This window comes from Phocoena phocoena, chromosome 6, assembly GCF_963924675.1.
Source record: "Phocoena phocoena chromosome 6, mPhoPho1.1, whole genome shotgun sequence".
NCBI classification, from domain to species: domain Eukaryota; kingdom Metazoa; phylum Chordata; class Mammalia; order Artiodactyla; family Phocoenidae; genus Phocoena; species Phocoena phocoena.
Window position 1 is genome coordinate 60,257,936 of NC_089224.1, and position 111,069 is coordinate 60,369,004.

Genomic DNA, 111,069 nt, shown 5'->3' on the forward strand with positions numbered 1-111,069 from the left:
AGAAATAGCCTCAGGATATAGGCAAATCAAGGGTGGGGCTATGAGACTTTTGTTGGAACCTCTGAAAGATGCAAGGTAGTACACAGTAGACCCACTCAGTGGGACAAAAAGGCACCTGGGCCTCCCAGCAGTCTGATGTTCCCAAATTAGCACTGATTCAATCCAAAAGAGTGGTATGTCCCCCGAAGAATTTGGGGTATGTTTTTCAAAACATGGAGTTAAGTCAAGTTATATAAAACACACAAATCATTGAGAGAGCTATAATGGAAAAAGTAGCCACAAGATAAAACTAAATGGGATGGAGACTGTTCAAAATGTAAAAAGGCCTCTCGGCCTCCTTCTCTGGACAGGAAGCAGACAGAAGAAATTGCTCTGAGGGCAAATTCGCTAATATCCTCTTCAGAAGAGGTGTCAAGGCGAGCAATGGAAAATGTAAAGGCCTATCAGAGAGCAGAGCCAGCAATTGTGGAGAATAGACAGGCAAACCATTTCCAGATAGCAGAACCATGGTCTAATTAAAAAACATTTCCCACCCCCAGACTAGGGGAATCTGCCAATATTTTCCCAGCAGGATTTCAGAACTACTATGGACCAGTAACCACTATGTGCAACCTATTCTTTTACTTTGGGGATAGGAGTGTTTATTGCATTTATCTTGTCCCTGCCTTACCACTTTAGGTGAGGTAGGTGGAAGCAGATAACTTGTTTTTTTTAGTGCACAAGTCTCTGCATCAAGAAGAATCACATCCAGAGTTGATATAAATCACGAGAACCTGGACTTCAAGCACACTTCCATGATTGGATGAGACTTTTGGAGGTCTTAGTAAGGGTTTGAACATATTCTGTATGTGAGAAATATTTGAACAATTTTGGTCAAAGGGAAAACCATGATGTTATAAGAATGGCCCTAATTCTTTACCCCTCCCTATCCACACCCTTTGCTAATTATTAGAAGTTTGTAATGCTCTCTCACTCTAACTCCAAATTCAGTAAAGTGACTTGATTTGGCAATAAGATATTAGCAAATGTGACACAAGCAAAGCCTTGAAAAGTTTGCATGTTCAGGTTTGCTCTTTCTCTTGTACCTTGACTCACCTAAGTCACCTTAATAATCTCTGTAATCCCAACTGAGATGAACCAAATAGGCCAATAGCCAGCCAAGCCCTAGAAATATGAGCATGCACAGCCAAGATCAGCAGAGCCACCTAGCCAATTTGCAGTTGACTACAGATATACAAGCAAGTCCAGGCAAGATCACGTGAATCCAGTCCAGGTCACCTGAACTCACAGACTAAGCTAAGTAAAGATTTATTGTATTAATCCACTAAAGTTTTGTTTATTATGCAGCATTATTGTGGCAATAGATAAATGATACAGATTCTTTACAGAAAAATTCAGGAGTAACTAGTAACTTTCTAAAATCAAATATACAGAGTCATTTACTTTGAGGGAACTTTTCACTTTGCTTCTTATCAGTTCTCACGAAAAGGTTTATTTAGCTCATGTAACAAAGTTATGTGTGTTGAAGGCTATAAAGGTTTGAGTAATTCTAGAACAAGTTAGCATTTTCCATCAGTTTTTCTGGTATTTTGGGCTGGACTTAATTCTATCTTGGGGTATGTATTAGAATAGAATGCAGGGTTTGGCTTTTAACTATACCATTATCATCATCACAACAATTTCTCTAAGTGTTTAGTATGCAACAGGATTCTGCTAAATGCTTTACATATGTATCTTAATTAGTCCTTGCAAAAAAGTCTTGGGAGGCAGGCAGTATAACCCTCATTTTACAGATAAGAAAACTGAGGCTCAGTTTCCGTCTTCCAATGTCACCAATTCCAATTCTTCCCTTATGCTTCGCCTCAGTCAGCACTTCCTCTCGGAAACCATCCTTGATCTCCAATTTGAGTTTGGTGGTATCTCTAAATTCCTATGGTAACTTTTATATCTTGATTATTACACTCATCACATTGTAAAACCAGAGTGAGGTCTTTCTATGTCTATATGGCTCTTCCCAGACTCTAACCTCCTAGAGGACATGGACTACATCATATTCATCTTTGTAATCTTAGTACTGTCACAGAACCTGGTATAAAGTAGGTGCGCTATAGATGTTGAACTGGTTTGCAGAAAAGGAAAGAGATGACATGGAGAACTATTAGGCCCAGAGCATACACATACCCCAAACCACAAAATCCATGAACGAACAACTAAAACCTCTCTATCTGATTAAACACTTCAGAAACAACTGACTAATATCCTTTGTCTCTAGTAGCACAGCAGTGATCTCCACAGGCAGACCACCACAGATCAGAAGCCAGGGTCCCTATGCTAGAGCTGGCTGGAAAATACTTAGACTTTATCAAAGAGTCACTCTTGGTACCCTGGTCATCATCCGTTTCCCCAGAGAAAAGAGGGACACTATACTATCTGGAGAGACTCCCTTCACTGCACTTCATAAGTTTAATAGCTTTTAATAAGATTAAAGTGGTGGGCTTCCCTGGTGGCACAGCGGTTAACAATCCGCCTGCCAATGCAGGGGACACAGGTTTGAGCCCTGGTCCGGGAAGATCCTACATGCCATGGAACAGCTAAGGCCAGGCACCACAACTACTGAGCCTGTGCTCTAGAGCTCACAAGCCACAACTACTGAAGCCCGCGTACCACAACTACTGAAGCCCACACACCTAGAGCCTGTGCTCCACAACAAGAGAAACCACCGCAACGAGAAGCCTGTGCACCGCAATGAAAGAGTAGCCCCCACTCGCCGCAACTAGAGAAAGCCAGTGCGCAGCAACAAAGGCCCAACACAGCCATAAATAAATAAATAAATATATTAAAAAAAAAAAAAGATCAAAAGTGGCCCGATTGTCCATTTGCCCCTGAAAAGGGGAAGGAATTTGTGTACTGATTCTGTGCCAGGCACTGTCCTACAAATTTTTACTTCACTTAAAGACAAGTATCCTTCTCTTTCTGACTTATTTCACTCTGTATGACAGACTCTAGGTTCATCCACCTCACTACAAATAACTCAATTTCGTTTCTTTCTATGGCTGAGTAATATTCCATTGTATATATGTGCCACATCTTTTTTATCCATTCATCTGTTGATGGACACTTAGGTTGCTTCCATGTCCTGGCTATTGTAAATAGTGCTGCAATGAACATTGTGGTACATGACTCTTTTTGAATTACGGTTTTCTCAGGGTATGTGTCCAGTAGTGGGATTGCTGGGTCATATGATAGGGAACCTTCTTGCACTGTTGGTGGGAATGTAAATTGATACAGCCACTATGGAGAACAATATTGAGGTTCCTTAAAAAACACTCATTGTGATCTTTTTAATGCACAAATAGTGTTTTTAAATTGTTTTCTTATAGAAAATAAAATCCTATAAAAGTGAAGAAAGTAGAATAATGAGTCCCTTTGTAAGGGATTCATTACCCAGTTTAAATAGCCATTATTATTTCACCTAATCCTCATTTTTTTTTTGAGTATTTTAAAGCAAATCCAAAACATCATATTGTTTCACCTATAAATATTTCGGTATGCACATTATCTGGTAACATTTTTCATAACCAACATAACATGACCATACCTAACAAAATTGACAACTATTTCTTAAAATCTGTCTGAGTCCATTCAGGCTGGGTGGATCATAAACAATAGGAATTTATTTCTCACATTTCTGAAGGCTCAGAAGTCCAAGATCATGGGACTGGCGGGTTTGGTGTCTAATAAGAGCCCCATTCTTCCTCGATGGCCTGCCTTCTCACTATAATCTTCACAGGGCAAAGAGCAATGGACCTTTCTAAGATTTCTTTTATAAGGGCACTAATCACATTCATAAGGGCTGCACCGTTGTGTCCTAATCACCTCCCAAAGGCCCCACCTCCTAATACCATCACCTTGATGTTTAGAACTTCAACATATAAATCGGAGGGGATACAAACATTAAGACCATAGCAATATTTAATACTCAGCCCATAATTAAACTTCCCAGAGGGTCTCAAAGGTATATTTTTACAGTCAGTTTGTTTGACTCAAGATCTAAATAAGGTTCTCACATTACATTTGATTGTTTTGTCTCTTAAACCTTTTTGGTTATGTAACAGTCCCCCTGCCATTATTTTTTCATGTCTTAGATTTTTCAACAACTTTACTGACGTATAATTACACCATACAATTTACCTGCTTAGAGTGTACAATTCAATGGTTTTTAGTATATTTGCAAAGTTGTGCAACTATCACCATAATCAATTCTAAAATATTTTAATCACCCTTAAAAAAATAAATTTTGTACCCCTTAACCATCATCCCCCAATCCTACCATCTGCCTACCAGTTGTAGGCAACCACAAATTATTTTTAGTCCTTATAGATTTGCCTATTCTGGACATTTCATATAAATGGAATCGTACAATATTTAATCCATTGTGACTGGCTTCTTTCTCTTAGCATAATGTTTTCAAGGCTCACTGATGTTTTAGCAGTACTTTCTTTTTATTAACAAATAATATTCCATTGTATGGATATATTGTAGTTCAAGTCATGAATTTTTTAAAAAACTGAGTTGTTTATCTTCTAGATTTGTCCTGTAGATTTGCTGACATTTTGGGGGTTTTTTGTTTGTTTTGGCTGCCTTAGGTCTTTGTTGCTGCATGTGGGCTTTCTCTAGTTTTCTCTAGCAGTGAGCGGGGGCTTTGGCTGATTGCTTTCTCTTTGTCTCAGTTAATGTGTGTTTCGGGGAGGGAGGGTGGTAAACTGATAAAGGGGTTTGACTAGATTAAGAATTAACATCATAGATAAGAATACTTCAGGTAATGCTGAATTTTTCCTGTCACATCATATCATGAGATGTAATGTCTGGTTGTTCCTTTTACGAATGTCAAAGCAATCAGAGGGTTAACGTGGCAACAGCTTGACTCCTCTACTATAAAATCCCTCATTAAATTTTCACTTTAGGACTTTAATATTCACTGACAAACATGTTGGTTAGGTCCATAGGGTTGCAAACTGGTGATTTTCTACTTCTATCATTCCTTCTGCATATATTATTTGGACTTCTTCCCTAAAGAACTTTCATCAATGGTTTGGTTATTCTGAAATAAAGTTTGAAAGGCAGAATAAATGCTGATTCTTTCTTTTTATTTATCAGTTTGCAGACGAGCTGGTGCCCTAGTAACCTTCTGTGGCAACCAGTGAGGTTTGTTATGTTTTACGTTATTAGGAAATTTTACATATCTGATATAAATGCAATGAATTGCAATTATTGTTCTTTTTCTGAAGTCTAGATTTTTTCCATTAGTTTTTGATAACTTGCTTATTCTCTGGTACAATAAAATAATCCTGGTTTATCTAGATACACTTCTTACCACAAACCTTCAATCAGCCATTTTTCCAAGAAGCCCAGGTTCCTTTTAGTTGAAAATCCACAATTTGGAAACTAGGGGTGCTCATTGCTATTGCATTGTTATTGCTTTTAGGTCTTTTCAGAATTAGGAAGGTTAGGACAGAGTTAGGAAGTACACACTGGTTTTTGAAAGAAAAAATTCATAAATCATAAATTAAACTGATACATCCATTTCAAAGTTCAGATTACAGAGTGTTTACTTCTCTAGATTTATATGTCTTTTTTCTCCTAAAGTGAAAATCATTGGTTTCTAACATTAACATGATTATTTACTTTCTTTATCCTATGACAGACCTATAATAGTTAAAAAATAGCATTACCAGTATTATTTAAAACAATAAGACTACTGAGTGCTATTTAATATTTTTGTGGGTTTTGTTCTTAGGATATATCCTACTAGGGATGTAAACTCAAGATACTACACTTTAAAGTCACTTCTAGTAATGATTTTCTTTATGTGGGTTTAGCATCAATATGATCTACAGTTATGGCCATTTGTTTTCAATTTTTAGGGACTTCTTTTTATTCTTTAGTAATTCAATTTTTATATCTAAAACATTTACATGGTTCCAAAGTTAAAGCTATATAACAAAGTAATTTGACAAAAGTCTTGCATTATGCTTGCCTGCCCCCCTAAATGTTGTTTCTCTACATAGGCAACACATTTTATTAGTTTTTTATTTATAACTAACTGCTTTAAAAATATGATATACATATTTATGCCCCCCTTACACAAAGTATTTAGGCTACTGTAAACAGTGTTCTACATCTTACTTTCTTCATTTAAAATATATCCTATAGATAACCTATATAATGTACAGAAATCCTCGTCGTTCATTTGTACAATTGCATGCTTAAGAGAGATCTTTTTAAAATATAAATCAGACCATGGGATTTATCTGCTTAAACCTTTTTAAAGGTTCCCCAATGCACTTAGAATTAAATCTAAACTCTTGACCATAGTTCTCAAAGTCTTGTCTTATCTGGACTGCTAATAACTTCAAACTCATTTCATTCTCTGCCCCCTGTAGCCCACTGTTTCTCTTGGACATATTCTTAAAGTGAAATTGCCAGATCACGTGATATTTCTGTGTTTAATGTCTTGAAGAACTGCTAGACTCTTTTCCACAGTGGCTGCAACATTTTACATTACTACTGGCAGTATATATAGGGTCCAATTTCTGCACATCTTTACCAACACTTATCATCTGTCTTCTTGATTATAGCCATCCCAGTGTGTGTGTGAAGTGGTCTTATTTATTTTTGACTGCATGAGTTGTTAATTTGTGAGAGAGGTCTCTTAAATTCTCCCACCGTGATTCAATAAATTACAGTTCTTTATCAAAGAGCTATACTCTAGGTATTATACTAGGTGTTGAGTGATAAACATGTTTCCCTTCTACACAGTACTGACATTGAATGTCATCAAAAATTTGTGATTTAATAGTAAAAAGGGCACAATGGTGTTAAAGTGATAGAAGATAATAAATTGAGTATGTACTCAAAGGATATCCTTGGGACTACTAGGATTAGCATTATTTGGGAAATCTTAGAAATGCAAATTTTCAGGCCCTAGCTCAGATGTGCTGTAAGAAAAACACTCACAGTGTAAACTTTTATATCTAGTGAAATAGGCTTTGAAACTGAGGGTGAAATTAAACTATTTTCAGATAAAGAAAAGCTTAAAAAAAACATTGCCAGAGGACTGACACAACAAGAGATGCTAAAAGAAGTTCTTCAGGCTGGAAGAAAATGGTATCAGATGGAAGTATGAATCAACAGGAGGAATGAAGAGTGCCTGAAATGGTAAATATGTAGGAACATATAAAAGGTTATTTTTTATCTCCTTTTAATTTCTGTGAAAGAAAACTGACAGTTTAGAGGAAAAACAATGATATTATTGTGGAAATTATTACATAAGTAGATATAAAATGAATAGCAACAATAGGTCAAAGGATGGAAAAATTACTGCTGTAAGATTCTTACTTTTTATGTGAAGTGGCACCATATTATCTTTAAGTAGACTGTGATAAACTAAGAATACATATTTTAATGACTAGAGCAAACATTTAAAGAATTATATAAAGAGATATAGCTGTAAAGCCAATACTGGAATTAAAATGGAAAAATTTTTAAAAAGAATTTCTTATAAACCTAAATATGTATCTATCCAGTTCCACTCCTAGCTATATACTCAAGAGGAATGAAAACATGTCCACAAAAAGACTTGCAGAAAATGTTAATAGTAGCTTTAATGAAAATAACTGAAGACTAGGAATAATCAAAATGATCATCAACAATTATAGTATATTTATACAATGGGATACTATTCAGTAATAAAAAAGAACAAACTACTGATACATACAACAACATAATTGAATCCAAAAAACACTACGTTGAACAATAAAAGCTGGACATCAAACACTGTATGATTCCTATAAAGTTCAAGTGATAGAAATCAGAACAGAAGTTGCTTATGAGGGATGAAGATTAACTGGAACACAAGAGAATGATTCTGGGATGAAGAAACTGTTCTATATCTTGACTGGAGTGCTAGTTACATAACTGTATCTAATTATAAAACTCATCTAATTGCAAACTTAACACCTGTGTGTTTCACTGTTGGTAAATTTTACCTGAGTGAAAAAACATTTTTAAAAATTCACGAAATTCAATTAATGTAATCCATTACACCAACAAGCTAAAGAACAAAAAGCACATGATCATATCAATTGATGCAGAAAAAACATTTCCTGAAATCCAACACTCATTTGTAATTAAAAATAAACAACAGGGCTTCCCTGGTGGGGCAGTGGTTGAGAGTCTGCCTGCCAATGCTGGGGACGCGGGTTCGTGCCCCGGTCCGGGAAGATCCCACATGCCGCGGAGCAGCTGGGCCCGTGAGCCATGGCCATTGAGCCTGAGCAACCGGAGCCTGTGCTCCGCAACGGGAGAGGCCGCAACAGTGAGAGGCCCGCGTACCGTAAAAAAATTAATTAATTAATTAATTAAACAACAAAACAAAAACCTCTCAACAGGGGCTTCCCTGGTGGCACAGTGGTTGAGAGTCTGCCTGCTGATGCAGCGGACACAGGTTCGTGCCCCGGTCCAGGAAGATCCCACGTGTCGTGGAGCAGCTGGGCCTGTGAGCCATGGCTGCTGAGCCTGCGCATCTGGAGCCTGTGCTCTTCAACGGGAGAGGCCACAACAGTGAGAGGCCGACGTACAGCAAAAAATAAACAAAAAAACCTCTCAACAAAATAGAACTAAGGAAACTTCCTCAACTTGGTAAACAACACCTTTTAAAAATCTATATCTAACATCATACTTAATGGTGAGAAACTAGATGATTCTCCCCAAAGATTAGGAACAAGGCAAAGGTGTCCTCTACAATCAATCCATTTCAAGGTAGTTCTGGAAGTCCTAGCTATTAGAATAAGACAAGAAAAGGAAATAAAAGGTATACACACTGGCAAGGAAGGGAAAAAAAACTGTCTTTGTTGGCAGATGACATAATTGTCTACGTAGAAAATCAGAAAGAATCAACAACAACAACAAAACTTCTGGAACTAATAATTATTATATTGCTATAATCAATTTTTCAGGATACAAAGGTAATATACAAAATTCAATTGATTTCTATATTCAGCAGTGAAAGGTAAATTTGAAATTAAAAACGTAATACCATTTACAGTAGCAACCCCCAAAATGAAATGATTAAATATAAATCTAACAAAATAAGTACAAGGTCTATGTAAGGAAATCCACAAAACTCTGATAAATGAAATCAAAGAAGCACTAAATAAATGGAGAGATAGTCCATGTTCATGGAGAGTTACTGTCAAGATGTCAGTTCTTCCCAACTCGATCTACAGATTCAAAGCAATCCCAATCAAAATCCCTGCGAGTTATTTTGTAGATATTGACAAACTGATTCTAAAGTTTATATGGAAAGACAAAAGATCCAGAATAACCAAACAACACTGAAGGAAAAGAAGAAAGCCAGAAGACTGACACGACCCAATAGTAATACTTACTATAGAAAGATAAATACCATATGATTTCACTTATATATGAAATCTAAAAAACAAAACAAATGAACAAAACAAAACAAAGCCCATAGATACAGAGAAAAGACTGGTGGTTGCCAGAGGGGAAAGGGGTGGGAAATGGGTGAAATGGTGAAATGGGTGAAGGGGATCAGGAGGTATAAACTTCCAGTCATAAAATAAATAAGTCATGGGGATGTAACATACAGCATGGGGGCTATAATTGAAACTGAGCAGGATACTGCAGGGCTTTCCCAGGAGAAGATCCCCTGTATCCATCTGCCTCTTGTATGTAGAAAAGCTTTAGCATCCTAAGCCTTCACCAAGTTCCAAAGAGCAAATTTAACCAGAGAAGTAAGAAAATGCAGAAAGAAAGGAAAACGATCAAGCAAGACAAATAAAGTAGTTTAGCCATAAAACAAAGCCAAAGACCTTTAGTTCCTCCTCAAGGGCTATAGATAATATCTTGAGCCATATCCTTGAGTTGTTTTGCAGATACTAAAATCCCCACCAGGTGAAAGGAGTTAATTGCTGGTCACTACTACATAGACCCCAGACCAGTTGGAGCCAGAAAATTGATAATTGAGATTCCTGAAACACCACCCTGTTACCTCACCACCAGCCAATCAGAAGGATATACCTGAGCTGTTCACACACCCTGTGATCCTCTCCCTCACCTTGCCTTTAAAAGCCCTTCCCTGAAAGCCATTAAGGAGTCTTTTAAGCATGAGCAGCCCATTCACCTTGCTTGGCTTTGAAATAAATGCTATACTTCCTTTCACCACAATCTGGTGTCAGCAGATTGGCTTTACAGAGCATTGGTTCAATAACATAGTCAATAATATTTATTGCAAATTTGAACGTTGCTAAGAAAGTAAATCTTAAAAGTTCTCATCACAAGAAGGTAAAAAAAATCTTGAATCAGATGCTGTCCAGCCCCTGGATCTGAGGTCTGATTGTCTTTCTAAATCTCCATTTTCTCATGTGTAAAATGTAAATAATACTGATCTTTAAGGATCATTGGGAGAATAATATGAAGTGCTATATACGAAGATATTTAGTAAGCAGTCTCTTATTCCACAATTATTTACTGAGCAACTTTCTAGCCTCAAGGAACATAGCAAGATGAATAAGGCCCTGCCCTTCTGGAGAAAGACAGTAATCACATAAACAAGTGAATATCCAATATTATCTCAAGTAGTACTAAGTACAATGAAGAAAACCAAGTCAGGTGTGGTGGAGGTGAGATCCACCTTCAGGAGGGAAGGGCTTGCTACCCAACTGAGGGAGGGTGGTCAGCTGATGGCCTCCAGCTGTGTGCCCCTTCAGGACCTGCCTCAGCTGCAGAGAGATGCCTCCCCGAAATCTCACTGTTCCTGGGGCAGCCTCCACCTGGAACTAAGCAAGATAAGCTGGAAAAGCCTAGTCATTTTGGCCCCTAGGCCATCTCTGATGGGCAAAACCGGTTCCCAAGCTCCCCAAATCACAGTTCCATTTCTTCCTCTGCCCAGTCCTACTTCCACCCTCTCCTCTGCACTGGCGTTGATTCCTCTTAAATATCTTGCATCCCAAACTCCATGTCTGTGTCTACTTCCTTTTGGAGAACTCAACCTGACAACAGGGTGGGAAGAAATAGAGCACTTGTGAGTTTGGGTAGGGGGTCAGGGAAAGACTTTTAGTGCAGGTGACATTTGAGCAGAGCCCAGAATGAAGTAAGGGCAGGAACAATGAGAGCATCTGGGGAAGACTGGTGCAAAGCGCAGCCACACGTGCAAAGGCCCTAAGGAAGGAAGGGCCAGGAGCAGTGCGGTCAGAGTGGAGTGGGTAAGGGGAGAGTAGTAGTAGATGAGGTCAGAAAGAGGACAGAAGCCAAGATCACATGGGTTGTTGAATCATAAAAACTACTGGCTTTTATTCTGAGTGAAATGGGAAGCTATGTGCGTTTAGAATTGGTAAGTCACGTGATATGTCCTATGTTTTAAATGGAGCACTCAGGCTGCTGTGTGGACAATGGGTTGGGGGAGGGGGGACCAGAGGAGTAGAGGAAGCAGGGAGACAATTTAGGAGAGTATTACATGACCACAGTTACCTGTTAGGAAGTAGTAGTCATCATTGTAATACAGTAGTAATACAGTAATTATAATAGTAGTTGCTGTCACAGTGGTTGGTAGGGAGTTTCCTTAATCCCACAGCACTGAGTTGCCATGTGGTATTTGCATGCTGCTCATTTGCACATGGGTCATCTGCATAAGGGCTCCCACGGTGCAGTGGGTGTGTTAGAGTCTGGACCTTTAGTGATCTTAGCCCCACACGCAGCTACTTCCATCTCTAGCTATGAGAGGACACTCTGTATCCAAATACTCAGTGTACAGATTCTGGTCTCAAGCTTTGTGAGTACTGATTTCATTTTCCAGAAATTTTTATCACCCATTTCAGCTGCCATACCATCTTCTTTAGTAGAGGGCTGAGCAGAGTATGTTTTCTTCAACAGAGCAGCTGTAAACCTCAGCTCTAGGGAGGCTGGGTCTGTCTTTCTCTGCTCTGCCTTCTCAGACTCCGTATCCTTTTCCTCAGATTTCTCTTTGGCCACAGGAGCTACTACGGGTTGGAGAGGGCTGGAGTCCTGCTTGGAGAGGGCTCTTGAGGCCCTAGCTCTGGAGGAAATTCAATAATCGACTAGACTGAGTGATGTGTTTAGGATGCCAAGGCTGAAACAAACTATAATTCACATTCCCTAGGTGCCCTACTCTGTAATAAAGCCTGAGTGTCAGACAGCCCAGCCAAGAGCTAACATATCTGTTTGCACTAGTCTTGTGCTAACTGAAACATGTCAGAAAAGGAAAACATTTAGCCAACTGTCTAATGCAAAGGGGTTCTCTTCAGCCAAATGAAGCATGATCACCTATATGTGGCTATATGAGTGTGTTAAATGTTAATATCTAAAAAAGTGTTGATCCACTTAAAAACAAAAAAGACTCACTATAAAACTACAGTAATCAAGACAGTGTGGTATTAGTGAAAGAACAGACAAATATATCAATGGAATACAATAGAGAGCCCAGAAATAGACCCACATAAATAAAGTCAACTAATTTTTGACAAAGCAGCAAGGCAATACAATGGAGAAAAGACAGTCATTTCAACAAATGGTGCTTGGAACAATTTAACATCCACATGCAAAAAGATGAATCTAGACACAGACTTTATACCCTTCACAAAAATTCACTCAAAATGTATCACAGGTCTAAAACTATATAACTCCCAGAAGATAACCTAGGAGAAAATCAAGATGAACTTAGTTTAGGTACAACACAAATGCACAAGTCATGAAAGAAATAATTGATAAGCTGGACTTCATTAAATTAAAAACTTCTGGGCTTCCCTGGTGGCACAGTGGTTGAGAGTCCGCCTGCCGATGCAGGAGACACGGGTTCGTGCCCCGGTCCGGGAAGATCCCACATGCCGCGGAGTGGCTGGGCCTGTGAGCCATGGCTGCTGAGCCTGCGCATCTGGAGCCTGTGCCCCGCAACGGGAGAGGCCACAACAGTGAGAGGCCCGCGTACCGCAAAAAAAAAAAAAAAAAAAAAAATTAAAAACTTCTGCCATGTGAAAGACACTCAAGGGAAAGGGAAGTCAATCCACACTGGGAAAAAATATTTGTGAAAGGCATACTTGATAAAGGCCAGTTATCCAAAATATACAAGGAACTCTTCAGTGCAACAGTATGAACACAGCCTAATTAAAAACGGGCGAAAGATCTGCACAGGTACCTCTCCAAAGAATATATAAGGATGGCAAAAATGCATGTGCTCAACATTACCTGTCATTAGAGAATTGCAAATTAAAACAATAATGAGGCAGACTACACCTGTTAGAATAGCCAAAATCCAAAAACAAAACAAAACAAACAAAAAAAACCTGGTAATAGCAAATGCTAATGAGGATGCAAAAAGTAACAGGTACACTTATTCAAAATGGTACTTTGGAAGATAGTTTTGCAGTCTTACAAAGGTAAGCAAAGCCTTATCATAAAATCCAGCAATCATGCTCCTAGTTAGTTACACAACTGATTCGAAAACTTATGTCCACACAAAACCTGCATGTAAATATGTATAGCAGCTCTACTCATAATAGCCAAAAGTTGGAAGCAGTCAAGATGCCCTTCAAGAGACAAATCAACAAACAAACTACGGCATACCTAAACAATGGAATATTATTCAGCAATAAAAAGAAATAAGCCATCAAACATGAAAAGACAGAGATGAATCTTAAATGCATATTGCCAAGTGAAAAAAGCCAGTAGCAAATGCTACATTCTGTAATAATGCCTTATATGACATTCTGGAAAAGGCAAAACTATAGAGAAGGTAAAAATTATCAGTGGTTCACAGGAACTTGAGGGGGAGAGGAGGGATATCTGAATAGATGAAGCATAGGGGACTTTAGGGGGCAGTGGGGGCTTTAGTTGTTAAAATTATAGTCCATGACGGTATGGGTTAATAATCCTGATACTGCTATACTTACATATTGCAACTGAGCAATTAAGGAAATGGATGGCAGATGGTAGAAGTACAGACAGATAAGCAAGGGAAGAAAGCTAGAATGATCCATGTGGTAATAGATTTGAGTCAGAGACATCAGTATGAACTCATGTGTAGCTTAATATAGATATAAATAATTACATATAGAAATATTTATTATATGTGTATATACACAGATTATCTACACACATATATTTCCTTGTTCAGTCAGCTGAGAGGGTCTAGAAACAATGACACCCCAGTAGCAACAAGCATATCTAGTGCTCAAATGTTGGTTTTTAACACCATTCTCCAATCAAAGGAAGCAGAGCTCTTTAGAGAAATGACTCATTCTAGGACCAGAACAGGAAATATGCAAAGGAGTCTGCAGCATCTTATAGTGTCAGAAAGTAAGGAAGTGCTACAAAAAATCCACAATACCACAATAATGGGTGTTTGGAAAAGGGACACCACGGCCAAGTAAAATATCTCCAAACAGCCAAAACCGAATCAATTTAAGCAACAAAATAAGTAAGGTACTATTGGACTATAATCCAAAGTATAAAATAAATATCCATGAGCCCATACTGATATAAATAAGTGATTGAATTAATTAATAAGAAGAGACAAATCTCCCTTTCAGAACAATTCAAAATAAATTGTGTAGGTATTCCAACCTCAAAGAGGTGAGCATAACTCCCCATTCTTTATGTGTGAGCAGTATATAGTAACTTTCTTCCAAAGAGTAAAACGTGGAAAGGGGGAAAAGAGTAACTTTACAATTGAGAAACCTGATACCCCTCAAAACCGTCAAGGTCATCAAAAATAAGGAAAGTCTGAGAAACTGACACAGCCAGGATGAGCTTATGGAGACAAGACAACTAGATGTAATGTGGTGTCCTAGATGGGATTCTGAAATAGTAAAAGGGCATTAGATTAAAAACTAAGGAAATCTAAATAAAGTATGGACTTTAGTTAATGATGTATTTAATGATTCATTAATTATAATAAATGTACCATATTAATGTAAGATGTTAATAATAGAGCAAACAAGGTGGTGACTATATGGGATTTCTGTACTATCTTTGCAATTTTTTGTAAATCTGGAAATTTCTAAAAAATAAAAATTATTGAAAATTTTTGAAGGTTTTATATCTACACAGTTAGAAAATTTTAAATATCCTTCTAAATAACATTTGGGTAAAAGAGAAAATGGAAAGAAAAATTACAAATACTTTAGAAATATACAACATAAGTACATTATACCTGAGAAGCTCTGCAATATGGATTAAGCAATATGCAGAGGAAAATTAATATTTGTAGCCTTAAATGTATCCTTTAGAAAATAATAAAGTTTGAAATAAACTGAGCACAGAATTGAAGAAAAATAGTAATGTAAAGTAATAAATGAATAAATAACATAAAATTAAAAAGTAATATAAAGAATATAAATGGAAGGAAAAATTAAATTTTTATTAAATGTATAAGATCATTGGGGTCTTGATCAATAAAAGTATGTTCCTGGGCTTCCCTGGTGACGCAGTGGTTGAGAGTCCGCCTGCCGATGCAGGGGACATGGGTTCGTGCCCCAGTCCGGGAAGATCCCACATGCCACAGAGTGGCTGGGCCTGTGAGCCATGGCCGCTGAGCCTGTGCGTCCGGAGCCTGTGCTCCACAACGGGAGAGGCCACAACAATGAGAGGCTTGCGTACCGCAAAAAAATAAATAAATAAAAAATAATAATAAAATAAAAAATAAAACTATGTTCCTAAAAACCAATAACTATAGGCAACTATAATTTTTTTAAAAGGGACTACAAAAAAATACCATTTAAGGATGAGAAATACTTAATGACAGGTATAGGAGAGATTTTTGAAATTATAAGAGAATTATCTATATTATTTCTATCCATAAATTTGAAAATTTAGGAAGTTTATTAGTCAAAACTGATTTGGATACAAATGACAGACACTCATTTCAAAATAGCTACAGCAAAAAAGATACTATATTGATTCATATACCTGAGAAGTCCATAGGATAGTGCTGGTTCCCAACATGGCTGGATCCAAGGGCTCAGTGTCATAAGACTATCTCTCTCCCCACTGTATCCCTCAGCTCAGCTTATCTCTCAGTTCATGTATCTCTCTCCATGTATCAGAGAAAACGGACATCTACAGCCACAAAATTTCATCTTCCTAGTTTAAAAACCAAAGTAGAAAAAGAAAAATTCCCCTCTCTGATGTCTTATATCAATCCAGGAGAAGATTCTGATTGGCCCTGTTTGGATCTTGTGTCCATCCCTGTGACTGAGTGTTCCAAGAATGACATTTCCTTAATTTGGTAAAGAGAATCAGAAAACTCAACACCATATTTAGTGATGAATCATTAGAAGCATTTCTGTTAGAGAAACAAGAGAATGAACTCTGTCACCACTATCTTTGAACACTGTACTATAGTTCATAGCCAATGTAATAAGACAAGAAAAGGTAAATACCTTGGAAGAAATAAACTGTTATTAGTTCCAAATATCTAACTTTGAAAAATCTAAGAAAATTAAGTTAAAAAAAAAATTAATGACATAGCAAGATTCAAGACAGACAATACAAAACTCATTAGTTGTCCTACATTAGCAATAACCAATAAGAATATAAAGTAAAGTCAATTCTTGGGACTCAGGATTGGCCACCAGAACAAAATACAGACAAATATATGTTTAATGAAAACTAATATTTGAAATGGAAGCATAAGAGCCTCTATTTACCTCACCACCACCACCAGTATCTCTCTCCCCATCTGCCACACTTTAACTTGTCACCAGAACCTCATTGGGAATTATCTTGTTAAATCTCTATCCTCTTTGACATGGAGGGATCCCTACAATATTCACAGTACATTCTATTTCTATTCAACTGTACCATTATTTTTTATATCAGAATTATTTGTGTGTGTATCTTATTTCCTCTATAGATGATCAGCAACTTCCTCTTTGTGTGCCATCCCCACAATATTTTGGGTGCAGTAGATACACCATGATTATCAACTTGAATTGATAATTCAAGATGGTATGAGTAAGAAAGAAGGAAATGGAAAACAAACTAATGAGGAGTGGAATGATAAGGGTCAGAAAAGGTTGGTGGAGACAAGTCATTTGAGCCTCTCTTATGCATTCCTTTCTCTGGGTAAATCATCATTATCTGAATTCCTTAAATTTCAAAATGATAAAAATTCTAGAGCAGAGAATTCAGTATTTAGGGAATTGCTGGTGAAAATATTAGGAAATATTCCCCATACAAAATAGCCAAAGTATGGAGGGCTTCCTGATTTTTTGAAGACTTGAATTTAATTCTTGCTTTCCCATTCTCCACAAATTCTCCCAAATATCCCTTTCTCTCTCCTTGGCCTCACCTCTACTTTGCTTTTATTCTCTTCTGTTTTCCCACCCTCTTTCCTTTCTTCTCTTCTAAATCTAGAAGTTTCTCCCTTCTCTTCCATTAAGCCTGGTGTCAAAGGGGGCTTAGGAAGCCCTGGTTTTGTGTCTAACTCAGTCATGTCCTCTGTGGTATAGGAATGAAGGAGTCAGAAGCGGTCAAGTATTTACTGAGTGCATTCCATGTTTGGAAAGAGTGAGCATTGGGGAATTAAATAGAACTGGGTTGCAATCAGGCTCCACACTTATAATCTGTGCGCCTCAGTGTTCTAATCAGGAAAACAAAGACGATACTAGCAGCTCCCATAGAGAGTTGTTCTATGGATTAAATAAGATATTGTTTGTACAATGTCTAGTTCAAAGTAGGCACTCAGCAAATAATAACTATTAGGGAACTAAGGTTGAAAACCAAGGAAGGGAACAGAAAGCTCATACTCCAGTTTTTTCTCCCACTTTCCTCCCCTCTAGACTAAATTCATAGGAGTGTGGAGAGGAAAGAAGGCTGGGAGGCGAGGGTACAGGCAAAACAATACTAAACCCTAAATCTCAATCCCTAATTTAGCTACTGAATCAAAATTAAAGACATCGTGATGACAGTTTATATTTCATATACTGGATTTATCATTTATTCCAGAGAAATTACCTAAGCAATAACATTGTATTTGGAATACAAATCTCAAAGAGGAGAATGCTCTTAGACAAAAATTACAGCAAAACTGACACACCCCAATTACTCACAGGCTTCTCAAGAGAAAAAGAAATCTGGTGATGTTATTCCTGCCCTTACCCACTCGAATATCAATACAGTTTCAAATTCTCAGAGGGTAATAAAAGCTCTTGTCTTTCACACAATAACTAACAAAGCAAACTCCCCAAAACCCATGGGGGTACTGTGGTTGAGGGGGAGGGAGCAATTTTATCTAAATAATGAATTTTCCAAACATTTAATATTTGTTCTGCATAAAAAGTATGAATGCCTGTTGTAGATCATTTATTCCTAGTGGTAAGTAATTGCAATTCATTTGGAAAGCATCTTCAAAGCAGGTAGACACATTTTTCAAAACATCATTTGACTATATAATTACTGCTACACTTATAAGCATTCCTCTGAAGAAAAACAAAAGGTGGGGGGGAACAAGTTTCACTACAGTCCCCTAAGAAAATGTTTCACTTCTCTCTGTTATCACTCAGCCTTGGCCATGTCTGATTTCAGTGTTAGTGAATCTACTGCACTTTTAAGTAATAAAGAAAAGAACACATTCTGGTCACTGCTAAAAAGAAATTTCATCAGTTTTCCTGTTAGTATGAGTCACAGTAGAGAAGAATTTGATGATTTGCAAGAAGAAACCACAGTTCACTAATAAGCACTCCAAGCCTTTAGACCACAAGAGAATGGAATCAACAACAAATTTTACTCTAAGTTTTTTCTTTGAGTGCCTACTGTGTACTAGCACTCTTCTAAGATTTGTGAATACTCCTTTTAAAAATACAGGATATAGTATCTGACCTTAAGGAATGCTTAACTTGAAATTTTCTTTACAACAGATCAGCACTCAAAGAAAGAAAGAAATCAGCATTCTTTGAATCCTCTAATGTTGAGACTTAAAAAAGCAATCCAAAGAGCTCGGCCTTCATTCACCATTAGAACAAGGATAATAATAACATTAATACCCAAATTTCACCAGCTCCAAGCCTCCCATTGGCTTGACCATGGGAAGTCCAATTTCTTAGAATCTCCCCTTTAAAGTCATTTCCTAGAGTCTGCAAAGCTACCTACAAACATACACAAACATCCACAAACACTGAGCTGGGGAACTCAGAAGGGAAAGACACCATAGCAAAGTTGTTTGAGCCTCAAAGTGTTAAGTGGTTAGTCCAGCAAACTCTTTCATTTGTCACCTTATTAGCAGTTTCGGCACTGACAGTTCACCAAGGGTGTCACGCCATCCTACCAATGCTGGACATCTAGTCACCTAAAACTGACCTTGAAAAATGAGAGGGAGTTGGGGATGTTCCACAGGAAAGTTGTTCAGTCCCCAAATCGTTCTGGACAGCTCACTCACAAGTTAGAAACAGCCATTTTCCTTGGAGCCCTTACTCACCAGGCTGGTAAGGTCAGGATTTTGGTAGCAATCCCTATGGTGCACCAGGAGCAACCACTCCATAAAACACTATGGCCTTGCTGCTGGGTTTGGCTTTGCTATGGCAGCTTCCTTCTTCCCTTATGGTGACTTAGTGCTCCAGTGCTCCAGTCATTTCCCCCTGTTGTCGGGCTTCTGTGGGAGCTATTCTAGTCCATCAGGCATGCTGCCTGAAGCCAGGGGTGTCAGGATCCAAGTCTTGTGTTCCAGGACGTTCCTTGGCCCCTGTGTAAATCAGTGTCTGGCTTTCCTATCAGAATCACCTGAGCCCCACCTCTGGCCCGGCCCAGAAGCTCTGTAAGGCCAACACTGGGAATATCACTACCAGATGAGTGATCATAAATGACAGACCAATGTTAATGGTAAGCACACTGAAAATGTAAAAAGCCTTCTTGGTACAAAATGATATTTTTACCTATCAGTTACCCAGTTCAAGGAGGGCAGAGGTGGTTGTGTGTGATTAGATGGCTATTTAAAGCAAGTAGTGCAAGAGAAACTTATTATGAAGTCCACAAGAATTAATATTTTGCTTACAACTTTTCTTTTCTCAAAAAATTAAAATATTTTGGGCTTCCCTGGTGGCGCAGTGGTAGAGAGTCCGCCTGCTTATGCAGGGGACACGGGTTCGTGCCCCGGTCCGGGAAGATCCCACATGCCGCGGAGCGGCTGGGCCCGTGAGCCATGGCCGCTGAGCCTGCGCATCTGGAGCCTGTGCTCCGCAACGGGAGAGGCCACAACAGTGAGAGGCCCGTGTACCACAAAAAAAAAAATTAAAATATTTTATTTCAGAATATTATGTACTCAGAACCAGAAAGCAAGCAGCAATATACCGGAAATAATCTGCTTAAGGGATTTGAGAGATTGAATATAGCAATTTGGACATATTTTAGTTTCCAAGGCCCAGAAAGATAGAGGAGATGATAGGTAATGTTTATTGAGCAGTTTCTATGTGTCAAACATGGTGCTAAGTAATTTACATGCATTGTCTCACATGATCAAACAATGCCTTGAGGTAGCTACTATTATGATCTTCACTCTACAGATAGGAAAACCGAGATTAAGAAAATGTTCCAACATTCTAAGCTAGTAAGAGGTGGAACTGGGATATGAACACTGGGCCTCTGATTCTGACACCTCTGTGCTCACCGCCTCCCCCGTGGCTTCATCATGGGTTTGGCTGCCAAATTTGACTTCTAACCCCATTTCTGCTCCTAAAGGGTCACTTAACCCCACTACCTGTCTGTAAAATGGAAGAATGAGAATTCTCTGAGCTAACATTTGCAAAGACTCAATGCAACATTATCATTACATAAGAGGGCAGAGTTCATCCCTCATGAGAAGGATGAAGGAGTCAGAAGACCCTCCGGCTGCAGAATCCAGCTCTGGGGCACCATCAACAATGCCCAGGCACATCTGAAGAGGGGCAGCACTGTTACCAGGTGTAGTGATAATGTGATTTGAGGCTTGAAAATAATGTGGGCACTCTAGTCACACTGCTGACCTCAGACCACCACTGACTTCCAACAAGGAGGTTCAGACACACTGGATTTACTTTCATTCTTACCCAGACTATTTTTACCTTTGTCCAAAACAGCTCAAGTCAGGAACACCAGGATTATCTGCTTCTTTCATTGTCATAAAAGTTGTCTCAGTTACCAAAGCTGATTATTTTCCACAGATGCTCTCATGCTTCTTATCACAGTGTGTCAGAACACAAAAGCTCAGAGGCCCCTGACTATTTGGCAATCTCTTTTCTAAGGCTTGGATTCCCCTTTAAATGATACAGATACAGCTAGTCTATGAAGTATCTATTCTATCTTCAGTTTAAAATTGTTACCGTCACAGAAGTTTTGTTATTAGGCTCTCCATCTATACAGGCAGCTGGACACAGACGCACTGCAGGTAGCTACCTATGGAGCTTTGTGCTTTTGATGAAGTGTAATAAGGTAAGAGGAAGAGGGGAATGGGTTGAGCCCTTAGCCAAAGGACTGAGCATTCCAGCCAGCTGATGTCCTGGTATCATTTGCCCTGAAAGGTGACTGCAACAGAAGAGAGCCGTCTGCTACAGTCTGCCTGTTTAAGAAAGCCCAGTCTCTCTCCATATCCAGTCCATTCTGGGTTGAGCACTGATACTGAATATTTATCACTGAGTCCCTATATGCCAGTTCGTATTTAAATCCATCATTTGTTAATTGATTGCTATTGTCATTTCTATTGTAAATCAACATAAGTAATTTCCATGTGTGGGTTTGTTAGTATCTTACTCATTGCCCATGGACCTGGAAATCAATGGAAACCAAGTAGAGTTCCCTCTTTTCAGCTTTAATTGTAGGTAGTTTCCATTGGTCTCTCCTGGATTTTCAGGGTTCTGTTCACAGGATTGCCTCATTTTCCCTTAGACTAGACTTCCCTGATGGCATCATCAACATAATGTCAACATATGTTGAGTACTTACTATGCTTGTGACATTGTGTAACTAATACACGTATACTTCCCATGAATGACCTCACTCAATTCTATAAGGTTATTATCATTATCATTACCTCTATTTTATAGTTGAGGAAGTTAAGTCATAGAGAAGCCTCCTGCCCACAGATCACAAAACTAGAGAGGGCTGGAGCTGGAATTTATGCCCATGTGTGTGTGACTCCAAATTCTGAGCCCTAAAGAGCTCCACCATTTACACTCCTCCCTGACTAGGACCGAAAAAAAACTTCATTTCTACCAGTTTCACTAAACAGTGGCCCAATGAATGGCTCTCTCTGGGGGCAGGTTACAGGCTATTTACTAAATTATAAAAACATGAATTTAGTCTAAAGTGAAGGACAGCTACCTAAATGTGGTAAGTCTAAGTGATTGTCTAAATTAATCAGTTTCAGAAAAAACTGAGCTGCTTTGTAAGGGAAAACAGTTGGTGGGAGGAAATATGGGTCTCTTCTTTTTATTCTTTTCTGTGTGCCATTGGGTAAGTCACTTAGCTTCTCTGTGTTTCAATTCCTAGAATTGGACTGGATACAGCTTAAAGCAGTGTTTTTCAAACTGCATCTCACAAGCCATTAGTGGGTTATGAAATCAACATAGCCACAACCATTATATTTTAAGACATTAAACACAATAGAAGAGTAGAGCATAAATTTTTTTATTTTCTACTATTCTAATACTATAAATAGTATAGCACTAATACTATAAATATATTTATATATATATTGTTCAACATGACTCCATGAATGATAAGAAACCAAGGTAATACAACTAACCTCATGATATCAGCTCTGCATGTCATAACGTCTCAATATATAGGCAAAATCCTCATGAGATACTGGGTATATTCTTCTGATCTCATTTGCTTTGAAGCAAACAAACTTCTCTTGTTTGCTCAGATAGGGCTTAGAAATCTGTATATTATTAATGATGGACAGCAGACATACAAAAAATGTAAAATTCATAAGTGTATGGCTTGAAGAGCTTTAACATAGTAAACATATGATAACTAGGTAACTAATCATATCAAGAAATAGAACATACTAACATACCAGAATCCCTCTCATGTTCTTTTCCCAGACTCTACCTCTTTCCAACAAGGTGAGCCAATATCTTGACTTTGAACAGTATAAACTGGTTTTGCTTTTTTTTTTTTGAACTTTATATAAATGAAACTATACAATATGTACTTTCCTGTGTCTGGCTTTCTTTGCTCAACATCATGATTGTGAAATTTATGTTGTCACTATATTTGTGGTTAGTTCATTCTTTCCACTTAAGCAGTGTTACAAATAGTGCTGAAATGATCTTATACATCTTTTGGTGCACATATATATGTATTTCTGTTGGGTAAATATATAGGAATGAAATTGTTGGGTCTGAGGGGAGAGCTCTTCAGATGCTGACCATGCTGGCACCCTGCCTGGTCTTGGACTTCCAGCCTCTAGAATCGTGATAAATTCCTGTTGTTTAAGCCACCCATTTGGTGGTATTTTGTTATGGCAGCTGGAGCCTACAGGGTTTGAATGCCATTTTAATAATTTAACTAGGTTCCAAAAGAAAATTGGAAGTTAACTTTCAGAGGGATAACTTTGCCAACTATTTCAAGGCATTAGTTCACTTATTTCCAGGGAAAAAGCATTCTCATTTCTGTCTTCATCCCAGAGACAAACCCTTCAGAGGTATGTGTAGGTTGGCCTAAATCCACAGTTCCAATACCCAACATTGGCAATAATGGTCGTTGATGTAGACAAGAGCTTCCCCCCCAAAATTATTCTATACATAAAAACTGAAAATGAGTCCTAAACATGCTTATGACTCAAAACAATACTGATAGTACAATTTTTGTAAGTCTATCTATCTATGTATATCCATACACTCATACCTATAAACAGGAAAAGAAAAGAAAAAGCCTAAATGGGGAAACAGAGAGTTTCATATATGTCAATAGGACTGGAAATTGGTTAGGCCTTTGTAGAAGGCAATTTGACAAAACAGCTGTCAAATTTTAAATGCATGTGCTCTGGGCTTCCCTGATGGTGCAGTGGTTAAGAATCCGCCTGCCAATGCAGGGGACACGGATTGGAGCCCTGGTCCAGGAAGATCCCACATGCCGCGGAGCAACTAAGCCCGTGTGCCACAACTACTGAGCCTGTGCTCTAGAGCCTGTGAGCCACAACTACTGAGCGTGCTGCAACTACTGAAGCCCGCGCTCCTGGAGCCTGTGCTCCGCAAAAGAGAAGCCACCGCAATGAGAAGCCCGCACATCGCAACAAAGAGTAGCCCCCACTCGCCACAACTAGAGAAAGCCTACACACAGCAACGAAGACCCAATGCAGCCAAAAATAAATAATAAAATAAAATAAATAAATTTATTTTAAAAAAAAAGAATGTGGTAGGTAGTTCTCTACATGTACTGATGTGGAAAGCTGTCTATGATGTACTGTTAAATGAAAAAAGCAAGTCAACAGAGCATTATTTAAAGTACAAGCCCAACAAAGAAACTTCCTATATATGACTCTGTGTGTGAAAAAGCATAGGAAATAGGTCTGGAAGAACAGTGTTGGTCATGGTTGCCCCTGAGGAGAACAGTAGGATAGAGGGTAAAGGGTGTGTATCCATGTGCTAGGGCTGCTGTAAAAAAATACCACAGCCTGGGTGGCTTAACCAACAGAAACTTATTTTCTCACAGTTTTGGAGGCTAGAAGTCAAGGTGCTCACAGGTTTCTTCTGAGACCTCTCTCGTTGGCTTGTGTATAGCCACCTTCTTCCTGTATCCTCACGTGGCTTTTTCAGACGGGATACCAGTCTGATTGGATTAGGGGCCACCCTAACAGCCTCATTTAACTTAATCACATTTTAAAGGCCCTTTCTCCAAATAGTCACATTCTGAGGTACTGGGGGTTAAGACATCAACATATGAATTTGGCGGGACACAATTCAGCCTATAATAGGGTGACTTCTGCATTTTGTCTATATTGTCTCAAAATTTTATGATAAGCATGTATTTTTTAAAATAAATTTATTTATTCATTTATTTTTTTGGCTACATTGGGTCTTCGTTGCTGCATGCGGGCTTTCTCTAGTTACGGCGAGAGGAGGATACTCTTTGCTGCGGTGAGCGGGCCTCTCATTGCAGTGTCTTCTCTTGTTGCAGGGCACGGGCTTTAGGCACGCAGGCTTCAGTAGTTGTGGCACATAGGCTCAGTAGTTGTGGCGCACGGGATTATTTGCTCCGCAACATGCAGGATCTTCCTGAACCAGGGCTTGAACTTGTGTCCCCTGCATTGGCAGGCAGATTCTTAACCACTGCGCCACCAGGGAAGTCCCAGCATATATTTCTTTTGTAAGTTTAAAAACAATTAGAAAGATAGGAAAATATTGACTGGAAGACAAGTGTTAATAGCAAAATATCAATAGGAGTTATCTCTAAGGGTTATAGGTGATCCTTATTTTATTTCCTCCATGTTTTTTAATGTTTCTCTCATGCTCTTCAATGAACATGTATTGCTTTTTAATTAGAAAACAGAATATTATTTTTTAATGAAATGAATAAATCCAACAGCTTCCCCTTCAGTAGCCTGGAAATTAGACATACTCCAGGAAAGCATCTACCCTTTGGAACTGGCTAGTGTTCTCTAACAATTTACAATGACACTTCACTTATAATAAGCTATTTAAAATATGTGATCATTCAGAGATGGTATGTGATTCTTAGGTTATGAAAACTTCTCTCAATTTTCTAGGTTACAATAGTAAAGTGAATCTAATCTTAAAGTAGTAGCCTTTTCAAGCAATTATTCAAATTAAAGATTTTTCAAATGAGTATTACATTATGCCTATGGTACGAACTGCACACTTTTTCTTAATTTACTAATATTTATTAAGTAATGAGACTTAATCCCAAAACCAATAATAATAATGTCCTATACATATAGACTATTCTTTCCAAAAGATGTACATCATAGTTATTAATTAGATAACCCCATTATATTATGAAATCACCTGTGGAGAAATGTGTTAAGAATAAGAAAACAGGGCTTCCCTGGTGACGCAGTGGTTGGGAGTCTGCCTGCCGATGCAGGGACGCAGGTTCGTGCCCCGGTCCGGGAAGATCCCACGTGCCGTGGAGCGGCTGGGCCCATGAGCCATGGCCGCTGAGCCTGCGCGTCCGGAGCCTGTGCTCCACAACAGGAGAGGCCACAGCAGTGAGAGGCCCGTGTACCGCAAAAAAAAAAAAAAAGAATAAGAATAAGAAAACAAAGAGCTTGTGAGTCAAACACTTACCTGCTTTGCCACAGGGTTTGGAGCTCACTCAGAAACACCCATGAGATTTGCTGACTTCTGAGTTAGGCAACTTTTCCTCGTAGCCCACGTGAGCGAAGTTCCATCAGGTGATAGGTTTGTCAGTCTAGGTCTCAGGAGAGTTCCAGTCTGCATGTAGAGAAGCACAGGACAGAATTTCCTAACAAGGAAATTGCTGCACATTCCCCCATGTGGCTACTTGAAGGATGAAGCAATGACATCTTCCAAAGTAGCATCTCCTTTTTTTTTCCTTTTTTCCTTAGAAATTGCCTTTAGTGCTGGTAAGAGTGGATTTTCCAAAGACAGAAAGCAATCTAAAGTGACAAATAACTGGAAATTTTGAAATTTTCCTTTTTGTGGTCAGTAATCCCAACAGCTTTCTTCCCATTGGGGAGCCACTCATAACTCCTGACCATTCATCCACTGGAAAGTAGCAGATTTGGAAATTCCCATCCACCATTCTTGTCAGGGATCCATTTCTTCACCATGCCAAGTCTTGTCAACCACAGAAATATGCATTTAGAAGTGGGCAGGTTTTCTATTTCTTTCATGCTTTAGGAGCAATAAGTCAAAACAAATACTTTGAGGACTTCCCTGGCGGCGCAGTGGTTAAGAATCCGCCTGCCAATGCAGGGGACATGGGTTCGAGCCCTGGTTCTGGAGGATCCCACATGCTGCAGAGCAACTAAGCCCGTGCGCTGCAACTACTGAGCCTGAGCTCTAGAGCCTGCGAGCCACAACTACTGAGCCCACGTGCCTAGAGCCCGTGCTCTGCAACAAGAGAAGCCACCACTATGAGAAGCCTGTACACCACAAGGAAGAGTAGCCCCCCACCCCCAGAGAACAGGAAGGAGGCTTTTTGCTGAGTTTTTTGGCAGGACGGGGGAGGCACCTTGTACTGCTGGATTAGCTGAGGGGATTCCACGTGGGCAACTGAGCAGCATACTTTATCTATCTATCTATCTATCTATCTATCTATCTATCTATCTATCTAGTGTTCTCATCACATTTTTTTTCACACTTTAAATGACAGGGACCGAAAGAAGCCAGAGGAAGAAAGGTGAGAGGAGGCTGCTGGGCAATCATGGGATGGATGTTGGCTGCTCTTCCTTGTTATACCCTGGCAAGCAGTGAGGTGAATCCCTGCTCACCGACACTACATAGTCCTTTACAGTTTACAAAGCACTTGTACATACAATAACTCAGCTGGCTTTCTCAACACCCCTATGCTCAAGAAATAAACAGTATACACAGTAAATACTATTCTGTATCATATTTCATTACGTTTTCAGGCTTTTGAGTCAGACTACTGGGATTCAAATATTAATTCAGTCACTTTCTGGCTGTGTGAGTTTCACTAAGTTATGGTAAGTGAAATATACCAGCCACAGTAGGACAAATACTGCATGATTACATTTGAATCAGGTATCTAAAATAGTCAAATTCATAGAATCATAGAGTGCAATGGTGGTTGCCAGGGGCTGGGGGAGGAGGAAATGGGGAGATGCTAATCAGTGGGTATAAAGTTTCAGTTAAACAAAATGAATAAACCCTAGAGACCTACTGCACAACACTGTACCTAAGTTAACAATACTGTATCATACAATGAAAAATTTAAGAGGGTGGATCTCATGTTAAATGTCCTTACCACAATAAAACTTGAAAAAGATTTAAATGTAAAACATAAGACCATCAAAGGAAATATGAGTGAATATATCATATTAGGGAGGGAAAGACCTTTCTGGGCATGATACCAAAGACAGAAACCACACAAACACACACTGATTATGAATATAGCTAACATCTATTAAGGTCTTACTATTTGCTGGGCCATGTACTGAGGACTTGCATTTTTAATCCTCACGTCAATCCTCTGAAGCAGGTATGATCTTTATCACTCTTTCATGAACAAGAAAAATAAGGCACAGGGAAGTGGATATTGTCAGTTGTCTTGCCAGAATCCATCGTTGTTCTCCCCTTCATCATTTCTAACTGAACCTCAGTTTTGTTCAGGTATCTACTGCTTCCTCATGCATAACTTGTGACCCCAGAAGTGAACTAATTATTAGTATAAGCCAACAAGTGATTGGTTCAGGAATGAGTATATGAGTATATGATTGACTTTCAGCCAATAAAACACAAGTAGATGGTTGCTGAAGAACTTCTGGGAAAATTCTTTCTTGGCTTTAAGAGAGACCAGTGTCACTTACCTGCTGAATGTGAAAAGAAGCTGTAGTTATTATTGGCGTCCATCTTGTAACCACGAGGGAAACCAGCCTCAGGACAGACAAACATATGAGAAGAAAGAGCCAAGACAGTTGAAGAGAAATGGATTGAAAGTCCTGATCATACTGCACCTGAAGTCTATAATACTGGACTTCTACCCAGATAAGCCTCATTGTTTACCAGTTTTACCCTGGTGTTTGATATTTGCTGTATCTTCAAGTTAACTGACTTCTGCTATCTCTATTCTGCTATTAATATTTCCAGTAAATTTTTATTTAAGATATTGCATTTATTAATTCTAGAAGTTCCATTTTGTTTTATTTATAATTTCTATTTTTTCTAGTGAGATTTTGAGCATATATATCATTATATATGATATAATGAGCACATTTTCATCTATCTCTATTTGTTGTTATAATAGTTATAATAGCTGCTTTTAAACATTTATTTTCCAAATCCAACATCTGAGTCATTTTAAGTTAGTCTCCATTGATTCTCTTTGTTTCTTGAGTATGGAATAACATTTCCTATGTGTCTAAAAATTTTGGATTTTATGTGGACACTATGAACATTGTAGAGGCTCTTGATTCTGCTATATTCCTCTGAACTGTGCTGATTTGTTTATTTTATCAATTAACTTAGCTGAACTCCATGTCAAATCTGCCTCTCCCTCAGTGAACTGTAGCTAAAAGTCTCTCTTCTAGCTTCAGCTGATCTGTTTGGAATCTATCTTAAGTGAAGATATCAAGTAGGTGGTTAGTTGGATACATTTATTTAGATCTCAGGAGTGAGATATGGACTAGAGATGAAAGGTTGAGAGGAATAAGCATATAGATGATAGATGAAGCCACTGGAGTAGATGAAATCACTCAAGCACTAAGTCAGAAGAAAGGAGGGTGTATTGGTTTGTTTCCATACCAACAACCAATTCTCCAACTCTTCGGACACCAACTGGGTATCCAATGATTCACTTCAATTCTGACACTAAATACCCAGAGTTAGCATCAGACCCCACAGCTTATGGCTCAGTCTGCCCCCACTTCAGACACTAATCAGAGTCCCAGGCCTCTCCTACTTCTGACCAACTTGCTATAAATTGGTCGCTCCCCTTGAAGCCCTCCTTAGGTTTGATAATTTACTACAATAGCTCACAGAACTGAGGAAAGCACTTTACTTACTATTACCAGTTTATTGTAAAGAATGTTATAAAGGATACAAATGGACAGCCAGATGAAGAGGTAAATACGTCGAGGTCCAGAAGGGACCCTAGTACAGGAATTTCTGTCCCCAGGGAGTTGGGATGTGCCACCCTACTGGCACATGGATGTGTTCACCAACCTGGAAGCTCTCCAAACTCCTTAGTTGAGGGGCTTTTATGCCATTAAATAGGCATAATTGATTAAATCATTGGCCATTGGTAATTAACTCAATCTCCAGTTCCTCTCCCCTCCTGGGAGGTCAGACAGAGGTCGGGGGAGGCTGAAAGTTCCAACCCTCTAATCATGTGTTGGTCTTTCTGGCAACAAATCCTCATTTTGAAGCTACCTAGGCCCCCCCCACCACCACCACCAGTCATCACATTAGCATGCAAAAAGACACTCATCCCTCTGTAGAAGTTCTTGTGCCAGGAACCAGGGACAAAAACCAAGTAAATATTTATTATATCACAATATGACAACCATGTTCATGGATTGGAAAATACAGTATCCTTAAGGCATCAGCCCTCCCCAAACTGACCAACAGATTCAATGTAATCACAATCAAAATCCTACCAGGCTTATATTTTGCAGAAATTGACAATCTAATTTCAAAATGTATATGAAAATGAAAAAAATTCTAGAATAGCCAAGATAACTTTGAAGAAAAAAAAGCAAAAAAAGTTGGAGGACTTCAACTACTGAATATCAAAACTTACCATAAAGCAACAGAAACACATCTCATCTGCTGATCTGCCTTACCTACACCCGTTTACCACCCACCAAGGAGTCTTTTTCGCAGTGAAAGGACAGCATATAGATATCCTAAGTTAAGTCAAAGCCTTCCCAAGGATACAAATTGACTATACACCTCAGTGCTATCATTTGGTCATGCTGTTCACAGTACAGACACAGCCAAAGCAATAAGAAAGTTCTTGATCTCAGAAGAAAATTATCGGCCTGCCGTAGATTGATTTTTGATTCTGTTTACCTCAATCCAATATTTCCCAAAGTGTATTACTTGATAATGCTGTTTTATGGGAAAGAAAGAAGGAAGGGAGGGAGGATGGAAGGAAGGTAATTCTTAACCAAATAAATTTGGGGGTTGCTGATTTCAACAAACTTTGATTTTATTTGTCGCAGGACTTCTCAGAACCTTTAGTATGCTAATGTGTATTATAAGTCTGTAAGATGGCAGACAGTAGAATTTTGTATTTGAAACCCTTTTTAAAATTAACTAGTGTTCAGTGGAACAACATACTTTGAGAAATGCTATCTCAGGCCAATGGGAAAAAGCTGCAAATATAAATTTATTATTTTTCTCTGACTCAAGAGTGAAGAGCTAAACTTCAAGCTTATTAAGTGAACCCTTATATTTTAAGTGATATAAAGCATCTGCTTTTGAACAAAATAACATAGGATTAGGCGGTAGAAAAGGTGCTCTCTTCTAAATAGCTGTGTGACCTTGGGTAAATATTACTTTGATCCTTTCTAATCCAATTTCTTCCCTATAGCTGTAAAAGCAGAAATCCCCTGGTCACAGAGTTCTTTGCCGCGGCCAAATATAAATGTATTTGAATAACACAGAATTAAAGAGGATACAAATGTTAGGATGGAAAACCCCAGACTGTCCAGTTAGAAGTTCCCTCCCATTGTCCCTGTTTCTGCTCTTTGAGTACTGACCACAGTTTGATGTTAGGCTTGGTTCTAGTGTCCCCACAGGCAGAGTGATGTCAAAGGTGCACACTGCTGGGCAAAGCCATCAGGGATGCCAATGAATAAGGCTCCACTTTATAGACCGTCCCACTTGTGGCTGTGTTCACTCAAATGTCCCCTCCCCAACCCAGCCTGTGGGAACAGGCATGGGGGTTAAGAGGCAGGGAGGGATCTTTAAAGCACACAAAGTTATGACAATCCAGAATAATACAGATAGTTAGCCCTAAGGGGAGAATCTGAAAAAAGGCTTAAGAGTTGGTGAGAATATACATGCTCCAAAATATTTTTCACCATATATTTTTTTTCATTTTATCTTGTTACAGTGAATTCTGCTAGAGATTGATTAAATGTAAGCTGATTTTAGAAAATTGGAAATATTTCTAGGAAGGTTACAGAACTATTAAACATTCATCTGGAACGTGAATTTGCTCAATCAGGCCACTTTCCTCTTAATACCTGAAATGACTTGCACTCAGGGGATAGGACTGTGATTGGCAGTGTGAGGAGTAAGAGGAGCCTGGGTGAGGGAAGGCTGCTGCAGCTGGGGGAGTGCCTGGTGGGGAACAGAGGCAGAGAAGGCATTCATACAGTGACAGAGAAGTGCAAAAGTGGAAGTGTGAAAAAGGAAGATGTTAATGATAACTTATCCAATTCCAAATGACTCCTAAGGCCTATCCTTCTTTCATTTCTTCTTCTCTCCTCCTTCATTGTATGCTCTCCTGCTCAAAAGAACCAGGAAAGCTGGGACTAGGGTTAAGCTACATCATGGGTGAACTTGGTTTTTATAAGCTAGTCTGACAAGCTAAAAACCACCTATCTTTGTGAGGCCAAACGTGTTCCAAATTCCAAAGGATCTCCTTACAAGAGAAATTGTTCGGGATATAATCTGTTCATGAGTTGGAAGTTTCCAATAATATCTAGTCAATAAATATTTACTGGGTACCCACTATGGGCAGGCACTGCTAGGTACTGAAGTTACAGTAGAGAATGACAGACATCATCTCTGTTCTCACAAAGCTTAATGATCATGTTTATATTTCAAAGGTCACTCATGTGCAGAAAGTGGGTTGGAGGAAAACAAGATTGGAGCCAGAAGACTAGCTTGGAAGCAGTTTCAGAAATTCAAGGAAAGAGGTAGTTCTTAATCTTCACTGAACTTTTCTGAGTGGAAGAACATTAGTATCTTGTATTTTCAGCAGAACTTGTTATTTTGATTAGTGGAATAATAGGCACTCTTTGCCTCTCTGTAGATTTATAATTAATAATTAGTTTCATTTTAATATTCTACGCCAACACCTGTTAGTCTTTGGCTGAGGAATGGCCACAGAGAGCTCTCAGACAGAACGTTCAGCTGCTGGCAGGTGAAAGTTCTGTCCTGCACTGAAGTGATAAGAGTAAGATGGTATGGTTAGGGCACACACATATCTGCTGTCCCCTGTTGGGGTGGACAGTGACTTCCACATCCCCCTACAAGTTCTGGAAAGATCACGGAACAAAGAACATTATCTTAGCCCCATCCACTTCGATACCTCTCTCAGCCATTTCTAACCAACTGTATGGGTGTATACTACATGCTCTGGTGACCCACATTTTGAGAAACACAGCTCCAGTCCTTTGCATAGCATCTAGGAATAAACATTGGTTGAAATGGTGGACATACAGTTTGTTTATGGAACAAGTTTGTGTGCATGTTCTCTATCATGTCTGTCTTCATTTCACAGTTTTAATTTTTTCTCCTGTTAGCACTTGTTCTTCTGTGCTTAAGAAGTCTGGCTTCTCAGACTCACAGATATAGTGAACAAATTATTGGTTACCAGTGTGAAGAGGGAAGGGCGGAGGGGTAATATAGGGATAGGGGAGTAAGAGGTAAAAATTATTAGGTATAAAATAAGCTACAAGGATATACTATACAACACGGGGAATACAGAATATTTTATAATAACTATAAATGGAGTGTAACCTTTAAAATTCTGAATCACTATATTGTACACCGGTAACTTATACAGTATTGTACAGCAACTATACTTCAATTCAAAAAAGAAGTCTGGCTTCTTTTGGTGCATTATCATTTAGCCATCTTTCCTCTAGGTTCTAACACCCCAGTGTATCAAAGATACTTTGATTCAATTTAGAAAATATTCCTGAGCGCCTACCATGTGTCAAACTCTGCCTTGAGTGCTGTGGGGGCCACAGAGATGACTAGGAAGAACACTGGCCCTTCCTTCATAGAGTACTTCTTTTGACCTTTTCTGACTCCGTTGAAATTTTCTTTAATCCTCTACTATTAACTCCCTAGTCGTACCCTCTCTAGCTCCCCACTGCCTCTGAAACATAAATTTCCGGGCTATGATAGACTGTTACATTAATGATCCCCAAAGAATCACACCATTCCCCAGGATAGCTCCCTCCCACATTGAAACTGAGCTTGGCCATATGACTTGGTTTTGGCCAGTGGACATTATGAAACACGATGCAAGCACAGGCTTGATAAGCATTGCAGCTTTGTCTCCTGGAATACTGCCACTACCATGTGGGGAAACCTGGTCCAGACTCCTTGAGGATGAAAGCTCCTGGAGAGAGAAGCCCAGCTGAGCCCAGCATCAAATGGTCCTCCCAGCTAAATGCAGCCACAGGAGAGCCGAGGTAAGACCAACAGAGGAACCTCCCAGCCTTGCCACAGAATCATAAAAAGCAATTATTGTTTAAGCCAAAGTTTTGGTTGTTTTGTTATGCAGCAGTTGATAACTGAAACATATGCCTTATTTTCAAGGCCTTTCTCTGACTCTGTCATGGAAGAATTCCATTTCAGTACTGAAGGTCTCCCTGCTATGCTAAGATCTATTCTGCAAGAAGGAAGAACCTGGGCTCTGGCATCAAGGGCTTCTTGGCTACAGGGCTTTGGATAATTTACTTAACCTTTCTAACCATCAATTTTCTGCATTAGAACAGTCTTTCTCAAAATGTGGTCCACCTGCATCAGAAATACCAGGCACATTTATTTTTTAAAAATAGTCTTAAACACCTATTTTTATAATAGTTCCAACTGGAAACAATGTCAACATACATCAAATGGTGAACGCCTATGATATATTCATACAATGGAATACTTCCAAGCACTAAAATGGACAGAACTACTGTTACATTAACATGGTTGAATCTCTCAGATATTATTTTGAGCAAAAGAAGCCAGACACAGAAGAATACATATTGCATGGTTTTATCTATTTTAAGTCTCAGAATGGGCAATATTGATTTGTGATTATCAGACAAAACAAATTGATGAAATTAGAGTAGCGATCACCTCTGAGTGGGAGGTGGGAAGGACTGACTGAAAAGAGGCATAAGGGAACACGCTGGCACGATGGAAATGTTCTGTATCTTGATTTGGGTGTAGGATACATGAATGCATGCATCTGTCAAAACATCAAACTGTACACCCAAAACCTGTGCATTTTTATTTGAAAATTATACCTCAATTTAAAAAAGAGATGGCAGAAACCATGCAGATTTGGCCTGCCTTCCAGGTTGGATACTTAAATTGGCTTTCTCAAATTCTATCTCCTATATGGAGAAGTTGGAAAGCAGAGAACATATTTCCCTGGTATCCTCAGAGCTGGGCTTCTGGGTGTGAATTGGTTCTGCCACTTAGGTGTATTCATGAGAGATTTGGAAAGTGGAAAGAAGGCAATTCCACTTTGCCATCTTTCCATGGAGCTTCAGGTCAATAAATGGGCCCTGACAAGTAGGAGTGCTGGCAGGGGCCAGACTCCACACTCCACTGTGGGTGGGTGGCAGTGACAACAGTGACAGCCTAACAGACAACAGGGGCAGACTGACAGGTCAGCAGACATCTGCATCTCAGCTGCGGTGGAATAACCTTGAGACCAAAAGCCAAGTGGCTTCCTCTCCTTCAGCCCTTTCAATGATTTTGTAAGCACCTCATTCCTTGTTCTAAATCTCCTTCTGCTGGATATATCACTGGACAAGATGTAAGAATCCATGAAAGCCTAGGTGTGTGGTGCAAATACACACTCCTCTTGAAAAATATCAACCAAACTCATTCTTTCCTGCCTAACTTGCCATGGCTTGTGCTATTGCCATCAGGTGAAGCCAAACATGCTGCCTTAGCCACAGCTCTCTGAACTAGAGATTGGTAAAGGAGCCAAAGGGCACCAGACTTGGGCTGGGCAGAAGGGAGGCCAAATGCCCTAAAGCAGTTTGGTTGGATCTCAGCCAACCCTGCCCAATAGCCTTCGCACATGGTCTCTCACATCAGCTCTTAGCCTGCTACAGTCCCTTCTCCATGGGGACTTTGAAATCTTTCAAGTTTGCAAATCAGATCATATCACTTCCCTCCAATGGCTTCTCCTTGTATTTGGGGTTAAATTGTAGGCCCTTGAAAAGCTTAGCCAACAAGGCCCCTGTGATCTAGTGTGTACCTGGTTTTCTGGCCTAATCTCACACTACTCTTTCCCTCACACCCATGCCTCAGATTAAGGTGGGTTCCCTACTATATTTCCCCTTGGACATTTTCCTTGGAACCACTTTCACAACTGTAATTGAATAATTTATAATTACTTAATACTCCGCTCTCACACTAGATGTAAGCTCAATGAGAGCAACATTTGTGTATCTCGTTCATTGTTGTATCTCTGGTACCTAGCTCAGTGCCTGGCACATAGCAGGTGCTCAGTGAATTTTTATAAATGAAGAAATGAACTAATACATGCTCATACCCTCATTGGAAAAGCATCAGCCAGGACAACCTTAGGTCTTTATGGAGGTGCATTCAGCTCAGAACCAATTTGCCTATTTAAATCTGCAGGTTGGCAATGCTCAAGATAAAAAAATAAGATCCTGGCAGTTGTGATGGGCAGATGGCAGAGTCGAGAGGTCCTGGGGCCACTGGGCTGAGAGATTAGATTCAGGTGCAGTTTTTGTCTTAGCCTCAAAGTAAGACCAGAAACTAGTCCTATTGGTCCTCAGCTTCCTTGTCCACCCTTGCAGGTACCCTATCTGGTAGTTACCACCCACACCTCAGGAGGCTGCTGCTAAGAGGACTACGTGAGACATTAGGCACCAAAGGGTTTGAAAAAAATTAACCAGTTTCTGGTGGCACGCTTTATGGTCATAAGTACCCATTTAAAAAGAACAGATTCAGAGAAATCAAATAAACTGTACTCTTTGTGTGATTGTACCTTTTAAAGGATTTTAATTTACAAGGAAATAGAAGTACCCACTGTTTCCACCCAAAGCAAAGTCAGAGCTTATCACAGCTTAGAGGGTCCCAGAAAATTCCCTTAGCTCTTCTGAAGCTCCTCAGAAGCAAACTTTCCTCCTAGAGAAAAGGCAGAGGTAGAGGCTCCCTTTTTCTTGTTTTTCTCTTCTCATTCCTTATGGTTTTCCTGAAGAATATTCATCACACACCCACCTACCATTGAAGCATTGTGCTGAACACAGGATATCACATAGTCTTGGTTCCTGTAGCACCTGTAACTCGAGGGCAGGCACCCAATGAAAAAATTATACAAACCTTCCTAACAATTCAATGACAAAAGAAGGACTGAACAGAAGTACTACAAAAACATAAAATAGGGTAGGAACTGACCGGGTTTGAGAGGTCAAGAGAATATCCATCTGCAAGTCATGGTTGAGCAGAGTTTTGAAAGATGGGTAGGAATCAAGTAAGCCAAGGGTCGGATGTGAGAGGTGCAGGCAGAGGGAACAGCAAGAGCAAGGACTCTAAAGAAGCAAGGCAAGGTTCCTGTTTGCCAGTGTTTTGTGTGCATCTTCGGTTTTATTTGTTGTTCTCACTTTTCTCTATGGACTAGAATGATGGGACTTATTAAGCCTAAACATGATGTTGTAGAAAAAGTTGGAATGGAAGTTCTGGGACCTGCGCACTAGTCACGATCTAGCCAAGTCATTATCTGGCTTCCGTGTGTATGTATGACATCTTGAGTCTTTAACCTTTTGGGGCTTCCATTTCTTCATCTGCAAAATGAGTCTTAGAATAAATGATCTTTAGGATGATTCTAGGGACCTCATATACTCTTCGAAGATTAACTGACATATGTTGGGAATTTACTGGACCTTTTTCCTCTGTGTATACCATGTTTCTAGGGTATGACCTCCCCCTAACCCCCAACCCCCAGAGCATAATTGATTGGTTTGAGGGGGGGAATTGACTCAAGCTGGGCCAAACAGATTTTATTCCTTGGGAATTTTAAACTAGGCTAGCTCCTGGAATGAAGGAGATAAAAACTGGGAGGTTGTAGGGAAACCACTTTCTTCCCACTGGGTAGACTAAGCAAAGAAAGGAGGACTTCAGAGAGAGAAAAATGAAATATATTGGCAGAATGAAGCTGCCTGGGTCCTGGCCCTAAGGCCAGCTGTATGCCTTCCCTTACATTCCACAAGACAACTCTATATCCTTTTCATAAATTCCTTTTTTCTTTTAAGCTAGCTTGAATTATATAGTGGATTGTAGCAGGTATTGTGTTTGTCTAACAATGTGTTTCCCCACCCCCCTCTTTGGATTTCCCGGGGGAATTCCTCCCCCAATTTTCATGAGGTTCCAGTAGGATAAACCATCATGGATACTCCCCTCAAGGGTGAGTACATGATCTAGGGTGGCCAATCAAGGCACCCTATCTGCCTGACCACAATGATTGGTTGGTGTATGGGCACATGACCCAAGGAAGGCCAATCAATGTCTTCTCGAGGATTGATACAGGGAGTTGGAAAGAGAAATTCTTTCTGCTGAGGTGGCTAAACTGAGATGATGTGCATTTGGGACTCAGCCACCATTTTACCTTCTTTGTGAAGAGGCCCTGTCTGCAGAATGACACCCAGCAGAAACAAGACAAACCCAAGAGATGAAGGGGGGTGGGGAGAGAGAGAGAGAGAGATAGAGAGAGAGAGAGAGAGAGAGAGAGAGAGAGAGAGAGAGAAAGACCTCTGAAACAATGAACCTTAGATTCTATCCTGACTAAAGCCAGATCCATTCCTCGATTTTCTGGTTATGTAAGTCAATATATTTATTTCTTTGTTTAAGCCAACTAGAATCGGGTTTCCATCACTTGCAATCCAAACAGCCCTGACCCATGTAAGTTCATTTCTATTAACTTGCCTCCAAAATCCTAACTAAAGGAGCAATATAAGCAAATACAAAGTTTTATGAAGTCTTGGAGTCTAGAAAACTGTGCCTATAGAATTAAAAAGACCATTATTTTGGCAGGGGCTCTCAACCCCATAACTCCTTCCAGTCCACTTGCTGCAGATCCATCAGCCTTTGGTTTCTGTTATGGGTTGAACTGTGTTCTCCCCAACAACCCCCCCAAAAAAAAGATATGTTGAAGTCCTACTCCAGTACCTCAGAATGTGACCTTATCTGGCATTACAGTCACTGAAGATGTAATCGGTTAAGATGTGGTCCCACTGCAGTAGGGTGGGCCCTGAATCCATTATGACTGGTGTCCTTATAAGATGGCCATGTGAAGACAGAAACCCAGAGAGCACATCATGTGAAGATGGAGGATTGGAGTGATGCATCTACAAGCTGAGGAATGCCTAGAGTCACCAGAGCTAGGAGAGAGGCATGGAACGGATTCTCCCCTCAGAGCTCTGAGAAGGAACCAAATCTGCCAATAAGATTGGTTATTGGTTGGCAATAAGTTTCTGTTATTTTAAGCCACCTAATTTGTGCTACTTTGTTGCAGCAGCCGTAGGAAACTAAGCCAGTCCCCAAACCATGATGCACTGTTTGGTTGATGGTTGCAGGTACAGAAGGTGCTACACTCGCTGCCTCCCATCAAGGTTGTAATTTTATTTAGGTCAGAACAGCTGTCCTTAGACCACCTTCCTATTCCACTACTCCCCTCTCAGTTTCCTTTTGCTCTAGGGAAACTGAAAGGCTAGATGAAAATTCTGATAGGGTGGCCTAGGTTCATCTCCAGTGGAATTGGGTTCAGAGCCCAGTTTCGAGGGACACAAGCATCTGAGGAAGTGGGCGTTCATTGACTGGCTACAAGGTGGGAATACAGAGACGATGAGAACCACGTGCCTTGGCAGAGCCAGCAGCGAGCCAGGCACCCACAACAGCTGGTACCCAAGGTCCCATTCCCAGACTTTGTCTGGGCAGTGTGTCTGGTAACCATCCTGGAGAACATGGGGCTTGTCCTTCTCTATTCCCAACAGCCAGCCCCATAATCCAACACTACCTCCCAGGGCACAAGAAAGGGAGAGGAGTGGAAGGCCAGACAAGAAGTGAAGCAAGTACAAAACCTGGCATCTCTGTCTCTAGGAGAGACAAACAGAGAGAACACCCAGCTTGACTGCCTGTTCTCCACAGCAAACTAACGAAAGATGGAGATGAAACGCACCATGCTGAGAGCCACATGGCTCCACTGGAGGTGGAGTCTCAGAGAGCTGGAGAGAGATTCAGAAGATGAACTGGTATCAAAATACTTCTCCTCTAGAGGTTTTCTTCTGAAAAGACAATAATCTCCTCCCTCATTTGCTAAGTCCTCACTCTACAAGTTGAGAGGACCCCTGACCTGCACACTATGGGCCCTTCCAGCTAATTGTGGGAGCAGCTGTTGAGTGCATCTTCAAGCCTCATCAAAGGGTGGGAGCACGGAGGGGAGAGGGCGGGAGGCCACTTTCCTACTGAAAGAGAATAACCTAAAGAACAACAAGGAACAAGTTGTGGCTTTAGGAAAAAAAAAACTCCTCCTAGGAGATGTCAGATACTTGATTCCCAGCAACAGCTCCATTCAATTGTCATCTATTGATTTAGTATTCAAGTGAGGTCAGCTCTAAGGAGTAGATAAAGCTGTTCTTGCCCTTTAGTTCAAATGGGTTTTGGTGACTGAGATCCCACAGGCAGTGAGTACAGGTCAGTGTACAGGTCAGGTTCTCTGCACAATGCAGAGAATGTCTCTCCCAGGCACTGTCAGTGACCAGCAGCCTCTTCTCTCTTTCCCTTACTCCACCCCAGACCTGTCCATGCCTCAGGGGCCCTGTCCAGCCCGCACTCTTCTCTTCACTCACCTGTGAGCCCAACCTGAGCCCCCAGCTTTTAGAAATCTCTGGGCGTAGGGATGAGGGCGCTATGGGAGAGGATCACACCACACCAAGTTCTTCACCAGCTTGAGAAAGGCTGGTGTCTCCAAGGCCACCAGAGATAGTTCTTCAATGGAGATTGTCTTGGGGAGCAGAAATAAAATCCTGGATCTGGGATTTTTTTTTTGCATTGCTTTCAGTTTTGGATATACCACTTAAAAGTGTGTCAAATCTTGAAGGTGGAATTATGCTTAAAGACAACCCACTCCCACATCATGCCATGCACCAGCGTAGGCCCAGTGAAAATTTAATCAAAAGACCCCAAGGGGCACAGTAGCGGTTTGACCAGCTGCTCTGTTCCCAGCTTGCTTTCAAACCCCTGTGCCCCACCCCCACCCATCTGGGCATCTCCTTCTAGTCCCCACCCCATGAAAGTTTAGAGTTTCACTTTACTCCAGGTACATCTCTTTTGTGTTTTGCTAAAGGGTTTGCTTACAGTTGATAAGACGGAACAGGAAAGAAAAAAATGACTCAGTTTTATCCCCCTTTGCCATCTCTTTCTTTCCTGTAGACTCTATAAGAAAAAACTCAGTGGTCCAGAATTACCAGCATCCTTAGATGTACAAGTGATTCAAAAGGATACATCCATGGCCACTGCCAGTCTGGCCTCTGCAGGTTTCACTTGGTACAACAGAAGGATGAGGTAAAGGTGGGGATAGAACCAGGCCCTTTTTGAGAAGCAATCAGCAGAGGGAGAGAAGAGCAAGAAGTCCCAAATATAGCTGGAGCCACCAGACACTCTCAGGCAATGGTGTGAAGGGCGCCCCTGCTTATGTAAATGAACAGGATCTTCCCAAAGTAATCATCTGCGAAGGTGAGATCCTTATTTCAACAGAGAAGCCCTGTGTTATAAATATTCAGGAAACCTTCTGTTGCCTATAGGATTTATACTTTATTATGTTAGATGTCTGATGTCCTCAGCAATGGCAAATCTTTATCATTTCAGGACACATATGAGGACAGGAACAAGTCTAAAGTCATTGGGAGTAAAGCCTTACCAAGAAGCTAGGCAATTCCCTTTTAGGTCAAAATCTGGGTGTGGTTGGCTTAGCAATTATCTTTCTCTTATACCTTGTAAATTGCCCAGAAGGAGGGAGGCCAGGCTGGTGGGGCAATGATCATCATGCCCACCAGCCAAGAGGGTCTTGACAGTGTTAGGTCCAGTGGACCAAGTACATTTCCTAGCAGGGTCAGTGCCATGGAAAGTCCTTATTCTTTGAAGACCTTCACTTTTCTGGGTCTGTGACAGACTCATGTTTGGGTCCCGAGTCTTCTCTCCAACCCCCAGGTCCCACCCAGTTCCCATCAGTGGTACTTTGCCAGTTTTCCTCAAACCTTGTGTTCAGGGCCAAAAGGGATTCCCCCAGATGTCCTACTATGGCTTGGTGCCTCCTCCTAAATCACTTTGACAACAGAGAAGAGAGAAAGCAAAAAGTGAAAGTCCCCTCCCCAATCTTACAAGCCTAGGCTACTCCTAGTAACACCTAGCATGTTTCCTCCCACGTGGTTTCTGCTGGGGGACTCTTAAACATGCTCTTTTAACTAAATCAATGCACATATTTTGAATGATAGAAAGAGTCCAGTGCAGTGAGCACACTGACCCACCCATTGCAGAGCCTTAAGTAGGCTGTGATTACCTCAGGCCACGATGGCTTAATTTCTAAGTCTGTATAGCTCTTCAAACAGCTACAACCCACACCAACCTCAGGTCCTAGCAGAACCCAGGTGGGTTGTGGGACAAAGGAAGCTATTCTGCTGGGCTGCCCAAGTGGCAGGGCCAGCGGTGCTTGCTAGTTCCAGCAGGCAATGGTCTAGGGCCAGGATCTGATCTAAACTCTGCCCTGACTTGGCCGAGTCCCTCTGCTCTCCAACTTCCTCACCTGGTAAAGACAGAGGTGGAATAAGAGGAAGCCAGTTGGTAAGATGCCCAGGGAACTAATCTATAATGTAATGGAATAGAGAAAATTGTATTGATCAGCACTCTGCTTAGGGAGCATCCTGAATGTTGTTTAAGGGAATATACCGAAAAGCTGCCGGGTGTTAAAGGGGCCGGGAGAATGTTTCTATAGTACATATTTGCCTTGGCCTGCCCAGTATCCATCTTCTTGTCTTTTGGCACCAGAAGCAATATTTTCCTTGGGGAATCACCTCCCCCACTCTCAGTGCAAATGGTTTGGGAGCTTGACTCCCACATGGCTTGACGCCATCTGGCTGTAGGAATTGGCATGCAACCCAGGCATGGCCAATAGGAGCAGCAAATCCCCCTGGTTATATATAGTAAGTGATTTCTGGTTGGGCAAGTGACCCAAGTCAATTCCATGATGATCAACTCTTTGGGGACACTGCTGGGAACTGTTAGGGAGATTCTTTCTGTTGGGGCTGCTGAAAGGATAGGATGTAAGCCAAGAAATGACAGCCTCTTGCCACCGTCAGTGAGAAGACCCTGGTGGAGAATGAAATAAGGGAGCAAAAGTGATGGGTTTTGATGACATCATTCAAGCCCATGGATCCAGCTATGCCCAAAGTGAGATACTTCCCTGGACTTTATCTTTAAATGATCAATACATTCCCATTTTTTCCTTAAACCTATTTGTTTTCAGTCCCTTATGCTAAAAAAAAAAAAAAAAAAAAAAATCCTGACTAATATAACTTCCAAGGGGAATGCCTGAGCTGCAAAGATAAAGCAGGGCTTTAGTTCTGCTGAGATGTAAAAAACTGGGATGCTACCTCTAGCATTCTGCTTTTCTACCCTTTCTTCACAAGAGTTATTTCTGTTATCTCTTCAACTCTAAATCTGGACAAATATTTGAGAATACCCATTTGAAAGGGCATAGAGGCATGACCTGCTACAGACACATGCATGCCACGGTTTGGAGCTAATGGAACCAAAAGCTTTGTGTCCATGTTCCAGTTTCTCCACTAACCATGTGAACTTGGTTAATAAGTCTCATAGCGTCTTTAAGCCTAAATATATGTGCCTGTGAGGATGAAATGAGATAACGTTCGTTGAAGTGTTTTGAAATCCATAAAGGAGCGACAATTGTGAGTCAAGGAAATCTGAACACTTGCCACCTTGGAAGGCTGCTACTTTGTGGAAGAAAACATTCTGAGGGAAGAAAGCATCACTTTCTTTATCTTGAAGCAAGGAGGCTGAGCTTGGAAACATTTTAGTTATCAGCAGATTGTGATGCCAAATGGAACTTCATCTCTTTGAATGATTATTGAGAATAGCTCAATAACTGAACTGACCTCCAGTCTTCCCTCTGCCTCTCTCTCCTAACCTACCCCTCCCCCAGACACAAGCAGACAGTCAAGGTTTGTGCCAAGAAGTTCACACATTCCAGAACATTCCAGAACAATCACATGACCAAGTAGGTAACCAACAGGAGACTACTACTGGGCAGAAAATAATTACACACAATATAACAGTCATTCCACCCTTTTCAAGAAAGTATGAGGACCTCTTTTAAACATCTAAAATTTTCACAGACAGACCTGTTTCTACAAGATAGAATTTGTTGATTGAGAAAGCACTTCATGGAGTAAGTATGAATTCAGTGTTGCTTTGACATGAATTTGTAAATTATTCATAATAGCAGTAGTTCTTAACATTTGGTAAAGGAGTCGCACAAGAATGTACAAGTGGTATTAGGAATTTGGTGTTCAATCCCCTCAGTTCGGGGGCAAACAGATGAGACAAGTAGGACAGCCCCTGAGGGACTGACCCCTGCTGTTCTCCCAGCAGCCCTCCCTGTTGTACCAAGGCTGTTTTCTTGCTAGTGTTAACTAAGGCACTCCCCACTCACGCCCTCCATCAGAGGTTTGGTTGTTTTCCAACTCCCATTTGCACTCTTCTTCCTCTCAGGTGGGTGAACAGGAGTTCAAGTTTGCTTTGTTCTTTCCTAACCTGGGTCATGTTCAGGGCTCTGACCGAACCTTTGCTGCTATTTCACCTTCTGAACTCCCAAAATACAAACCTCAGAACTGCAAATAGTACCCACTCAGGTTGTTAAGAGCTGCAAAAGCTTTTCCTTGACGTACAGCATCAACAGCTTTAAAAAGCACCCACTTAAGTTCTAAATTTTATAGACACTCAGAGTATCCACTCAGGCTCTTTCCTGGAAAGCCCATCAGCTGAGGAGCAGGGCCGGTAGGGGCTTGTTTTAAGTGCAATGTATCTTTCTAAATGCCCATTTAAAAAGCCCAATTCCTCTCCCCATTCCCAGGTTCACTGCCTTGAGGGCCCTGTCTTCACATCTTGGTGACAGCTGCTGACAAGTGGTGCCCAGGTCAGAGTTCTGAAAATCCAGGTGTTTGGGGGCTCAGGCTTGGCCTAACAGTACGGCCAACCTTTTTTCCGTGGTGCTCACTTCCTAAGGGCTTCTCCCTATTACCAAGACTTGGGCTAAGCCTCCACAAGGCTCTGGCCCTCTCCCTGAACCCCCAAGTCAGTAGAACTTCCACACACATCTTCTGACCCCTTCTTGCTGAGAGCTCAAGTGGGTTCTCTAACATGTTAAGGTTCTGAGCCAAGAAGAAAAGAACAGTCAGTGTGACTCTCAAGAAATTGGAGACACTGTAATTTATCACATGACACAAAAAATCCCAGCCTAACCACATACCTGACAACTGTAATTCCCAGAAGCCCAGACAAGAAGGGAAGATGGTATGGGACTGGGTGGAGCCAGCGATTTGGAGCTCCTGTGTGTGCATGTTGGTGCTGTAAGGCGGGGGAAGGGTTAGCCACCAGGTTCCCTACAACTGCTCGGCTTCTTAAAAATACTTCCATCAACAACGGAAGAGTTTATACTTTCCTAAAAAATCCTACTAGAGCAAGTACCCCCAAAGTATGATCTGCAGAATAAGGGCACTTCATGTAATACTTGTGCAGGGGGCGGGTAGGGTATGGAAAGGTCTATGCTCAACTCAGTTTGAAAAGCAGTAGGCTAAAGAATTTCAGCTACAGGACTTCTCAGAGCTTCTGCTATGTTAGTGCACGTTGTGACCTCCAAACCTGGGCTAGAGACTGCAGCACTGTCTACACCTCTACTAAGTGCTTTTCAGGGAAAGCATCCCATGATGATAGTGTACCACGGAACATGCTCTGGGAAGCACTACCGCAGACCTAATGTGATCTAACTTGGAGGTGAAGCATAGTGCCCTGACCCAGAATCCTGAAGAGAGGCAAGGTACAAGTAAGCCACTTAGGTAGCATCACGAGCAGGCCTTGGACTTGAGATTCCTCTCCATCTGTGGCACTTCCTTTCACAGGCCCCAGCCACATCACAGGTTAAGTTGTGTGTGTGTGTGTGTGTGTGTGTGTGTGTGTGTGTTTCTTTAAGGGAAGGTGCAGAGGTGTGGGACAAAGGGGATGCTTGATCTTTATTTGCCTTGGAGCTGATGGAAGATCACAGGAGTTGTACCTTTGATTCTTAATATAAGTAAACATATACACACATAGAAACAGGTATATAACTATGAAAACAAAATAGTGCAAATTATTTGAAAATAATAGAAATACCTATCATGCCCCTATCCTAATCCCTGTCATCCCTTATATATGTCTTCAGTGCTCTTCCAGGGGTAGCTTTTTACATCATTGTCGTTGTCATCATTTTAATTCTTGTATTCCTGGCAATGGAAAAAAAGTCCTGATCTTCCTCCCCACTCCTGAATCTGTCTTTCCAGAGGCTGAGAAAGACAGAACCATGATCAATGGACATTGCACGGGGACCCCTCTTTCCTTTAGGCTGGCCCTTACCTTTCCTCCTGGTCCACAACCCACCTGGTGCTCCCACACCCAACTGGTCACTGCCACTTCTCCTCCTTCTGTGTTATCATCCTGAGTATGCTCCCCCTTCTAGCCCACTGGCTAAAATGATAAACTTTTGCCCAGTGTCCATATTAACTTTGGCCTTCTGGATACAACAGTCTTGCCTTTGTCAGGCAACATGTGTTGAACTGAATTCATCCTTGTCCATGCGATTCTATACCATAATCCCGGAAGATTTTGGATGGTGAAAGATGGTGGTGGGCAGGCAGTGTTGTAGGATATCCTTTCAAGAGTATTCAGGGAATTAGGTTATGTAGTCTATAGTGGACAACTTCATCTCTGCCTTCCCAGTGTCCATTCTCTTCTTTGTAAAAGCATTCAGATTTTCCTTTGGGAATCACTTTTCCTGCTCCCCTCATTCCACACAATTTGCGTGAGGCCGACATCCCTACCACTCCAGGGATGGGAACAGGACCCAGATCTGGTCAATCAAAGCATTCTGGAGTCAACAGAGGGAGACACAATTCTGGGGGATTTTTTAAAAGAAATATTGGGTAGAGAGAATCTGTCCACGAGGGTTGCTGAGAAAGTTGAATATTAAAGAGAATGCCTGCTGGAGAAGGGAGACACCGAAAGCAGAACTGGGAGATGGGAGACAGTTGACTTCTGACGACGTGCAGTTGCTTACATGGTAGTCATAGGCTACACTGTGGCCTGATGACACTGGAGCTCCTCAGTTTGGTTTGGCGGACACAGAAGCTCTAGGCTCTGACAGCCCTGAGGCCACCTGCCTGCTCACTTCACCCTGACTAGATGGGTCCTGTTGGAACACGGAGAACTTCACAGAGATGCCTGTGGGCCTCTTTTTAACTCTGTAACATCTGTCATGAGGCAGTTTGACCCCAACCCATGTACAGGTGCCATATCTTGCCTCTGGTCTTCTGACTGAGTCCATCCAAGTACCAGATGTAAAGGTAAACCCTATGACTCATGGAGACATTAACCTGTTAGGTAAAAGACTGCTTTGAATCCTCATCAGGGGGTTAACAGCTAGAAGGAATCCATTTAATACATAACCATTACATTTAATAAATCCCGTCGATACCAGGGTGGATGGCAGCTATTTCCCATTTTACAGATGATGCGGAGGATCTGCCTGATGCCATGTGTCTACCAACTCAGCTAAGATGCAAACACAGGTCTCACTGCTAAGCCTGTGTTACCTCTGCAGTGCTCGAGTGAAACTCAAGAAACCAAAATCTTTCCTCACAAATGACTGAATTCATCTTTTTTTTAAATAAAGGTTTTCAAAAATAAGTTTAAAATCATAGCCACACCAAACTTTAAAAGATCAATCCGCTCCACACCATAATAGGTTAACACAGGAGAATTAAGCAACAACTGAGTGTGTGAAGTGTGAAGACAGGGGAGGCACCCAGGGGTGCATGAGAACGTATAGTGGGGCGGGTGGTGCCCGTCGGGGCGGGTCCCTCAGGAACTGCTGAGGCGCTAAGATTGTAGAGGTGGCTCAGGGAGGGGGGAGGGCTTACGTGGTTTTACTTTCTAGGCCTCTTATGACAGCGTCGCCAAACCACACGTATTAAAATGTAGCCACATGCCAAATTTCTGAAAGGCTCTTTATAATTTTGCCTTTTAAATTGCTTGGTTGACCAGCAACCCATTTAATATATGATTAGCAATGATTCCTTGCAATCATTGCATGTGCTTGGGAATACTCGTGAAGAAATTCTCAACTATATTGTTCTCAACGTTTTAAGTTTGGAAATGTTTCATTTTGTGGATATTTAATTATTTTTGCTCTTTTTTTGCATAATTTTGAGCCAGTATTTTTTTATTTATTTTTTTTTTTGCAAGCCTTCCCACTGGTCCTTCAAAACTTACAGATCTTAGGCACGATGCCTTTAACTGCCTAACGGGTAAAACAGCAGAGAGGTGGAAACAGAGCACGGAGAGAGAATGCAGGAAGTATGGGAGCCAAGTACACTCAGCATTTAAAACCACCTGAGGTCAGCTGTCACGGTCTGAAATTGGATCCCTGCAAGCAGCGAGCCAGGCACCATTTCAAAACACGCAATCCCCACCAATATCTTCCCTTGAAGACTATATAGAGATGTCTTCAGGAATGTCCTACCATCCACAGATGCAGCAGGAACAGGAAGCTGCCTCTGCCATTCCCCTTCCTTTGGGGCAGCATCTACTCCCAAGACAAGACCAGTTACCCAAACAGCCACCAATGAGTCCGGCAGCAAGCCCAGCACCCTCACGGCCGTGGTGACAGGGTATTCACAGAGTAGACACGTGAAGTTGCCACACGTGTCATTGCTGGGCTTGTTCATTTAAGTTGGTCTCTAATTTCTAGAAATTCACCTGCCTTCATCAGTTTGAATATATGATTTCCCAAATCACAGCAGAAATTATTAATGAATTAATCAATCTGAAATTTTTGAAGTAAAGCTCTTTAAGAGGGTTGGGAACGGGGAAGAAACACACAAATAAAGAGTGTCCTGAGACCTCAGAAACATCTTGATGTTTAAAATAAAAATACTCATGCCAACTAACCTATCTGCCACCCCAAATAAACACATATAATGATGGGGGAGGAGGAGGCAATGATGCACATCTTTCTGTTTTGTGGGGCACCATCTCATACATCCACCCTGATTTCCCAGAGGAAACCAAGTGTGGGGAGGTGAATTACTTATCCCATCACAGCTGGTTAGTAGCTGAACTGGGCCAGAAAGCAAGCTGGGCTACTTAGCTCGCGAGGTCACCATCACCTCCCCTGCAGACTCAACAGAAGGGTGTCAGCAGAGCAGGATCCACATCCAGAGCCACCAGTATCAGAAGAACCAGGAAGAGAGGAAGTGGCCCATGTGTCAAAAAAACTCTGCCCTGGTCCATCCAAGATGCCAAACACTGATAAATTGTCCCACTCAAATGGCTTATTTTTTTTTTTAGTGTTTATTTATTTATTTATTTGGCTGAGCTGGGTCTTAGTTGCGGCATGCGGGATCTTCACTTGCGGCATGCGGGATCTTCACTTGCGGCATGCGGGATTTTGTTCCCTGACCAGGGATCGAACCCGGGCCCCCTGCATGGGGAGCGTGGAGTCTTAGCCACTGGACCACCAGGGAAGTCCCTCACATGGCTTCTTCTGCACCCTGCCTTGGTCCCCTCACCTCAGCCAGGTGAACCCCCACCTTGGGCATGGTTAAAACTGAAGCAATCCCTTAGTTTCCTGGTGTTTCCTTTTCTCTATCTACTTTCAATTTTGTCCACTTCCACAGGCCTCCTCTACTCCAATCTGCTACTTCCTTCCCTGCCTTTTAATACCCTCAACACTTCCACTCAGTCACCACGAAACTAACTGGTCACCAGCACTGGTCTCACCTAGGAGCCTCCAGACATAAAAGACCTAGCGGAATGGCCACCTCACGATCTTCCATCGTAGCATGACAGTGAGGACAGGCACCACGGTGCAACCTAAGTTTTGGGGCTTTTTGGTTGGGTCTGTAATCAGTGATGTCCTTCACCACTTTTTATCAGAAAAGATTAAGACAAACAAACAAACCACGAGGTTCAGCTGCCCTCTGAGGGCAATGTGGATATCAGCAGTGCCTCCTACTGCTCTTTCCCCATCAGCACGTCATGTTGCAATACCCCAGCTTCCCCCTACCCTTATCAACTGTCTTGATGAAGATGGTAAATAATCATGATGGAGGGAGGCTGGCTGGTGTTCACACAGAAGGACGGTGAAAGACAGAAGCAGGGCCTGGTACATGACAGGAAGGCAAAGGCTGTGATTCTGCCATGAGCCCCAAAACATCACAGATGTATATGCCTTAAAAAAAAAAAAATCACTAGTCTCGCTGAACTCAGAGTGGTCTGTCTCTGTCAGCAGAGAGGAGTAGACAGGTCAAGATAGAAAGCCAAGTCCAAAACGCTGGAATCCCCCATCAAACTGCACCAGGGGTAGCTGAACCAATCAGGAGCTACGCTAAGAATAAGGCAGAGAATGAAGGAGCGGAATGTCACTAAGATGCACCAGCAACTTCTACCCAAGGAGTGCAATTGCTTCTCTTGGGCACCTGAGAAGGGGCTGGCAGTAGGCTGTTTAAATAAATATTAAATTTGTCCTCCTATTGGCAATAGCATCACCACTACCACTCCAGAAGTAGCTGTGCCAGATGAGGGCTGGGACACTTCCGTGTTTAGAGCAGAGAGGGGCACACGTCCCTACTACTGCTTGCAATGATCTGCCTGGAGTCTTACATGCCACCCTAAACTGACCAACAGTACCATTTCCAGAGCTTGTCCCGAGGGGCAGGAAGCCCCTGCAGGACACAGCCAAAACCACGTGGTCCCTTAGTTCTGTATCTGAGCATGGGCAGATCTGGAGTCAAACGTCAGCAGCAGTAAATAAAACTGCAGTATGTGTGGCAGGCAGAATTCTCAGATGTCCAAGAGTCTGGGCCCTGGCTATTCAAATACTAATCTAGGTACTGCTGTAATCAGATGACCTTAAGATAAGGACATTACCCTGGTATCACAAGAAGTCAGATTCAAGCATGAGAAGGATTCAATGCCACAGAAGGATTCAGTGCATTGTTGTTGGCTTAAAGATGGAGGGAACCAAGTTGCAAGGAATGCAGGCAGGCTCTATAAGCTGAGAATTGTCCCCAACTGACAGCCAGAAACAGGGACCCCAGTCCCACCACCTGAATTCTGCCAACAACCTGAATGCGGTTGGAAGCATGTTCTTGCCCAGAGCCCAGCCTGGCTAACACACTGACGTCAGCCTTCTGAGGCCCTAGCCAGAGAACCCAAGCAAGCCTACCAAGACCTCTGACCTACAGAACTGTGAGATGATAAATGGTATTCTTTTAAGTTGCTAAGTCTGTGGTAATTTGTTACACAGCAACAGAAATCTAACACACTACGTAGAGCTCTCAGTGAGATCCACAGTTCAAAATGGCCTGACCTCCTTCAGCGTTAGCCCTTCACCTCCACATCCTCCCACACCCCCAGACACAAGAGCACAGACACCTTCTGGACCCCTTTTACTGAAAAAGAAAAGGGGAGCAAGAGAACTGGGGAGGTAAAGACCTTTCCTTACTTCAAAAGCCCACGCTGGGCTTCCCTGATGACGCAGTGGTTGAGAGTCCGCCTGCTGATGCAGGGGACGTGGGTTCTGTGCCCCGGTCTGGGAGGATCCCACATGCCGTGGAGCGGCTGGGCCCGTGAGCCATGGCCACTGAGCCTGCACGTCCGGAGCCTGCGCTCCGTAACAGGAGAGGCCACAGCAGTGAGAGGCCTGCGTACCGCAAAAAAAAAAAAGCCCACCCTAGGTGGAAAACACCATTTGGAATCCTAATAGAAAGAATCAGATATTTCCCCTTCTACCAATTCTGACCCCTTACACACACCACATGTAGCCTCTATTAGTTGCAGACGAAACCACCACAGGTCCTGCACATTCTTGCTGGGGAGGCCTTTACCACAACACTTTCTCATCATGTGTTCATAGCAAGCAATCTTGAGAGGTGAAGTAATGTCCCCATCTGGAACAAAGAGCAGGCCTGCTGTAAGAGGTGGAGCGCCCAAGTGTGCATGTTCCTTGGCTCTGATGCAAACCCCCGGCATGCATGGCATCTACCTGCGGCCCCTACACATCACCAGTGTGGGACTTGGGGAGAAAGAAACCAATACAAACGTGAAGCTCATGCTGCTTGCTGTGCTCTGAGTAATAAAGTTCTTTGTCTCTGACCTGAGATATCCATTTCTTCTGCTAGCATCCATGAAACAGTAATCATCTAACTTATTAGCTTGCAAGTAGGGTGAAATTCTAGACTCTGACACTATTACACTTAGATCTTTTAAATCAGGAGATCTACTATCTTTACATTATCAATTTCAAAAGAACAGAATTTTTTAAACAAAACCCTTTTTAAATTTTTCTTGTGGACATAATAAAATTTGCAGCACTGGGCTACTGTGGGAATAAAATGAGAAAACACATAGCACACCTGAGATACAGAAAACATCCAATAACTTTCGTTAGATCCCTGCTCTCCCTAGTCACTCATCCTCCCCAAAATCCACATACAATGAACCAGATGGGGAGCAGTATGTCTCCAAGATAGCAGTCCACTCAGAAGACAAGGGATAAAATAGTCTACTACACCAATTTCTGACATTTGCATCACACTGCACTACTCATAAAGGGCTTCCACCCATATTATCTCATTTAATCCCTACACAGAAACCAAGGTTCAGAGAGGTCAGTCCTTGCAGAACGAACAGTAACTCCACAGGTCTGGAAAAATAGCCATATGGCAGAAGCCTGGGGATGTGGGCTGAGAAAGCATTGCTGAAATGCAGCTGTGATGTTGTTCTAGCAGCACGACTGTATCCTGAAGGTACACTCTTCATCCAGGTAAGCCAAGGGAGTTCCCATCATGAATAGGCCTCCTGAGGAATGTCTGCCCTGGAGAAATGGCTGGAAACCACAAGATAGAGAAACATCTTTTATTCAGATATGCTGATGGTTTTTAAATGGAAAATTTTTAAAGTCCTTAATATAAGAGGCCATCCTGTCCTGGATGAACTTGGTCCCTTTGGTTCCTTGGCAGCTTCTGCTGTGTCCAGAGGCCTTGGGGCCTTTCATCTTGTGACAGTGTCACTTGAGGGTCTTGCTGAGGTTGGAGAAACCAATGCCAACACAAGTCATCAGCACTTTATCCCCTCCCTTGAGTTCTTCACCACATGGCTTGGTTTCAATTTTAAACATAATCTGGAAAAAGCTCTTCAAATGCCGCAAAAATTCTATCCTAAAAAATAAAAATAAAAATTTAAAAAAGGGAGGGAGAAATGAAACAGGAATTCGGCTTTTAAAAAATTCTTCTCCAGCCTAGAACTGAAGCTTTTAATTTCCCAGATCAGGAGGAATAACTGAAATTAAGAACTTCTATCAATGCTGATTAAACAGCATTTATTTACAGCCTGCCAGATTCCAAAGATGATTTTAAACAGCTTGCAGAGATGCACACAACGTAAGACAAATTAAATAAAGAAAAAGAAAGGAAAAGGTTAGAGGTTAGTCCTACACATGCATTAGAGTGGACATGAATACGGCACTAATCTTCAAGAGGCTCATGCAGAGAGAGAAACACGTGCTTTAATGAGTCACAGTATCATGAGATTAAAACCAAGCAGGGTGACTGCTGCTGATGCTGAATGAGAGAAGTCTCTCTCTCCATTGTTCAATCTCGACAGCCCTTTCATTCATTCAACAAATATTTATTGAGTGCCTACGATGTGCCAGGCACTGTTCTTCATGCTGGAGATATTGCAGTCAACCAAAAATCCCTTCTCTCATGAAGCTTTCAATCTATATCCTTGAAATATATATATACTTCCTCCATAGTCAGAAATTTAAATAAAGTAAACAAGGCAGATGAGAAGGAAACGTAGGTATAAAATATTTGTGTGTATATGGCTGAAGGCAATACTAAATAAGGTGGCGAGGGAAGTGCTCACAGTAAACATGCAGAGGAGGTTCAAGGGGCTCTTTCTTGTCATCTCCCTTAAGACAGAGCGATGGCTTCACCCCAAGAGTACCTTGGGAACAGCAATTCCGTGGAAGGACCATGGTACTGGTCTGGCCTAGCAGATTCGGCATCAACCCAGCGAGACTGACCATAGGACTCACCTGGAGAGTTCATTTAACAAGCAGATTCCTGAAGGTTTCAATCAACTGGCAACTGGTGGAGAGGAAGTGTCCATGTGGAAGAGCCCAGAATCACAGGCCACATGTCCCCTCCTCACCCCTTACCAAGCCGTGTCTCCGCAGGGCACAGGGGCCAGAATCCTCCCTGGTGATTCGTACCAGCCCAGTTTGCGAAACACTGGTTTAGTTAAGAACAGATGATCTGCACGTCTTTTTTTTTTTTTTTTTTTTTTTAACATCTTTATTGGGTATAATTGCTTTACAATGGTGTGTTAGTTTCTGGTTTATAACAAAGTGAATCAGTTATACATACACATATGTTCCCATATCTCTTCCCTCTTGTGTCTCCCTCCCTCCCATCCTCCCTATCCCACCCCTCCAGGCGGTCACAAAGCATCGAGCTGATCTCCCTGTGCTATGCGGCTGCTTCCCACTAGCTATCTATCTTACGTTTGGTAGTGTATATATGTCCATGCCTCTCTCTCGCTTTGTCACAGCAATCAGAGAAGAAAAGGAAATAAAAGGAATCCAAATCGGAACAGAAGAAGTAAAGCTGTCACTGTTTGCAGATGACATGATACTATACATAGAGAATCCTAAAGATGCTACCAGAAAACTACTAGAGCTAATCAATGAATTTGGTAAAGTAGCAGGATACAAAATTAATGCACAGAAATCTCTGGCATTCCTATACACTAATGATGAAAAATCTAAAAGTGAAATCAAGAAAACACTCCCATTTACCATTACAACAAAAAGAATAAAATATCTAGGAATAAACCTGCCTAAGGAGATCTGCACGTCTTTAATGAAGTAGTTCAGCAACCCTGTGTTGTGCTGCCTCCCAATCAAACCATACAAACAGTTCTCACACAGAATGTACATGGAATCACCCGAGGAGCTTTCAAAATACTGATCCTGACATGCAGATCAATGGAACAGAATTGAGAGTCAAGAAATAAGCCCACACACTTGTGGTCAACTGATTTTCAAAAAGGTGCCAAGATAATTCAAAGAGGAAAGAATAATCTCAACAAATGGTGCTTCACACGCAAAAGAATGAAGCTGGACCCTTTACTCACATCACACACAAAAATTAACTCAAAACGGATCAAAGACCTACATGGAAGAGCTAAAGCTATGGAAGAAAGAAGAAGAAAACACAGGAGTAAATCTTCATGATCTTGGGTTAAGCAATGATTTCTTAGATACAGCATCAAAAGCAGAGTGATAAAAGAAAAAATGGATTAACTGAACTTCATTAAAATTAAAATCTTTTCTGGACACTATCAAGAAAGTGGAAAGACAACCCCCAGAATGGTAGAAAATATTTGCAAATCATTTATCTGATAAGGGTCTGGTATCTGGAACATATAAAGAATGCACACAACTCGATAATAAAAAACCAAATAACCTAATTTTAAAATGAGCAAAGGATGTGAATAGACATTTCTCTAAAGAAGATATGCACATAGCAATAACCACATGAAAAGATACTCAACATCATTAGTTACTAGGGAAACACAAATCAAAACCAACAGAAAGGCTATGATCAAAAAAGAAAGATAATAACAAAAGTGTGGGTGAGGAGAAATTGGAACCCTCAAACACTGCTGGTAGAAATGTAAAATGGTACCACCACTGTGGAAAACAGTCTGGCAGTTCCTCAAAATGTTACACAAGGAGTTAGTTACCATATGATCCAGCAATTCCACCCTAAGGTATATACACAAGAAAAATGAAAACATACATCCACATAAAAACTTGTACATAAATATTCATAAGAGCATTATTCATAACAGTCAAAAAGTACAAACAACTCAAATGGCCATCAATTGATGAATGGATAAACAAAAGATGGTTTATCTGTACAATGGAATATTATTCAGCCATAAAAAGGAATGAAGTACTAATACATGCTACAATATGGATGGACCCTGAAAACGTTCTGCTAAGTGAAACAAGCCAGTCACAAAGAACCACATATTGTTTGAGTCTATATGTATTGGACAGAACAGGCAAATCTATTATAGCGACAGAAAGCAGATTAGGGGTTGCCTAGGGCTGGGGGGAGTGAGAGGAATCAGGAACACCTGTGAATGGGCAAAAGGGTTTTCTTCCGGGGTGGTGGAAATGTTCTAAAATTAGACTGTGGTTACATTTACACAACTTTGTGAATATACTAAAAACCCACTGAATTGTACACTTTAAATAGGTAAACTGTGTGGTATGTGAATTATATCTCAATAAAGTTGTTTAAAATAACTATTTTATTTGTGAAGTTAAAAAAAAAAAGAACTGATACATGGCTCCCGTCCTCACACAGTATATACCAAACTAAGTATAAAGCCTACTGCAATGCATTTTCCACCCTCTCCCGTCCCTTTATCCTAGTTAATCTAGTCAAAGGAGGAAAAAGCAAAAAGGGGAAAAGAAAGTCTGAACAATTCCGCATCCTGTCTGCCCGAGATGGGCTAAGAGATGGAACAGTAACTAGCCCGGACAGTAGGAGTCCCGGTGATGGCTGCATGCTCACAGAAAAATTCCTCACTTCTTTGCTCTCTCTTCCACCTTGGATTGTGCTACTTCATCTCCATCTTTTAAATAACGTCCCATTTGCCACCTATTCTACGAAGCCTTCTCTAGCCAGTAACCCCTCTGGGTTTCCATAGCATTCTTGGCTCTGCTTATGGAGTCTAATGAAATGCTCATGTGTAAGGGTCTCACAACTGCCCTGGCCCCGCTCTTGGTAAATTATATAAGCACCTCCAGGGCAATGACCTTAACCCATTACACCTGCTAGGCACTATATATAAGGCACTCAGGAATGGGGCACCCAACAGAATGTGGAGGTTAGGGTTTAGGGATACTTTTTTTTTTTTTTTTTTTTTTTGCGGTACGCGGGCCTCTAACTGCTGTGGCCTCTCCCGTTGCGGAGCACAGGCTCCAGACGTGTAGGCTCAGCAGCCACGGCTCACGGGCCCAGCCGTTCCACGGCATGTGGGATCTTCCCGGACCGGGGCACGAACCCGTGTCCCCTGCATCGGCAGGCGGACTCTCAACCATTGCGCCACCAGGGAAGCCCCAGGGATACTTCTGAGAAATGACTTCAACATTCTTAGCAATTAAGGGAAGTCAATTCTTCCCCTGCTGGCTTTCTCATTTTACTAACCAATTGAAATTTTCAGGTTTTTGCTCTGTCCCAGCCTCACAACCTCCCTAACCCTGCCCTAGGAAAGAAAGAAAACAAACACATCAAAAAAAACCATAGATAAACAGTCCACATTTGTGGGCACAGCTTCCGGCTGGCAGCAACGCAGAAAAAGCCAGCCATCTCACCCACTTGTCTGCATTCTAAGGAGGAAACAGCCTGTTCTCTCTCGCTGCTGCTTCGGTTCTAATACAGGCCCGAGGCACGCTCTGCTTCCAGAGCCTCCCCAGCCTACTTCATACTTCACCCTGAATCGTTCAACTGTGCTGGAAAAACCAGACACCTTCCCCAGCTGGCAGAATTCCTAAGAGGCCGCAGCCTGCCTCTGATCTCTTGGAGAAGGAGGGGAGAAACACAGGCTTGAGTGTGCAGGCCTGCATAGTTGCAGCTTTGGGGTATTTGTAGCCTTTGGAATCGTTAGAAAAAGCAAAGTCAGTTCCACTTTTTACATAATGTTCTGCCAACCCTTCAGCCTGTCTGAGGAAGACTGTGTAAGGACTGAGTTAAGGTACATTTCATGATGCCCTCCACCGCCAGCCCCATTCTCCCTAAGTCTCCTGTGGCTGGGATAGCGTAAAGCAACCATGCTCAGAAGCTGAGAAATAACCTCAGGCGATATGAAATACTAACAGTATCCTTAAGAAAATGAAAACCAAACAGAATAAACTCACCCACATCTATATGCAGTTGAACAAAGTCAGGTCCAGGGCCGGTCCGTGTCCTTTTCCACAGCCCCACGCGGCACCGCTCCCCTTTCTTTCTCTTCCAAACACCATACGGTAGACCCACACTTTCTAGACACAGCTCCCCAGCCACAGAGCCAGGCAGAAGAGGCACACCGAGGACACCGAGGGCACCCCCGCAACAGTGTGACTGGAAGATTTTCAGACTAACCCTTTTAGGCAACTGGGACTCCTGACTTAAGAGAGGTATCCTTAGTGAGCTTTCTTCCCCCAGAACAAAGTGATTTATATCTTTTAAAAAATGAAAAAACAAAAAACCACCAACAACCTACTTTTCCTGAACACCTCCAGTCCATCTGACAAGCAGGTTTCAGAGAATCCTGGAGCACAGAGGTAATTCTTCCTGTGTATTTTCCAAGAGTGGGCTGTTCCCACCACCATTGTTGGTCAACAGGTGAAGGCCACTGGGCTCACAGTCATCTGCCCATTGGATCCCAACTGCCTGGAACTTGCCAGGTTGCCCGGCCCTGCCCCTTAAAATACAGCCCCTCATACCAGGTTCCCCTCTGAAGCCTGCTAGAGAGTGGTGGTGACGGGGATCACGACGCGCTCTCTCTGGCGGCTCTACAACAACAAACCATGATAGCGGGCCCCGCCTCCTGCTCCACCAAGCCACCTGGACACTGGGGTCACCTACTTCTCAGATCTAAGGAGTTGCTCTGCAAATTGAGGGGATGGAAGATCTGGGGGTGGGAAGAGAATCTGCTCAACAGGGCTCCCTGTAGTCACGACACGGCATCTTTTAAATATATCGGTGGTACTTTTTCTGCCGAAGAGCTGTTTTCCGAAAGACCAGCTGACCTCTGCTCCAGGAATGAAGTTATTAAACTCCGTTATAAAGGCAGCAGGAAACAGAGAGCCAGGCTGGCTGCACTCTCAGGAGACATGGATACCAGGCCAAGTTCAGCCAAGAACTCACTATGAGCAGGTGACTGACCTCTTTGTCATCTGAAAAGTAAGGATATCACTTGTTTTACCATATGCCAAATATGTCCTGCGGCTCAAAGAGCATAATAAAGGAGAACTGGGCTTTGCAGCATTTAAACCGTTTCCCAGATGTGAGGTGGCGTGTGCTGTGCTGGCTCCCAGAGAGGAGTTGGGCAACTGAACCCAAAGAGCAGCATCTCATTGATCTTCACATCACTGTGCTACACACTGGGTGAACCAACTACCCCAATCAGTCCGTGTTTGACAAGGACCCTGGGCTCTCGCTCCCCAGCATGTCACAAAAGTGAAAAGAGGTCATTTATTAAAACTAGAATAAAACAAAGTGACGTAGTTTATTTTAGACTTCCAATGAAAGACAGAAGGAGATCATTTTATGACAATTTGAAACGAGGATTCTGAAAAGATACAGCAAGGCACCCTGGGCTCAGGCAGGGAGGTGCCTGGAGTCCAATAACATGTGTGAAATCCCAGCTTTTACTAAACAGCACAGTGGGTCAGGGAAGCATGCACTCTGGATGAGACGTCAGAGTCTGAACCCCAGGTGCTGACTGTGTGACCCTGGGCACACGACTTGACCACTCTGTGTCTCAATCCGCTGACCAGTAAAGTGGAGTGTACCTGCCTTCACCACTTTACCACCCTTGTGAGGTTATCATGAAACCTGAAAGAGTTCGTGTTTGTAAAGTACGTAAAACATCTGGCCCACAGCGAACACTGTTAAGTGTTCTTAAATAAACATCCACTTACAGAATTCTCAGGAACAGTAAATAAGATGTGTGTAATTTGTTTAGTAATGTAACTGCAGGAAGTTAGTCATAAATTTAAAAATTAGTGGATACAGGGACTTCCCTGGTGGCGCAGTGATTAAGAATCCGCCTGCCAATGCAGGGACACGGGTTCAAGCCCTGGTCCGGGAAGATCCCACATGCCGTGCGGCAACTAAGCCCGTGCGCCACAACTACTGAGCCTGCACTCTAGAGCCCGCGAGCCACAACTACTGAAGCCTGTGGGCCTAGAGCCTGTGCTCCACAACAAGAGAAGCCACCGCAATGAGAAGCCCACGTGCTGCGACAAAGACTAGCCCCTGCTCGCTGCAGCTAGAGAAAGCCCGCAAGCAGCTATGAAGACCCAACACAGCCAAAAATTTAAATAAATAAATAAATAATTTTAAAATCTTTAAGAAAAATAAAAATTAGTGGATACAGATTTAGATAGCTGAGCAGACGATTTACAGCCGACTTCAGGCCTGAGGTTACCCAAAGCAAGTTTACCAGGCCTCCTGGTGTTCAAAGTGAACTTCACAGGAGACTGGACGTCCGTGTGCGCCCAGCACTGATGGAGCTCTGCCAGGCACACCGCGCTGCTGGGAGAGCTAAGTGCCCGACCGCATTTAAGCCTCGCTCCACCTTCACAAGCCCATAACTTCAGGACCATTCACTTTCTCTGTGGATGAAACTGAGGCTCGGAGATGCCAAAGACCTTGTCCATGGTCTCCCAGTGCTGCAAGGTAGAGCCAGAACTGAAATCCAGATAGGCTGGACTCCAATACCTGTGCACTGGCAGAACACAGAAAGTTCCGGTCACCGCAGTCTCTGATCATAAACAATTTCTGAAAGTGCTAATTAAGACGCTCGTTGATATATACTCCTACTTTCAAATAAAGTATACATCATCCTTAAACTGTAAAATTAAGCTTTTTCAGGGGAAAGTAGAACCACCATCACTAACTGTAAACCACCTAAAACTCCGCAAATTGAAAAGAAATAGATTCTCCACATACCAGCATGTTATCCAATACTATTTTATTCTACTGAAAAAAAACCTCTCTGGCCTTCCCAAAGAATTTCACACATATAGACTTACTTTCTCAAATAACACAGAAAACCATTACCAGCCACGTTAGACTTACTTTCTCAAATAACACAGAAAACCATTACCAGCCACGTCCTGCAGTAAAACAGAGAGAAGAGGAAAGGGGAAAAACAGAAAGACCCTTATTTTCCAGAAAGGGTTTGAAAGCAACACTGCTAGAAAACACTATCCTGCTTAATCCCAGTGCTCTGTAAATAGACATTTAAAAAGCTATTTATACAAATCAAAACATGCAAACTGCCAGAAAAACTACATTTCTTTAAACCAAAGAGGGTCTTGCTTCTGGTTTTCTTTAGAAATCTGAGGTTACAGAAAGCAGATTTTTATGATTTTAATTGGACATAAAAATACATGTGATATTATGGTCTCCAAAGCTCTTGAATCCAACTAGGATAAGCTGTTCCCTCACCATGATCATCCTGACTGTGGATTCTGTCCTTTTTACCCTTAACTGTATGCAAACGCACGCTGATAATTTTGCCTGTCCTGGAGCACGCCTATTTCTTCCCACCTTTGCCCTTCATCTCTTTGGGCTTCTAGAGCTTTCCACAATGATTAAAGGCAAGAAGGGTCCCAAATAGATACAGCTTTCAAAAAGAAACTCCCTCCTCCTCCCTTGTGCTAGCTTACTGAAAGAAGGGAGGCTGCCCTTTCCAAGCCCCTGGCCGCCCTTCTTGCTGGAAGCCCTGGGGGGGTCAAGTAATCCAGAGGAAGACTGTCCTACAAGTCCTAGCCCCAGGGCTCAAAACACAAAATTTTGTTATTTGTCCCACTCCTGTAAAGCTCCATTCAGAGCAGACCACTTTGTTTTCCCAGGAGATGTGTAATTTTAGGCAAGGTTTCTGGAAGACAAGACACTGCAATTAATGTTTGGTGAGGGGGTGTGTCAAGGACACAGGAACTTTTAAAAATGTCCAGTCACATCTTGACGTCTCCTCAGAGTTTGCTGACTTAAAAAGATTATACAAGGCCCTGAAGACAAACTGAAAAAAAAATCTCTAAAAGCAAAAAAAAAAGTGTCAAGGAAAAATAAAAATATACATTCCATTTTTCACATAATGTTCTGCCAAACCCCATGCCCCAAGACCACACACATTTCTAGACACCGCCTCATGCTGCCCGAGCAGCCAGGCCTTCTGCTGCCCTGAAGCCAAGGCTGGGAAAGCAGCAGCCATGAGACCAGCTAAGAGGGTGAAGGGCACTGTGGCGGCCACACGGCTGTCAGCCACTTCCAGCAAACTCGCTGGGAAGCCAATCTCTACACTTAGGGTGCTGTGCACCCAGCCCTCACCTCCTCTCCAATTGCCTTAACTACAAAGTCTCTCTGGGCAATGTTGATTCCTGATGTCAGCATGCCACTTAGGATTACTCAATTTCAGATTTCCTGTCCTGTGAAATACTTTACACAAGTTATCGGGAGATAGTGTGGTCCTCACCAGTTTCCTGCTTTCAGTCTTCCCGCAATGCTAACAATGTATTCTCTTCCATTTCCTTGTTCCAAAAAGCCTTCCACCACCAACTTACAGAAGAAAAAAAAAAAGCCTCCAAAAGAATCTTCTGGTCTCTATACTCCCAGTTCCCGGGTCCAGTGGTACACTGCCCCCTCTACAGTGCCCGCCCCTTTCTCAATGTGATGGCACCACCATTCTTCAGTTATCACAGTACTGTACCTTTCAGATATACAGCATCGGTACCATGATAACCGAAAAAGGACAGTTCAGTCTCATATCTACCTGAATATTTCCTCGAACCCAAGGCCCATTCCCCCCGCCAGCTTCCCACCCACAGGTGGCCATAGAATGATCTTCAAGTATATAGACACATGTACAGAGATGTCAGTGCTCAAACAGGCTGTTTCACAGCAACCTCACTGACTATCAACAGGAGTGCTTCTTTCACTGTGCTGTTTAGAATTCAAGTCTTCTGAGGACCTGCTCTTTTTTGGAGAATGCCTGCTTTAATACCCCAACAGTCAACCTCAAACTCACCTCTGCATTTCCCTCCTAGTCCAGTGGTGTTATTATGAACTTTGCCTCTTGGACAAAAAGGCAGTCCTTTTTGCTAAAGCTAACAATAAAACCCAAGCTATAACAGAAGCAGGAGTTTACCTCCAAAATGGAAACAATATCTAAAGCATAGACAGAACTGTCTAGTATAGATCACGCAGTCTTAATGACACAGAAATGACAGATGGGAAGGAAGAAACTGCAGGAAAGAAAGGAAAGCAAAATCCTTGTTAAATGCCAGATGAAAGCGACAACCTCCAGCACGTTTAAGGATCAGCATAATCAGGTGGGAACAGGATAGTGCTCATCATTTTGTTTGACTGGAGGATTAAACTGGACAGCATAAGGGGGCTGAAAGAAAACAACTCACGTGTAGGGAGAGAGTGGTCCGAGAAGGACCTTGGAAACATCCTGCTGTCCAAGGGTCATGAGTAACAGAGCCAGGCTTTGGTTGGTCGAGTCCACACATCCACCCTGTAAACACAAACACTTTAAGGATTAATCATTGTACCAAACTAGATAATGGAAAACCAACAAAACAGAGGGAAAAAAAAAAAAAAAAAAAAGACACAGATGCCCAGAGTATCAGAACCACACAAGAGCAGACGGCAAAATTCAAGCAATAATAAAACAGAATAAGTGTCTTTTAAAGAGTTATCCTCATATCAAATAACTGTAGGGGGTTAAACTAACAGTTAATCAAAACAATTGTAAGAGTTGAGACTATCAGAATGAATAGACATTTAAGTTTACCGAGGTATATCTAGTGAAAAATGAAACTTCGCCTTTGTAATTAAAGCCATAGCAGGACATAAAAGCAAAAAAGCATAATCATTTATAGGCAATGCATAATTACCAAGGGTTAAGTGAATGACATTTCTACTTATTTAATCTGTCATAGAACACCACAGCTAATCTGACATGAGAGGACCTTTCCCTTTCAAGGGTCTTACCTACAACACATTCGATGACATTCAGAAAACTGCCTGCCATGTCACATTAGATTCCCCTCTTTAACCCTTCCTGTGTGCCTTAGAACTGGAGAACTGTTCAGACCAGATCCCTCCATTCTTATTATTTATGCATTATGTTCCCCCATTTTCCCTGTTCTTCCAAATCAATAAGCAGGACAAAATTCTCTTCAAAAACTTTCTCCTGAGGTACAACTACTTTGGTTGCCTTTCTTCTTTCATTCTCGAATTTTTCAACCATTTCAGCCATTTTGCTTCTGCTAGATGCATGCATTACTGCTGCTTCCATTTGTGCCTTGAAGAATGTCTTTATTTCAGATCATCCTCTCTGGGATAACTTTATAAACAACAACTTAAATTTACACTGTACATACTGAAAGCAAGATGACCTTGAATGTCTACATACTTTGCATATTTCACAACAAGAAATCCAGTTTCTAACCATGGCACATCACTGTTCAAGGCTAGACTCTCCCAGACTTGGAGTGGGATAAGTGGTCACCCACTGCTGCTTACGTGGGTACACCTCTCTCCTTTTTTAATGCACGTAGGGTAGGGAATAAATCTCTTCTCAGGTACAGACACTCATTCTCTGCCGTTAGACTTCATTGAGGGCAATGGAGTAGGAAAATCAGAAGTGGATCCTACTGCCAGCCTTTATGAAACCTACTGCTCTTCCTCATTACCTGAGTTAATAAAGGACAATATTTATCTCATTTAGCAAATATTAGGACGAGAGGAGTTCCAGCACATATATTTCCATCTAAACAGAAAACCTGACCCATGGAGAATAAAAGAATATATAACAAAATATATTAATGTAAGAAGATTTAACAAAACTCTTTGTTTTACAGAACTTGCTCCTTTTCATAAGACTGCCTAAAATTAAACCGTTCTCTTCAGTCTCTGCTTCCTAGCACTATGTTGCTATTCTGCTATTCTCAATTGATTTTTTTTTTTTTTTTTTTTTTTTTTTTGCAGTACGCGGGCCTCTCACTGTTGTGGCCTCTCCCGTTGTGGAGCACAGGCTCCGGACACGCAGGCTCAGCGGCCACGGCTCATGAGCCCAGCCACTCCGCGGCACGTGGGATCTTCCCGGACCGGGGCACGAACCCGTGTCCCCTGCATCGGCAGGCGGACTCTCAACCACTGCGCCACCAGGGAAGCCCTCAATTGATTTTTATTATGTACCGAACCAAGATTTTACTGCAGTAAATATATTAGGGTCTGTGTACAGGATACAACAGAGGAAGTGGTGGGGCCGCCCGGACAGCAGGACACAAGCCTTGTGCAAAGTAGCTTCAATCTCATTACAAAGACAAAATATGCGCAGGAACCAGTAACAAGTGAAGGTGAAGACGAAGTTACGCGGCAGCTGGGGGCTGTGGGCACCGGGACTAACAAGGTGGTGCGAGAGGGGTTGTCACTCCCCTGGCACCAGAGGGAGGCTTTGGGGAGGTGGGGACTTGAGCTGGCCCTGAAGCGATGAGCAGGGTTTGGAGAGGGAGGAAGAGCAGGAGGATGTGGGAGATACAACCCAGGGCAGGCAAGGACCAGCCAGTAGGCCAGCCTGAGAGTGGCTGTCTGCTCTCTGCGGAGAAGTATGCGGAACTGCAGGGATAAGGTGGAGTAGGCAGACTGAGGTGGGGCTTTTCTAACTGGGCCACAGGTTTTGACTCTATCCTGGGGAAGTGAGAAGCTGGTGAAGGTCTCCGAGCACAGGAGTACCAAGATCAGATCGCAGCTTTAGGGGGAGATTTAGGCTGAAGAGGATGCTGGAGAGGGTATGGAAAGGATTTCCCCTCTGCAAGTAGAGAGCGCCAGTACCTATATCGGGGGAGGGGGGAACGGAAGGGAGGAGGGTGGTAGATGGGGGCAGAGAGAAGGATAGGAAAGGGCAGTTCCAGAAAGCCTGGGACAGAATCAAGAGGGCTTGGTAACTGATGAGACAGAAATGGAACAAGAGGAATTAGATCAGAGGATTAAAACTTTGGCATAAATAAACGGTACCAAAGGGGATGGATTTTTATTACTTATTTAAACCATGTCACATCACAGACTTACAAAGAATTATTATAAAAACTGCATGCATTTTCATCCTTTTAGCAATTAAAGATCATAGACACACACAAAAGAAGTTTTCTTAATGACTTAAAACAAAAAACTCAGTCCAGCCACTACTGAACGGTTTAAAGCAGAACTTAACTAGAGTAAAGAAAAAGTAAAATAAAATAACCTAATCCAGATAGCATGTTTTCGCTCTTGGGGACTGGTGGACTGTGCTTTCACCCTGAGGCTTTTACTCTGCCATTTACGGAGATACAAAACCCATATTCCAGCTGTGTCCGGGGGCTCCCACTGGGCTATCCTGTAATGGGATACATCCAAATCCCCCAGGTCCACTGGAAAGAGAGGGATGTGTCCCCACAGTCAGAGAGAAGGCCTGCCGGCCACCCCAGGACCAAGGCAGGGAAACCTGCACAAGTCAATAGCAGCTGAGGGATCCACGTGTGTCTCCAGCAGTCTTTCTTCACAAATATCTAGATGACAAACTTCCTGAACTGAGTAATTGGCACGGCAACCTCTTGGTCATTTACTCCATTTACTCCCAAATTTTAGTTACTATCCATCTTTCAAAAATCACTAAATTTAGCGTCAAACATTGGAAAGACTTTGCATTGAAAAAGCTGAGGCCAGATCTTGACTGCTCAAGAATTATTAGAACATATCTCCTCGCTCAGAGGGATTTCTTGTGATAGACTATTTCCTTCCTCCACTATTTCCTAGCTGAATGGTGAGTAGAAGGAATGGGGTCCCTCTACTGAGGACACAGCTATAGGTCCTTTGTCTTCCACTTAATTAGACAGACACTAAATAAGCTGGAAATTTTAATGAACTTTGAAACAGTTCATTCCTACTTGCTCCACCTTGTGACCAATGAGATATTTTCAAAAATGCTGACTTTGATCAGGGGAGTAAACTGTGGCAATAAGCTGTTTTCCTTAGTGAGGCCTGTGCAGGGATCAATACCCATGACCCAGGCATCACCTTGCCACATTGATTAATAAATTACAGTGGCAAAAGGAAGAATTAAAGAACAAAATCACCACTGTACCAGCCTTACTGATTTTATTTCACTGGGCTCACGTGTGATTTTTGCAACTTTAAACAGAGCAAAACTTCCTAGAAGACTTCAGGAAAGAACCACAGAGATGTCTAATAACTGAGAATAAATACACAGATAGTACAGAGATGAAAGGCTCTTCAACTCTTCAGCTGGAGAAAAAAGACAATTTACAAACACTCTACACCATCCAATAGCGAATCACCCAGAGTACAGTCGACTCTCCACATCCACAGTTTCAATCAACCACAGATTGATTTTCAATTTCAGATGACTGAATCAGCGGATACAGAACCTGTGGAGACTGGGGGTGGGGGTGGGGGGGACGGGGGGCGGGGGGGGAGTAATGAAACACAGACTTGAGCATCCACGGATTTTGGTATCCACTGGGGGGAGGAGGGGTCCTGGAACCAATCACCTGTGGACACCAAGAGATGAGTGTATAGTTCTTGCTAGTGCTCAGTTTAAGAATGTGGGCCCCAGTGTGCATCCACAGCATAGGACTGAACATCCCTGGAGCCTGTCCTGGATTCTGCATGTCAAGGAAAAGGTTTCACCTTCCTGAGGTGCAGACTAACAGAAATCTTGGAGACAGGTTTGTGACGCTCCTCTAACCAAGTATATGTGATCTTAAAGAATGAATTTTCAGGCAGCTTATCTTATTTCTCCTGCCATCATCTTTCCTTCTCTTCCAATTTCCTCCTTGCTCATTTTGGGTCGCCTCAGCTGTCCCTGGGAAACAGAGTAAAGTGTGTGGGTACATATGTGCATGTTGCTCTTATGGATCAACAGAGAAAAAGGATTGTAGCAACTGAGGGGACAGGCTTGGCCAGACTGGTCTACGCCATGTCCCACCAGTAGGGCAGCAGAAGCAAAGTGGTAATCAGTGCAGTCTTGTCCTCAGCATCGTGTCACCTTTTCTTTGTCCCCTCTTCCCAAGCCCCTACTGTGCTCTGACACAGGCTGGCCTTCCCTAGACACTCTTCTATGTGCTCCCAGGCACCCTACAAAATCGAGCCTGTTGACACTGTTTTCTATCTGAATTAAATGTCACACACAAATCCAGGTTTCCAGCTTCTCTTGAAAAATCTGAAAAGAATGAGCCCCCATCCCCCTATGGCAACGACACGGGGCTGAGAGAAGGTCCCTGCTTTGCTCCGGGGGATGTGTGCTCTTCAATTGGCCAATCACTGCCTAACCTGCTTCATTTTTCACCTTCTCTCTCCTGTATGACTCTGTTCCAGTTCTCTGCCCTCCCGATCATTAAAACTTACCTGCCAGGACTTTCCTGGTGGTGCAGTGGTTAAGAATCCGCCTGCCAGTGCAGGGGACACGGGTTCGATCCCTGGTCTGGGAAGATCCCAGATTCCGCGGAGCAACTAAGCCTGTGCGCCACAACTACTGAGCCTGAGCTCTGGCGTCCACGAGCCACAACTACTGAGCCCACGTGCCACAACTACTGAAGCCCATGCACCTAGAGCCTGTGCTCCGCAACAAGAGAAGCCACTGCAATGAGAAGGCTGGGCACGGCAACGAAGAGCAGCCCCCGCTCGCCGCAACTAGAGAAAGCCCGCGTGCAGCAACGAAGACACAACGCAGCCAAACATTTAAAATAAATAAATTTATATATTAACAAAAAACTTACCTGCCATATGTAACAAACCAGTGGGGCTGGGCCTCTGCTCACTGACTAGTTTAGCCAATCCATTAAGCTAGTTAATGCTAAACTGTCTAAAGGGTAGGAAGAGGCTAACTCCTCGACTGAAGCCCTTAAGAGAGGAAGAAAGTTGCTAACGAATAAAAGTGACAGACAAAGAACTGCTTCCTGATGGCTCCTCTCCCGGACCTGCAGAAGCGGAGGACATACCCTATGGATTTCTTCGAGCAGCAGCTTGGCACAGTTCCTGCCGAGGTCCTCGGGAAGCACCGCTGCCCCCTGGCCCTGGTGGTTGGAGACAAGTTCAGCGCTGAGGAAGGTGCCGTTGGTGGTTTCAGCAACCAGCCACAGTCCAAAGCCCGGAGACCTGGGGATTCAAAGGCACAGACACTGAGTAGCATACGAAGTGGGGTTCACATTCACCAGTAAAAAGAGAAGACAAATATCTTTTTGATGGCATTCTGTCTGGTCACATCAGGTCTTATTAGAGTCCCTCCCAGCTCACACTGGACATATACATGACGCAGTGAGGGCACACACGTGACAGAACCAAAGGTGATGCAAATTTGCATTGCTTTTCTTTTCAGCCCTCCCTTCCCCTAGCTCTCCCTTACCTTTCCCCACTCACTACATTGTAAAAGATCCTGCTGTGAGAGTTTGTAACAGTCAACATATAGAGCCCCTAGTTTCTGAGGTAGGGGCTCGACACTATTCTGCAGAGTAAATAATACCATCCCCACCTTACAACTGAGGAAATGGACAAATCAAGCGACCTGCACCAAGTCCATACAGCTAGAAAGAGACTGAGATGTGCTTCAAACACAGATCTTCCAGACTCCAAAGCCCTCGCAAGTTCTCCACCATGGCACTCACTCAGCCCTCAGTCACAACCAGCCCAGAAGTACAAGCAGCCTGGAGACCATCTGATTACAGCTCTCCTTGAGAGACAGCAGGCTGTTGCCCCATGATGAGAAATACCACACGAGGAGAAAGGGCCTAGAGAAGGCACACTTTTATGTTTTTGTCCCCAGGGGACATCTCTAACTCAGAATTCACTTAATATAATCAACAAGCCAGCACCATGCTCTCACCTGTGTGTTTCAACCCCCAACAGCCAGACCCTAACACCCTTCCTGTCCAGGACCACAAATGACTCACATACGTGTACATCCAACAAACATTTGGGGGAAAGCTTCCACAGACCCGGGAACTGGGGCACCATGGTAAGCACAGGAGTCCCTGCTCTCACGAGGCTTAGTGACAACCAGTTGGATGCAAAACAAAATCAGTCCACAAACAATAAAAACAAGCATCTCTCCACAAAATTTCCAGATTTGACACCTCACATCTACCTTGCCCGGTGCCTCTTAAACACACACAGCTGACCCTTGAACAACACAGGTCTGAACGGTACAGGTCCACTTATAGACTTTTTTCACTAAATACGTACTACAGTACTGCGTGATCCTAAGTTGGTTGAATCCGAGGATGTGGAGGGTCAACGGCATTAAGTCCCACGCAGGCCTCTGACTGCAGGGAAGGTCAGCACACCTAACCCTGGCGTTGTTCCAGGGTCGACTGTACCTACTTCCCAGCAGTACACTCCACATGCAAGCACAATACAGCTTTAATAAAGCCTCCTTTAACACAATCCAACATACATATTCATGAAGCACTTTCTATGCATCTAGCACAAAACCAGCCAAAATATTTGTTTCAGAAAAACGACGCATAGAACTCATGTTTCAAATGTACTATATATGAGCTCACAATAGGGAGGAACTATACTGCTCAGTCCTTAATTTCTTTTAAAAAAAAGTGATTGTCTATGTAGCCAAGGATTAATAACACCTGCCAAGGCAAGAGGGTGCAGTGAGAATGCCGGTTCCAGGGCACTCTGAGTCACACTCACAATCTAACACCGTGCCACCCAGCAGCATCATGGGACATTTAAAGCACAATCTCAAGTTGCTGATGAGTCACTTGACCAGGAGGAGGGACTGGGCACCCGGCTCATCAGTAGAGGCAGCGGCATGCCAAAATAAAGAGCAGAAAATGCAGGGAGATAAGCCACCATCACTGCTCTAACCCACTTACATGCATTTCCTAAGAACTTCTAAACTTTTCCATCCATGTCAAATGTTTGAGGCGTGTGTTACTTATTGCAGTGAACTTCATATTTAATCAAGACCGTTCCATTTGATATTGTATTTGTTTTACAGAAAACAACACAATAACATACTAAGCTCTATGTACTCTACGCCAATCCCCACCCCGCCCCCCAAGTTGGGGTATGTGTATTACCAGGCCTATTTCAAGTTATGCTGACAGTGTAGTTGATCACCAGTGACCTCACTGAAGATGCACATTGCTACAGTTTGCAAATGACAGCCTCCAAAACTTTCCAACTGGCGAGGGACTAGATTTTTCAAAGAGTTACGACTGTGAGAATCAAAATGGGACCACACTGGACAAATGTGCACCGGACAAAGAGCTGGCACAGCCCACCAAAAATCGCTGGCCACCAAGGTTCCAGGCCACGGCCACACATAACTCTCACTCCCAGACTTCAATAAGCCTAACTTATGTGGATACTTCACTGAATTAGAAGAGAATACCTACCCATGACTTTATAATTTCATAATGGAGAAGGAAGATCACCGTTTGTCAACTGTAGCTTGAGATTTAGAAAACGGAACACAAACTTAACATCATGCACTGGTTTTAGAGGTAAATTTTAAAGTGGAGCTTGGAGTTGATAACCCACAAGGCTACATTATGCCCACATCTCCATCCACGTGTGAGCTTCCTACTCATTATTAGCAAGTATGGCTCTTGACCAGCACTAGGGTCCACTGAGTCGATGGCATTATAAAAAGCCACACTCTAGCTGGAGGCAGCATGGCCTTCAGGTCTGCTCTGCTTCTGTGTAGAGTGAGAGGCCGGACGACAAGGCACTGAGTCAGGCCATTCAGACAGCTGCTACCGCTACCTATCCTCCCCCATCCCTCGTAATCCCCTCCCCAGAAAACAGCTGACACATAGTTCCAGGCCTGTGGCCAAGAAGAGAAGAGAAAGGAAATAACGGCATTAGCAGCTACCATTTCTGCTGCACCTACTATGTGCCAGGCATTGCATCGGTGACTTACACAGGTGACCTTTTCATCTTTACAGTAACCTAGGGATGCAGTTGTTATCACTCCCACATTATGAATGAGGAAAACACTGATGGTATTTGAGCAATACACCAAAGGTTTGGGACCAACACTGACGTTTCCAACTCCCAGAAAAAGGGCCAGCTCTGCACACAAACCCTTTCCCAACTCTAACCTCTGACATCACCACCTCTGTTGCTCTGGACTATGAGCCACCGCTGCATTTCTGAAGAGTCACCTGCATCTTTCCCTTGGGCTTCATGAAGGTCTGAGATCCCATAACACACTCACCCCTCCTTTACCCTCTTTTTCCTTCTTTTCCTGAAGTTAAAGAAAGCTCAGACAGAAGAGCTATGAAAAAGGATGAGCTGTGGTACAACTTAGGAAAAAACTGATTTTTTATCCCACAACAGTCAGTCTCTGATGTTCTTATTTTTAGAAGACACAACCTGAAAACTTCAAATTCAAAGTGTAAAGATACTGTCATTCACGTCGAAATGGTTAGGCAAAAACAAAGAAAACCCACGCACAAGGAAAGCAAATTTGGCAAAATATTCATTGTTAACTACAAGTAGTAGGAATATACAAGTGTTCGCTGTATTATCCTTTCAACTTTTCTGTATACTTAACATTTTCATAATAAAAAATTAGGTTTTAATTGCTTCCCTAACTCGCTGGTTTCTAAATATACAACCAAAGCCTAAAACAGATATTTTCATTACACAGATCATCATTAACTTTTTATTTTCTAAAGTAAGGTCTTCTGCAAAGGCTCTAACTAAACCAAACTCAAATCTGCAATAACTTTCTTTGGCTCTAGGGGTGTTTTTCCCCTTGATGGAGAGAGAAGCCGACTGGCACTTAAACCAACAAAGGATTTTTTTCCCCTAAACCGTTATTCACACAGGATAGAAGAACTTGTTTACTTTAATTTTTTGTGGGAACAGAGGACAGATGGGATTTAAAGCTTGCGGCACTGTTTATTAATAGCTGGGCTTTAATTCCCCTAGGCCGGCGTCTCAACCCCTCATCACCCAGCACTGGGCACCGTGACGCTTTCCATGTGATAGGTGCTCAAAAGATGCCTGTTGCTGACAATGGCGGTAAGTTGGAAGGAAAAAAACTGTGAATCATTCTTCCTCTGGCTGCCCAACCTCAGAGCTGGCAACTTTAGCTTCAATCAGACCAGGAGTATGACAAAAGCTAGGGTGGCTAGGGGATTAGGCTCCAAAAACGCACAGACACTTACCTCCCAGAGTTGACTCCTTTCATGTGGTCTGTGTAAATATAGATATCAGGTATAAACTTGTTGAGGATGCTCCTTGCAGAATCCACAATCCTGTTTGCCATCTGAGGTGATACGCGTACCGAGTACCTGCAACCTGGAGTTAAGGGTGTCATTCTGCTTGGACTCCACAACAAAGTCAGTCATAAAGCTAGCGAATATCTGTGGAACTGTCATAACAAACTGGGACTTCTAATCCATTCTATTCTCCACCTGTATTTAATTACTTAACTTTGTAGTACCATAACTTAATTTTTACATTATTCTTTTTATTTATTATTATTGTATTATTATATAATTTTTTGTATTGTTATAAAAAGCCCTCGGTGAAAAACATCTAAACAATATAGACACTCGGAAAGTATAAAATAAAAGCTGTCAACCCTGCTCTAGACTGCCTACCCATCCCTCCTCCCCTAGAAATGGTTCACCTCAATTTTGGAACAAGTAAAGGCAATTGCCCCCCTGTAGGGCATAAGCCAGGCTCCCTCTGAAGTATTCTCTGACCATCCCCACTGCTGTAACCACTGAGTCTTTCTCTTAGGAACCTAAGGCCAGAACAGACACCACACTGGGACTGACCTGGGTCCCTGTGTGACCCAATCCACCCCCTGGTAGGCTGACAGGAAAGGCAGAAAAACATTAGTGAAAGAGCATAGTGGGGCTGTTTATAAAGGTATAAACAGGTTTTTGTGTTTCACTTAAGAGCCTACTTTCAGTTATTTAAGTGCTGATGATTCTATTTATGGATGATACAGGCTCCTCACAACTGCTACCCTGTGGTCAGAATATTAGTAATTAGCACTTTTACAACAGGGCACCCTCAGAAAGGAAAGGAGAAAGATATTAGCAACTCAAATGTAAAGGTTGGTGCTTGAGAAAGTGGAAACTATTACCTAAAATTAGACTTTGTTACAGAGACTGGCTCTCCCCAATTCCACCTACCAAATAAAAAGTAAGTATGTACTAAGCACTTCCGATGTTCATTGTACGGTCCAGGGGCAGCTGCGTATGTGGGACGAGGGGCTACCAAAAACAGAGAAGTAACAACATGTGATCTTCCCACTACTCTGATCCAAACCCCATGCAGCAAGTCTAACAAGGAAAACAAGGTGTGTAGTCTGCCCAGCCTCGCCCAACTGTTCGAAAATTCCTGTCAATAACGCATTTAATTTTCATTTGAGCTGCAGAAACAATATGCTCAGAGACTGAGCAAAGAATTTGACTGGCATCTGGCTCCCCTTTCTGACCCATCCTGAACATCCACAAAAGATCCAGTTTCCTCATGCTAAGGAGAATCTCCCAGTAACTCTGGGCCCTCCCAGATCTTGAGATTGGACCCCCTAGTCTGCTCGGTGTTCATCCCCAAACAGACATCACCACCCCCAGCTCCACCAACCAAAGCGTTCAAATCCTTCGGCCTGATCTGCCTGCCTTCATTCTTCAACCCAGAGCTCCCCCCCTCCTGAAATCCTCTGGGCAGCACCGACTGTGGCCTGCACTTGAACTTACCACACGTCTCCCTTCGTATACACTCATGCTGTCCTTGCTCTTCGATGAGACCGCACACTCCATAAGGAAAGGGGCTCTACTTCTGTATCCCTCAAGTCTCTAATACACTACTTTTGTACTCAGAAATGCTCGATAAATATTTGACTTGACTCAAAGGACAAACCCGAAATGAGGAAAGAGCAAAGAGGGATTTTTCAATACACACACAGACCCAGTTACATCACCACCTCTTCTGTCCAGAATGTACTTTTGACCACAGGCAGCTTAGACAAACAGTCCCAGGTCTCATACCCTTTGGACCAGGAGGGTGCTATCCTTCTGAGGTCTGAAGCTGCCCACTCTGTGTGGGAAAATACAGATGTCGTTATCCTGACACAAAAGCCCACAGCATTCATGTCTTCCAAAGTTCTTTAAGGTACATGATCATCTTATTTTATGCTCATGGTAACCCTGAGGCAAGGGCCACATATTCCTGGTTCCAGGGTCACACTTAGGACAGCTGGGTCACGGAACTAAGATTCAAAATTAAACAGATCCGAATTCCCAGAGACAGCCTTCTTCCCCCACCCTTCCAAGGATGTGGAAACCAGGTGGCTAACAACAGTGCTAATGAGGGCCAGTGGAAGCATATACTAGAATTCAGGCAGTGGAGTAAAGAAGGAAAGGGACTTTAAAGTCGGCTGCATCCCAGAGTCATTATGGAGCTATCTGGCTTGGCGTGGAGGCCCTACCATGATTGGTTAAGGGTTCTAGAATCAGATTATCTGTGTTAAGTGTCAGCTCCAGCAAACTGCATCATTCTGGGACTAATGTGCTATTCTTGGTGCCTCTACCTCTTCATCAGTAAGAAAAGGATAATCATAATACTCTCCTCACAGGATCTGGAGGCTCAAATGAAGTAATGCACGTAAAGTGCTCAGCGGTGCCTGATGTGTGGTCGGAGCCCAGTGGATGTCAACTATTGCTTTTCCTACTAGTAGTCCAAGATTCAAATCCCAAAGCAGAGGTTCTTTCCTCTCAGGAGTAAGAGACCTCTCTGAGAATCTAATGAAAGCTATGAACCCTCTCTCAAGAAACACGTGAACACATAGTTTTGCAGACAATTTTGGGGGGTGGTGAATGTCCTGAAGGCCGTTTATGAGTACCACACTGAGAACTCATATCCAAGAAACACAAGCTCATGGCTACAGCCCGCATGGAACTCCTGCCCTTCACCCTCCCTGGTGTTACAAGTCGGAGAAAGCTAAGGGGTGTGTGTGTGTGTGTGTGTGTGTGTGTGTGTGTGTGTGTGTGTGTGTGTGTGTATACAAAGAAAGAGACTGATTGTCTAAGTACCTTCCCTATAGCTAGAGAAAGGAAACCAGATTGTCCAACAAATTCTACCTCACGCCCCTCTTCTGCCAGCTTCTTCACTTAACTCTTATGTACCCAGTCATGAGCTACTGGGACAGCATCACAAAACTAAAACACAGTGTTCCTTTCTCTCTCAGGCAGGGGGAGAATGAGAGTGGGTGGCAGTAAATAAAAGGCAACCGCACTGTCCAGTCACAGCTGCTGGCAGGAACACCACCAGCTCCCTCCCAATCCCTGGCCAGTCAGAGAGATGCACTCTGCTGCGGTGGGTGGGCTGGAGGGTCGGGGTGGGGGTTGGAAGGGGGCATCGGGGAGCCCAGTTAAAACCACAAACACACACCAGAGAGCGGGGCTAGTTCTCCCAGCTCGAGCCCTCCTATGGGGAATACAACCTCCAAGCTCAGCCCAACCATTAACCGGCCTTGCAAGTAACAAACCACGAAACCAGCTAAAGCTTTTTCCAAAGGCAGCTTTTTTTTCCCAGGCTCCAAAGTCGGCCAAGAAGGTGATCTCAATTCAAACCCACATTCCTTTGAGGTGTTCACGAAATAGGCAGCTTTGCAGACCAGTGGCTGGAACGTTTGGTTTGTAGACAGGGATCTGGGCAAGGGCACTGTGTCAACTCTCCTGGGGAGTTCAGAGGAAGGCTCTAGAGTCGGGGTGTATCGGGCAGCGTTCAGGTGTCCTACCCCCAGCCTCAAGGAAGGTGAGGGGCTTGGGACCTCACTGGCATCCTTCTGGCTCAGAGTCTACACAGGGAAGGCTCGAAGAACACGAGAGAGAAGCCGGGGAGGAACAATGTTGCACCCCAGGTGCCCGGGGCACAACAGCTCTTTCGGCTTTTATGTAAGACACTGTACAACCCCGTTTCCCGCCGTCTTCATCAAAGGCTTCAAAACTCTCACAAGGCTTCTGCACCCAGTACAGCGAGTACAGGTGGGATCCCACTGTAACTGCCTCTGTGAAACCCATGTTGTTACCACAGGACTGTGGTAAACAAACAGAACACATGCTGGAAATCACATTTCCAAACTAGAAAGAATGGATTCCAAGCAGAGTTCACTGCCACGACATAGCATTGAGGAAACAAATCTCAAAAGAGAAAAAACAAACTGAAATAGTCCTGAGAGTGTGTAGGAACTCCGTGTACAAGGCTATTAACCCATTAACCGCAGCATTTTTGGCAACAGTGAAAAACAGAAGACACCCCAATGGCCATCAACAGGGTTTAATTTGGAATTCTTTACATAGTGAAATACAATGTTAATTAGAATGAGGTTGAGCTATAAGTAACTGACATGGGTCAAGCAGAACAGGCATATTAAAAAAAAAAAAAAACCCACCTACTCACATCACATTTCCATCTCTCTATAACCTGTTTCTACCTCCTCTGAATCGGAGAACTTGAGAGCTGAACATCACCTTGGGTCATCAATGGAAGTATCCATCAACCTGGGGGCTCCCCAGGACAGGAGCCATTTCTCCCCCATTCTCTCCTCATATACACAGGTCTTGACCATAATCCATGGAAGAAGCTTTGTTATAAATTCCTCTGTTCTTGATGATGCCTACAAAGAACTTCAGGTAGCACCCCAAGTTTGATCTTTTATCTCATCAATGGCTCTCTCTGCCCTGTGGCTATGCCATGCCCCCATACCGTACCCTCACCACACACTGTTCAATCTACTCAAGGCCTCTGAAAAGTTAGTCCACTCCATACTTCTTTTCCTCCAAGAAGGACCACCCCAAAACCTCCTGAGAAATACAAAACTTGACTTTAAGCCCCTATCACCCCAAGAAGCATACATCCTGGTCCACCCCACTGTGTCAAATTCCCACCAGGAAAGCCACACCCAACCCCATCCAGCCCCCACCCCACCCCACCTCTAACACTTGCCCTCACCCAGATCTTGTTAGTACCTAGAATTCTACCACTCTTAATATCTGAAACCCCAAGACACAGTTCCCTAAACATAATTTCTTGTTCTTCTACACAGCACACATATCTACTTCCATTAAACCTGCTAAGGATTCCAAACCCATGACCAGGTGCTTTCTCCAGGCTGGCGAGCCCCTGCTGCATTACTCAGTAAAGAGAGCACTGGCTGTCACTCCAATGCCACGCTCACCAATATGCCCTCTAACCCGTCCTTCTGCATAACCCACTCACCCTGTCAATCCACACCCAGCCCTGGATGAAAATGGCCCTCTTGCCTCCTCTACTTCTCCTTCTAGGCTGCCAACTGCTGCTGGACCCACGGCCATGCAGCTGGCACCATGATAACATCTCGCTTCAGCTGAGCCCTTATTGAAGTCCCATAGCCTTTCTCTTATCTTTAGTTACTACGTCCCTATGGGCACCCCACCCCCAATAGTGGCCCCTATGCCACTGTGACGGCACATCTTTACCACCCCTGTTACATTCCCTTACCATACCCGTGCTGATCCCCTTATCCTAGAACCCACCCTAACTCAGTAAAATTGAAAACTCCTCCTACTGGCTTCCAATCATCGTCAGACTGCTCCATCCTTACCATATACCTGCCATTTTCAATCCATCCCCTCTCAAACAATAATAAAAATAACAGCAGCCACAACTTACGAAACACTTACTTATATACCACCCCAGTGTCTTGTATCATACATCTATTACCTCATTTAACCTTCTTTACAGCCCCATACAGTAGTCGTAAGCAGGCCCAATGATAAATGTGTCAAGCAAGGCTTGGGGCCAAACATCTCCACCAGTGAGTGGCAAAGCCAGTTAGAATCCACATTTGTGTGACTCTAGTACCTGTGCTTTAATCACCTTGTTACCTTGCTTTATCAGTCTCCCTCTCTCATATATAAATCTACTTTACCCAAGCTACAAAAATACTCAAATCATCACCAACCTTTTTGTTAAAAAGGAAGGGAATCTTCTCAATTCTCTTCCTCAAGTCACCACCTTATCTTTCCTTCTATTCTCTTTCTTGTCAAAGTTCTTGAAAGAGTGGCCTCTGCTCTTCACCATTTCCCTCCATCACCCTGCAACCGAGAAATGGTTATCTGGCCTCTGCCTCTACCACCCTCTGGAAAGAGCTCCCAGGGGTATCAGTGGCAGCCTGCTGTGAGTCCCTCAGCTTGCGCCCCATCCTAATGCTGACTCCTCTGAGCCCTTCTAAGGCGCTGACCTGGGTGGGCTTCCAAGAAGGTACATTTTCTTTTTTACCTCTTTTTAGAAAAAAAACGATTTGCAATTTATTCATAAACAAAGAGTTAACATCCCTGCTAAACACAGACTTTCCCTCACCAACTTCCCTTCATCAGTTTGTACAGGAAAAGCAGAACAAATGCTTGTCTCTACCAATTTTCAAAAGAATGAGTTGATTTCCAAGTATGATGAATAAAGGTTTATTTTTTTTAAGTATCATAATAAATTTGTGGATGTAAACTTATTTAATGTATTTCGATCGACTGTAATTGTTCCTATTGGTGGTTGGATTGTCCCACCTTTGGCTAGTAGGAGCCTCTTCAAGTTGGCTTCTGTGTCTAGTTGACATGACTCTAGTAGCCTTTGACAGCTTCCGTGATTTCTGGGAATTTTGCTAGATATTGTCAAATTCTTAACCATAGGGGTTATACTGTCTCACCTTCCCACCAGCCTTTCAACAGAATATGATGTCAAACTTTAGTTTTTTACCAGTCTGATTAGTGAGAGATGGTACCTCAGTGTAGTTTAAAAAAAATTTTTTTTATGTATTTTTTAAAAATGAAATATAGTTATTTGATTTCCTTATTCTCCTCTCAACTCTCTGATTTTCCCTAGTCTTCCTTCCTGGGAGCACTTACTTTGCTTTTGCTTTCAAGTCTTAGTGACCTCTCACGGTTCCACCCTCCTCCCTGCCTTCTACATGGTACCTGACTCCAAATCTTTCATTTCTAGCTCTCCTGGCCCCTCAGTTACAGTTCTACATTCCTAACTTCTAATAAGTCCTTTCTAGACTTATCCACTTACCTACCTGGGACCACCAAACCCAACATGAATAAAACTAAACTTATCTTCACTGCCACCCACACGGCCACACCCCACTCCAAACATTTGTAGCTTCTATCTGAACAAAATATTTCTATTCAGGTGCATAAGTGAGAAACATCAAAGTCACACTCAAGGATTCCCTGTTCCTCTAGCACAGACCCAGGTGATCGCTGCATCCTATCCATCCTGCCTCTAGGACCTCCATAAACTAGCAGCCCTCACCTGTCCCCCAGCCCCTACCCTCACCGGCTCTCTTTAGGGCATGATAATTCCCCACTATCTTTGCCTCTAAGTGATTGCCATCAGGTGATTAGATGGTTTTTTGTTTGTTTTTTTGTTTTTTTTAACTTGCACCTACCAAAATTTCTACAACGAGCCAAAAATAGCCAAAAGTTCTTTCGGTACCACCAGAGTTATCTGCTTGATGTGCAAAATTCTCTCTCCAAAAGAAGATTACTGACTCTGAATGAAGGTCGACTCCTCGGCACAGCCTCCCACCTTTACAGGCTCCTGGCCCAACTTTTTGTCCCATCTTCTACTACCAAACACCGCTGACTGACCTGCGTTCAGGCCACACCACGTTGCCTGCCACTCCCCAGAACCACTGCGCACTGCTCCCTCCACACAGGCCCACATTTCTGCCTGAAGAACTCTGCCTTCTTTGCCCCATTTTACAACCCTTTATTCTTCAAGGCTCAGTCCAAATACCCTGTCCTCTCTATAGGAAAAAGCAGAGGTTAAAAGCCTGGGCTTTTAACAGAGACAGGGTTCAAATCCCAGCTCTACCATTACTAGCAATATGACGTGGGAGCAAATTCCTTTTGAAGCCTCAGTTTCCCCATCTACAAAACAGGATGTAAGAGAATTCAAACTCACTTTGAGGCTTAAGAATAAAGTATATAAAATATAAATGTATTAAACTCCACAATCAAAAGACATAGAGTGGCTGAATGGATAAAACAAGATCCAACTACATGCTGTACACAAGAGACTCACTTTTGATATAAGGACATAAATAGGCTGAAAGTGAAGGCACAGAAAAAGATACTCCATGCAAATGGTAACCAAAGAAGAGCAGGGGTGACTATACTTATATCAAACAAAATAGACTTTAAGCCAAAAAAGACTTCAAAGTCACTAGAGACAAAGGTTATTATATAACAGTAAAAGGCTCAATTGAACCAGAAGATATAACAGTTATATAAATACATGCACTCAACAGCAGACCACCTAAATATATAAAGCAAACATCCACAAATCTGAATGGAGAAATAGAGAGCAATGCAATAATAATGAGACTTCAGTACCCCACTTTCAATAATGGATAGAACAACCAGAAAGAAAATCAGTAAGGAAACAGACTTGAACACTATAAACCAAAGAGAACCAACAGACATATATAGAACATCCAGCCACCAGTAGCAGAATACACATTCTTCTCAAGCACACGTGGAACATTCTCCAGGATCACATGGTAGGTCACAGAACAAAGTCTCAACAAACTTAAGAAGGATGAAATCACCCCAAGTATCTTTTCCAACCACAATGGAATGAAACTAGATATCAATAACAGCAAGAAAATGGGAAAATTCAAATACATGAAAATTAGAAACATGCTTCTGAACAAATATTGGGTCAAAGAAATAAAAAAGGGAAATTAGAGCATATCTTGAGACAAATGAAAACAGAACAAACCAAAATTTATGAAATGCAACAAAAGGAATACTAAGAAGGAATTTTATAGTGATAAGCGCTTACATTCTTTCTACAAAAGAAGAAAGATCTCAAATAAACAGCCTAACTTTACACTAGAAAAAGAAGAAACCACATTCAAAGTTAGCAGAAGATCAGAGTAGATATAAATAAAATAGAAAAATGATAGGAAAAAAATCAACAAAACAGCTGATTTTTTGAAAAGATAAACAAAATTGACAAACCTTTAGCTAGACTAAGAGAAGACTCAAATAAGTAAAATCAGAAATGAAAGGAAACATTACAACTGATGCCACAGAAATTGAAAAAGATCACAAGGGACTATTATGAATGATTATATGCCAACAAATTGGACAACCTAGAAGAAATGAATAAACCTAATACCTATCAAGTCTGAATCAAGTACACAGAGCTTGAACAGACCAATTACATGTAAGGAGACTAAATCAGTAACCAAAACTTCCCAACAAAGAAAACCCCAGTACCAGATGGCTTCAGCAGATGAATCCACTGGTGAATTCTGCCAAACATTTAAAGAAGAATTAACATCGATCCTTCAACTTCTAAAAACTCAAACAGGAAAAACTTCCAAACTCATTTTCCAAGACCAGCATCACCAAAGCCAGACAAAGACAATACAAGAAAAGAAAACTATAGGCCAACATCTCTGATGAACATGGATGCAAAAAACCTCAACAAATATTAGCAAACTGAATTCAACAGCACATTAAAAGGATCATACACCATGATGGACTGGCACTTATCCCTGGGATGCAAGAATGGTTCAACAAATGCAAATCAATCAATGTGATACACCACATTAACAGAATGAAGGATAAGAATTACATCATTGTCTCAATAGTTGCAGAAAAAGCATTTGACAAAATTTAACATTCTTTCATGATAAAAACTCTCAACAGGGGCTTCCCTGGTGGCTCAGTGGTTGAGGGTCCGCCTGCCGATGCAGGGGACGTGGGTTCGTGTCCCAGTCCAGGAGGATCCCACGTGCTGCAGAGCAGCTGGGCCCGTGAGTCATGGCTGCTGGGCCTGCACATCTGGAGCCTGTGCTCCGCAATGGGAGAGGCCACAGCAGTGAGAGGCCTGCATACCACAAAAAAAAAAAAAAAACTCTCAACAAATTAAGCATGGAAGAAACTTACCTCAACACAATAAAGACCATATATGAAAAGCCCAAAGCTAACATCATCTTTAATGGTGAAAAACTGAAAGTTTTTCCTATAAGATTTAGAACAAAGCAAGGATTCCCACTCTTGCCACTCCTATTCGACATAGTACTAAAAGTCCTAGCCAGAGTAATTCGGCAAGAAAAAGAAAGAAAAGGCACCCGAACTGGAAAGGAAAAAGTAAAATTATCTGTTTGCAGATGACATGATCTTATATGTAGAAACCCTAAAGAATGGATCAAAAAAAAAAAAGAAAAATTATTAGAACTAATAAATGAATTCAATAAAGTTGCAGGATACAAAATCAACATACAAAAATCTGTTGCATTTCTACCCACTAACAACAAACTACCTGCAAAGAAAATCAAGGAAACAATCCTATTTACAATAGCATTAAAAAAAACCTAAACACTTAGGAATAAACTTCACCAAGGAAGCTAAAGACTTATACACTGAAAACTATAAAACACTGATGAAAGACATTTTAAAAGACTTTTTAAATGGAAAGACAGTCCATGTTCATGGGTTGGAAGAATTATTGTTAAAATGTCCATATTTTCCAAAGCAATCTGCAGATTCAATGCAATCCCTATCAAAATCCCAATGTTCTTTTTAATAAAAATAGAAAAAAACAATCCTAAAATTTACAAGGAACCAAAAAGGACTCCAAATAGCCAAAGCAATTTTGAGCAAGAAGAATAAAGCTGGAGGCATCACAGGTCCTGATTTCAAAATATGTTACAAAGCTACAAAAATCAAAACAGCATGTCACTGGCATAAAAACAGACATATAGACCAATAGAACAGAACAGAGGGCCCAGAAATAAACCTATGCATATCTGGCCACCTGATCTTCAACTAGGTTGCCAAGAATACACAATGGGGAAAGGATATTCTCTTCAATAACCAGTGTAGGGAAAACTGGATACCTACATGCAAAAGAATGAAACTGGACTCATCTTACACCACATACAAAGATGGACTCAAAATGGACTAAAGACAAACATAAGACTTGAAACTGTAAAACTAGAAGAAAACATAGTGGGAAGATTTTTAGCTTTGGCAATTATTTCTTGAATACCAAAACACAGGCAAAAGAAACAACAAAGTGAAAAGGCAACCTATGTAATGAGAGAAAATGTCTGAAATTCATATATATGATTAATACCCAAATATAAGACACTCATACAACTTAGTAGCAAAATAAACAGACAACCCAATTTAAAAATGGGCAAAAGACCTGAACAGACATTTCTCCCAAAAAGACATACAAATGGCCAACAGGAACATGGAAAGGTACTCAACAATCACTAATCACCAGGGAACTACAAATCAAAACCATACTGAGATATCACCTCACCCCATTAGGATGGCTATTATCAAAAAATAAATAAATAAATAACAGGTGTTGGTGAGAAAAGGGAATCCTTGTATACTGTTAGTGGGAATATAGGTTAGTGTAGCCACTATGGAAAACAGTATGGCGATTCCTTGAGAAATTAAAAATAGAACTAACCATTTGATCCAGCAATCCCACTTCTGGATGTATATCTAAAGGAATTGAAATCAGGATCTCAAAGAAATATACACACATTTCAATACTCTTTTCAGCATTATTCACAATAGCCAAGGCATGAAAGCAACCTACATGTCCATTGACAAACAAATGGATAAAGAAAATGTGATATTTGCATGCAATGGAATATTATTCAGCCTTAAAAAAGGAAATGCTGTCCTTTGTGACAACATGGGTGAACCTGGAGGACATTATGCTAAATGAAATAAACCAGACAAAGAAGAACAAATACTACATGATCCCATTTATATGAGGAACCTAAATAAGTCCTAGAGACCTACTGTACACTGTAATGCCTGTATTCTATACTTAAAAATTTGCTAGAAGGGTAGATCTTATGTTAAGTGTTCTTATCACAAAACAATTAAAATTTTAAAAATGTAAAATAATAAAGACGGTGAAAAGAAACTTTTGGAGGTGATAGATATGTTTATGGCACTGATCATGTTGATGGTTTCACAGGTATATACGTATCTCCAAATTCATCATGTTGTACACATTAAATAAATACAGCTTTTTGTATGTCAATCACACCTCAATAAAGTGGTTTTTAAAAAATAAATAAAAATAAATTAAGTATATAAATTATCATAGTGCACAAAGAGTAAGCACTTAATAAATGGCAGATGTTATTCATTATTATTCATTCCTCCCACATCTTCCAGACAAATTTGCTACTCTTTACTCTTAGCTCCCCCAACCCACTGCACATCATCTATATCACTTTACACATTATAGCAGAATTATGTGTTTGTATATTTGTTTCCTTCACCAGACGATGAGCTCTTCTGAGGGAGGAACTGCGATGCATTGGTGGCCCCCAAATCGAAGCCCTCAGGATAATGTCACATACACTGGAGCTGTTTGCTTAAGTGTTAACTGAAAAAATAAATGAATCAATCAGTCAATCTAGTTATGGTGAGGCAGGTAACAAAATATCCTATCTCAGCCAATAATTATAAATTAATTATTAAGACTCTTCCAAGATTGTTGTCTAAAATGTAAATAACCCTGGGAAGAAGTAAATCGTTATGAGTTATTCTTATCTTAGGGAGGCAAGAAAAAAATAAGAAATCTGAAGCAAATGCAAAGGATACGCCATTCCTCTGATACGTTTGATCTTTCCCGGATCTGTGAGCTGAATGGGCTTCAGGACCTTCCTTACAGGACATGAGAAAAACACTTCGCCTCCTCCTCCAGGGAGCATTCCCCGTCGCACAATCTGCACCAAGTGAGAAAGAAGAGGTGAGAGTTCAGTAGAGTGGATGACACCCAACCTGGCTGGTTTACACCAAGAATGACAACCACCATTAGAAAGCAGCAAGCTCTTTCATACACAACTTGTCAATCCCTTCAAGATGAACAGCACCTGATGTTAGCTCCACGGGGGCATGTGTTAAGCAAGGAGACTGTGTGGTATGTCGGAAAGAGCAGTGGACACAGAGCCTGCATGGCCCAGTCAAAGCCAGACAGGTCACTTCACCACCAGAACCTGTTTGTTCAACCTTAAAATGAGGGACTGGCCTAGTTCATCAGCTTGTCCCACTTCTTAACCATCAGGAACCCTTTTCTCCTTCTCTGGAATTAACTGATCTATCAAAACTCTACATTATTAAATAAAAATGAAGTCATTTTCCTTGTTTAAAAACATCATTTTAAAAAATAGAGATGCTAAACAGCTTAAGATATCCAGTGTTATCACATTGGATTGATGTAATTCCCTTAAATAGCAAACAAACAGATGCTTAAATTACTTCGACTAAGTTTTGAAAGTAACGTACTAAAAATTCTCAGGGACATTCACGTTGGGAGGCTCCGGACACAAATTAAGATAAATGATCTAGATCAGAGAGGCAGCATGGTCAGAATCCTGGCTCTACTACTTATTAGCTGAGTTGTTATGAGCCAAGGAATTAATACATGTAGAATGCTTACAACATCGCCTACCACGAAGTAAGTGCAGTATAACTGCTGGCTACTCCTGTCATTACTAAAGGGTCCCTTTCAGCTCAAAGTCTGCAATGTTTGGTTCATGAATCCTGTGGGTCTTCTAATAAATGGCGACTGCAAATGTGCCACACACATGTGAGGCATATAGCTCTTCCAATGAGTTGGTAAGAAAATCTTTCACACTGGTATATACCACTAACAATTGTACATTCTTACCTTTAACTCAAAGGATTCACCATCAATCCCAAACTGTTTCAATAGAGGGAGCGCTGTTGCCTTAAGAACATCAACCTGTAGAATTATTTCAGAAAAAAAAAAGCTTAGTTAAACCTTGAGAGATGGAAAGAAGAAAGAGCCCGCGAAGCAGGTGAAGGCTTAGCCTCCAGGTAGATGAAGCAGTCTAGTAAAGAGAAAAGAGGCTGGCTTACAACTGAGGGTGTGGGCCGGCTCTGCTCCCGAGTATAGACTGTGACTTTATAAGCCACTGGCTCTTGCGGGCCCCTTTTCCACATTTACAATATCATACACCTACCTTATGAGTCATCGTGAGCATCACGTGCACCAGGCAAAAAGCACCAAGAAACTGCTGGGCTCATAGAAAACAGAGACCTGTGCTCAGTCTTCATAAGTATAAACACTATGCAAGAAAATCACCTGTTTTAGTATTCTTTTTCCAACATGACTGTTGAATGTTTAGAGCTGGTGGCACTCGAGACTAAAGCAAATCAAATGAACTATTCAACCTAAGAGTCCTACCTAAGAATCCTGCTGACACCCACCACAAAGGCATTTAAAGGCGGTGATTCTACAAGGCAGCGAGGGCCTCGGGGGAAGGACAGCCTCAAACTGCACGAAGCAACACAAATCCCAGAGTGCAATGACAGCATCCACAGTTGATGACAAGACAGTGCCAAGTGTAACTGTTATCTCCTCCTCAATCAAAACCCCTTCTTGTTCATTTGTGGATTGCTCATAGAGGATAAGGTGACATTCAAATCAATGGCAACTTGCGAAAGAACAGCAATCCCTTGCTTGTTCCCAGTGGAACAAGAGATGTTTCTCGGCCCTGCGGGGGCTGACTCTATAGCAGGAGGCGCTGAGGGCACAAGTGGCCCAAGCAGAGGCTGCAGGGAAAAGCCCTGATCCTGGCCCAGGCTCTGTCTCCAGCTAGCTGCGTGGCCTCAAACAAGAAAATCTCAACTGTCTAAATTTGCTTGTCTCTGAGGTAAGGAGCTCAGCCTGCCTGTCTCCGAGGTGCTACCAACTCTAACGTGCTAAGGGTCAATAGAACGATACTCCAGCAAGGCTTTACAGCAGAGAATGCGCCCCAGCTAAATATTCTCATATCAGAAAATTAACCAGAGGTAGCAATGACCTATGAAGCCTAGGAACATGTTCAGCATGGATGAGGTGGGGCAGAAGTAGTTACTGGGAAAATTCATTAAAGATGAGCTGAGCTCATTTCAATTAAATATTAAAGCTACACACACCCACAAACTTAAAATATGCATTTGGGATTGCCAGAACCAAGATGAATCAGTCTAGGCTAGTGTTAAGGGCAGTTGGGGAGAAGGCCAAGCCAGATTCTGGAAAACGTGAGGGCTGCAAGAATGCAGGACACTCTTGCCCACATGACTCCTGGAACTAGGCAGCCTCCAGCTCTCTTGGGGAAGAGAAGCGCAAGAGAACAGAATATCCCTTCAGGTCATCCTACTTACACCTGGAGCCATAAAAGATGAGGTCAAATTGACTCTGAGGGTCAGCCAGGAGCCCAAGTGTAACTCCAGATGTGGTCCTGTCTCCTAAGTCACTCTCCATCTGACATGGAAGGCAGGCAACTCGGTTCGGTGTGACAATGGCTGGAAAAGCAGTTGTGGGCTGAAGCCCCACTCTGCCTCTTACCAGCTCTGAGACCTGGACATTACCTCCCCAAGGCCTTGGCTTCCTGCTGTATAAAGAGGGGCTGGACTGGACAAGTTCCACAGCCTCCCCTGGCTCCACACACTGGTTCTAGCAGGGCGAGGGTGGTCTGTAGGTTTTGCTTAACGGAAACTGGGCTGTGACTCTGTGCTCAGAAAGGCAGAAGTCTGACCCAAGTAGAAGCTCAGGGCAAAGGTGTCACCCTTACAGTCCAGTCAGTCAATCAACAGGTAAAAATATGATCAGGCCGCACCAAACAGAAAAAGGGAAGCAACCTGCTCTTCAGCTCCCTTGTCTGAAACAGTGATAAGAACACCCACCTCCCCTCACAAATCAAATAAATATGGATACAGACGTAAGTATACCTACAACAGTGCCCAGCACACAGAAGACTTCTTTACCCTTTCAGGACAGTACTAAAAAAGAATGGACTCTTCACACACCAACTGGCCAGCTGTTGGCACCAGTAAATATCTACTGCGGGCTCTAATATCAAATCACTGAGATTCAAAGGAGACCTCCTAGAAGTTTTCTTCTCAAAACTTCTCCCCATTTCCTATCTTTATGACTCCAAGGAAAAATGTCCCTACTCCTTTATACGGCACATCCCATCGCTGCCACTTTCAACTCTCATCCTTGTTGGATGTCTGCAGAGCTACCCTTATTAAATCCCCCTACCCATTTTTTTTTTTTTTTTTTTTTTTGCGGTACGTGGGCCTCTCACTGTTGCGGCCTCTCCCATTGCAGAGCACAGGCTCCAGACGCGCAGGCTCAGCGGCCATGGCTCACGGGCCCAGCAGCTCCGCAGCACGTGGGATCTTCCAGGACCGGGGCACGAACCCGTGTCCCCTGCATTGGCAGGTGGACTCTCAACCACTGTGCCACCAGGGAAGCCGCCCCTACCCTTTTTATTTCAACTCTTTCCTTCTCCATTACACCTTCGCCTCAGCCTACAAACAAGTCCAAGTTTTGTTCGTTTAAAAATTCCCAACCTCAGCTCTTAAGGAATCATCCTAGCTAACTTCTGGAAGAATCTCCTAACCTTCCATGGTTCTATTTCCTACTCATTCTGAACCTGTGCCTGCCCTTGCATTCCAATGGCACTGCTCTCTCAAAGGTCAATAAAACTTCTCACTACTGAATCTCCCTGCCCAATTCCAACTCAAATCCTGCAAAGATTGACTCTTGGATCATCTCTGGCTTCTCAGAATTCAATTCCTGCTTGGCTTCTCCAAATAATTCTATCTCCACAGTCACTGTCTGCAGCTCCTCTTCCCCAAACTGACACCTTACACACTTATTCATCTTCTTTATTATTCTCAGTCCCTGGAACCATGGGGCCAAAATTCTACTGCCCACAGAGGCCAAAAAGGGAAGTTAAATGAATGATGAGGTCAGCTAAGACCTGTATGCAGCTGAAGATCTCATGCCTCATCCAAAGAGGGCAGGTGCTCCTCAGCTCCAACAGATGGCTGTCGTGGAGAAATAGCCATCCAGCGCTGCCACACCAACCTACTACCATGTAAACTCCGGGGTTTCAAACATGAACAACCAATTCAGATACACACACCACCACCACTACCAGCACACTGTACAGGCCAAAGGAAAAACACCTGTCAGATTAACTGAGCCAAAAAGCCGCCACTGTTCAGTCTCGGCACTGGTCAATCTCGGTCTCCTAGGGAATGAAATGTCAGTAGGTAAGATCCTGATGACCTATCTCTAAGGCTCCAGACAATAATTTCCAACTTTCAACTGGACATCCCCTAGGGATGTCCCACCAATATCTCAGGAAACAGGACTAAAATCAAACACACCATCCATCACCCCACAATTTTCCTCTTTCTGATCACTATCCTTCAAGTCAACCAGGACAGAAATCATGGAGTTATTTATGATCCCTTCCTCCTATCCCATCTCCAATTAGTTATATAGTTATGAAGTCCCTCCCTCCACACTGCCCTTCATATCTGTCCCTACCCTTCCACTCCCCTCTGCATAATGTTCAAATCAGCTGACACCTCTGCAATTCATCCTTCTCTCAACCTCCATAGTTACCTTCCTAAAACCATGACTGACTCTGGGGCTTCCCTTCCTCCAGAAAGCCCTCCCTAGCCCTCAGCACTTTGCTTGTGCTTCTACCAGAGCCCAGAGGTATTCAGCTTTGTAGCCTCCCTAGCTGTGTTCACAGCTGTCCACCCCATGAGACCACGTTCCCTACGGGCAGAACTCATCGTATTCATCCTTGTGTGCAGACAGTAGATGTGGACATAAACTGATGGGGAAACCACACATTAAAGAGAAAGTTCAAAATGAAGAAGCCACAGGTTGAAGAAGTTACTCTTTATCCGGGATTAGATGTATTTATTTTATCCTGGGCTGGAGCCAGGTACTAACCAAGGTCACTTCAGTCATGCAGCTAGCAAAAGCAGAAAGTCCTGTGGCACGTGAAAACAAACAAACAAAAAAAGGTTTTTAATACTCTGCAAAAAAAAGAATTAAGTACCCTTTCTCGGGAATTCATCAATTAATCTTTGTCACTGTTAATATGTAAATTTTAATACTGCCAGTGATAAAAGCTTTTAAGATCACTGGCAATTACAGAAAGAGAACAAAACTGGGACACACGGTGCCAGCGTCTCCTGTCTGCTTCAGGGCCTTTTCCCAACATTCAAGGCACCTTCCCCCTCCCATCCCAATTGGAAATGGTAGAGATCTCCTCTCATACTTTTAACTGAAGGACCCATTTCCTAGAATCTTCTGGAAAAAAGCAATCATTTGAAATTACTTTAAAATTCTAAACAGTTTATGCAACATTCCTATACAGCTAAGAATTTCAGATCTTGCACTGTACTCAGGATCCTGAGAAGAGTTTATGCACCTGAATTCAAGAATTGGGGCATAATTCTCTTAATGCCTAAGAGCATATTAACTGTGTTTATACCCTAGTCAGTGCCCTGGTAAATACCAGCAGTCCCCACTTTGGGGCTAACTGCACCACCTAATTGGACTTCCCTGGTTAGGGAAGCCACACACTTTACATTCTGCCTCAGAAGCCACCCCTTCAGTGGTCTTGGTCCAATGTCTGCAGAGGTGAAGATAAGCGTCCTCAGTGGGAACTTCACGTCATGGCCCTCAGCTTGAAGACAGCTTCTCTGAACAGCAGAGGAGCCGAAGGGAGGGATCGTTGCCCCACTACGAGAGGCCTAAGGCAGGCCTGCTCTAATCAGTTAATCTCCCTCACCTTCTGCTTCACCCTCCCACACACACATACAAAACAAACCCATCCCAGACTGGCATTAAGACAGCTGTGGTAGCCACGATGACTACTCTATCTGTATATTAAGCTATCCTCCCAACACAGGCAGGAAAATTAGCACGCTTAATAAGAAGTGTGCTGGTGCCCCAAAACTAGCAACGCTCATATATACCTTCCCTGCCCTTGTGCCCTTTTTCTACACCTGCAGACTCTTCTCAGAAGAAGGAAGTCCTAAAGTGTATGGCTGAAGCCTGAGTCCAGTTCATGCTGCAGCAATGCCAAGGAGATGTTATTCTCGGCCTAAAATGTTGGTCTGCTGCCTTCCAACCTCAACCATCATACGACCTTTTGAAAATTCCACTCTCATGCACTTCAGCCAACAGAGTCATATTTCATGTCAACCACGATGAGACGGCAAGCATCTGTTCTGAAGGTTCTTAGACGTGACAACGAAAGGCACCTTGACGAACATTAACCATGGTGACTGAATGTGGTGATTATGAGTCTTGGCTCATCTCCCTCCTGGAGTGATCAACCTCTAAATTTCTAGGTAAATAACAAAACACTCTCTACAATACACCTGTGTGTTATCAGGAACTGGTTTCTCAAATGTTGGGTTGTGACAAGAGACAAATAAACTCACATCTTGGTATGGCCTCATTACTCACCGAAGGGTCCACCTGGTCATTGGTCACTCCTCGCAGAACTATTCTCAGCGGGTGCTTCATAAATGGAGCCAGGCAGAGAAGACTTTCCAGATAATACCCAATGCCGCGAAGGATGCTGCAGTCATGTTCCACAGACCCACCATACAAGAGGCCAGGCTGATAATATAAGGTGGTTCCTTACACCGGAGAAAAGAAAGTCAGCAGGAAAAAAAAACTTAGTGTCACAAAGGCAACGAAGGCAGTAAGTCCCAAGGGGAAAGTCTGGCAAGGGCATCCAAGAGAGTTCAAAATGCCATTCCTAAGAGTCCACATACTTCACTCCAAAAGCTGACTCATTACTGTCAAGCCCCTGTAACAATAATAAACTGTGAGCGTAATTTAATAAACAGTAATAAATTAAACCCCTCCCTGAGCCATCTGAACTGCCAAAGCCGTGGCAGGGCACAGAGGAGATATCCTAACAGGCACCCTAGTCTCCCAACAGCACACTCTCAGACTGTGCTGATGTGGGGTTTACAAGTGATGTTCTGAAACCATCATGCTGGCAATCAGCTGCTTCTAGGCCCAGGAAATGAAATTCCCCATATACCACACTCCCCAAACAAGGTACCTAGAGAAGGCAAGTACTTTATGGCACTCACTTCCATTAATAGTAGCTATTTTAATTTAATAGTAACAAATGGAAATGGCTAAAATTATTGAACAGCTTTAGTGGAAACTCTTTGTTATCTTTATTTATTCTTTCAAATATTCACATCATCTAAAAAATTTCTTACTAGGTTTACATATTAGAGGAAGAACCAAATAAAATAGATGATTCAGGGAGTATGAATAAGTGAACACAGTATTTTTGATGCTAATAATCTTTGGCCAATGTCTTCTGGCACAATTTACCAATAAAGAAATTTAACATTAGAGGAAGAACTATGTTTAGTCACCAAAAGAAAAGCAGCTCTGGGCTTCCCTGGTGGTGCAGTGGTTAAGAATCCGCCTGCCAATGCAGGGGACACGGGTTCAAGCCCTGGTCCTGGCCCTGGTCCCACATGCCACGAAGCAATTAAGCCCGTGTGCCACGTCTACTGAGCCTGCACTCTAGAGCCCACGAGCCACAACTACTGAGCCCGTGTGCCACAACTACTGAAGCCCGTGTGTCTAGAGCCCATGCTCTGCAGCAAGAGAAGCCGCTGCAATGAGAAGCCCACCCACCACAACGAAGAGCAGCCCCCGCTCACTGCAACTAGAGAAAGCCCGCACGCAGCAGCGAAGACTCAACACAGCCAAAAATAAATAGAATAAATTAAAAATAAATAAAAAGAACTAAAAAAAATTTTTTTAAATCCCTACATTCTTTAAAAAAAAAGAAAAGAAAAGCAGCTCTTAGGAGTTTCATAAAATAAATATAGGTTTTACTATATTAAAAACCAAAATCCCAACCATCACAATCAGAATCATATTCTGATCAAAGTGGGAAAAACTCTACATCGGTTATTCTAAATACTATTAAAGTCACAAAACAATCTTTCTTTTAGGTCAAAAATCTCTCCTTCCTCCCCCCCAGAAAAGACTCTACAACCACTGAACTCTGCAAATCTGTTATGCCTGCAAATTAACCAAATGATAAACTGACCAGATCATCAGAATGAAGGCTTCCCGGGGTGGGGGGAGCGGGGACAGACACATGAGGTGGAAAGAAGCAGGATCATGTAAATGTCTTATTTCTCAACCTAAGTTGTAGATATAACCAGAAAAGAATAGAACTACCTGCTCTCTGAATCACCAATAAAAATAGCTGAAAAAAATCCCCAGCAATTTCAAAGTAAACAAGCCAAGGAAGACTAAGGGAATCATAGCTTGCAAAGGGCATCTGATGTTTTATGCCTGAAACCTGCTACAGTTCAACAAGTCCCATGGCCACTTATGAAGCCAAGCTTGTCTTCTTTCTTAAGAGAGCCAACACACAGAAAAGTTCAGTTCCCTTTGTTGAATATATGAGCAAAGGCACATAGTAAATGGAGCCAAAGGATGCTTGCCATGATCGTCTAACAATGTAGATAAAAGAGTTTCTAGGGGGCTTCCCTGGTGGCGCAGTGGTTAAGAATCTGCCTGCCAATGCAGGGGACACGGGATTGAACCCTGGTCCGGGAAGATCCCACATGCTGTGGAGCAACTAAGCCCATGAGCCACAACTACTGAGTCCGTGTGCCACAACTACTGAAGCCCACGCACCTAGAGCCCCTGCTTCGCAACAAGAGAAGCCACCACAATGAGAAGCCTGCACACCACAATGAAGAGTAGCCCCTGCTTGCCACAACTAAGGAAAGCCCGCGTGCAGCAACAAAGACCCAGTGCAGCCATAAATTAATTAATTTATTTTTTTATTTTATTTTTTAAAAAAAGTTTCCAACAGCAAAAAAACCAAAACCAAACAAACAAACAAAAACACTCAGACAAAAAACTAGAAACAACCTAAATGTTTATCAGTAGGGAACAGTTAAATAAGTTATCATGCTTCCATACGGTAGAATACAATATAAGGCCCACTGAAATACTGAGATGGACCTGCATGTGCCTGGCAAGAAAATTCCCTGAGACATCTGTGCTAATGAAAAAAACTGGCTGCAGAACAACATGAAGAGCATGACCCTGTTGATGGTTTGACATACAAAAGTGCCCACGTAAGCAAATGCACATAAAGGAGACCAGGACACAGTCCCCACACTGTGACCACCGCTGCCCCTGGGAGAGAGAATGGAAGAGGAAACAGGGTGAAGGGATTTTTCACATTTTTTGCATATACTTGTATAAACTTACTTTAAAAGACAAAATAAAACAAAAAAATTCAGCACATACAACTACCTCAGACAGTTTGTTAGAAGATTTTATTGTGACAACATAAGTTAAATGGACATTGAAAAGTTGTATATAAAAGGTATAAAGTGTTTTTATTGTTTAAAAAGAAGAGGTGCTCGTCTGTTGATCTGAAATTTTCACTCTTCTAACTTACTTAAATCAAGTGTATTCTCCTTAAATTGGCAGATTTCACATACCATCTCCAGACAATTGTATCACAGATAGGAAACTGGGTCTTTCCATCCAAATACAATATTTATACCATCAAAAAGAGTGAATAACAGAGGAATATTTAAGTATTACATGTAGGTGCTTTCAGGAATGGGAAGAAAAGGAGCTTACCTGTTTGGTTTATTTCAATTCGAGAACCATTAGTTATTTTGTCCAACAGCCTTATGAAGCTGGCTTCAAAATCTGTGGGGAGAAAAGAAAACAGATTGGCCTCATGCTAGGTCACCATTTCCAGAGCACATCCTATTCAAGTACTGCAGTGCGGGGTAGGTTACTTCCGGCATCATACCTGGGTTCTTCTCAGGACCTGGGTGGCTCACTGGCTAAGGAATCTGAAGCAGTTGAAAAGCACTGACTAGCATATATATGTTTAGTAGAACTATTAGAAACAACTCAGGTTTCGTATTTCACCAAAAAATAGCAATTCTACCAGCAATCTAATGGGATATTAATTTTAGCAGAGTAACACCCACCTGTCCTCCTAACCTCAGGAGTGTGTGCCAAATAAGGGAGAAAGAACAGAAAGTAGGAAAGAGTTTTAAACTCAAATTCTTACTTGCCGCAGAACACCTGACAAGGAAAATTAAATCGAGGACCACCCTTCAGTCTCAGAGGCAGTAAGAGGTTACCGTCTCTCCCATTCAACAAAGCATCCCTGGCTCCTTTCCTCTATCGTTTATTGATCTAAAAGCTATCTAATCAGTTCAGTTTTTAGTTTTATTACAAAGGTGACTGAATATACAGTATTACTGCCACCTTATTAATGCATGAAAAAAGACTGGAAGAAAAAATACAAAATGTTAATAAATAGGTTTCTCTTCATAGTAGGATTTTATATGAATTTAGTCTTTTGTTTAAATTTTAATGTATAAATTTGCTTCAACTACTTTTATGAATAAATTGTTATCTAGAATATAAAAGCTGGTTATTCTTTACAAGGTGGGGGAGGGTAGATTTTAAATGTGAAATATGGGAAGAGGTAGAGTGAAGACTCAGGATTAAACATCCTCTGTCCTCCTCAGTAGATTTTACACACACACACACACACACACACACAGGCTTTCGCTTCAACCTCCCTCCCATGAACGGGGACAAGGAAGACCAAGTCTTCTGCACAGAAGGCATGGTGACTGCATGACACTTTCAGGCAGTTCCTACTCCTACAATAGACTAGCAGAGTTTGAGAGCACAGACCTTAGAAGTCACCTAAACTGATCCCAAAGGGTGAAGCAGATCGACTAAGCAATTCCCATCTACCTGCTCTGTTACTTAACACTGTCCCATAACTCCTGTCATAGCAGATTCTGCAATCTGTACAAAGAGCACTGGGCCAGAAGTCAGAGAAACTCCCTTAAGTCCTGAAACAAGGCATAATGGCTAATAACAGCAGCTGTGTATTAATGCTTACCTATGTAATCCTTATAACCAGTAAGCAGGAAGTGTTTCCCATTTTACAGAAGGCTGAGGCCCAAGAATGCCCTCTAGCTTGCCCTGGTTAAACAACTGGCAAGTGGCAGAGCCAGGATTTGAACTCAAGCCTGCCCTTCTCCAAAGTCCATGCCCTGAACCACACCATAACTCAGTTTAATCCCTCAGAGTCAACCTCTTCCTCTAGAAAATTATGGTACCTTTCAACTGTAGGCAATGATTTAACTGAAGGACCCTGCAGATGATTTAATAAGTTCCCAGTCTACATTTATTTTTAATGAAATTAGAAAAGAATAAACAATATCAGAGTTACATAGTAAGGGTGCTGTTTATGAAATTTTAGTCTCAGTTTTACATATACTTGTATGTGTATTAGGTTGTGGTATAAGTAGCAACACAAAAGTTCAAAAGTAACTCAACTACAAAATCTAACTAGAAATGCTTTCTATGGTCTTTTTATATAGAATATTCTATGTTTTTAAAAAGTAGGCATGATCTATATAACACAATGCCACTTTCTACTTATGTTTACAGAAAATGCAAGGTATTCTGCACAAAAAAGGAAAACCCTTGATTTGCTCAAGCTTTCACAGTGCCTAAATGGGAGACAGGAGCAAGCATTTATGAATAAAGCCAAAGATTATCAACTCCATAGCTTTTACAGTCTAGGAAAGAAAAGAAAACAAAATTACTTTAGAAGTAGTTTTTTTCTGCTGTTTTTTTTTTTTTCTTTTTGTAATCCACAGGGGCTCTTGAGCATGAACATAATTAAAAACGCCCAGCAGAGGAACATGAGTAGAAAGAGAATGGGCACCTGAAGAGACCTCCAGGCAGGACCATCCCCTGGTCACAGTAAACAGGTTCTTCAGAAGCAGTACTTCAAAGAACCAACACAGAGCTAGTTCCAGAATCCTGGTAACAGTGAAGATACAGCTGCATCACCTGGTATGAAAAAGATCTCAAGTTCACCTAATAATAGTCATACTGAAGTGTCAAACTTCATTAAGACAAGATGTATAGGATTCCTTGCCCCTTCACTTCTTCAAGACTGCTCCTAAGAGTACAGAACGTCAGATATCTAACAACATTAGGAGGAAAAATCCCCAAAATAAGCACAAGCACAATTTTACCGGATGGTTTAGGAATACATAATTAGGTTACACAGCTAGAAAGAGAATCAACATGAAGACCATAATGGTCAGGAGACTGGCTACCATTAGGGGCATGGAAGGGAGTGGTGAATGAAAGAGGCACACAGGTGTGCACAATGTTCTATTTCTTGAACTGGATGGGATCACACAGATGTTCATTTTATAATCCTATAAGACTAGTTTTATGTCTTATGAATTTTTTATGTTATTGTATTTCATATTTTAAACAAATCTGTACTATCAGGACCATCAGTTTCGGGATTTTTAAAATACTAACTCCTATACCTACTGCCCTCCCCCCTTCCCTAGCCCCCAAAGAAGTGAACGCATCATTTCTTTAAAGGGGCTGGTAACTTCTAGAAGACTTAGTGGTGGTCATCAACCCGACCCATTCCTCACTAAGAAAGGCAAAACCATGTCTCCAAGAAGGGGAGCAAGAGAAGGAATACAATCTAAAGATCTATACTTTATAACAAGATCTATACTATAAAAACAAGGATTTTTTTTTAAAAAAAATCTCAATAAGCACTTTCACTTAAAAGTATTGTAACACAACTCAAATTCTAGAAATATTAGTCTGCTTAAATAAATTATGACACATATACATACCAGAACACACTGCTTCTATAAAATGAATAAGTTTTTTTTTATATACTGATATGAAACATCTCCATAGTATACTGAGTGGAAAAAAAGTAAGATGCAGATGGCCTTTGAGAAAGGAAAAAGTGTGTACTTGCTTATTTATGGGAAAAACAGCCCTGAAAAGAAACACAACAAACCAACGACACTGTTTGCTTCACAGGGAAAGAAAATTGGGAAAGAGACAGACAGACAAACAGAGACAGACTTTGTAAACCATTTTGTTCCCTTTGAATTTCATGTCATGTGTACGCGTTTTAAAAAAATACATAAAAATTAAATTGAAAAATACAAATAAAGGTATTGTAACAATTTAAAGAGCCAATAAACAATGCTCTCATTAAATAGCCTATGAAAGATATTTATAATACAATATAGCCATTATTTTTTTTAAACTGCTTAATTACATAGGGAAACGTTCACACTATATTAAGGAAAAAAATTTTAAGCAATATATACAGTGTGACTTCAATTTCATTAGAGATAACTAAAAGGTAAGACAGCAAACTATTAACACATGAAATTAGGAGTCATTATTTTCATCATTAAATCCCAAAAGGCAGAAATTACATATACCCAAGTCTCAGAATAAATTAAAAGATGTTTGCTCACTTGAAAATAAGGTACATATAAAAAATTTACGTATTTTATGTAATTATGCATAATGTGATAGATAATAAATTATATTTTAATTTAAAGAAATATTTACACAACATCTTTCCTAAATTATGAATAGGTCAAGAAAAATACATTAAAGAGACATATCAATTTTATCAAAATATATGGGGGTCTACAAAAGAAAAACTTACCACTCTAAACACTTTAGTAATTAAGAAAAAGAAAAGCAAGAGAACAATGAACTGAGATTTTAGAAATGGAACAAAATTTCAAGCTAAAAAATAAATGACAGGGGCTTCCCTGGTGGCGCAGTGGTTGGGAGTCCACCTGCCGATGCAGGGGGCGTGGGTTCGTGCCCCGGTCCAGGAGGATCCCGCATGCCGCGGAGCGGCTGGGCCCGTGAGCCATGGCCGCTGGGCCTGTGCGTCCGGAGCCTGTGCTCCGCAACGGGAGAGGCCACAGCAGTGAGAGGCCCGCATACCGCAAAAAAATAAATAAATAAAAAATAATAAAAAATAAATGACAATAATAATCTCAAAAGAAAAGATAAACAAAATGGAAAACATAGCAGAAAAAAAGCTAATTCATTGAAAAAATACAACACAAATCAATATCCTCATTCATTTGTAAAAGGAAAGAAAATATGAATTAATAAAATAAAAAATATAATTAATACAAAAGATTGAGAGCTTTTATGGTAGACTATTCTCTATTATTTACTGACACATTTGGAATTAAAATGGATGGTTATGTAAAAAGATAACAAATCAAAACCGATAAAACAAATTTTAAAACAGGCACAAAAAGATAAACCCAAAACAAAGGGAATGCGAAAATTTATCAAGTAATAAACAGAAAAGAGCACTGATGAAGTTATTTAAACATAGATAGCGTACATAAATTGTGACGTATTAATAAAATGTAGTATCATGACACAGCAATGAAAATCCACAAACTATTGCTGCTACAACAAAGATGCATCTCACAAAAACAATACAGAATTAAAGGCAGACACACACAAAATATGTACTCTATGACTCCACCTATATAAACCATGGTTAATATTTTAGAAACCTAATCTATGTTGTAAAAAGTCAATTTAATGTTTACGCTGGGGATGGGAGGAAATGGTGTGACTGGAAGCAAGCATGAGAGGGGTTTTGTGGGTTGCTGGTCATGTTTTATTTCTTGACATGCATAATGGCTACCTGGGTATATCCACTTAGTCATAATTCATCAATTCATTAAGCTTGTGCACTTTTCTTAATGTGTAGTATAATTTGATAAGTTTATTTTAAAACATCAAGTTCAAAGTAATAACATCTTTTAAAATATGAGAAAAGCAAAGAAACCCAATCATCTCTCAAATTTACCATGACACTAGAAATGTGATTAAATATATCTCAAAAAAACACAGTGTCACTACAAGGAAGAAATAACAATTGAGGGAAAGGCTATCTTACCAATTAAGCAAAAGGATTTCACACACTTTGATTTGACCCCACATTCCCATTTTTTATTTTAAAGCATAATTTTTGACCTGCCAATTCCACATCTAGAACTCTATCCCACAGAAATAGAAATATGCTAGACTATTGCACAAAATTTTTTTTTACTGCTGCTTTACATATAATAATCATCACTGAAGGTTACTTTTTTGCCCCATACCTTCAAATTTTCCTAGATATTTTATTTTGCTTATGTAAAAACCTGTAAAAGAATTGAACTCAACAAAGGGCAACTTATTTCTCTGATTTATGCTGTTTTTACCACCTTCAAGTTTCCTATATTTGTATCCAGTATCTTCAGTTCTAGTCCTTTCCTTTCTCTAACCTAACCTTTCTCTAACACTAAAGCACTAGAGTATTTCCTCCACCTCAGGAAATTACTAAAGATGCAGCAGGACATTACATAATAATAAAAGGGCCAATCCACCAAGAAGACAGAGCAAGCCTAAATGCACCAAACAATGAAGGTGCAAAATATATAAAACTAAAACTGTTCAAAATGAAAGGAGAACTCAACAATGCCATCAACCAACAGAATCCAATCAACATTTATAGAACACCCAACTCACAACAGCAGAATATACATTCTTTCCAAGAGCCCCTGGAACATACATGAAGATAGACCAAATCTTAGGCCATTAAAAAACATCAACAAATTTAAAGTAATTGAAATGAATACAGAGCATGTTCTCCAAAAATAATGAAATCAAACTGAAATCAATAACAAAATGATAACTGGAAAATATACCCACACTTGGAAGTTAAACAACACACTTATAAATAATCCATGGATCAAAGAAAAAGTCTTTTTTTTTTTTTTTTTTTGTGGTACGCGGGCCTCTCACTATTGTGGCCTCTCCCGTTGTGGAGCACAGGCTCCGAAAGCGCAGGCTCAGCGGCCATGGCTCACGGCCCCAGCCGCTCCACGGCATGTGGGATCTTCCCGGACCGGGGGACGAACCAGTGTCCCCTGCATCGGCAGGTGGACTCTCAACCACTGCGCCACCAGGGAAGCCCTCAAAGAGGAAGTCTTAAAGGCAAAAACACATTGAACTGAATGAAAATTAAAACATGCCATATCAAAATTTGTGGGACACAGCTAAACCAGTCTTGAGAGGGAAGTTTATTGCACTAAATGCCTACATTAGAAAAGAGAAAAGGTTTCCAGTAATCTGTCTCACCTCAACTTAGAAAATGCACAAAATAAATCCAAAGGAAGTGAAGGAAAAAATAAAAATAGCAGAAACAGATGAAACTGAAAACAGAAAAATCAGTGAAACAGATGGCTCTTTAAAAAGATAAATAACATGACAAACCTCTAGCAAGACTGAAAAAAAAAAAAGACACAAATCAACATGAGGAAACAGAGAGTATCACTACAGATCCTGCAGACATCAAAAGGATAATAAGGGAATACTATGAACTCTACATATATAAAACAATTTAGATGAAATGAACCACTTCTCCAAAAAACACAAACTACCACAACTCATCAAATGAAATGGATAATTTAAATAGCCCTATCACCTATTTCAATTCAGGAAATTGAAAGCATATTTTTTAAAACTCCCCAAAAATATATCTCTAGGCCTTTATAGTTTCATTGGAGAATTCTACCAAATGTTTAAAGCACTAAAATCAATTCTACACAATCTCTTTTAGAAGACCAAAAGGAAACTGTTTCCAATTCATTTTAAGCTAGTATTATTCTAGTTTAAAATACCAAAACCAGGGCTTCCCTGGTGGCGCAGTGGTTGAGGGTCCGCCTGCCGATGCGGGGGACACGGGTTCGTGCCCCGGTCTGGGGGGATCCCGCATGCCGCGGAGCGGCTGGGCCCGTGAGCCATGGCCGCTGAGCCTGCGCGTCCGGAGCCTGTCCTCCGCAACGGGAGAGGCCACAGCAGTGAGAGGCCCGCGTAACGCATAAAAAAAAAAAAAAAAAAAAAAAAAAAAAAAAAAAAAATAAAATACCAAAACCAGACAAAGACAGTACAAAAAAGAAAACTACAAATCAGTATAACTTATGAATATATACCCAAAAATCTTTAACAAAATGTTAGCAAATAAAATCCAGCAATATAGAAAAAGAATTACACACCATGAACAAGTGGGGTTTATACCAGGAATGCAAGGCTGCTTCAATATTTGAAAATCAACCCATGCAATATACCATATTAACAGACTAAAGAAGAACAATCACATGATCACATCAACTGGCGCAGAAAAAGCATTTGACAAAATACAACACTCATTCACACACACACACACACACACACACACACACAAATCTTAGAAAAATAGGAATAGAAGAGAATTTCCTCAACTTGATTAAAAAAACATCTAAAAAAATATACAGCTAACATACTTTGTGGCAAAACAGTGGACACTTTCTCCTTAGGATAGGGAACAAGGTAAGGAAGCTTGCCCTCATTACATTTATTTAACATAGTCCTAGAAGTCCTACCCACTGCAATAAGGGGGAAATAAAAGCCATAACGTTCAGAAAAGAAGAAATAAAACTGTTCCTATTTGCAGATGACATGACTGTTTACATAAAAAAATCCCAAAGAATCTAACAACAACAGCAAAAACACACACTTAGAACTTTTAAGTAGGGGACTTCCCTGGTGGCACAGTGGTTGAGAATCTGCTTGCCAATGCAGGGGACACAGGTTTGATCCCTGGTCCAGGAAGATCCCACATGCCATGGAGCAACTAAGCCCATGTGCCACAACTACTGAGCCCATGCGCTGCAACTACTGAAGCCTGCACTCCTAGAGCCCACGTTCCACAAGAGAAACCACCACAATGAGAAGCCCGCATACTGCAACAAAGAGTATCCCCTGCTCGCCACAACTACAGAAAGCCTGCACGCAGCAACAAAGACCCAATGCCGCCCCCCAAAAAATGAACTTGTAAGTAAATTCAGCAAGGTTGCAGAACACAAGACAAACATCCCAAAAAAATGAATTGCATTTCTATATACTACCAATAAACACATGGAGACCAAAATTTTAAATTAGATACCCTTTACAATTGCTCAAAAAAGTGAGACATTTAGGTGTAAATTAACAAAACATGTACAGGACTTATATGCTAAAAACTACACAATGCTGATGAAAGAAAACAAAGATCTAAATAAATGGAGAGATATACTATGTTTATGAATTGGAAGACTCAAATACAGTAAAGATGGTAACTCTCCCTAAGTTATCATATAGGTTTAACACAGCTCCTGTCAAATCCTAACAAGATTTTTTTTGTATAGATGAAGACAAGATTATTCTAAACTTTATATGAAAAGGCAAAGGAACTAGAATAGCTAAAACAATCATGAAAAATAAGAATAAAGTTGGAGGGATCAGCCTACCCAAATTCAAAATTTATTATATACATATAGTAATCAAGACAGTTGTGGTACTGACAAAGGGATAGACATATAGATTAGTGGAACAGAACAGAGAATCCAGAAAGAGACCCACAGAGTATGCCCAACTGGTTTTTTACAAAGGTGCAAAAGTGATTAAATGGAAGAAAGATAGCCATTTCCACAAAGGGTGCTAGAGCAGTTGGACATCCATAGGCAAAAAAAAATGAACATCGACCTAAGTTTTAAACCTCATACAAAAAAAATTAACTTAAATATAAAATATAAAACTTTTAGGAAAAAAAAGAAAACCTTCAGGATCTAGGGCTAGGCAAACAGTTCTTAACACCAAAAGCACAAGCAATAAAAGAAAACTTTGATAAATTCTATTTCATTAAAACTTTCCCTCTGCAAAAGACCATGTTAAGAGAAAAAAAAGACAAGCCATAGAGTGGGATAAAATACTAGGAAACCACATATTTGACAAAGGACTAGATCATGTAAAGAACTCTCAAAACCTAACAGAAAAAGAAAACAATCTTACTAGAAAATGGCAAAAGACATGAAAAGTTGTTTAATATCATTAGCCATCAGGAATATGCAAATTAAACTAGAAGACAGCAGTACACACTAATCAGAATAGCTAAAATTAAAAATAGTGACAACACCAAATGCTGGCAAGAATGCAGAGAAACTGAATCATGCCTACATTGCTGGTAGGAATATAAAATCTACACTTATCATTAGTATAGTCGTCAGGCCTCCCCCAATTCTAGTTATCAACAACTTTGAGTCCCAAACAATACTGAAATAAAGTATAGGTGCATCCTTGTGGTATAACAAGAAATGTATTTGGTCTTTGTTCCTGGCACAGAGCTCCTAAAACACCAGAAAGTTCCAGAGCCACAGGAGCCTCTTTTAAGTTATTCATATACAGAGGCCCTTTTGAGCACACCTGACTTTATGCTATGAGTTGACTTAGGGTGGAGCCCCTAGACAGCCTCAGGATGGGGCCAATCACCAGAAAAACCAAATGATTAGAGGATTGGAACTTTCAGTCCTACTCATTGACTTCTGCGGGGGTGGGGGGGTGTCAAGGTGTGCCTAGAGATTAAGCCCTATAAAAACTCTTGAACAAGGAGAGAACTTCCAGGTTGGTTTAAAAAAAAAAAAAATCCACATTCTGAGAGAGTAACAAAACCCTGTTTCACAATAACAGAAGCTCCTGTTTCAGGACTCTTCTGGACCTGGCCCTATGTACCTCTTCATCTGGCTGTTCATCTGTATCTTTTACAATATCCTTATTGTAAACTGGTAAATGTAAGTAAATGTTTCCCTGAGCTTCATGAGACATAATTTTAGCAAAATATCAGATCCCAGGAGGCGGTCTGGGAAACCAGAGGTATGAGTGACCTGGACTTACGACTGGGACTTGTGACTGGCACCTGAGGGGGTGGAGGGCAGTCTTGTGGGATTGAGCCCTTAACCTGTGGGATTTGATGCTATCACCACAGAGACAGTGTCAGAATTGAGTTAAATTTGTAGGACACCAGTGAACATCCACTGAGAATTGGAGAATTATTTGGTGTGGTGAGAAAACCCCACACATCTGGTGTCAGAAGTATTGAAAGTAGAGGATAAAAATAGTTTTCCCTTACAATCCTCCTTTTAGAACATCCAATTTATGAACAGCCAGATTTATCCCCAAAACAATATATCAGTTTGCCAAAAGATATGTTACCTTTAAGGATCTCTATGTGGTATGTTTCCTCGGCACATTTTAAAGGATTCTTTTCATTAAAATTCCACTTACCCCTCCTTTTTCAGAATCTCATCTGCTTAAGAGCAAATAACTCCTCTCTCCAGTTTCACAGCGAGGCTTAGTCATGTGACCTACTCAGGGACTTGGGTAGCAGCAGTCCCGCGTCCTAACTGCTAAACCAGGGCTCTTGCCCAAGTCCATCATTTCTGTATTCCCACTTTAAAAAATTATCATTCTTGTGGAATTCTTTCCATATGGACCTCACCTTATCCAGAAAATGTTAACTCAGCTGAACCCTGCAAAATACAGCCCTCATGAAACCCAGAAACAGAAGCACTTTGGACAGCTGCTTTATAATCTGAAGAACACTCAAGTCCACCAAGCAGTCAGATGGGAGAACAGGCCTTCCAGGCTGGAGCTGGCTGCCGTCTGTTTCCGGCTCTGTCACTGACTGGATATTCAACTTCACCAGCTATCTTACTTAACTATGTCTTGCCTTTTTTACCTTAAGTAAAACAGCAACAAAAAAAATTTTATTTCGTCCTCACTGAGGGAAAGAGTCTAATGAGACAATATAATCCTTCATGTTCCTCAAGAGTGAAGTAAAAACTACACATGTGGTTGCATAATTAATAAAAACCATTCCAGGATCATCTTTCTTTGGGATTCAAATTCTTCTCATTCTTTACAATTCCTCTTTCAAAGGAAGCAGTTTTATTTAAGAGACTAACAAATCTGCCAGAAGTCACAGAGTCTGACCTGTGTCTCATCCCCTTCTGAATCTTTATGCAGTTTTCTTAGTGCCTCATGCTGCTATTCCCAACCATTAGGGATACAAGGAAAAGAAAAAGGTTAATAATTTAGTAGACCAGGGTTTTTCAACATCAGCACTGATATTTTGGACAGAATACTTCTTTGTGTGAGGAGCTGTCCAGTGCATTGTAGGATGTTTAGCAGCATCCCTGGGCTCCACCCACTAGGTGCCAGGAGCAGCCTCCCAGTTGTGACAACCAAAAATGTCTCCAAACACTGCCAAATATCCCCTGGGGAACAAAACTGCCCCTGGTTAAGAACCACTACATTATACATATAACACACAAATATTTGGAAGCCATCACCTAAAAGGAAACCTTTAGACTGAAAAGAAAACAGAAAAGACATAATTCTCTTTAAATATTTGAGAAGTTACCATATAGAAGCAGGAAAAGATTTCAAATGCCAGAGAATAGAACTATACCAGTGGACAGAAGTTACATAATAATAAAACCAGCTCACATCTATTCTTCCTACACACCAGGCACTGTTGAGTGCACTTTCAAATATTATTTAATCCTCACAATAACCCTCTGAAGTCAGTAGTATTGGCCCCACTTTACAGATGAAAAAACTGAGGCTCAGGAGGTCCAACAGCTAATAGCAAAAGCAGAACCCCATCTCAAACTGAGATCTAACTGAGCTCAAGCTCTTAACTCCCAAGCTACTACGACCATAACAAATGAAGATTTTACCTCCACATAATAAAGAAAATGAAGAACTTTTTGACTTAAAAGCTGTTTCTTTCACCAACAATGATTCCTGCAGCCACCATCTCAATCCTATCCATTCAGATCAGAAAATCCATAGAGCTTTCCTTCATAACCTCAGGGGAAGCCTCTGCTCTAACTCTGCTGAGCCCCTTTACAACTTCCTACTTCAAAGTACTCAGGCTACTCTCTCAGCTCTTCCTTAGAAAGCTCCTCGAGAGTGTGGCAACTAGCTTCTCACATTTACAACTCCACAAAGCCTTGCACATACTGGGGCTCAATAAACCTTTTCTGAATGACTGTTCCAGAGGTACCACCCCCACCCTCCAAAGCTCACACCAGAGGGGATATTTAAGCAAGCACCTTCAGGAGATATAATTCTTGCACTTGAGCTGAAGATTTTATTGCAAATGCTGAGTTTTTTCCAACTCTCAGAATCTGAGTCAGGAAGAGTCAGAAAGGAATATGACAGATAAGACAGTCCGTTGGCTACATGTCCAATCAAGCTACCACAGACTTGTTTGACTATGATCACATATCATGTGTCAGGGGCTACATGTATTTATGTATATGTGTGCATGTATACACACTTATACTTACACTTGGGTATGTATACAAAGACACATATATATGTCTATGAACGCCTGTATATACGTATACCTCGGTTCCCTCTTTAGAAATTAAGCAAATGTCTATAGTGTTCCTGAGGCCTTGAATCCAGCCAAGGAAGTCTAAATTAGGGGTCTCTTTTTTCCCCCTAGTATATTAATAAGGTAAGGCAAATAAGGCTATACACAGTATTCCTCATAAAATACCAGCACATGTGCCAACCAGTACTACCTTCCCCAGGTACCAGAGTCTGGTATCTTTTCAGGAAAATGCCAAGTGGCCAAGCCCCGTTCACGTGTGTGGCAGTGAAGAGATGCTCATGAACAGTGCACGGGGGAGAAAAGGAAACATCACTAAATTGTATCTTATGGGCACTATATTTCCATTAGAAATTGCATGTCTCCAGGCTAAAGTACTTCTATTTCTCTTCTTTAAAAAAAGCTATTCCCAGTGTTCCACAGAAGTAGAAGCCTGTCTTCTTACCACAACCAGCTAGTGGTGAGTTCTCTAGGCTAATTTAGGGGTGAAGGGGAGAGTTGGCTGGGAAGGCCAGAGAGTAGAGCAGTCAAGCAATTGCTTTGCCCAAGGGCCAGACTCAAAATAAAGGCAAGGAATGTTGAGAGGAAGAGCACCTGGCATAAACCATGCTAGGGGGCCCTCAACTTCTTCAGTGTTTTTGAGCAGTACAGTGAGGGCAGTAACAATCATGCACCAACACAAGCCTTTGTTACTGTCACCTGGTTCCTCTCCATGGTACAGAGGTTCATCTGATTCTTTCCTTCCTAATCTTCTATCTCCATCAATGACATGGCATTTTCCGCTTATGTGCAACCAATCACCATTCAAGAGAAGCAGAAATGTAACCATCCAGAAGGTGCATTCAGACTGATGATGAAATAGGCTGGCCACCTTGTACAGGAGCCAGTGCAAAATTAAACACATCAACAGGGCCCAGAAATCTTTGAGGACCAACCACAAACCCTCTCCTCCTTCAATTTGCAGATAGGTTTTTCCTTTTTTTCCTTGAACTGATTTTCCCAATTTGGGATAACCAGACAGAAGCTTTTAAATATATGAGTCATTTCAGGGGGCCAGCTGAAACTCGGAGACAATTCAACTTCATATGGGTTTAAATGGGGCCTTATTTTTCATCTATCCACCTTTGCAGGGCAAAAAGAGAGCTTGGAAGCCTATAGTTTAGCACTTGTCACCAATCCTTTACTAAAGTCAAGGCAATTAGGCCCATGATTGTTAAATTTTATCTCAAAGCTCCTGTCCTGCACAAATCAATCACAGCCACTGCTGAAAAAAAACACAGAATTTTAAAAGATTCTTTAATCCACACCCAAGGAGATGTGTGGGGGCTGCCGAGAAATCATGACGACAGGGACAGCCGGTGGTGTCCAAGGGGGCAGCTGTTTCTGAGACCTGTTTTGGGACAGGGGACAAAACCAACCAGTGGTACTTTTCTCTCCAAATTTCTTTCCATCTTTACATCTGCCGATTCACCACATTTCGGTCCAACAAACTGTTTTTCTCCATTGCGAGGTTTACAGCGAGAGCAAGAGGGACTCAAGACAAGCGAGGGGGCGATGTCTGGGATATGTTGCAACACGTAATGCTGGAAAACGTGTAGCTGTTTACTACCAGCTCCCGGGAGACGCCGAGCGCCGAGCGCAGAAGAGCTCAGCCCCTGGTGCGCGGCCCCGCCTCCCACACAGCCTCCTGCGCGTTTGTTCGGGTGTGGGGGCGACACGCAATGAGCCCTCCCCAACGCGCCCCGGAGGCTCCTTGTGCGCCGGCCCCCAGGGCATGAGCTAGGTCTCCCTTCGCGCCCCACGCCCACGCTGCGCGCTGCCCGCCCCGTAGTTACCTCGGAGGCCGGGGTTGTCGTCTCTGGCCCGAATCTTTCGGATTTTGACAGGGCGCCCGCTCAGAGTAGACAGGACCAGACGCTGGCGCAAGAAGTTGCAGCCCGCGTAGCTGAGGGAGTGCGCCTGGGTCGCCATGTGCACGCCCTCTGCAACGGCGCGGGCGGCCGGGGCGAGGCGACTTCGGACAGGCGCGGGTATCGCGGCGACGGCGGCGACGGCGACAGCGGCAGTGGCGGCCCGGGCTCCCTCCCGCAGCCCCGCAGCCCCAGGCGCGTCCACGTGGTTTGGAACAGGAAGGGAGAGAGACGATACACCGGGTCAGAGGGGAGTGGGGCGGAGCCGGTGACCGCCTCTCCGCCTCCCGGCCCGGCTGGGGGGCGGACCCAGCACCGGGCCACTCCGCTATTGGCTGGTGCAGGATCAGGGCGGTGCCCGGGGCGCACCGCTATAGGCCTGCACTGGGGCTAGGCGGTGCCTGGGCCACGCTACCATTGGCCTGCGCTGGAGCTGGGCGGTGCCCGGGCCCCGGCAACAGCGCTTGGCTGGAGGAGCGCGGGACGGGGGAGCGGCCTGGGAGCGGAGGCGATTGAGCACGCCTTCCCCACCAGTTTCCGCGGGGTCTTTCCCCGCGTGGGGGCAAGGGGAGGCGATGGACTGCGTTTGAGTTCCTCCTACATGCCCGGTACTTAGCCACACTACTTACGGCAACCTCTGGGATGTGTATGCTATTAGCTCCCCAGCCTTTTTCTTAATAGAAGAGAAAACAGGATTGGCGCGCTTTACCCTGTTGCAGACACCGTGCTGAGCGCGCAGCCGGCCCTATGCCCTCGCGCCCGCTGTAATCCTGAAAGGTAGTGCCATTCCCTCCCTACACTTGGGGAAAGACTCGAGGAACATTGCAAGGCTGGCAGTGGCAGCATGCACAGGAACCAAGGTCTTCCGACACCAGGCCATTACTTATGAGACACCAAGCTTTGCCCTTTTCACATCAGTGGCTTCCCTTTACAGCCACTGTGCTTTTTGCCAAGTCAGGTCCTCCCATTTTGCATTCCTCAAAATGGATAGTTGTAATAACTTACACACACACACACACACACACACACACACACATAGCTCTTTCCCATCCTCTTCTAATCTTGCACACCAAAAGCTTCCCAAAGATTGGATTATGTCACTCCTCTGCTCAACAACCTTCAAAGATAACGCAGTTATCTATAAAATGATTACAAACTTGGGAGTCCAATACCATAATACGGTTG

At 42.0% G+C, this 111,069-nt stretch overlaps 1 protein-coding gene across 2 annotated transcripts; it reads right to left on the bottom strand.

Annotated features, from left to right (window-relative positions):
- Nucleotides 1–52,418: 52,418 nt before the first annotated feature.
- Nucleotides 52,419–110,109, bottom strand: RCL1 (RNA terminal phosphate cyclase like 1). Of its 2 annotated transcripts, none has more exons than XM_065879070.1 (9): nucleotides 109,810–110,109; nucleotides 95,440–95,511; nucleotides 92,248–92,423; nucleotides 86,617–86,691; nucleotides 85,548–85,672; nucleotides 73,059–73,184; nucleotides 68,865–69,021; nucleotides 63,273–63,376; nucleotides 52,419–53,218 (listed from the first exon to the last, which is right to left on the bottom strand). In XM_065879070.1, exons 1-9 carry the CDS (start codon nucleotides 109,943–109,945, stop codon nucleotides 53,176–53,178), a joined length of 1,014 nt encoding a protein of 337 aa, XP_065735142.1. In that variant the 5' UTR covers nucleotides 109,946–110,109; the 3' UTR covers nucleotides 52,419–53,175. The 2 variants fall into 2 exon arrangements, with proteins under 2 accessions (XP_065735142.1, XP_065735141.1); XM_065879069.1 differs by having other exon boundaries at nucleotides 52,419–53,223; nucleotides 109,810–110,087.
- Nucleotides 110,110–111,069: the final 960 nt, after the last annotated feature.

Bases quoted from the DNA above. Each gene is read 5' to 3' on its own strand.
- RCL1 (XM_065879069.1), bottom strand. From the start codon at position 109,945: ATGGCGACCCAGGCGCACTCCCTCAGCTACGCGGGCTGCAACTTCTTG. The intron at 86,692-92,247 runs GTGAGTAATGAG...ATAATTCTACAG, and splicing joins ATGACCAGGTGGACCCTTCG to GTTGATGTTCTTAAGGCAAC. The intron at 69,022-73,058 runs GTAAGTGTCTGT...TTGAATCCCCAG, and splicing joins AAAGGAGTCAACTCTGGGAG to GTCTCCGGGCTTTGGACTGT.